This window comes from Mirounga angustirostris, unplaced genomic scaffold (genome assembly GCF_029215605.1).
Source record: "Mirounga angustirostris isolate CCGP_5_RB_7025 unplaced genomic scaffold, mMirAng1.0.hap1 SCAF_4, whole genome shotgun sequence".
Classification (NCBI taxonomy): domain Eukaryota; kingdom Metazoa; phylum Chordata; class Mammalia; order Carnivora; family Phocidae; genus Mirounga; species Mirounga angustirostris.
The window spans coordinates 55,898,390-56,042,568 of NW_026991712.1; the positions used below are offsets into that span (position 1 = coordinate 55,898,390).

The window sequence follows — 144,179 nt, forward strand, 5'->3', positions numbered from 1 at the left end:
GGATCCTGACAAATATGGAGTTGGGATATATTAAGCTTGGACTCTGAGCATACCACATCGTCATTGAAGAAGTAATCTAGAAAAAAAATTACCTAATAACACAAGAATATAACAAAGAAAATTAATCTTAATAATTCTAATCATAAGCTTGCAACTTAAATGACTTTGGGATTTAAATTCACGTGAATGACATGGCATGGGAATTCCCACTCAGGCTACTGTTACTTCTGGGATGTATGACAGAAACAAAACCAGCCATACCACAGAAATACATGCTCAGGATAACTACACACACACACACACACACACACACTCACAGTCTCGCTGAAGATAAGGAAGCTAAAATAACAAAACACAATAGGAAATAATAACAAAAAATAGTTAGATGCAATCAACAGTAGGATTAGACTCTAAGAATTACAGAAAATAAACCAATATGATAGAGATTGAATAAAATGAAAAACTTTAAAGTGATTAAAATATAAAGAGTAAACATTGTATGACATGTAAAGAACAAGTGTATTTTAAAAGGAATGAAACACAATTGTACTGTTTTTCAAACACTGAAACATGCAGTTGTTTGAATTTTAAAAATTATGGTCAATTAGAAGCAATTAGAAGCAGCTGAAGCGAAAGTTAGTTACCTGGAAAATAAATCTGTGAAAATTACCTGGAATGAACAAAGATAGCAAAAGAAATTTTAAAAAAGAGAACAGTGAAGTTAAAAGGCCTAGAGAATAGAATTATTAGTTCTAACATATCTTTAATATTAGAGTTTCAGTATAAAAGAATAAGGAAAATGGAAAGAAGCATATTAAAGTAATAAAGAATAAAGCCTTGAATTTTTGCAACTAACTCCAAAAGCAAAGGGAACAAAAGCAAAAATAAACAAGTATGACTACATCAAACTAAAAAGCATCTGCACAGCAGAGGAAACCATCAACAAACTAAAAAGGCAACCTACTGAATGGAAGAAAATATTTACATATCATATATCTGATAAGGGTTTAATATCCAAAATACATAAAGAACTCAACTCAACAGCAATCATCAACATCATCATCATCTGATTAAAAATGGGCAGAGGATCTAAATAGACATTTTTCCAAAGAAGACATACAGATGGCCAAAAGGTACATGAAAGAAGGCTCAACATCACTAATTATTAGGGAAATGCAAATCAAAACCACAATGATACATCATCTCACACCTGTTAGGTTAGTCATTATCAAAAAGACAAAAATTAGCAAGTCTGGAGAGGATATGGAGAAAAGGGAATATTCACTCACAGTTAATGGGAATGTTAATTGATGCAGTCACTATGGAAAATAGTATGGAGGCTCCTCAAATGCTACTCAATCATAAAAAAGAAAATCTTGCTATTTGTGGCATGAATGACCTTGAGGGCACTATGCTAAGTCAGACAGAGAAAGACAAATACTGTATGATTTTGCTTATATTTGGAATCTAAAAAATATCCACAAACAAACAAAGCAAAACACATAGATACAGAGAACAGATTAGTGACTATTAGAGGGGAAGGGAGTTAGGGTGGACAAAATGTGTGAAGTGGGTCAATTATATGGTGACAGATGGTAACGAGACTTACTGTGGCATTTGTTTTGCAGTGTATACAAATATAAAATTATTATGTTTTTCACCTTTAACTATTATAATGTTATATACAATTTCACCCCAAATTAAAAAAAGATAAGCAAAGAAAGTGAAAGAAATAAAAACATAAGACATAAACACTGATGAAATGAAAAGAGAAAAAATAGAGAAGTTAAAATCTATGGGCAGTTCTTTAAGGAAAAACCCCATATTTAACTGGAAGAAGGTATTTGCAATTCATATCAATGACAACAAATCAGAATCTGAGTATGTTCTACATATACTGCAAATCAATAAGAAAATGAACAAAACATATGTACAGACAAATCACAAAGAAGAAATCTAGAGCAACTAACAAAATACACACATGGCTAAAAAAAAAAAAAAAGAAGAAGAAGAAGAAAAATTTGTTCACACCTCATTTATAATTTAAAAAGAAATTCTAAAAATAAGAGAATCAAAATGCCACATTTAGCAAAGAGATCCAGGAAGACAGGGCTAAAAAAGATTAACCATTGGATCTGAGAATCTAGAAGTCAAGGATTATCTTTATCAGAGTATCAACAAGAGTGAAATCAGTTTGCAATACCTTGAGAAACAAATGTAAAGAAAGGAAATGGAAACAGAATAATAACTTTCTTTAAAAAGTTAGATGATCCAGGAGCACCTGGGTGGCTCAGTCACTTAAGCATCTGCCTTTGGCTCAGGTCGTGATCCTGGTGTCCTGGGGTCCTGGGGTCCTGGAGTGGAGCCGTGCTTGGTGGGGAGTCTGCTTCTTCCTCTCCCTCTGCCCCTCTCCCTCTGTGCTCAGTGGGGAGTCTGCTCCATGCTCAGTTGGGAGTCTGCTTCTCCCTTTCCCTCTGCCCCTCTTCCTCCGTCCCACTCCCTATCCCTACCCCCACTCGTGCTCACTTTCTCTCTCTTTCAAATTAATGAATAAAATCCTTAAAAAGAAATTTAGATGATCCAGGAAGAGGAGAGATGTAGTAATAGATGAAGCTAAGACACCTGCTCAAAGTAGTCAGATATATTAATTTTTTCACTTGATTGTTTCATTATGGCTGCACCACGAGCTTATTATTAAGCTCAAAAGTAGCCACAAGAGAAGGAAAAGTCCTTAAAGTAAGAGAGAAAATAAATGATAGAGCAATGCTCTGGAGAAAACAATCAATTGCACCAATGCAAAGTTTAGCCTTGAGCAAAAGAGTAAAAAGAATGCCTTAATTTTTAAATTGATGTGTATAGGAGATGGGCCTGCATGAAGTTGAGGATATTCAGTAATATAAGAGAGCAAAGTAAGAGGAAGTGAGTCTAACATTAGGTGAAGTAGAAATTATTTAGATATGACATTGTAGAGATCTAAGCAGATGTCAGCCCACAGCCATATTTTATTCATGAAAAAAATATATTATACAAAGCTAAATTAAACATGGGCCATCATGCCCTTAAGGAGCTCAGTCTACCAGGAAAAGTGAGACCTGTTCAAACAAAACCAAGATAACTAAAATGCCATTCATTCCTCCTTTCTCACTGTATACATATTATTTTGTTCTTTTCTCTTTCATTTTATAAGATCACATAGCATTCTGTGTTCCTTTTTCTTCCCAATTCTCTAAAGGGATACATGAAAGGGGAAATGTTTACTATAGTGCCAACATTAAGCTCAGGCTCCCTTCCACAGCTTAGCACTGTGGTCTCTATATTAACTCATCCAGAGCACTGGAATGATTTGTGCTAAATGCATGAAAGAGATGAGGAGTAAGAGAAGTCATTAAAATTATTCTATTTCTTCTTCTCCCATACCCAAATAGACTTCACCTTAGGAAAAGCATTACCCGCACTTCCTAATATGAAACTGACTTTTGTCACACAGTCAAAATATTTTAAAGATAGACAAAATCAATCTTATTGACCATTTCTCAAAATTCTGTCCTTGAATATTAAAAGTTATGTTTCAGGAAAGTAAAAGTTTCAAATTTATGTTCTTGAACTTCATTGAGGATCACTTTGATACGGATTAAAATTTTCATCTTTTAGGTTTATTTGAAAATATTGTACCAAACAAGAAAAGACTATCAACATTCATTTTATTTTTTTCAACATTCATTTTAATGAAATTTATACTAGCCTTTGGTTTTCAGCAATACATGTAAAGACAAATGAAATTATTACCATTATGAGAATACTATGTGTTTTTTAAGACAGCAATGTTTTTCCATGCACGTTACTAAAGAAAGCAAATTTATCATGTCTTTTAATTTCTCAGAATTAAAATCATTTACTCAAACTCCAAAGAAATTGTAATATATCTAAGTTAATTACAACTTTCTTTTCTATATTCAATTATGTTTTCTTCTAAAGAATAAGCATCATTCATCAATTAACTTCATTTTATGGTTGGCATATTACATGGAAGCACTGAAGCGGAAGAAAATGTATAGAGAGGAGAAAAAAAAAAACTCAGAGCATGCAGTCCTCAGACATGCCAACTCATTTGCTCCTTTTTACTTTTAAAAATCTCTTCAACATTTCATTAGTATTCTTCTTTTTAAGCACTGTAGAAAATACAAAGTGATTATCTGATACACTATTTCTGTACTATACAGTAACAAAGTGTATAAATTCACTTGGCTACTCAGAGTGACAACTTGAATTTCCTTAATATATAGTTACTTTCTCTGAAATTAAACAATTAATAAGCCAGCAGCTATGTGAATCATAAATTATTCATACTTAGTCTACCAATGAACATTAATCAATTATAAAGAGACACAGAAATTAAGACCAAGAGAAAAAGTCAACCATAGCCTTTTAATATTGAGACTCTGTTAACCCAGTCTCTTTAAACATATTTGATTTGTATAATAGCATCAATATGCACAGCTATGCTTGCTGCTCAAGTTTCCAACAAAATAACCAATTTATGAGTATACATATGCTGTCAACCAGGAATAAGAAATACTCATCACAATTCTGTAGTCTTTGACTAAAAGGGCTTATTAGAGTTCTTTCGAATTATTGTACCTCATCAAATATTTAGTTTTAACTCTCCTGGCTTCCCAAAGAATTCGAAGCATACTGAGAAACATCTTTAGAATTCTTTCATAGTTTGAATACCAATAACTTTATACCAATACATATAAAATTATAATGATCACAAAAGCAAAACATCCACCTGGACAATGGCCCAAGTCAGTCAGTTGTGAAGCATTACATCATTAATGGACACGGGTTCAGCAGCAAACTTATGACTTATGATCATCTAATGAGAAGTTTCAACATGCTTATCCCCAACACATATGATTTCTAGATTATGCAAGTACCCATTCTAATTAATTTATTTAAAATCAGTCAAGGAAAGAGTTATAGTTCCTAATGTTCATTTTACCAAGAGTAAAGCAATAAAATAATGAGAGTATATAGATGGTGAATAGGAATTTAAATGGAGAAACAGAATTAATCAGGATAAAAAAATTGGAATAGCCATTTAGTTAGAACTATCAATCAAATGTTAATGCCAAACATTACCTAGAAACAGGCTTGAAACTACTCTTTGGTTGATGCTCTGTAGACAAAATGTGTTTGCTTCTCACCAAAAACAGGAATGGGCCATTGACAGGTATCGCTGGATGTATTGTTTCACTGTTCTTTGGAAGCTAGAGGAAATAGAGAAGCTGGGTTTACAATATGGGAAATTAAGAACATCTGAGTCTTTAGTTGCACTTTTTTTAAATTTTCTGTGCCCTTGAGCATTTGTAAAGACATGGCAACTTTTTTCCTGATCTGATGTGATGGTCAGCTTGGGGTGGGGAGGAGCAGAATTAGGATAGCTTTACAGGTCCTCAGAAAAAGTCATTGCCAGTAGTCCTCCTTCAGCAGGCGTAACATTACAAAACCCTGAACACTCACATGCTCAGCTTGAAAAATCATCAACTACCTGTTAGTCCTTTCTTTCAAAATCAATCAACAGATATATAGAGTCCTTAATAAACACTAGCACTATGCTAAGTGCTGTGAGAAATACATATGTATCAGATGTAATTGCTATGACATAAATTAACTTATACTAATGCAAAATAAAAACACTCTACAAAAGGATAAGTTATATGCAATAAAAGATGCTATAGATAAAAGTACTACTAAAGTACAGACAAGGTAGATTTCTTCAGTGACTACCAGCATGGTTACTTTGTCAGAAATGCAGACCCAGACTCTACTCCAGACCTACTGAATCAGAATCTGCATTTAGCAGATGCCCAGAGCTTGTGATTTTTAAGTGCGTTCAAGTTTGAGAAGCCTATCTTAGGTGTCTTCATAAGCAAAATGGTACTTAAATCAATTGTTAAACTAATGAGTTGGCCAAAAAAGGTGAAGAAAAGCAGTCCAGGAAATTTCAGGCAAGTGGTCAGAAGAGAACAAAAGCATAGCAGGAGAGGGTGTGAGACATGCTCCAGGAAGATTTTAGCTTGCCAATTTTGCTAGGGCAAAAGATTTTATTCAGAGAGCACCAAAAGATAAGTCTTGAAACGTGGAATGGGTCTGTGTAAGAGATGATCTGAAAGTTAGATTAAGGGAAACATTTAGTATTTTTAAACTGGTCTGTGCTTTTGGAATAAATGTGATTCACTATTCAGAATCCACCCTTCAAAATGAATAATTCACTCTGATCGCTGCCTTGAGTATTGGCTGCTGGAGTCGCAAAGTTGAGACCTCCCTTGAGAGTTGTCCTTAGCCAAAGGGGGTTGCTTTACCCACGTTTACACCCTCTTCCTAGAGGCAGCTCACCATCCAGTACTGGCTGATGCAGGGGAACTAAGGCTTGTCCCGGCCTCAGTTGGGGACATCATTGAAGGACTGTCTTAACATCAGAGTTCCTTGTGGAGTGAGATGAGTTATCTGGTACAAATGAATCTCATTATGATAACTCCCTCTGCTCAGTCCTGCTTTTCTCATTCCCTCACAGATGTTGTTCCCAAGAGAGCTTCTCAATAAATCTCCTGAACACAATTCTCCATATCAAAAAAACCTGATCACTTTTCTCAAAAATTTATATCATCACTAAAAAATGTACAATTAGTTCCATATAATTTTATCTCAGTATTATCCTTTTCATTATTTTATTAATATGCTTTAACAATCCATCTAAAATGTACATTTCTTAAAGGCAGGAAATGTTTTATATCCCTTTAAAAAATAATTTCACTAAGATAAATACAGATTTGGGTACACAATAAACATTTAACTCTCATTTTATGAATTTTTAAAAAAATTTCTTCAGGTTATTTTATGTTAAAATTTCTGTGTTATGCCTAAGATAAACAAATAAATAATTTTAGAAAAGTATTTATGAACTGAGAAGAATCTACTTCCAAGACTGATTTCAACCCTGCACATCATCCATGTCAGCTCTTTTGCGTATCCCTGTTACCACACTTGGAACATAATAGGTACTCAGTGAATATTGGTTAACTTAATGAATAAATGAGTAACATTTATACAGTGCATTGCAGTCTACCTAAGTGTCTTTATTTAACCCTCCTGGTAACTTTTAGGTAATGGGCTCAGTTACAGCAGGGAGCTAAACAGACATAGAAACATTCAACTTTAAAAAAAAAAAAAAATTCCCAGACTCAACTCAGACTTTCTGTATTAGACTCTCTATGGGTTTCCATTACTTCTCAAACTTAAATGTGTATGAATTCCTAGCAAGTTCCCAAGTGATGCTGATGGTCAGTGCCTCAAAACTAGGATTAGGTCCAAGTTAAACCAGGGATGGTATAGGCTGAGCTGTAGTTATTCAGACTTTTTTTTCCAAGTCATGCTCAAGCTCTTCTCCTGGAGATTCTGTTTTAATTGGTCCAGGATGGAGTCTGGGTACTGACATTTTCTCCTAATATGCAGCCAAAGTTGAGAACCACAGTTGTAGCTTTTGCTCAAGAATACTTATTTTCTAGGATGTGGTAGAAGCAGGACTACAGCTGGGTCTCAATCTACACTACCTCCCTGGACACTAAATAAAATTTCTGAATTGCCCCATTCACTATCCAAATTAGGTCTGACTCTGAAATATATTTCAGAAATATAATTATATATCTGAAATGTAAAATAACCACTATTATGTAAGTTTCTAAAAATCACAAAGGACAAATACATGATCAGAAAACTAAAGTGGGTAAACATGATTTAATTACTCTCAGAATTCATTAATAAACTCTTTGAATCTTTAACATATCTAAAGGTCTCAGAGAGTAGTCCTATACATTCTCTGAGCAGTCATTTCATGATCTCAGGACACTGTACCTTTCCAACTTCCTTCAATATTTGGATGGAGAATGTACAATGCCTCTACATTCCCCAATTCCCCCACAAAATTCTTTACAATAGGAGTATCAGTAAAAATAATTTCCTTTTGCTTACATTTTCAACCTTCTTTGTAGGCAACCCATAAATGTTTCTCTGAAAAATTCTAGTCACCCATCATGATGAATGAAAAGTAAAAGCATGGTCAGCCACATGCCATCAGGTTTTCAGTGTGACATAGCAAGCGCAAGCATTTCAGCTGAGGTCTCAGCCACTAGATGCCGCTGATGTGTCTGGAGGTCTAGGAAGTGAATTCTACAGAACTATAAAGGCTTACATCTTGGAAAATAAAATGCTGTTACTATGGTGACCAGCTGAGATTATGGATAATGAGAGTACCATGTTTTCCACTCTCTAAGGAGCTATTGTTCTCCGCATACTGCTCTATGCTGAACATTACTGACCTTCAAAATGTATCAAAATCATTGGTACTTTCCTTTCTTAAAAAAAGAGGTATTTCATTCAGTACTTTTGTGTGAGTGAGAGCTATACACATCAGTTATTCACACACACACACACACTCACACACACACACACACGGAAAGGAACCATTATTCAGTGCATTTTTCTTATTTACGTACAGAAGAGAGATCAATGGTCTTATAGTACGTGATGTCATAGTTTCTACAACTTACGTATTTCCAAATTCTTTAAAATTCTCTATCTACAAAGATAGAGGAATTGAAGAAACTAGCTCAATATTTATCATCTCTGTAAAGGCATCAAGTATCAAGCTAGAGATAATTGTAGGCAAGAACATGTTTTCAGAAGAACAAGGATATACAAAATTTCCAGTTTAGTCTGAGAAAACCTTGAAATACAGTTATTTTTCTTCTAAAACTAGCAATGGACAGGAAGAGAGAGTCATGGAGGAAACAGAAATCTTTTATATGAAACAGTTTGAAATAGATATTAAAAGATGTTAAAGGGATAAATGACATTTATTATTTACTAACTCATTGTTGATTATTGATGAGTCTTTAATAACACTCTCCAATAGGAAATTTGTGAAATTAAGGTTCATGTCCATATATTTCTAGAAAAATAAAATGTAAGGGGAATGTTCAATGGATACTGGGATTGGCTATAAGAATATCATACAAAAAAAAATTTCCCCAAAATAATTATTTAACGTGCATAGCCCAAGGAAATCAAAATTAATTAATATATCTCAAAATTCAAGAAAGGGAAGTATTAATGACCAAATTTTTCATGTCAAAAGATTTTACATAATAACTAATGAATATGAAAAGTAATAAATATGTCATTTTTCATAATATATGATGGATTCTCATTATCGCAGAAAACTCCACCCAATCATTCCTTTCAAAAACTATTGCCAAGCTGTTTAAACCTAAAATGAATTTGATATGCCATCTCCTTAGGCCTAGTCTCCAATGGCATTAAATGATTCATAGGAAATAACTTGGTACGTAGTTCTTAACAGTAGCTGCACCTTTTAAAAACAAATAGAAGACAGAGTTGACAAGAAATATCTGGAAATAAATGTCAAGGGACATTGTTAGAATACTAACCTGGTATTTGGGTCATAGTTTCCCAAAATACAGGAAATTCTGAAAGTACAAGTTTGTGGCCACCCATATGCAGCTGTCACTTCCATGAAAACGTAATATAGACATTCAAGTCACTAAAAACAATGACGTGATATACCCCACAATGTATTTTACTCTTTATATTAGTTTCCTGGGGCTTCCATAACAAAGCACCATAAGCCAGGTGCCTTAAAACACAGACTTGTATTGTCTTCCAGTTCTGGAGGCTAGAAGTCCAAGATCAAGGTGTGAGCAAAGCCACACTCTCTCTGAAACCTGCAAGGGAAACTTTTCTTGCCACATACTAGCTTCTGCTGGTTTGCCAGCAATCTTTGGCATTCCTTGGCTTTCAGCTGCACATCTCCAATCTCTGCTTTTATCATCACATGACATTCTTCCTGTGTGCCTCTGTCTTCATACAGCTTTCTTCTTATAAGGACACCAGTCCTACTGGATTAGGAGTCCTCCCTATTCCAGTGTCTCCTCATTTTAACTAATTACATCTGCAATGACCTTACTTCCCAATAAGGCCACATTTTGACATACTGGGGGTTAGGAATTCAGCATAACCTTTTATGTGTGAGGAGGGAGGACACAATTCAACCCATAATACTCTCACAATTCTAGATAGTATTTTGGTACAGCATCAGACCTTATAAATTACTACCATTTCTGTCTCTTGACTTGCAACTGCTTTGTAGGAGATCATGAGATTTACTATCAGCTCTATGATGCCATACTCAAGCATTAAAAATGGACTCCAATGACTGCAAAGCAGGATGGACTGGAGACCCAAAAAATATAAAGGACTCACTACAGTCTCTTCTGACTTCTTCCCGAAATCAGGCAGAAATGTATATAAATCATACAATCTTAAAAAACATACTGACTTTTTTTTCCAGTTGTCATTAGTAACTAAATAATTACCTACATGGATGGACATAAATGACATTGGCAATTATTCTGGGGAAATGTTTAATTCTAAAATAATTATGGCTTCATATTTTATTAAAGAATATATAACTTATACCATTCATTCCCTTTATATTTTATATAGTTATGTAAATAAAGAAATGAAAAAACACTGCAGCTTCATAAATCTGTGGATCAACCTTAAATGCCTTCTTGTGCTTCAATCTGCCTAACCAAGGGTATTCTAGTTATATTTAAGCAATGTAAATTTTTTTCAAACTTTCATCATTTATTCCCATCAGATTCTCTTCTAACACTACACTAAAAGAGGAAACACAAATGACTTCCAAAGATCTAAAAAATAAAAAAATGTGCTCATTGACCCATTTATCCTTTCATCCTTATCCATGAGGACCTACCATATTCCAGGCATTGTGGTTGGTCCTGGATTTAAGTAGTCCCCCGGCCTGGCAATGGAACTAAGTTGTGGTGGTATATATGCTGAATCCCAACTAACCCCTCGAGCTTACCCGAATGCTTATTGAATATACAGTGAGTTCCTTATACTAGAATTTCATGAAGAATGCAAGGTGTACTGTAAAATGCGTATTTTGTAAATGACATTTTGATTGGGTTTCCCAACAGTGATGCTAAGATAATTTACTCTTAGATTTTAAGAGAAGCTTTGGATTGCTTTTGCAAGTGTTCACTTGAAGAAACAAATATGCAGTCACATTTTCAACAGCTGAATGGCAATTACCTGTACATCCTGCCAATATCACAAATTAAACTTGTTCAACGCTGAGCCCATCATCTTCATTCTCTAACTATACTTATTTGTATGCTACTGATTTCTCTTGTTGACACCATCACCTTCCCATCTCCCGGCTCAAAAATCAATCTTTTTCCTTTTTAAATATTCTCTTTAGAAGCCTCTCATTCACGTTCTCATTTTAACACCACAATATTTTTCTATCTATCCTCTCTTCTTTATTTCCACAAACACCCCTCTCTTTACCTCTCATAGAATGCTGGTTTTCTAAATGGTCTCTTAACTTCCTTTTCCAACATATTTATCTCATTGAATAACAAATCTGATCATGATATCCTCTTAAACAAAAAACCTTTTATTCTCCCCTTCGTCCATGGAATAAAGGCCAAAGCCCCTTGTCTAACATTCAAGGTCTTCCATAATCAGTCTCCTATCTCTGATTCTTATCTTCCTATTGCTCATCATATCAGGAACACTATTTTCAAACTAAAATAACTGCTGTTAACTTGAGCATTCCAAATTCAGGACATTAATCACACTATTCCCTATAAGAATAACTTCATATCATATCCAAATTCTGTTAGTCAATCCTAATAATTACTATTTTTATTTAACTGTATGAAATGAAGGACTGAGCCAGCTTATTGCAACCAAATGATATACTTCCAAATCCTTCAAAACCTATAGCTCCAATATGTATCAGAAATATAATATTTTTTTATTTTTTTATTCTTATGTTAATCCCCATACATTACATCATTAATTTTAGATGAAGTGTTCCATGATTCATTGTTTGTGCATAACACCCAGTGCTCCATGCAGAATGTGCCCTCCTCAATACCCACCACCAGGCTAACCCATCCTCCCACCCCCCTCCCCTCAGAAATATAATATTTTTAAAAATCCGCAAACTGAATGATTATTTGAAAATTCTGTTTCCACTATTAATAGGAGAAAAGCACGAATGTGGGTTTTACTATTAAAAACTAGTATGTTCCTCTTTGTATAACATAATTATTCAAATTCATAATCACTTTACTCTTAAGTATTCCATAACAAAATTCTTCAAGTATAGCAAAGGGTAAAGCACAATTTGTTAACAATTAGATTTCTCACTATTATTTTGTTCAGGAGATTCTATGTTCATTAGTCCACATACTTTCATATTTAATATGCTTAATATGATCATAGAAGAAATGCATGCTTATGTGAAGTAAGAGAAGTTAAATTTCTAATTATATGCTGGTAAGAAAATTTATAATTTAGCTTTGCAACAATCAGAATTATTGTTATTCCAAAATTTTTTTTTATAATGCAAACTAAATATATGAATGAAAATGGTCAAAGTGAAATTTATTTCCATTTTAGTATAATTCTTTCAAATTAATAATGTTTTTCTAAAAATTTTATTTCATTTTTTAAAGACATTAGAACCTCTAAGTAATTTTTGTTAATTAAAGGTGATTTGGTAAGTAATTTGGTGATGAACATATTAATTTATAAAAGAGATGTTTTATTCTTTGGCATTTTTGATATTACAGAATGTAAAAAAAATAAGGATTTTTGCTGAAAAAAAATCTCTAAGAGTTCTACTCAAGATGGCAAATAAATGTACTTTGACACTTGCACTATGCCCCAAATACATAACAGTGATTGATAAAATATAAAAAGAGAAAATCAAAAATTCACCTGGGATCAAAACCAAGATAGACATGTCCATAAAACCAGAGTCCCAACGGGAACCAGGACAGAAGTTCCTGGACTGAACACACACAGTATCAGCTTGTTTGGGCCATCAGCTCAGGCAACAGTCCGGAAGGGAATGTGAAGATCAGAAACAAAGCCATGCATATAGAGGAACTCAATATATGATGTGTTGATCAGACATGCCAGTTTGGTCAGGAATTAATGTCCCAGCTTACACTTATTATCCTGGCGCTTGTCTGCTTTAGGAAGTATCTTTTTTGTTTCAGGTTTTTCAATGATTTCCAATAGTTACATTAAATTAAATACAATATCTCTCATACTTCCAGAAACTTCCATGGTCTGTCCAGTGTTATGTGAGATGCATATGCAATGAATTTAGTTATATTAGCTTTGCCTGACCCTTCCCAGATTCAATGTAACTAATAATACACATTCTAGGAAAACATGCAGGGATATTTACTGATAAATATGCTCTGAGGGGAGTAGCTGAAGGCTCTTTCAAGGGTCCGTGGGTGAAGAGAGAAGTATTTGATGCTGGGTTCTTTTGCACACCATTTACATACCAGCCCAGTTTTGCTTTGTCTCATGTTTTGGCCTACAAGATATACCACACTGCCAGGCCACCAGTTGGCGGACCATGCCTGGCCTGAAATTTGTGCAAAGCTGCCAGTTGACATGGTCTTTGGATACTGAAGGAAATCATGGGATGTGTTTGTAAGATATAGAGGCAGAGTACTATAGTACATATATTATACATACATATATATATATACTATGTGTATACACACTATATATTATACTACAGACTCTATAGACATTGGTTGGAATGCACCTACTTCAATAATTCTGTCATTTATTGTATGGTAGAAATGCATAACTTTTATTTTTTGCAAATAAACCCTTTTGACAATGAAATAAAAAATATGAATGCTTATGCTTAATGAAAAGTTAAATACAGAATTTATGTGTCTCAAAAGGTTGATGATGGGCATATAACTTTCACGAAATGTTTATGGATACATGCTATTCACTATAGCGTCCTAAGGTTATCATGACTACATGAAAACCAAAACACACAAATTTACCAAACAACCATTAGCACCTTGTTCCAAGTTGAAAGAAAATCTACAGCAATGGAATATAAAAAAATGCTGAAAACCATAACTCAAGAAAAATTCCCAGAAATGAAAGACCTAAAACTACTTACCTGGAAATTGACCTAAAAAGCCCAACACCAAGATATACTCTCATAAAACTATTACACTTCAAAGATCTTTTTTGTTTCCCAGCAAAAAGATCATCTTAAAAGGAAAGGAAATCAGACTGCTATTAGACTTTTCAAAAGCAATACTTTATGCTAGAAGTCAATGGAGTAACACATTTTAAATACTGAAGAAAATAAAATAGGATCCACAAATTTTATATTCAAGCCAAACCCATCTTTAAACATGAAAACCTCAGATGACCTGTTTTGAAATGCAAGGATTTGTGGGATATTGTTCCCATGAGTCCTTCCAGGGAATACAAAGAGAATGAGCTTCAGATAACCAGAAAGTCTGGAGATCATGATGAAGATTATTGGAGCATTGGGGCTTCGTCCTACCATTAACATGGTCAGCATCTGGGAGAGGTTCAAACTTCATCATCAAACTTATGACCTCAAACCAGACCAAACTGAGCACTCACTTGTTCCTAGTTTTGAGCTTTAAAATCTTGAGCGGCTGGAAACCAATCCTTGTGGAGGTTCTGATCAAACTTACTCATTCAGTGCCTACTATCCTTTATATTCAGTGGCTCTCATGGAAATGTTCTGGAAGCTGTGTGGTGGATCTTAATTTTGTCCCCTGGCCCTTTGCAGAAAGTAACTGTGTTATAAACATTTATGCCACCATACTTACATCTCAAAAAATATCAAATCGCTTTCTGTCTTTTTCAATACATTTATTTTTTATAGTTGACATGACTTCCTGATTGTATCCTTTCTCTTTCCCTCATTAAGACCAGTTTTCAAAAAGAGAAATGGAAGTGAGGAGAAGGAAGAGAAGAATAAAGAAATTGGGGGGTGGGGGGGTAGGGAGGTGGGGGGAGGTGGAGGAAGTAGGAAGGGTAGGGAGGGAGATTAAGAGGGAGTGAAGGAGGGGGAGGCAGAGGAGGAGAAAAAGAAAATGGGTAGAAGGGAGGACAGCAGGGAAGAGGGAGAATGTGAGGGAAAGGAAGGAGAAGGAGGAGGAAGTAGAAGAGAAAAAAAGAGGAGGAGGAAGGGTAAGAGGAAGAGAAAGGAAGACAAGAAGGAGAAGGAGGAAGAAGAGGAGAAGGAGGGGCAGAAGAGCTAATTGCAGGAGGAACTATGAATTCAAAGGGAGTAACTTGGACAGTGACAGCGAGGTCAGCCCCAAGGGCAACGCTGCAGTCAGACACCCGCAGTGTAAGTGACAGGGACAACAAGATTGCAGATTAGAGTGACCAGGTTACAAAGCAAAGATCAACATCAAGGTAATTTTCACATCCACTAGGAGGCTTTGTGAATCTCCTGGGATTCTGTCAGGGGAACAACAGAGACTTGGAAGGCCTGGAATCTCAATGTTTCAGCCTGTTGGGGCTCAAAAATGATTAATTTTGCAATTATGTCTGTCTCTTCCATGTTCCTTCAGGTTGATTGGGCCTTGAGAACTAGGGATTACCTTAGATTGAAAACCACAGCAACAAAAATGTTGTTTATACTATACCATGAAAAAGTTAACCGAAGATATTAATAATGTGCTAAATAAATAGCTTCATGCATGGGGGTCACTAAATTTAATCCTATTTTTGGAATTGTAAGAAATATCTTTGTGAATTAACATTTAATTGGTACAGACAGAACTTACTCTGGTAATCTCTTTGCTTGTTTGTAGAGTACAGGGTACTTAAAATTAACAAATAGCATTTTAGTAATGTCATGAGTCTTGTGAAACGCATTTCCTTCCATACTTCCACACCATAGGCACAATTCCCATCTGCTTAAATTTGCCTTTCCATGTACCAAACATGAATTAAGGCACTGTTTGATAGAAAGAATTTTGTCTTTTTAGAATGTCATTAGATAGTCAAAATCTTTTGAAAGCTCAAGTGAAGCCACAAAAAAAAAAGCATGCAATTACTCTAAAACTGAAAATAACTAAGTAAAATATGCACTCACAATAAGACTCACCTGTATGTATGTTTATTACCAACTGAAAGTATCATTATAAACATAACTAACATATACATAAAAGTAATCATAAATTCTTGATAACACTTCCTTTTTCCTGGAACTAAAATACTTACAATAAGAAACACATTTAGTGAGCATTAGATATTATCTGTTAAATTAACTTGGCAGAAAAAAAAATTTGCTAAATTCAGAAAATACTTGAGAACTGAGAGGTATATGCTCTAATTTTTCATTTTAAACACATATAAATGTCTTCTACAAGGAGAACACGTCTCCTTGTAGAATTAGATAGGCTTAAATTTCCATATATAGAAACTAGAAATTTAAGCATAGTTTCTTAAAGACAACAGAAATGTTTGACTAATATACAAATAAGAATGATTGTATGCGTATATATATCTGTATATATAATATACTTTGTTCAAAGATATTTTCTAAACTCTTGAAATTTTAGAATGAAAGGAAATAATCACACAATGATGCCCTTTCTGAAGGCCAGATATCACTCCAAACTGACACATGTAAGTGCCATTTATTGAATGCCTTATTTATATTTGTGAGTGCTTTTTTACCCAGCTTACCTCGAATCCAAATAGGACTTCTCATTCCAATTTTTTGGATAGAGCAATTAAGGTCATATCTTTAAATAACATGTCCATGTTCACATAGAACTGGAATTCCAATGAAAATCTATCAAAGAATAACCCACTCTTGGGACGCCTGGGTGGCTCAGTTGATTAAGCGTCTGCCTTCAGCTCAGGTCATGATCTCAGTCTGCTGGGATCAAGCTCCGCATCAGGCTCCCTGCTCAGCAGGGAGTCTGCTTCTCCCTCTCCCTCTGCCCCACTCTCTCTCATGCTCTCTCTTTAATAAATAAATAAAATCTTAAGAAAAAAAAAGAATAACTCACTCTTCTGTTACACATCTGTCATGATGTACTTCTTAATAAAATTTGATTTTTAAAATTAAAAAAAAGAAAAATCAATCAATCAATAAAAATTCCAGTTACTTTTGCCTATCAGAGGCTGTCTTATCAATTTTTTAGATAGAACTTATAGAGTTAATCCCAGATAAATTTAGCTGGAAAATTGTTGAAGACAAAGACAATACTTGTTATGGAAATGAAGCAGTCAAGACAATGATGATAGAATGACGTTTGGTTTCCCAGAAAGAGATTTCTGTATAAGAGCACTATCATTATCAATGGCCCTTATCAATGAACATATCAGCTATTTTGTCAGTTATTTACCTTTCACTGTAAAAGAGCATTTCTACCTTGGGTTGGAGAGTAATCATATTATTAATCATTGATTTAAGCTGTTTTACTTGTCTGTTATATAGTGTCCTGATCTTAGCAATGAGGGTTGTAGAATCAGACTTAGATTCAGACCCTGGTTCCTTTCCTTACCAGGTGGAACACAGGACATCAGAGCTATTATTGATTCATTCCCTTCTTCACCTCATCATTTAAAATGGGGAAATTGATAGTTACCACATAGAGTTATGGTGAGGATTAAAATGGCTAATATATGAAAAGGGTTTAGCCAATCCTGGACTCATAACAGTTACTCAGTAAAATTTAGTCACCTCAATTTCTGTCTTTCTGTTTGTTAACCTCATAATGCTTACCAAAGTATATGTATATGCATATGTGTATATATAATATGTATATATAGAGGCTACATATACAATAATGTGTGTGTGTGTGTGTGTGTATATGTGAAGGCAAGAATACTGAAATAAATTTGCTAATGGATACAAAACTTGTTAATATAAAATGAAAAAAATGTGATGTTTCTAATGTTTGACAATAAAATGTAACACTTGGAGTTATATTTTGTGGGGCAAAAAACAATTGTCTTTCTACTGGAAAAAATATGCGTTACTATGGACAAAAATCATGTGCATCCCTATTGGCTTTCTACAGCTCACCAAATGTGCACACCCTTTTACAATAAAATAATCCCCATAGGTACCTTTAGGCAATGCTTACTCCTCCACTGAAAGCACACTCAGTTATCTCTTTTGTGAAATTCCCAAATCTGGACATGCTACAAAGCTTTTGTTTATGTCCTCTGAACAATTTCTGAATTTCCATTCTCTCTACAATAAACCTGCTTTTAACATTTTAAGTACACTATATACGTTTCTGAAAGTGTTCCTCATGTATTTATACTTTCCTCTTTCTATGCCTTACCTACCTGTTTAGATCTTGTATCTATTGCAGTGATTCAGAAAACTTGTTCCAAAGGTAGTTCTGACTCCTCACTAACTACCTGTCTGATTCTGGGCAAGTCATTACTGCTCTCCAAGCTTGCTTTCTTCTCTGAAAAGTGGCAAAAGCAAAAGAACCTATGTTATTGTGTTGTTGTCAGGCTTAAATGGAAAAACACAAAATTTTAGAATCACTTCTGGCACATGGTAGTCATTCAGTAAATGTTGCTTTTATTCCATTGTTATTTCCTAGAGAGAAGGGGGGAACATTCATTGAGACTTCAGTTATACAGTAGCCACCAGAAGAAAATGAGAACAGAAACAAGTAATAAAAGCTTCTGGACATTGATAATAATGATAAATGTGACAATGAGGTAAACTTTAGGAACTGGATCAAGATTGTGGTTCAAAAAGCAAAATAAGGAACATTTATTGGTTTTAGGGTGACCGTTTTCTTTATTCCGTTAAATGGCTCCATGCATTTGCACTCAGAAAATTTAATTTTAAAACAGAGGTAAAGAGGGCGCCTGAGTGGTTCAGTCAGTCAAGCATCTGCCTTTGGCTCAGGTCATGATTTCAGGGTCCTGGGATTGAGCCCCACGTCGGGCTCTCTGCCGCTTCAGGGTCCTGGGATTGAGCCCCACGTCAGGCTCTCTGCCCAGCGGCGAGTCTGCTTGTCCCTCTCATTATCCCTCTATGCTCTCCCTTCTTCCTCCCTCTCTCTCGCTCTCTCTCTCAAATAAATAAATAAAATCTTTTAAAAAAGCAGAGATAAAAATACACAAAGTAAAGACTTTGCTTCACAAATAATACTCCTCAAATATTATCGGCTATGTTATATTGTTGATTTGAAAATTTAACTATATAGGTTATGTTTGAAATTTACTAATTTATGGAATGAAAAATAATTCTAACTCAAGTACCTTCCTTTTACTTTTAGAGTAAAACATATTAAATATCTCACTCCCTTATAGTTAAGGATGTCCAAACATGAAATAGTCTAATAGTCTAATTTGGAAGGTATGAGCCTCCAGTCCCTTAGGTAAGAATGGTGCAGAAAAAATATGCTAAAATACTACAAGGTTACTTCTATTTCTGTGATCATGAAACATCATCTGCTGTAGTATAGAACCCCTGCTTCATACAAGTCAAACTCGGGGGGCGGGGGTTGGGGGGAGTTGTTTTTATTTTTATTTTTGTTTTATTTGATAATGTTCTGCTTTTCATCCTTCAAAAGTTAGGTAGAAAAAAAAAACAGTCTGATGCAACATGATGTCTTTGGGGCAACAGTTAGACTTATATTCTATGAAATCTTATTAGGCTTAGATTTCAACTGAAATGTTCTATAATTGCCCAAATTTAGATGATATATTAGAATAAGATTCCAAAATGATACATTAGCTTTCACTTTTTTAAAAAATATGTATAAAACTGACAAAAACACACTGAGGGTAAAGAGTATATTCTTGGCTGAGAGATGACTCATGTATTTAGAAAAGTCTCTATTTACCCTCCAACTCAGAAATGTACAAATATAGAACACATCTTATGTGGGGGACTAAATTTCTATGTCCGAAGCCATAAAAGCACCAACCAATAGCCAAAATTTAGGGCCTCATAGATTAACTAAGCCATATCATATACTGTTTGAATTACAGTCCTCTAATATTTTACTATATAATTAAGCTGCAAATATGTAGTATTTATAAAATTCCATGGTTTGAAATTTAAATACAAGTTAGGACAGATTTTATACTATATATTATCTAACTAACCACATATATTCTGGAAAATAGTTGTGTTTTCAGTAAACACATACACACACACAGCAAACTAACATGTGGCAAAGTTTTGACTTACTTTGAACACTCCATACAAGTACAATAGATTAAATTATGAATAAATTATGAACTAGAATAAATTATGAACTAATTATGTTAGAAATTGAAAAAGTAGAAATTCTAAGAAAAGAATTTAAACCTTTTCGTGTACTATAATTTAGCCAGAAAAGCTACTGAAACTTTTTTCTCAATTCATTAACTTGATCTAAAACTTTTTTGGACTCTTAGAGCAGGCAATACAAATGACAGCTGGCTTATCATTTGAAATGAATGGATATTCGAATATCAGATTGGGGCAACTTGGGGATACAAGTATGGTCTTACAAATCTAAAAGAATTAAAATTAGAATGAAGATAGATCTTACCAGTTTTTAAATGTAGATTTCTAAAGCTACATTTTCCAATTCTTTGTCTTCTCTGAGTTTCCATAAAAAGATTTCAAAAGGCATTGTGGGCTAACATAAAAAATGTACTACTGTGCTTGAGATTTCTTAAGAATATCTGCTTAGAAGACAGAATCAGATACTAAGTTCAGTGAATCTGTACATAGTCACTTTTCTAAAACAGCAGACTTTTGGCTGGCTCTGTACCACCTGACAATTTCTTTGTCCAAGCCACACTAAAAATAGGTCTTTATAAAATGGAAATGTTGAGACATTAACTATAGCAATGTGAATGAGCACCACTATAATAAGGATTTCTCATCAACTCTTGGTTTATGTTGTATTAACATATGAAAAAGCTATTTAAACATTAAAATTAATACATCATAAAACAATGGTAATGCTTCATACAAAATATAGTTTTATTTGAATCACAACTACTCACAATAGCTATGAATATCCCCATTCAAATTGCTATCATGAATATTGTATAAAATGAGAAGAATAAACTAAAAGTAAAATTAGAATACCGCTTTATAAATTATAATATGTCAAGCTAACAAATGGTAGACTTGTCATATTGAGCAACTAAATGTCTAAATGATCATTCAGCACTCATAGTGTAGGAAGAAAAAAACATTGGCTTTGTTGCCTCTAAAGCAGTTGCTCGATTTTTCATACTGTCATTCTGCTCTATTAGCAAAGCCTAACACAATTAGGTATGAATATGCAGTAATAACATGCAAATTGTTCCCTCACAATTGCCCTAAGGCAGCAGCCTCAGCCTTTCTAAGCTTGATTCCTTCTACATCATTACAGGCTTGGCATAATTCATCAGAATAAAAAACACCTCCACCTTATTGCATGTGGCCAGCTAGTAAAATCATCGGTAGCTGCTAACCACTCTCCCTCGACGGGTTTGTTCGCGATGCCGTCCCCAGCTCCCTGCCACTCCCGCGCTTGTACCTGTTTCCCTTGGGTGATGTTAGACACTGCATTTGAGCCTGCCAGAACAATTAACCCTACTGTTAATTAGAATGAAATGTCAGGCGCGCAGATGGTACGAGCTGGCACCCTGCCATCTCGCCAACTGCTGCTCAAAGCGGATGCCCCACTGCTGACAGCTGCTCGGCCGTGTCCCCAACCAGCAGATGTCAAAACTTCCCAGCTGAGGAAGGTTAAAAAAAGCAAAGAGGAGGGGTTTCTCATCCCAGCAGCGATGATGACTGTTTTACTGCCATTGTGTCTATTACCTGTTGTCACACTGTACCAGTCAAGAGGAAGTCTGCAAGCAGTGAGGCACAAATTTAAAGTAATGATACTAGTAATCATAACATAAATAAACACAATATGGCTATAATTCGAGAGAAGTATGGGGATGGCACAGGCAACAAACGAAGTCACTGAACTTTCCACGAAGTTCTCCTTAAGGTGAGAGGCCTATTTTAACCCGTGCTTTCAAAAAGGGGAAAAAAAAAAATCTTTTAGCATTCCCAAATCAGGTAATTTAAAAGGCCACCAGATCTGGCCTAATTTTCAGGCAAAAGTACACGTTGTTTTCAGAATTCATACCTAGTGACGAAATGGTTCCTTTTTTTCCCCTGGTATCTTTTCTGTTCACAATTCATTAGCATAATTTGTGAGACGATAATTTTTGTTTCCCTTTATCCTTATATACACACAGGTAATAGCCCCCCCAAAATAGAATAGAACGTTATCCATGAAAAATATCAAAAACTAAAATACACTCTAACTAGACAATGAAATCCCAACTGGATACCATTTTGATCAGAAAACAGCTTCAGAATTCCGATCTAAATACTGTGTTAATTTTGTGGCCTAAAAAAAGTTAAAAAATAGTGATGTTACTTCTTGGAAATTTAAGTTATTTCTGAAATCAAGAGGACTGGATCATAAACCTCTAATACTTATTTTGACTTTAGGAAACCATAATTTTGTGTCTGATTGTTATTAAACATGGAAAGTGTGGAAGTGTGAAAGTAATTTCCTCTCAATTATGCTACTTTGAGTCATTCTCTTTAACAGCGTGAATGCAGGTGGATATTATAATTTAAATGCCACAGGAAATATGCCATAAAACTTAAAGTTCATGTTCCTGCTATTTCTACTTCAATCAGTCATCATTTATTGATAAATTATGCATTCAGCATTACATAAGTACACATATATACAAAAGAAAACACAATGGGAAAGCATTCTGAGTATTCAAAAGGAGTTAAAAATTACACTCCTGCCAACCATTCCCTCTAATTACGGAAAAATAATCATAATACTAACAGATACATGGACCTAGTATCAGTTAGGGATTTCGCTCATTTATAACAAAAATTAACATATCAAGAGGAGGTTTATCAGAAAAGGTATGGAGTGGTTCCCAGTACGTTAAAAAGATTTTTAAAAAGCTACAGACTAAATTAGAAAGCACACAGTTTAGGGAACTAGGTGGCAGGAACAATGACCAATCTAAGACACTAAGGTGAATCAGCTCAAGTCATTTCTTCTAAGAAGAAATGGCCTACTTTGGTTCACATGCCCAAGCGAGGTATGTGCAGTGCAACTTAGCAATTCCAACAACACTGAAACAAATGTTTAGGTTGTTACTATCAGAAAAAGGGCAAACATGGATTCTATGGGTCAAACACAATAGTGACAAAGATGACCCATACCCTGTGAAGTCAGTGCTAACAAATTCCATAAAGGGATTTTAGGCAAACTTCATTAAAACTACAAAGATCAGTATAAGCAAGGGAATGAGTGGGTATTCCGGATATGAAACTGAGAATACATATGACTTTGCACTTGATGATAAGAAGCCTGGCTGATTTGAGCACTGAACATCTCACTCGAATAAACCAATAATAATAACGACAGTGATAACTCACTGATATTACTTCTACAAATTTCTTCTATTATGTACTACATGTCTATAGCATTTTACAGAATATAAAATTCTTTCTTAGCTAAATTTTTCTTCAATTCTTACAATAACCCTGAGAAATATATGTTACACATATTCAGTGACTTTTATATATAAAAAGTCAGGTGGCATGTTATATTATAGAGTCAATACATGAAAAGACTTCGTTGCTAGCACACATGAAGAATTTGGTATTTGTTAGACACAGGCTTTTACACATAGCATTTTATGTCATCCCTACAATGCTACAGCATAGAAGATGCTATCATCCTTATTTTTTTTTTAAAGATTTTATTTATTTGACAGAGAGAGACACAGTGAGAGAGGGAACACAAGCAGGGGAGTGGGAAAGGGAGAAGCAGGCTTCCCACTGAGCAGGGAGCCCGATGCGGGACTCGATCCCAGGACCCTGGGATCAGGACCTGAGCCAAAGGCAGACGCTTAACAACTGAGCCACCCAGGCGCCCAGCTATCATCCTTACTTTTCAATGAGCTTCTCTGGATCACACAACTAATCATTAGCAGAGCCAAGACCAACCCAAGGTCACGACCTAAGTGCAATGGTCTATCCAGTTTAACATCTACACGCAGCCTGCCTCTGGCCTGCCACAGGACAAGGAATGGATGCAAAAGTCAATCAGCATACAGTGACAGTATTACTGCTGTTTTGTTAATTAAGCCTATTTTCATTTATTGGAATCAAATAACAGAGACTGGCCCTGAAGCAAAATACCCAGCCACTCTATTTTTCTCAGCAACCACAATTAAAGTCAAAGACCTCTGGGATAGCCTGGAAAAACAAACCAGGGACATTTAGTAAACAATTGTGAAAAAATCATATCACAGATATTAAGTAGTTAAACACACAAAAAAATGTAGCTTCTGTTCCTTGAAGACTTAATAGTGCAAATAAGTGATAAATTCTCTATCAGAATAAATACATTTAGATTGAAAGGTATGCCTATTCAGAAACACTTTTTTAAAGTATTGTCAGATGAAGTAAAGCATCTTGCTTACACAATCTTTCCTCTCCAGCCAAGGGATCTGTTGAGAGGCAGGAGAAGGGCAAGAGACAAACAGATACAGAGAAACAGATATATAGACACACAGGAACAGGAGGAGAGGCAATTTAGGGAACTGGTGCAGGTTATTAATTAACATTAAAAAGCCAAGAATGCAGTAAGAACATTAGTTCTGACTGTAAGAAGAAAGATTCTTGGCAGACCTTGTCTATGTAGCAGTCTCCCTACCCAAAACATTATTCCCCCAAAATATCCAAATTTCATTTATATTTTATCTTACGAATACATTGGTTTTTTGGGGTTTTTTTAAAGATTTTTTTTATTTATTTATTTGAGAGAGAGAGAATGAGAGACAGAGAGCACGAGAGGGAAGAGGGTTAGAGGGAGAAGCAGACCCCCTGCTGAGCAGGGAGCCCGATGCGGGACTGCATCCCGGGACTCCAGGATCATGACCTGAGCCGAAGGCAGTCGCTTAACCAACTGAGCCACCCAGGCGCCCCGAATACATTGTTTTAATATATTACATTCTTTTAATTCAACTAGAGGATTATTCTCTAAAAAAATGGTGTTTTTAAAAAAATCGATTATCTCCATAAGAGTTAAAATACTATGATCACTAGTGGAATCGTAGAACAATATAAATGGGAAGAAAAATCTCTCAGCTATTGCTTAGCTCAAAACCTCCATTTTAAACATGTTGCTGAGACTTTGAAAGTTGAAGCTATTTGCTTAAGTCACAAAAGCCAACAATGTCACAACTGAGTATTCAAAGTCTTCTCCTAGACCCCCATGTAAAGATAACAGCAACAACAATCATCATAAACATTTTTGAGTGGCCACCTGGAGCTGCCAGTGCTCTGAGCTAATTCCACGTATCATAACATTAAACAGTACAACCTGTACACGTTTTTTCCTCCTGTATTGAGCAGAAGAGTAAGTAGCCTTTAGAATCTGTTTCTGGAAATGAGAAGCAAGACAAGAGAATGGATTGGTTCTAGTTTCAATGAGAGGAGATCCATGCTTGCCTATGTTAGATATTGAAGATTTGCCTAAGATTTAAGAGCATCCCTTACAAGTCTCCTTTTAATGCATTGCCGATACCATTTATCCCTAACTTCCACCACCAAGGAAATCTAGTGAACTGCACTTTTCTTATGTGATAAAATATTATCAGAATCCATGGCTTGAAATCAGTGTTCCATAAGATTCTTATTATATGTTAGAACTTCTCAACAACCTATAATATTACTTACACTTACACTTCATTTTTAAAAAATTACTTAGAATCTCAATTGGATATCAATTTATGAAATTCACAATTATTCAAATATTCAAAAGCAATAGAAAGGAATAATCTATAATTCATATTTGTGCTAATTTAAACTACTGCCTCCATCTATCTAGGTAGTCTGGATTCTAACAGTTCACCTCATTTTAGAATAGGCAGATTGTTATGCTTTTCATTCTCTCTAGCACGGTCACTTCCTATCCCAACCTGACAAAATTCTTTCCAGTCATCAAAGTTCAGTTTGAATGCTACCTCCATTACAAAGCCTTCCCAAATAACTTGCTAGAAGTCATTGGTCCCTCTTTGAGTTTTACTTGCAATTTATTTGAGACTCTCAAAGATTTATTATGTATCATTTTAGATTAGAACTATGTATGTACATATCTTTCTTCCTAGATGAGAAATAGCTTTGGACCGGTAGCCCCATATTCTTTATCAGAGAACCAAGATAGTACCTTGGATGAAGTCTCAATAAATATGTGTTGTTTTTTTTTTAATGAATGAATGAATGAATGAATGAATGAATAAACAAATGATTAGTGAAAGCCATTGGAAATGTGTAGAAAAAAGAAATAGGAGAAGCAGGTTCTGAATGGGCTGGAGAAAATGCCTTGAGATTCTCTTTTATGTTGCCTCACAGTCAAATCACTAAAGATTATTCCCAACGTGAAACTTCACGTGAAGTGCCTACATAATTTAGATCATCAGAGGCACAGGTAAAACAAACCTAGCAAGAAAGGCTTTAAAGAAAATATCCAAAGATATTACATACTGATTCCATTTACTGGTGATAGCTATAAACCCTTATGTCAAGTAAAAGGGAAAAAGTGAGTAACTATTGATCCGGCATAGAATGAATAAGCCCAACGTTTCACATTCCAATTCAGCTTCCTTTTGTATTTTCAACTTCTACCAGCCATCAAAGGAAACAAACATGGAAGGCATGTGCCAGGCTCTGGGGAGAAAGTGTGGCTATCTGATCTAAAAAAAAAAGAAAAAAAAATTGCAAGTACCTATTGAATAATGGGGTATGATATTTAGCTTCCATTAAAATAATCTAAAATTTACGCGAATTTAGAAGTAGTAAATAAATTTATGGATTTTTAAAAGAAAATTAAAGAAACAGATTTTGCTTTTCATGAGTAAGGCACGGTGTTAGACCTACTTAGAGAAGATTCAGAAATATGGTCCCATCCTTATGAAGTTTACAGTCCAGAAGTTTAACTATTATTAATCAATCAATCATAAAGTTAAAAATTTGGTAAATAAAGAAAAAAGAAGAAGAAACATTCTGGTTAGCATTTAAGTGGGGGACATATTATAATGTTGAGAATCAGGAAAGAATTCCTCAAAGAAATGACATAGGAGCTTAATTTTGAAGAATTTATCTATAGGTTCTCTAAAATTATCATTTACAATTTCTATAGATTTCTGAATGAATAATAGATGATTTAAGGTTGTAGAGTTACACATTGATTTTTATTTAACCTCTCCTTTAGAATGCACATCTTTCACTCTAACAGAAAATAAATCAATTGTTGAAAAACATATTTCAAACTAAATATGTATATTTTCATTAGGTATTTTACTAATTACCTAATCGGGATGCTTGTATTTTTGCAATGTTATTTATGAACAAGCGCAGAGTAATCGTACTGGCCTTTAAACTAAATAATTTTGCTGAAATGTTCTGATATATTAAGAGGAGGTTTAAGGTGCCATATAACTACATGTGTAAGTACACCCTTATTGCTGACCTTACAATGCACTTAGTATCTTATACTTCACTAATGTTGTCTCTACTACCACAAGCAATTTATTCTGCCTCATGTTCCTCAAGTGCTCATAAATCAGCATTAGATCCTTTTTACTGAGTTGCTGATTTTAAGCCAGCACAGTAAGAAAGAGCACTTGGATTCAAAGTATAATATTGGCACACATATTGATTTTAATTAGTCTAATTAGTTCATTACACTAAAAATCACACAGATCATTTATTACATCAAACCTAATGGCATATGATCAAGGATTTAATATGATAATGAAGTAGATCAATTATCACTCATAAAGGAAGTCATTAACAAGTGTAAACATTGTCAAGCTGAATACCATTACAAATTATGAAGTCATAGCTAAGAGAATTTGCATATACACATTAATATTATTTTATAGTCAATCTTCCTCTCTAAAAATGAATACATCTTTGCTTTTAAATTCACTTTCACATATCTATTATTACTGTTTTAAACTACGCACAAGCTGGTTAACATAGGTTGGAGATTTAAATACTCCAGACTCTGGAGAGTTCCAATGGCAAAAATGTTGCAAAAAATTACTATCATTGGCTGAAAGTCAAGTTCATTTGAATTTCTCTTCTTTCGTCAACTTGAAAACTAAAAATTTGTTCACTTTGGCAGTTGAATGGTCCTGGCTTGTATAACAATAAACAGACAACCAATGATAGTTCTTGAGATATTTGTGATACTTTAGATATCATGTAGGTTAATTGATGTAATTTTTTTATCTTTAATTAAATAATAATAGCAATATATAATTACATTGAGCAAGAACCAAGATATCTGCAAAAAAATTTCAGATTACAGTGCTACATACTCATTTATTAATGCTTTTTGCAGCTTTAACATTACCAAGACATCTTAAATAAAAGCAGCCAACTGTGCACCCTGATCCTAACCCAATGCATCGCCATCTATCATTATTATTGCTATCATTACCCTTTGCTTAGGGTCCCTTCACTCTGTTTTAAATCCACTTGACAGTAGTGCACATTCAAGCCATTCAGAATTTATTTTTCTGGTGAGAACTCGTAAGGTAGTGTATAAGATATTTCCTTGATATCCAGATACAATATGATCTAATTGTCATTCTTCAAATGTTAAACTTCTCCCTAAAAATGCAGTTTACAGAATTCTATACCTCTTCAGAGAGTTCCCAGACAAAATATGACACCTTGTTGACAATGAGAGATATAAAATCTAAATTTGCATTATGTTACTGGGTAGTAAACTAAAGTAGCTAATAAATAAAATGAAATAAAGTAAAAGATCTACCTGAAATACTACCTTATTCTATTGTCAAAACAGCAAATCTGGAAGCCATCTATGAAGTCATCACGTGTACTCCCACTTCATTTTGTCTACCCCACAGGCTTCCTGTGAAGACCAAGTGAACAAATACCTATAAAGAACTTGCGTCTGGCATGCACTAGTCACTCCGATGCTAGCTATTATTATCATTATGAGGCAATAATAATATTGTAGGTCCAGATGTCTGACATTTTCCTGGTCGAGCAGCTTCCCAGAGCAGATCCTAGTGTGATGAGTGTACATTGCTCACCTTGTGCTTTGCTTTCTGCACCCAGTAAGGAGTATACCTCAATGGTACAACTTCTTAATGGTATTCTCTTACCAGACACTCTCACTTTAATGCATCCTCCTTATTGCCATTATCTTCTAAAAACTAAACTGATTGTGTCTTTTCACCGGTTCCTCTTTGTAAGCAGAATAAAGTCAAGTTCACACTCCTTATCATGCCATGTCTCAATACGCCCACATCCCACCTCCCTACTCAAGAGACGTGTGCTGCAGCTGCAAGGTTTTATTGTTTCCTAACAGCCATTGTTCCTGTAAGGCTCTGGGTTGGCCACATCCCTGGTTTGTTTCCTCATGGCTTCTCCTTCTCCTCTAATAAATCCCTAATGTGTCTTCAATATTTATTTTCTCTAAATGAATTACATTCTTCATTGCAAGCTACATAACTTCGGGTAAGTTATTTACTCCCTCTAAACTTTAACTTCCATGAATTGGATTAATAAAGAGATTATGAGATTATGTACATAATGTATTTAAAATCCTGCACATAATAGGTGCTCAATTAATTGTAATTATTATTGTAGTTGTTGTTAACATTGGTATTATTCCATTAAAAAAAATAAATGGAAGCCTGAAATTTTCATCCAAAATACAATGGAGTATACTCTAGGATCAAAGCATTTGAGTCCCTGGGGAATAGGTCCCCAAGTCCTGAACAATGTGTTAACAGATAGGACACTACTAGAGAGCAACATGGGGGCAGTAGCTTAAGACTCTGTAGCTGAAAGATACACAGATAACCTTGAGAGAAGGAGCTTAACCAATAATAAAGAGGCAACTCTTGTGGGGAGGAGGGGGACAGTTCTAGAGGCCCCAACAGTGTTATCAACGAAGTCATCCTGCAAAAACACATGCCCCCAAAAATGTTTATAGGAAACCTTTAAATACTTCAAAATCCCATTATCTTATGAGCTAAGAATATCATAACAGGTCACTGGTTTATGAAGCATAAGCAATGCACCTATAGCTTAGTCTACTCCGCAAAAGTAAGGAGGAAAAGAACACCTCCACCTCCTTTTGTGATCTGTCAAATCAGTGCTGTTCTTTCTCTGTCAAGATCACGAGCTTTGGTGAATTAGTCATGGGGCTCTTTGTTTTTAATTCAAATAAGCTGATTGTTTGCTTTTGACGTGGAGTGTACAGACCTGTTGGCAAGGAGAGAGGAAGCCCCCAAGGAATACACTGAAGACTACCATAGAACCTCAGCCAAAAGCAGTGCACGAACTGCTCACCAGATTCCATTGCATGCACACACACACCGCCTTAATTAATCCATCATTAACATCATAGCACAGCACTGAGCCTACCACACCTGGTTTGACAGCTGGATTGAAAGCACCGTTGACAGCTGGTGCTTATGCACTTGCTTGAAGTGCGGGGGCTGATAATGGGCTTGCCTAGGGAGCTAGAGCCCTGCCGAGAGGTTACATGTTTGATGAAGGTAATAGCAGTTAATGAGAATATTTTTTGCTAGAGTTTGGGGACTGGTGTAACAACATTACAATAAAATCTACGTATATGGCAATTCAATACCTAACTTTGCTGAACATTGTAAAGTCATGTAAACATTTGAAAAAAAAATTCCCATGTGTTAAGAAATAAGCTCCCACAGAGCAGTATTTTTAACATTATTAAATGGCAAAATAGAACTAATGCAGGTCCTCATGACCTGGTGAGGGGTGGGTGGGTGGGTGGATGGATGGGTAAAATTTCCCATACATCAAAGCAGTTCTCTTCTTTTTTTTTTTTTATCTTTTAAATCCCCAAATTTATTGTTTCTTTCTGACTATGTAAGCAATATATGTTCATTGCTAAAAATGTGAAAAAGAAGTAAAGAAGAAATTACAAGTCACCTATATTCCTACCACTGGCAATGACTACAATTTGCATTTTTTGAAAAGATGTTATTTATTTATTTATTTATTTGAGAGAAAGAGTGAGCAGGAGGGAGAGGGAGAGAGACTCTGAAACAGACTCCATGCTGAGTGCAGAGCCTGGTGTGGGGCTCAATCCTACAACCATGAGATCATGACCTGAGTTGAAAACAAGAATTAGATGCTTAACCAACTGAGCTACTCAGGTGCCCCTACAATTTGCATTTTGATCTCTGAGACTGATGACCAGAGACTGGAAAAGACATCAAAAGCAGTTCTCTTCTAATCCTTGGCCACACCCTCTATGCTCACCACTGAGCTACTGAAGGATAGCGTATGAGTTTAACCCCCAGTACTTGTCTTTTCCCAACTCAATGGTCAGCATTTATGTTTGAGAGCCTTATTCAGGTACTTAAAGCCCATGACTACTGAAGATGATGACGGGGCTTGGTGTGAGCTAGTGCTTATTAAGTTCAGAGCACTTCCTTTTACTTGCTAATATAATACAATACAAAATGGTTGGGTTGGTTTTGTCTCCAGGATCATCAGGCTGAGAATGTGACTTTTCTCTAAGTATCCTGTTCTTGCCCTAGTTTTGCTCTGCAGCAGGAGCAGGAAGATCATTAATAGCTTCACAAGGCCTGTGGAATTAAGGCTAACCCTTCAATGCAGTCAGATCCTTCACCACATGGCTTCCACGGAATCAATCCAACCTGTCCCGCAGACTCTAAGTGGGCCACACTGAACTTTTTAAGTGTTCTCTCAGAACACACTGCATTTGTTTTGTTTTGTTTTGCTTTGTTTGTCTCTGTACCTTTGTTCACATTGTCCTGATTCCTCTTCCATGGCTCAGGTCAAATGTGACCTCCTGATCACCTTTGCTTCCTCCAGGCTACATAAAAGAAAACAAGTGGCTTGAGCCACTATTGTGAGTTTTTTAAAAACAAGGCACACTGTCAGTCAATATATTTTGTGAATAAGTTAATTAATAACAGGTCTCAACTTCTATAATGTTGCTTTCTCTCCTCCCCACCCCCACCCTGCACCTGCTGCATTATTCTACCAGCTGTGAATCAGAAGAAATTTAAAGGGTAGAAAGAAAAAAGCCAGATCTATCCCTTGAATTATATGTAGTAATATCCCTTTATTAATAGCAGCTACCAGGTTTAAGTCTTCATTAAGCATATTCATATATTTTTAATTTATGACTCAAGAGTCCACTAATTAGATATTATCACTCCTGTTTTATAAGTGAGAAAAATACGACTCAGAAAGCAAGTTAAGTAATCTTTTTAGGATTACAATGATAAAAAATGATAGAAGTTAGATTTTACAGAGCTAACATACTTTGAACTGACAGCATGTTTTAGAAACTGTTCTGGCTCTTCCCCATAGTAAGTCATTTAATCTCCCCAACTACCCTATGAGGTAGGTACTAATATAAATTTTACCAATGAAAAAACTAAAGAGAAGGGTGGGTAAATACTGCATGCAAGAGGGTAATGGTGGGACTTAAGTTTAAACTCAAGCAGTTCAGCCTCAAACCTTACCTACTATGCTATAGTGATTCCAGCATCTCTGACATCAAGCTCCAACTTTTTAAGTTCTATTGTGAATTGCCCCAGACGGAGCACTTACACGACAACAGAAAGCCATCGAGAGAAAATTCACCATGAGTATTTCATGTCTCTGCACTTCTTTAAGAAACACTGACTAGTACTTATTACAGACACTCTTCTTGTATGTGTTTGTGTAGCAAAAAGCCTTGAAAGACAAAGATAGTGTCTTTCTCTGGAGTAAAGTGCCAGTGTGCTTTCAGTCCTAGAGGTTAGAGGTAGTGTCTCCTCCAGAGCAAAGGACAGGTCTGTGTACTGCCCATTATAAAACCAGGTTCCCTCTCCTGTAATACAACCCATTGCTTATGCAAACATCCATCTGGGCCCTTTGTGGGTCCTGGGGATAAGAACTCATACAAATAGTCTCATGCTACTTGCTAGCCATAAGTAATAAAGTTTTTTGTCTCTAATGGAGGAATCTGGGGTCTTCTGCCAGCATCCTAGCAACTGTGTCAGGTGACTTATTTTGCTTGCAAGTAGGGTAAGATCTCAGACTTTTCACAGTTCTTGACAAAAACAGCCAAGGTCATGAAAACAACTTTCCATTGGTCTCCATGAGTAATCAACAAGTTATTTCTAAAGTGGAAATTCAAAATTTTGAAAAAATGAAATTGTTGATTCACATGTATTTATCCCTAGTGAAGAAATATACTCCCCAAAAAGTCTGTATAATGTTTATCTTAAAAGACCTTATGAACTTCTAGGATATCATTGATAAATCATAATTTAGTAAAACTGGGAAAACAAAAGTTCAATTATAATTGATTAGTCACTATAGCTAGTTAATGTTTTAGCCATATCATGATATATCTTGAAGGCTATGATTCAGTTGATAAATGTTTGTCTGAATTCCCTGTTTTGTTTCTTCAAACAGAGAAAACTCTGGCTTTCTTCTTTCTTGCTCATAGGAACAGTGACATAATATCAAAAGACTTAGGTTAATAACAAATCAGTAGTAGAACCATGCCTCTTCATTTATTTGTTCATTCATTCATTCATTCATTTAACAAATAGAGTGCCAGGTACTATACCAGGCTCTAGGACTCTGAAAATGAGTAAGACTTCATTTAGGAGAGAAGTCATTATGCATGTCTTCAGCCAAGACTTCTAAATTTTATGAAAGTTAAATTCCTTATCTATAAAAGTATTTAGTTATGTTTTATAGTCTTCCCACCTTTAAAATCATACAACTTTTTTAAAAAAGAAGATAGAAGTTTACTGAATATACTACAAGGGAGCAGCAGGTAGGACAGCGGAAGAGAGACTTTCTGCCTAAATCATACAATTTGGCGGGGGGAGGGGTAAGGGGAGGGGGAGAGAGAGAATCTTAAGCAGGCTTTATGCCCAGAGTAGGCCCAAGTGGGCTCGATCTCACAACCCTGAGATCATGGCCTGAGCCGAAATCAAGAGTCAAACACTTAACTGACTGAGCCACCCAAGCACCCCAATCATGCAATTTTTTAATAAAAATGTGAAAGATAACATTTGAACTATGGACCCAAAACCATATAGCACAACTGTAGATACCCCCAAATTAGGAGTGTTTAAATATACCGACAGTTTTCAAATAAAAATCCATTATACGTTACTTCAAGAACATGCAGACGGTGAATGGATATCCTGTGTGATGGTGTTAGAAGGAATTATTTTTCCCCTCTTCCTCAAGTTTTTTCAGAAGATAGAGCTATTTTACTTCCTTTCTAACAGAGCAGGGGCTACTTCACTAATTAGTGGATTTAGAAGGAACAGAGTTGGGGCACCTGGGTGGCTCAGTTGGTTAAGCGACTGCCTTCGGCTCAGGCCATGATCCTGGAGTCCCGGGATCGAGTCCCGCATCGGGCTCCATGCTCAGCAGGGAGTCTGCTTCTTCCTCTGACCCTCCCCCCTCTCATGTGCTCTCTCATTCTCTCTCTGTCAAATAAATAAATAAAATCTTAAAAAAAAAAAAAAGAAGAAGGAACAGAGTTGCCTGATTCTGTCCCTTCTACATTTTTCCCCTTCTGAGAACCTGTCCTCAGGAAGCTCTCATATCTGTTTCTTCATTGTAGTAGGTCTACAATGGCACAATTTACCCCTAGGGGACTTGTAATGGAAACAGAGGGGCCAAAGGTTCTGGGTGACTACGTGCAAATGGGGAAATGTTAGGAAACATAATTGACTGCAGATTTAAGCCATATTCTTTTTTTTTTTAAGATTTTATTTATTTATTTGACAGAAAGAGACACAGCGAGAGAGGGAACACAAGCAGGAGGAGTGGGAGAGGGAGAAGCAGGCTTCTTGCCGAGCAGGGAGCTTGATGTGGGGCTTGATCCCAGGACCCTGGGATCATGACCTGAGCCAAAGGCAGATGCTTAATGACTGAGTCACCCAGGCACCCCAGATTTAAGCCATATTCGCCCAACAACTTTTGAATAATAAAGATGATATACTGATCTTCATCTATATGATTCTTATGTCTTATTTTTCAATTGCATGACAACTCATTCAAAAGTAAAGGGTGAGTTTTATCAGTCTCAAACCGCAACAAAAATGTTTTTGAAAAGTGTACATAATTTTGTCTTATACTGTGAAAAAAAAATGAGAGTTCAGAAACAATTGTTACCAATTGTCTAAGTGGAATATCTCTACTGCAAATTTACCAGAAAGGCATTTATTGCATTTTATCTTAATGCTCGTATTTCCATAACTATTGTTTTATAATTGCTTACCTGTAGTAAAAAGCATATTTTAGACAAAAGTACTGAACTTAAGCCCTCAAGGGCATGACAGACAAATGCTGAATGAGAAAAGGTGACTGGTGAATTAATGATTCAAACAACTAACGAATGATGAGTAATTTATGGGATTGCACATTTCCGGAAGATGAGAACCCACCTCTTTAAGAAGATCTCATATTCTACACATCACTCAGTACAGAATACTTTATGCAAAATGATAAGCGTTCAATAAATGTTTGCTGAATATGCATGGAAGTAGGTAAAATACTGCATAAACTCATTCTGTCATTGTTTTCCCCAATGAGTCACTTTTTTTTTTAATTATGTTATGTTAATCACCATACATTACATCATTAGTTTTTGATGTAGTGTTCCATGATTCATTGTTTGCGTATAATGAGTCACTTTTTAATGGAACTTATTGTAAGTTTTGGACTACATGTCCTCAAGTCTATAAATTCTCAATTTAATTTTTAAAAATATATGTTAGAAGAACACAAATGTGTACCTATGAATTCATTAGGAATAACAAGCTACAATTTGGTAATACTACTGTAATGGGCACAATAAAAATAAAAAGATTAAATTGCATAGTATTTCACTGTTAAAAACATCATATTTAAATAAGCTGTGAAATGTCTATTTCACAGATGAAAAAACTGAGGTTCAGAGAGATTAAATGTGCACTAGAATCTGGCAAGTTTATTCTTAAGTCTAGTTCATTTGATGTCAAATTCTCATTATTCAACACTATGACTGCCTAGAAATAGGTTTGTAATTAAGAAACTTCTATAACTGCAAATTATCTATCACTTGCCTGTCATCTCTTAGATTTTGCATTTGTTGAACTTTTATGCTAGAGTGGGAGAACAAGGGTCACTGAAGGTGACGTCTGCTGTGCAGTGCAAATTAAAAGGACCAGGAAGAATCCTGCTGACAAAAAGTCAGTAAGAATAAAATGGGACCAATTCAGAAAAATAAAAGAATCATTTTCAACAATGTTTAAAAAAATAATAAACCACCCTTCAGGATGTTGTTTGATCTTTAGAACTAAAGTTCTCAATTGTGGAAACTATTTTTAGAATGCAATTAACATGTCGTCAGGATGTTTAGATTATGCACATGAGTTCATTGTATACAGAGAACAGACAAGAGAAATTTGGATCTTTCTTTTTTTCCTTCAACAAAAAACATAGATCATCTATTTGATTAAAAGTTTTAAGAAAGAAAAAAAACATTAGCAAATAAATAGAACACATCCTGAATCATTTAAACAATGCCTCACCTAGTTTACCATCTGAGTGGTTTCCATCAGTACAATAACATCTCATTCCCTGGACACTTAAGTATATGATAAATTAATTAAGAATATTCATTGCAAACTATGCCCAAATTACATACTATTCTCAATATTTGGATACATTTATTCTATATTTTTTAATGTTGAAATTTTAATGAAAATTTTCATACACAGAAACAAATTAATGTAATTCTATCCAATAAGAAAAGAAAAAAGTTACACAAGGTTGGGCAAGATGAATTGATCTTTTCTTTGCAGGGAGGAATTTACCATCTATCACAAATGTATTTACCTACAATTGGATAGTCTTTTTGCAATTTACATTTCTTCCCACTTTCCTTTATTTATTCATATCAAACCGGCACTTACTGAAGATCTACTAGTGAATAGTAATGAATAAAAAGGAAGAGGCAACATAGAAAAAGAAGAGATAGTTTGAGACCCTCAAAAATCTAACATGCTAGAGGAGGGAAAAAGACATAAGTAAATAATGGAGATTAGAAAAGCAGCCTTACTAATATTATTTTAAAACTTGAGAAAGTACCTGACTACTCAGGACATTTGAACTACGTCTTTATGACTAGGCATGACTTGACCAGACAGGGAATAGGGATAGATAAACCACAGTCAGAGAAAGACCACATATAAGGCACCACGCAAGTTTAGGGAAGGAGAAGTAAATCAATGTTGCCACAGGTATATATTGTGTGAAGTCCAAGTTAGGGAGCGTGAAAGTAGGTAAAGATGGAAAAGGACATCTATACATAGAGCCTCATATTGATTGCATACTCTATCAAGCTGAAAATCACTGGAAGTTTTTGGAGTAAAGAAACCATAGAATGAAACTGGGTGGGTGGAGATTATAGCAGAGACCAGTTGGGAAGTTATCTGTTCCTATAAAATGAGAGAGGATGTTGACCCAAATTAAGATACTGGCCTAGAGGTGGAGACAGACTTTGAGATAAATTTAAAAGGAGAATAGAGTTGGGGTGTGATGGATAAGGTAATGGAGGAATAGAGAGGGATCTGAGATAATGCCAAGCTTCTGAATTTACATGATTATGTGGTACCATTATCAACATTAGGAAATATAGAATGCCAAAGAACAGTGTTAAACTGGTAATGAGTTTCATTTGAAGTATGTTAAGTTTAACATGCCCATGGAATATGCAGAAAGATATATGAAGAAGGCAGGTAGGAATATGGGAGAGTTGAGCTAGAACTATGTACCTCCAGCGCATCTTATGTGAGTGGAATTGATGGTAGTCTATGAGATCACAGAGAGCAAGTATCCAGAAAGATGATTACTTAATCAAGCAGCACCTCAATTTTTAAGGCATGTATGGAAGAAGAGCTGGTGAGAGAAACAGAAGGAACCTCAGAAGGAAGCAGAATCCAAGGAAGGAGAGAAGTTCAAACAAGTAATGATCAAGAGTGTCCAATGATGGGCGCCTGGGTGGCTCAGTCGTTAAGCGTCTGCCTTCGGCTCAGGTCATGATCCCAGGGTCCTGGGATCGAGTCCCACATCGGGTTCCCTCCTTGGCGGGAAGCCTGCTCTCCCTCTCCCACTCCCGCTGCTTGTGTTCCTGCTCTCGCTATCTCTGTCTCTGTCAAATAAATAAATAAAATCTTAAAAAAAAAAAAGTGTCCAATGTTGCAAAACAGTGAAGAAGAAAAGAACTGCAGAACATCCATTTAATTTCCATTCCAAAAAAATGCCATTGATGGAAATTTGGGAGTAGGAGGAAAAAAAAAAAACTTGCTTAAAATTAAAATAGGCCACAGATAATGAAACAGAATAGGTAATTAACATATATTTTTACTCTATTAAAATATTCAGAACTGCCAAAAGAAGTATTTTCTCTTAATGTATTCTTAAGCAGAGCAAGGTTTTATGAGTCATAAAAGATTCTACTGTAAGTGAAATTTTCTGTCATCATTTAAGCATATAGATCCCAAAGTGGCCCTGAAAATATAGACAGGCCATAGAACATCTTTTGAAATACAAATAGAAACTCTTCCAACATTTTAGTTTCTTTTACATCCATTGACTTTTAAGCACAGTTCCTGATGAGGGAAATAAATAAGAACCACATTTTTATTTTCCACGTTTGTGTTGACACTCCGAGCTATTTTCTCCCAAGTCCCAACATGATATTTTTATGTCATTTCCTAATAAAAGTGATATTGCTTATCCTAAAATCAATTTTAAAAACTTTTTTTCTAAGGGCGCCTAGGTGGCTCAGATGGCTAAGCATCTGCCTTCGGCTCAGGTCATGATCCCAGGGTCCTGGAATTGAGCCCCGTATTGGGCTCCCTGCTTGGCGGGGAGCCTGCTTCTCCCTCACCCTCTACTGTTCCCCCAGCTTGTGCTCTCTTGCTCTCTCTGTCAAATAAATAAATAGAATCTTAAAAAAAAGAAAAGGACTTTCTTTCTAAAAAAAAAAAAAAAACTTTTTTACAAATCAACAGGAATATGTAATTTTTTTCTAATGGCATAAAAATATTAGTAATAATACAAACTTACATTTTATATGGTATCACAATTTATAAAATTTTCATGAGCCATCTCATCTGATATCCTCAATAACTTATGAAAGTCAATACAGCAGATACATTTATCTTGCAGGTAAAAAGTCTGACTTCAATGTTTACGTTACTTGTCAAAAATCACATAGCTGAGAAGAACCTGGACTTTTTCTCTATAACACTGCCTCATAGTTATCTTTAGCCCAGAAAATAAAACTCTACAGCAAATGATAACTTTTGGATTTTTATTAAAAAATACTCTTAATTTTATGTTTTCAAAGAGCAAACACACTGGCTGTTCTTCTTTTTAATTGTTAATATGTTAAACTATGCTAATAGATGTTAGGTATATGAAAAGTGTAAAACTTCTTTACATAAGCAAATTTATTTTATTGTGAAAAACACATGGCAATGAATTAAGACTTTGGACTCAGAGCCACACTAGGCTTAGATCCTAGCTGTGCTCTTTATTAACTGTGTAATTTTGGTCATGTCCCTTAATCCCTATATGCCTCAGTGTTCTCATTTGTAAAATACATATGATAACAATAAGATCAGTACCTACTTCATAAGTTTGTTGCATGAGTTATTACATCTAAAACACTATGTAGATGTTAGCTATTGCTGTTACATTCTATAACGTAGTCACACCTTTCTTAATGAAGCAAAAGGAATTAACAAAAAGAACATTTTTTTTGCCTTGTGGCAATTTTAGGCTCTAACATGTCTCTCTCTACACATCTATTGAGCAGACCTAAGGAAATGGAACTATTAGAACAAGGTTCTACTATCATAATCACCATATTCAAAAGGATTTGAAAGTAATGGTGGTAGATGACTAGGAGATATAAACCTAAATCCCCAATTTTTGTTTGCTTCTGTTCTTACAAATTATATGCATGTTTAAAGGCAAACATAATTTTACATGAGCAAAGAATATGAATAAACATTGTGCAGAAGAATAAAAAGAAAAGAATATAAACAACTATCAAAATAATGTTGAACCATGCTTTGGTGATCATGGGAACCCAGGCAGGCCTTGGGGTCTTGTTGGAAGGATCCCAAGGACCTTTCTATTTAGTGTTGCTTTTAATACAATTCTGCTGCCAACCGTGCCAGCTACCACTCCTTTCAATAGTGCAAATCCTTGGGAAATCTCTGAGCCAGTGTTCACTAGATGTCCACCTTGGGCAACTAAGCTACATAGTAGAGGCAAGGTGGTATAGACATTTTCAGGATGCTAAAAACTCCCCTATGGGCAGTTGGTGAATGCTCACTACTAAATGAAGAGAGGCAGAATGGACAGGGCTAGACAGACAACTCTCCCAAAAAGTTCACTATAATTTGTTATACAGAAATATTTGAGTCCATCTACCTCCTTCCATAGAGTAGACAAATAACACAAAATTACTTGGTCAAAGAATGTTATTGTTGAAATCTTTTCCAAGTATTGCCAATTTGCTTTACAGAAAACCTGTTTTATTAGCACCCCTCCCCCACCCCAACACTGGCTGAGGTTGTCTCTTTCATCACACCCTTGCCAACATTAAATATTATAATTTAGGAGAAGAAGCGATTTCAACTTGACAGGTTAAAAAATGATAGCCATTATTTTAACTTTAATTTTGTGAATATGAGATACCCCACAATCTTCCAATAAATTCTTCTACTACCATTCTCCCTCCCTTATTGTTCTGAGGCAAACTCAAGTTGGTTTCTCAGACTTGCAGACAAAATTTCAAAAGGGAAGCTTAAAATGTAAAGACATCAATCTCAGTGTTATTTTAAACACTGAAAATTTGGAAACAATAAGTATGCATCAATAGGAAAATGGCTAAACATGTTTTGTTAAATGCATACAAAGAAATAATCTATTTAAAAAATACATTTTCAGGGGTGCCTGAGTGGCTCAGCCGGTTAAGCATCCGACTCTTGATTTTAGCTCAGGTCATGATGTCAGAGTCCTGGGGTGGAGGCCCACATCAGGCTCTACACTCAGTGGGGAGTCTGCTTGGCCCTTTTCCTCTCCCTCTGCCCATCCCCCTGCTCATACTCTCTCTCTCTCAAATAAATAAAATCTTTTTTAAAATGCATTTTCAAATAGTATTTAATGATATGAAATATGCTCATAGTGCAATACTAGTTGTGAGTAATTTATTTCAAAAGACTTTCTATGCATCACCATATAAAATGTATGAAACAAATAGAAAAAACTGAGAAGGTAATTGATTAAAATGCTAACAATATTTCTTTCTACATAGTGGGATAAGTGACTTTGTTTATTTTCTTCTTTTTACTTGTCTTTCATATTTTCTAAGCATGTATTATGGATATATGACACCAAGAACCCAAAGCTTGCCTGATTCCCAGGTCCGCAGAGCTTAACTGAGGTTCAACATTGTTTCATTAGTTGTTTACATTCTTTTCTTTTTATTCTTCTGCCCAATGTTTATGCATGACCTTTGCTCATTTAAAAACAATGTATCTTCCTTCAGGGGTGCCTGGGTGGCTCAGTCAGTTAAGCCTTGGACTCTTGATTTCAGCTCAGGTCATGATCTCAGGGTCATGAGATTGAGCCCCAGGTTGGGCTCTACTCAGCCTGGAGTCCACTTGGGATTCTCTCTCTCCCTCTCCTTCTGCCCCGCCACCGCCACCCTGCCCCCTGCTCACTTACTCTCTCTTGCTTTCTCTCTCTCTCTAAAATAAATAAATCTTTAAAAATCATGTATCTGCCTTCAAAACACATGTATTTAATTTGTTAGAACAGAAGCAAACAAATAATTTGAGGTTTAGGTTTATATCTCCAAGCCATCTGCAGCCATGTACTTTCAAATCCTTTTGAATATGGTCATTATAATGGTTGACACTTGTTATCCTGACTCTTTCATTTCCTTACATCTGCTCCATAGATGTGTAGAGTTCTGCTGGAATAAAAAACTGTCACAAGCTAAAAAAAAAAAAAAAAAAAGTTTTCTTTTTATTAATTCTTTTTGCTTCATTAAGAAAGGTGTGACTACATTATAGAAAATAACAGCAACAGCTAATGCCTACATAGTGCTTTACATGTAGTAACTCAGACAACAAACTTTTGAAGAATGTACTATTCTTATCATTATCACATCCATTCACAAATGAGAACACTGAGGCACAGAGGGATTAAGGGATATGACTAAAGTCACACAGTTAATAAGTAGCACAGCTAGGATTTGAGCCTAGTCAGTGTGGCTCCAGAGTCCAAATATAGCACCCTAATATGTAACTGTCTCTCCACTCACTACTCTAACCTGTTGCCTCCCTCAGCCAAAGCCAAAGGGCTGCTAGAATCCTTATGGTCACTGATGGAGCACATGGAGAGTTCCAGATGCAGTTCTCTGTGCAGAGATCTGGACAAGTGCAGGACAGGCAGTGCTAAAATTTAGAAGGCAATTCTGGGAGTAACAGATCCTGGAGACAGTTTGGCTCTTGGAGATCTGTGGATGCCTGGAACAAGGTGACAGAGGCTCCGTGCTAAGTAACCCAGAACACAAAAGTTGATTGAGAACTGAATGGATGTACTGACATTTCCTTTCCTCTGAGACTTGGAGACAAACGGGTGCTTTGGCAGGAGACAGACGGACAAGCTAATGTTACCAACAACACAGACATATCCACCACATGTGGTATACTGTAACAGCTAGATCTATTTTAAAATATCATGTATCGATAGCAAATTTGAGGTATAGTAAGGCCAACAGAGCAAGAAATTATTGCTACTTCCCAAAAGGAAAAGGCATATCCTGAGGAGTTCCCAAGAGGAGGAGATCACACAAGGAAGCACTGGGGTCAGGAGGCAGAAAGAGAGGGGGTACAGTGGGCAAGCACCTTTATTATAGTTTCCTTGGGAAGGAATGGATGAGGCAGGGTAAGCAGGCTTAAGATTGGATAGTTTGAATGATTTCAGTGGGCTCTGGGGCACAGGGCTCTCCCTAGTTGTCAGGTACCAGGGTTTGGGGTGGTTAAGACATGTGTATAGAGATACAAGTATGAGACCCTAATAAAGAAGTAGAACGCTGGACTGGGTGGTTTGTATGGGAAAAGCATGCCTGGGAGTGGGACTCCTCCCAAGTAGGAGGGGTGACAAGGCAGGCAGGAAGCCAAGGAACAGTGACTCAGGCATATTATTGGGTTGTCCAGAGCAGGCATGTCTGGCACATGCACTTAGGGCAGATGTTAAAACATCAAGTTCACAGAAGCTAGAAGCATGGTTAATACAACCTGAGCATTGGTAAGCCAAAAAATAAAAATAGCAATTCATCTAAGGGGCACCAACAACTGAAGAGAGGGAAAACAATCAGAACAAACATCCAGTGAAACAGATGATGGAGGATTTAATGAAAATATGAATAAAAGTAATGAAATCATTTAAATTAACTCAACAAATGACTTGAAAAAAATGATCATTTATGAGTTCTCCTCCATGTGATAAACTTCCCAATGCTCAGAGAAAAATTATAAAAGGATAAAAATCATGAGAGAAAAGGTAAGAGATTTGAAAGATCCCGGAAGCCTGTAAAATAAGTGACTGACATTAAGCTTTTTGACTGTAGAGGCATCCATTTCAAAGACATCCATGTTGGATAAACATATCACCAACTGTATGACAGAGCTACTAGCTACATAATTATATAAGAAGCCAGGCCTGGGTGCCTGGGTGGCTCACTCAGCTGGTTAAGTGACTGACTTCGGCTCAGGTCATGATCCTGGGGTCCTGGGATCGAGTCTGCTCCTACTTTGCGGGGAGCCTGCTTCTCCCTCTCCTCTGCTCCCCCATCCCACCTGTGTTCTCTCTCTCTCTCTCAAATAAATAAATAAATAAATAAATAAATAAATAAATAAATAAAATCTCAAAAAAAAAAAAAAAAAAAAGGAAGCCAGGCCTCCCTCTTCCATGAAGTTCCTCTCTTAGGAAGCCCTGGTGACCCAGATAACCGACTCCTTGGGTGAGCCCCCCTTCCCTTGCCCTAATTCCCATTATTATATTTTAAATTCATCAGTATAGAGTGAGACTTTAAATCCCTAGGCACCCCACCCATCCAATAAAGGCACAGCCCCAGTGTCCATACCCTCTTTCTACCTGAAACCCCCCTGTGTAGCCCTTGAGTGTGCTGTATTATCCTCCAGAACCTGTGACGAATAAGTCTTTTTCCCTCTCTCTTTTTTTTTTTTTTTCAAACTTCCCTTGTGTTTGTTGCTGAGGTGCATCCTGCAATCATAGTAAGAAGCACAAGGGCAGCCCAGCCACATTGACTCAGGGCTCGCCACAAGTTGTAGGGGCCCAGATGAGCGCCCTAGGCAATCCTAGACCTACACAAAAGAAGACCATACACTAGAACAACAGGAATTCAGAGAGAAAAAAGAAGAAAAGATAATGAAAAAAGAAGAGAGAGAGAGATAATGAAAAACTTAGAATAGTTTCTGAAGACAGTTTTCCTCAGATGAAGAATGTCCTTGAGTCTTCAGATTGATGGGCTCACTAACTTCTAGACTGTATTAAGGAGAACAGGTAATCTCACAGGCATATAGTAGACAATAGTCCCAAACTCTAAGGATAGAGAGAGAATCATACAAGCTGCCAAGAAGAAAATCTAGATGCATACGACATATATATATATAATTATTTCTATATTATTATATATTATTTATATATTATTATTTATATATTATAGATTTATTATTTGTAATAATAAATAATTATTTATATATTATTTATATAAGTATACAGGGAGAAGGCTATGTGAAGAGGAAGGCAGACACTGGAGTGATACATCTACAAGTCAAGGAATGCCAAAGACTGCCAGCAACCTGCAGAAGGTAGCCCTAAGGAATGGAATAGATTCTCCCTCACAACCACAACTCTGCTGACATCTTGATTTCAGGCTTTTAGCCTCCAAAACTGTGGGTTAATAAATTTCTGTTGTTTAAGTAATCCAGTTTGTGACACTTTGTTACAGCAGCTATGGCAAACTAATACAGCAGGACCAACTCTGTGGACAAACAAGTTGGTATCTTTTTCCAGATATCAGCAGAAAAACATGTTTCTGATTATATATAAAAACAGAGAAAGGAAAAAAGATTTATGAAATGTGAAGAAACAAAAGAAAGGAAAAAGGAACAAAAGTAAGTAAAAAAAAAAAGGCAACTTGATCAAGAAGAAATAAGGAAAATGGAACACAAATGTATATAAAATCAAGCATATCATTCACTTTACTAAGTGTGAAGAAAATGAACTTTCATGAAAGATATTCTATTCAACTTTTTTTTTTTTAAATAGCTGTATTTTATCTGTAAGAAACACATTGTGATAGACATTAAAAGTATTCAGCATTATTAGATTCTTCTCTTTTTGGGGGGGGTGTCTGGAAGACTACATTTCCAGGTCTGTTGCTGTTCAGTGGGTCACATAACTAGTTTCAGCCAATGGGCTGTGGGCCAAATAATTTAACAGGAAAGCACGGGCACTAGCTTTTTCTCCTCCTGCCACAGTGAATACTGACTCCTCAAGTTGAGAGGTAGAACCACAGGATTGAAACAGCCTGGGTTATTGAGTTGACAGATGGAAAGCAACTGAGTGGGAAAGTAAAATAAATAAATAAATAAAAATCTTTATTGAGTGTAGTGAAAGCCAAAAATATACTTTCCTTTTTTTAAGTCTCTGAAATGTCAGGATTAATTTGTTACTGAAACATAGTTTGTTTGTTTGTTTTTTTCTATCTAGACTGATACACATAAATAAAATTCAGCAATTAAAAAAAGATTACAAATAAAAGGATGGAAAAAGTGATATCAGACAAATGCAAATAAAAGAAAACAAGAATGGATATATAATAAGGCAGATTATAAGTTTAAAAGCACCAAAAAGGATAAACAGTGACATTATATATTGATAAAAATCACAATTCATGAAGAAGGTGTATAAGCAGCCTTCGATACCCACACACACATCAATAGGCTGATATCATATATCAAAAATATGATAGGTTAAAGATATTAAAAACTACTGAAAGTACAATAAAGTGTAGAATAGAGTATGAAACTTTAGTATATTTCTTTCAGAATTTGACAGATCTAATAAACAAAATGTAAGTGAAGTCCTAGAAGAACAGAATAATAATTGATTTTAATAGATATATCCCTTGAACAAAGAATATACATCCCCTTCATATGTTTAATTTGGCCACAACATAAAGCTTAACATATTTAAAAGATTACGTTTTCTTATAATAACTCAATAAAAGTAGAAACTAATAAAATGATAACTAAAATCATATTAAGGACTTATTAAAATGAATTCTGGGGAAAAAAAAACACTTTGAGCTCTTCAGAAACTCTTACCAATATCAAGAAAGCACTAGTATATGGAGTGAAAATAATGACAAATACTGTAATACATTTCATCTTCAAGTTATCCTCTGCATCTAAACAGCATCTAAGATAGATGATAGCTTATGCTTCTTTCAAAATGGGAGAAAGAAGAGTTTGTTTCCCTACAAAGCCTTGTAATAGCCTAGCTATGAGGAAACACAACTACACAGACAACACAAAATACTTTAGCTCAGAAAAAAATCCTAAACCAAGTTACATTCTAGGTTTGAAAGATCCTGTCCATACATCATTGTACTGTCTCCATGTAATAGGATGACCATACATCCTGGTTTGCCCAGGACGGTTGTGGTTTATGCCTGTTGTCCAGGTGTAATTATTAATAGCATTCCCTTTCACTTTCAAAAGTGTCTCCGTTTGGACAATAAATTTTATAGTCATCCTACCATGTAGTGATACAGCCCATTGCATAAGAGGATAGGGGTCTCTGGGCCTTTTCTATACAAAGATTTGTGAGGACACTCAGGCCATCTATGGGCCCCTTTTAACTATTCTGAACGAAAGTACTGGAAGCAGTATTTATGACCCCGACCCAATTAAATAAGTAATGTTTATCAAGAAGACAGTAAATGCTATGTTCTACTACATAGGTTTGTACCAGACCCAATTATAATAATGTATTAGGAAAAAATATATATATATAAAGCGTATTTTTCTGAACAACAACAACAAAAAACTCATCTACACAAAATCAACTATGTATAAACTGTAATATAGTTCATGTCACTGTGATAAAAAGGATCAATATCAATTTGGTCACCTTATGTGACCAAAAATTATAAGGTGAAGGTGCACATTTGTAAGTGGTACAAACTTCCAGTTATAAAATAAGTCACAGGGATTAAAAAATAGCATAGGGAATACAGTCAATAATACTGTAATAACACTGTATGATGACAGATGGTAACTACACATATCATGGTGAGTGTTGTGTAATGCATAGAATTGTCAAATCACTATCTTGTACTCCTGAAACTAATATGACATTGTTCGTTAACTATTCTCAAATAATAAAAATTAAGATATATGTATATATATATAAATTATAAACGCTCTTGATAATATCTCAGATAACACGGTAACTTCTTGATTCTATTTTATCACCCCCTGCCCCCCACTGGCCATCATTTTTTGGTACACATACTGACTTCTACATTTACTTCTATGAGTAAACCCCAACTGATGGATTTGTGTTATAATCATCCCTATGCTGTCAAAGTTCACTTGCTAATGTAAAATAAATACATTCATTATTCTCAATACATATTCAATACAGCACAAGGTTGGGATACAACCCATATTCTTCTGTCTACATCTTTGATGTAAGAAATTCTGACTTTAGCTGATTCCTGGGCTACTCTTGAACATCTAATGCTCCCATTGCTTAACATCTACTACTTCCTGCTTTCCATTTCATTTTTGCAATGATCACTACTAGGGATGTCTTAACTTGCCTATTCATTTTCAACCCTAATGCAAATATCTCTATTTATAATAAAATGAATGCAATTCTCATCCTTTTTGGTCACTTGACAGCCAATACTGTTGGCACAGTAGCTGATAACCATCAGTCATTTCCACATTCTCCTTTATCAGCATTGTATTGATTGCATTGCTTTAGATACTTGTCAATTTGTATAGATAGATGATAGCTTGTCTTGATTCTCTGTCAAATCAATGCTTAGCCACATAATCTCACTTTGTTCATTTGTCACAGAAATCTATATAACACTTTCCCTCAGAAATTTAGTTAATTAGCTGGCATGGGAATTATTATTAAATATTGAATTTGAAGTCTATCATTGTTCCTTGTCTCCTACTGGTGGTCCAACTGACCATCAAAGTTATCATAACGGCAATCAAAATGATAAATACAGATTTTTCTCAGAGGAGTAGTGGAGCTTTCCAGGAATATAAGAAATTTTATTTATATTTTCAAATGTGAAGTTTCTAGAATTCAAAAGTAGGACTTAAAATTGGTCCATGAAAATTTGAAAAAAACAGAATAAATTTAATTTTAGAAAAATCAAGTAGTTTTTTAATGATTAAAAAGGTACATGCAAGATTGAATGTAGTTTCAAAATGGAGAATTTCAAATTTTAAGAGGTCAGTATAGTAGCAATTGATAAAATGACCAAATGCAAAGTACACCTGAACAAACAAATACCTTCAATGTTTTGTAAATTGGCTAAAAAGTTTTTGCTCTAAATAAAAGATTAATTAATTCTTGTAATATGGGTGTGTTTGGAAAGAGCTTATATTACTTAACAAAAATAGAAGAGGAAAATATTTTCTTTTAAAATTTTTGTTATGTATAGTTTTATTGAGGAAAAGAGTTTCAACTTCCTCTGTTTTTGAAATCAAAGTGAATAAGGTTGGATACATTAAAAAACTAAAGCACATGGTAATATATATATGTAAATGTATATATAATTATATACATTTGTTTCTCATAAAAATTACAACCATCGGTGTTGCTCATAAAATGCTCTACTAGGCATGACATAAAACCGTCACTTCTGGGGCGCCTGGGTGGCTCAGTTGGTTGAGCGACTGCCTTCAGCTCGGGTCATGATCCCGGAGTCCCGGGATCCAGTCCCACATCGGGCTCCCGGCTCAGCTGGGAGCCTGCTTCTCCCTCTGACCTTCTCCGCTCTCATGCTGTTTCTCTCTCTCTCTCTCTCAAGTAAATAAATAAATAAAATCTTTAAAAAAAAAAAACAAAAACGTCGCTTCTATAATGACTAGGAGAAGCAGTGAAATTTGGCTTTAGTCTGTTGTTCTGCCAAAACTGAGTCCACAGCTTCATCTTAAGCTAAATGTAATACATATGTGTAGGTGAACAGAATCATTTCTGTTAACCCAGAAATTGTGCTTGATCAATGACAATGTGATTACAGTAGGTTACCATTTTACACAATCAGCAATTAAACCATGAAGAGTACAAAGAATGTTTTTCAGATTTTTGTTAATATCTGAATACTTAGTTTCTATATATATAGGAAAATATTTAAGATATCCTTTATGGTGAAAAATCTATGCTTTAGGGGCACCTGGGTGATTCGGTCAGTTAAGCGTCTGCCTTCAGCTTGGGTCCTGATCCCAGTATCCTGGGATCAAGCCCCAGGGTCCTGGGATCAAGGCCAGCATCACATCTGGCTACTTGCTCAGCGGGGAGCCTGCTTCTCCCTTTGCCTGCAGCTACCCCTGCTTGCGCTTGCTCGCTCTCTCTCTCTGTCAAATGAATAAATAAAATCTTTTTAAAAAAAATCTATGCTTCATATATAGAAATTCTATCAATCAGTTGAGATATAATTGTGTAGCTTTTGTTGCTAGAACATGATAACTGATGAGCTCTTTAAAAAGTCTTCATCTTGGGGTGCCTGGGTGGCTCAGTCATTAAGCGTCTGCCTCGGGCTCAGGTCATGATCCCAGGATCCTGAGATCGAGCCCCGCATCGGGCTCCCTGCTCCATGGGAAGCCTGCTTCTCCCTCTGCCACTGCCTTGTGTTCCCTCTCTCGCTGTGTCTCTCTCTGTCAAATAAATAAATAAAATCTTTAAAAAATAAAAAATAAATAAAAAGTCTTCATCTTAAGTGAAACCATTTTTTTAATTTCAAAAAGTTGAAAGAGTAGTTAAGAAGACACTAAGGATATTAAGAGAATGATCTGGATAACCCTGAGAAGAATATTATGTACCTTTTGAATCAACAGTGTTTATGAAAATTTAAATAATATAAAGCAGAATAGCAAAGCATAGATAAGATTATGATTCTATTTTTTAGAATTATTTCTGCATTAGCATTCATATCATTAAAGCAGATAACATTAAAAATTCTATTAATATTTTTAGATATTTAATTTGCTTAAGTCATAAGTTTTTTAATATTCATATCTGTTTCTCCAGTGGCATCAGTAGAAGAAAGCATCTGTTTACTATACTAACATGTAGCAGAGTACCTGAAGGAGCAATCTAGAAGCTGGCAGTACTGAAAAAACATTGTTCCTGAATTATGTCAAATCACAGAAATTTGAACTTTGAAATGTAAATAATTAATATTAGTATATATTTTATAAATGTTGGTAAAATTTCAAATTTAATATTGTGTCCCAGACATTCTATAATGATGACATTTGGCCTCAACCTTGACTTCAACCAAATATTGATTTTAACAACCAGCCATTCAACATGGTCCAAATTCAGCCCCCATATGAGGAAAAGATCCCTCTAACTTCCCAGTGAGCTCTTCAAAGAACAGCTGAGTAAAATCTAAGAGGGGCTTCTCAAACTTGAATGTGTGTGAGCATCTCCTGGAGATCTTATGAAATGCAGAGCCTAATTCAGCAGGTCTAGGTTGGAAGCTAAGAGTCTGCATTTCTGACAAGTTTCTAGGGGATGTCAATGCTACTGTTTAGGTCCCATGTTTAGAGGAGCAAGTTCTTCTCAAAATCACTGCAGACAGGTAATACATATGTGTAGGTGAACACCTGCACGTTCTGAACGAGAAATCCTAGAAACTAATTCTGTCCACTCGACGAAAGTTTGTGCTGAGTTCTGTCTAGAAAAAGGGAAATCGAGGGAATTAGGTGTTAAAAAATAAGCTGAGGCATATTAAAAATTTTAAGAATTTATTTGAGCAAAAATTGTTCAAATCATGCATGTCCAATCTAGGAGATAGAAAGGAGCTCTGAGGACCTATATGAAATGAATGACTTTTATAGGCAGAAGGTAGAAGGACAAAGGAAGTTGTATTATGCAAAAAAGTGGGTTGATTATTGCAAAGTTATTTTCCTTTAGGGAATGGAGAGATCTATCAGGCAGACTATCTAACTAATGCTGATCAGGCTATTTCCTGATTGACTAGTTTAAGATTTCTGGGATACCTGAAACTGTAAAGAAGTCTCAGTTTTACACGGCACCTAGCATAAGCAGCTCCATTTTGGGCCTATTGCTGTTGTTGTTGTTGTTGTTTTAATACAGGTCACCTCTTGAAAAACTTAAGAATGTTCTACTATGTAGATATAAAGGAGAAGCATCAGGGAATCAGGCAATCCAGAGCCAGGTTATAGTAAAGACAAAAGTTTGGGAAACGACTGAAGTATCCTGAATTATATGATAGGTGTAAAACTTTAAGAAACACTGTATACAGTTTCTATTTTGAGATAATAAGAGCAGTTGATAGAAGCTCAAAAAAAGTAAATGAAAAACTGATTTTAAGGTCCTAAAAATAAAGTTAAAAGTAAGAATACACAGCATTAATTTAAATTTAAAGAAAAAAGATAAAGCGGAATAAAGCGCTAGCTACAAGAATAAAGCCACAAGATGGAACTTTATAAATACTCTATATTGAAGAAAAGATAATTGAGAAAAAACAGATCTAATATGCCAAGAGAGGCATACAATTTATTATAACTAGAAAAGGCTAAGATATTGAAAAGCATTTCATATCAATCTTTAGGTAGAAAAACTGAAATTAAATCTCTAGGATTAGAAAGTACTGAAAAACTAGCAAAAAAAAAAAAAGCTATAAAGTCAGACAGTGAAATATTTTAAAATTTTGAGAACACATAAATCACCCAGCTATCACATATTACCAGGAGGATGACATGTAATCTAAAAGAGAGGAAAATTTAATAATGTTTCCATGGGACTAAATTTTTATTGTTATAATCATTATTTAATATATCTGAGCATCAACAATATATTAGGACTGTACTTAGGTAGAAATAGCTGCTTCTGTATGAATTTATGATTCAAGCTGAAAGACAAAACACAAGAGGAGAATAAAATACATTCAGGGGAAGATTCAGAAATCATTTTTCCCAAAAAATATTAGAATACACTACATAAGGATAATATTGTTTTATTAGTCCTTAGAAAAGATGATAACAAACGAAGGCTATCTTTGCAGAAAAGTTGAATTGAAAATATGCTAATGAAACAATAATTTCTTTCCTACTTAGGCTAGACCTGAAATATTTTCTTACTATTGAGTAACCCATGATAACATAACAGGGGGAAACCATCCATTATTAACACAGAGGAGTAAGTGAAGCACTTTGGAAGCTAGCTACCTTTCAGATCACCAACGCTCTATTGGCTTAATTGCACCCCATTGTACTAAGTGGTACTTTAAAGGGAGGGAGGATGTAATGCAACTACAAGGCACTTGACACAACAGGGAATATTTACTCATCTGAGAGGACACTTACGGATACTGCACTGATAACAATTGTCTAGTACCACTTCACACTAACACCTCTACTTTTCTATGTATAAATTCACTTTTAAATTTGTCATTGGAAGAAAGGGTGATTTTTGCACACTTCAAAATGTTCAGAAAGCAGAAGGGTATTTTAAAATAAAATTAAACTTTAAAAGAGTTCTTCAAACTGCTTGAAAGTAACAACAGCATCATCTATAGGCACTGTAGTGTCCAATATGAAACACTGTGCATGTGTATATGAGTGTGTGCATTTTGACATGGGGTGGGAGAAGCAATATATGTCTCTATGGGAATTTATATACATTGTGAGTAGTAGGCCTGCATGAAAAAATGCCTTGTCCCTGTCCCTAGGTCATCAAAATCAGGATTCACTTTGAAGTTCTAACCTCTTTTGACCACAATAAATAACTCTTGACTCAGATTCACTCTGCCAGGGACCCACTGGAGCCCCGTTCTGCTTAGAGGACATGGCCCCATTAAACATAAGGTGAGTTATCTCTGGCTGGGCTGCCTGAAAAGTCTTTAGCATCACTATTCAAGGCAGTAACAAATATCCTTTGATGTAGCTCTCTCCCTTCTAGGAATTTATCTTTAAAAATCATTGTGGATATATGTAGAGCAAAGGTATACACTTGAGAATGCGTTTCAGAGTATTGTTTATATTAGCAAAAATGTAGAAACAAACATGCATGTGCTGCAGTAGAGGACCAATGCAATATGCTATCTTCTTACAGTTAAATACTAAATAGTCATTATAAATAATGATGTAGAAAAACATTTATTGACATTGATAAGCATCTGCTGGATTAAGTGGGTAAAACAAATTATCAATTAATTTACTAAGTATTATTCCATTTTGGTTATCTGCATATATAAATGTGCCAAATAAATTACAAAAAAAAGAATGAAACATACAGGCTGGTTAAAATGTCATAATCAATCTGGAAATGGTAAAATCAGAGATGATCTTTATTCATTGTGTTTTCCCTCGTTTTTCATATTATATAGAAGAAACACATGTAATTCACCAAAATATTATATGTATCTTAACAGTTGGCATCATAATTCTTCCTAGGCAGGGAATGTTTTTGAGAAAATAATTTCATGAGCCAACTGAAGCAGAGGGTGGAAGCTGGAAGCACAGGAAACAATGTCTGCAGTATGCAACACAAGAAAGGCAAATGTAGGTCACAAGGAGATGGCTTTGGTTTGTTCTTGAAAGGAAGCGGGGGAGAACAGAGAAGATAAAGGATCAACCAGTGGGATGATATGTGGAGGTGGGGACAGTGCCAGAAATCAGCCAATGGAAACCCGCCTCAGAATGGCTAAAGAATACTTTAAGAATAGAATGACTAGTGTTCAATTTAATGTTTTAACATTTCTTGCATGTGTTCCTTAAAATACTTCCCAAAATCTTCAGTAAAGTTCAACATGCCCATGAATGTTATGTGCAAGAGCCAGTTTCTTATAGTCTGATAGTTTCACAGTCAGAAACTGTGAGAACCTAAGCCTGAGAAATTCACAAACATCTTGGAGAGGGCTGTACAATTCCACAGGATATGGAAATGGGGTGGAGTGGGGGTGAATTAATTTTACTGGTTGCTATTGGCCTCCACCCCAGTAGATCCAGAAGGAAGAGCATCAAAACAAAGAGAATTATTCTCAAGCCTTAAGATCTAATGGAATTCACCCTGCTAGGTTTTGGACTTGCTCGGCAGGCATCTGTCATCCTTTCCTTCTTTCTTATTTCTCCCTTTTGGAATGGGAATGTTTATCCTATGCCTCTCTCACTATTGTATTTTAAGTGTATAACTTGTCTGGTTTTACAGATTCACAGCTGGAGAAGAATTTGGGCTCAAGATGAATAATATACCTCAAGTTTCATTCATATCTAATTTAGGTGATATTGGATGTGACTCTGGATTTTAGATTTCTGGAGTTGATGCTGGAATGAGTTAAGATTCAGGGGGATGTTGGGATGAAATGAATATTTTTTTGCATGTGATAAGGACATGAATTTTGGAGGACCAGAGGTAGAATGCTGTGAATTGAACTGTGCCCCCCTTCCCACCAAATTCATATGTTGAAGCCCTAACCCTCATTGTTATATTTGGAGATGGGGCCTTTGGGAGGTAATTAAGTTTAGATGAGGTCATGGGGGGGTCCTCATATTGTGATTAATGCCCTATAAAAAGAGATACCAGGGCGCCTGGGTGGCTCAGTTGGTTAAGCGACTGCCTTCGGCTCAGGTCATGATCCTGGAGTCCCTGGATCGAGTCCCGCATCGGGCTCCCTGCTCGGCAGGGAGTGTGCTTCTCCCTCTGACCCTCCACCCTCTCATGTGCTCTCTCTCATTCTCTCTCTCAAATAAATAAATAAAACCTTTAAAAAAAAAGAGAGAGATACCAGAGAGTTTGCATCTCTCTCTCTCTCTCTCAGTAATATGAGGATATAGAAGATGGCAGCGACCTGCATGCCAAGAAGAGAGCCCTCATGGAGGAACTGAAAGGGCCCACACCTTGATCTTGGACTTCCCAGCCTCCAAAACTATCAGAAATAAATGTTTGTTGTTTAAACACCCAGTCTATGATATTAAGGGGCCAGAGTATAATAACTGAAGCTGACAACTGGGTCACAATTTTAAACCAAATAAAACTCTAAAAACGCAAGTTCAATTTTTAGCCTGATTTATGCTACTTGCCCTTCAGAGATAAATTCCAATTGTTGCTACTGAACTCAGCCTAACATTTTGCCATCTTTTTACATTTCTTAGTTTCTCCACATCCTGTTGACTTGTTATTTTAACCCAGCCCCCCACTTTTGTTTAAATGCCTGGCTACTGGTTTGTTGCCAGCCAATATTCAAAAGTGATGTAACCCTGGTTCAGATTTCTGTGTTTCCATCTTCAATGTACTTTAAAAAACTTTTTTTAGTCCTTAAGACTATTTTTCTTTTATTTATTTATTTTTTTAAAAGATTTTATCTATTTATTTTACAGAGAGAGACACAGCAAGAGAGGGAACACAAGTTGGGGGGTAGTGGGGAGAAGCAGGCTTCCTGCAGAGCAGGAAGCCCGATGTGGGGCTCGATCCCAGGACCCTGGGATCATGACCTGAGCCGAAGGCAGATGCTTAACGACTGAGCCACCCAGGCGCCTCAAGACTATTTTTCTTTTAAAGATTAATCCTTAATCTGTAGGCCATTAGTCCATCTGTAGGCACAGAGAGAACACTTGGCTTCTTGCTCTGATTTTCTAACCTACATTTTCTCATCTAGAAAACTGGATTCTGTTGACATACTCATTAGAATGTCAAAGTGTGAGGGGTTTTTTTGTTTTTGTTTTTGTTTTCTTTCAGCAGGAAATTTTCGCCTTGTGCCTCCTGGCCCAGTAGTTGGTATGGTGTTCCTCACATCTAAATCAATAAGATTTGGAAGAAAGTACTGATATTCCTACAGGTTCAAACTAAAGTCGATGCATAGGAGTAAAGGCAAAGACTGTGGGGAGGGGATACATGCTAAAAAGAGTTTTAGTGGATGGGAATTTCAAACAGTGCAGAGAAAATAAGAAATCAACCCTGATCTCACGGGAGGAGCTCCATAAGGTCAGTGGTCATAAATGTCACATTACTGATAACTCCTAGTATTACTACAGTATTTGACATCAAATAGGAACCCAGTAAATATTTGTAGAATGAACAAATGATGAAGTGATGGATACATCTCTACACCTGACTACTGAGGCCACTCTCCAAGAAGTTACATTAAAGAACATGTCTTTATTAGTAGTGGATATTATAATCCAATTTAATAATCCAACTTGATTCAGATAATTTATCTTTAATTTTGAAAACTCTAACTTAGTCTCCAAGGGCCCTATATTCCCAAATTATCAGTGAGCCAGTCCTAGGTACAGCTGTAAAAGACAAGGCATAATTCTTTGGCTTCAAGTTTTCTCATGTCTTTTCCATTCAAGACCCACTCCAGGTTCCTTAAACCCAGACACTTACCTCTCATCTCAGGCCAGATCCCCTTATGCTGATGGTACTCCAGCAAACACACCTTACAATTCTTTCTGTTTTCTTTTCCTCTTACCTGGGCTAGATTCTCAGAAACTTTCCCAGTGACACTTAACATTATCTTACTTGTAAAATAGAAGTAACCAACCATGCTCATGTAAGAAGTAAGGAAGGATTCTCCCCACTACCTCACTAATCCCTTCTAGTTTAACAATGTGCTTTTTGGAGACCGTAGGCTTCTTTTCCCCTCTCCCTGCTATACAGTGCCACTGAGTACCTCAAATGATGGAATCAAGTATGGCAAGAGAGGAGGGTGATAACAAGATTGTCTTAAAGGAGAGTTTTATCTCCCCTCAAATTTTATAATAAATCATTGAGATATATCCTCAAAAATGTCAATTTCAATATTTGTATTATTTTTTTTTTACCAATTAGATTTTTGTAGCATATTCTTTAATGGGTGGGGGAAGAGGGGAGTTATAGTTTTTGGGGTTTTTTGGTTTTTTTTTAAGATTTTATTTATTTATTTGAGAGAGAGAATGAGATAGAGAGAGCATGAGAGGGGGGAGGGTCAGAGGGAGAAGCAGACTCCCCGCCGAGCAGAGAGCCCGATGTGGGACTCCATCCCGGGACTCCAGGATCATGACCCGAGCCGAAGGCAGTCGCCCAACCAACTGAGCCACCCAGGCATCCTGGGGAGTTATAGTTTTTAATCAAAAGACAATTCATTTTGGGGCGCCTGGGTGGCTCAGTAGGTTAAGTGGCTGCCTTCAGCTCAGGTCATGATCCCAGGGTCCTGGGATGCACCCTGCAGTAGGCTGCCTGCTCAGCAGGGAGTCTGCTTCTCCCTCTCCTTCTGCCTCTGCCTCTACCTGCCCCCTACCCCGCTCGTGCTCTCTGTCTCTCTCAAAATAAATAAATAAATAAAATCTTTAAAAGAGAGAGAGAGAAGTCACTTTAATCTTGACTGTTCTACTCACTCAATTACTATTTCTGAATTTAAATTTCTTAACTATAAAATGAAGATATTACAGATGACTGCTAGATCAACAGATAGAACCTATAAGCATTTAGTTCAGGCCATGTTCCTAAAGTAACTCAATGTAGATATGAATACAGCTATAGCTATAATGATAGAGATTTATCCAAAACCTATCTCTGTGGAATATGTGAAGCTTAATGAAGACCACTTTTAATCCTCAATCTTGGCTGCTGACAAAAAGTGAAGAGTTCTTGTGAGTAACTAAACAATGTTTGGCTGTTCCACTCTATTGTTGTGTTTGCTTAATAGATTAAAATTTCAGACACTTTTTATCTTCAGAATAAAACTATGATTTAAAACATACTCCTGTGGATAATTAGACCCTCTAACACAAGTATACAACAACAAAAACACAACTAATCAAGACTTGTAACAGATGGAGACATTGGGCAAAATTGAGGGATGCTGTGCTCCATGAGCTTCCATTATAATTGGGTTACCAATAAGTAGTCAATCCCAGTAAGACAGTTGTTCTGGTCAAGATTTATAAGGAAAAAATAAAACATTTTTGGAAATATGGAATTAAGGATAAAAATAATGTAATAAGAATTTCAGCCGAAGTACCATATGTGGTTGCAAGATGATACTTTGCTAAGTTCCTCTGAGTGAAAATGGTTTCTCCACAGCCTATTCCAATAAGGAGCCATGCTCAAGCAATAGATGGTAGCCACAAATTTCCTTACAAATCTGACTTGTTGACTGAGTTGGGGACACAAGTCAGCTAGAGCTGATTTGCTAGAGAAGAAGTGTGAAATAGTGCTGTAAGTGATCTTCTTTCTAGATTTCTCCCTGTGGGATGCATTTCTTTAGCATCTTCTTCAGCATTTCTTACAAACAAATGTTGAACAATTATTTAAATAAGATTGGTTTGACTAAGTCCTCTGGGTGCCCATTTGTCTCAGTTCAGCCTTTCCCTACCATTACATGTTGACCCACGCATGAAAGAAGTCTGGTGGCCAGAACTAGTTATGAAGCAACAAAACAAATTACTTGATGCATTTAGTGATGATTGGATCTTCTTTATCTATGTGTGACATCTGTCATATTAAAAAAAAAAAAAGCCTTGGTCTTTGCTCTAAATTAGTCCCTTTAAAACTAAAAAGAAAGCTCCCCCCACCATTCCCCCTTAAAACATGTTTCTGAAATGCAGTTTTCTGCCCACTATGATATCTAGAATTTTTGTTTCACAAAAATAAGGTTGTATTGAATGATTATTCTATATATAGGCAACTAGCCACCAGATCTACAAGTCTAATTTATGAGTACTGCATTTTGTATCTCTTCCAACTTCTGGTTTTCTAAAAATCTTATCAAAGTGGCTATTAACTTAGTACTGTTTTCTTTGTGTTTCCTAAAACATAACCAGAACATACCATTTGCTTTTGCCTTTTAAATAAATACATAATACCATACTTTCTTCCACTGCATTCCTAAATAGTAAGAAAACCCAGCTTCCTATGAGAAATGACTCTAACACAATTGCTACTCTACTTTTATCCAGTCTAATCTTATCTCTCTATTTGATTTCTACTTAAGAGGTCTTGCCAGGCAGAGTGGCCATTCAGAAAGTGTTTGTGTAACTACTCCTGGATGAATTGTTCTTGCCAAATGTCTAGGAAATGTTCCTCAAATGCTCTTCTCCAACATATGTAAATAATATATATATTTATCCAATACCTTTAGATACAAGTATGTTTTTGTTAAGAACTGTCTAGCGAGAGATTATAATTTGTTGGCTGGATAAAAACCTGGGTAATTAGGAGTTAACTAGTTAAGAGGTCCTCAAAAATTCAAATGTCCCATCTGAGACAGAGATGTAGAGCCTGGTTTTTATTATAGCTTCAACCAAGAAGAAAAGTCAAAGATAAAAACTGATTTTGATGAATGCTACCCACAGCATTACAAAAGTGGATAGCAGAAGCCATGAGCTTTTATTACTGAATCAGCTAGGAAGTCAGATATTATAGGTAAAGAGTCACCATTTATTGAATAATCAATTTATTTATTCAACAAACGATCAAGTGGCAGTCCTTATGATAGGTTTTAGAATGACAAGAATAATTACCAAACTATCTCATCCTCAAGGGCTTATAACTTAGTAGTGAAACAATGACATAAAAATAATGTGTTAAAAATGTGTTTTAAGTGTGACAATTGAAGTATCTATGCAGGATTCACTGGGAGCATCCTTTCATTCTATCAGTGGTAGAGGTGACAGTTTGTCAGTTAAGGCTTAATGGGGGAAGTGGGGCTTGAGTTAGAGATTGCCATTCTGACAAGGGAAGAGCATGAGTGAAAGCATAGGAAGAAGGGAAGGATGGCAAATGAATTGCTTGGATTGGAAGAATATATGGTATGAGACTGGCACCAGCAGAGGTGATATTGGAAAGCAGTATTTACTTTTTCATTCAATAACAGTTGAATATCTACCGTATGTCCTAGGGAAATATTTGTACTTGCCCTCACTGACTTGTAGTTTAGGAGCAGGATATATATATATATATATATATATATATATATATATATATATATATATATATATATTATAAATATAAATATTATTTGTAGAATATATTTTATAATTATATATTATAATACTTTAAATTGGGCTAATCACAATATAAAGATATACATGATACATCATGGGTGTATATGTACACATATACAGGGTGCATCCCTTATAGTCAGACAAAACTTCCTGGAGATCAATTCAGAAAACTTCGGAATACAGAGTCTTCAAAGAAGAGGAAAAATAAGTAAGGGAAACATAACAGGAAAAGGCATCTCATAAAGATGGAGAAACATGAATACAGGGGAGACTCTGACCAGAAACAGTGTGGCAAAGGCAACAGCACCACAAATGATGAGTGATATGAGGATAGAAAGAGAAGTAGAGATGGATGATAGGTTGACTTCTATGGCTAAGGTGTCTGGGCTTTATCCTGTAGGAAATGGGGAGCCTTTGAAGAATTCTTATAGATATTATACAGATATTCTACAAATATTCTTACAGATATATAACTTCATTGGATAGTTAATCTGTTAATTAGTTAATCTCAGTTGCTTTCCTCACAGTGATTATCATTTAAAATCCTTCAATAGAAAAGCATCTCTGTGTTTTCCAAAGTAGTTAGGAAGAGAAGAGTGAGGGAGATTGCTTTACAGTCTGCAATTAGGCTTGAGAAGGAGGGAAGGAAGGAAGGAAGGAAGGAAGGAAGGAAGGAAGGAAGGAAGGAAGGAAGGAAGGAAGGAAGGAAGGAAGGAAGGAAAGGAAGGCGGGAGGGAGGAAAGGCAGGAGGGCAGGAGGGAGGGAGAGAGGGAGAGAGGGAGGAAAAAAAAAAGCCAAGAGGATGGAATGGATGAGCACACAGGTATCAAGAAGGGAAGAAAGCAAGCTAAGTCCCTAGAGCATTCCTTCAAGGAAGAAATGAGCTTCAGCAAATGCATCGAAGGAGGGCCTGGAGCAGAGTGACCAACAGACCCTTTGGGATCCCACAACTTCCCCAAGTGAGAAATTGGAAGCTTTTGAAAAGCTTGATTACTCAGTTTGAGTGTCAGCAACCTAAATTTATGTATAAAAACTTGATGATCCACAGAGTCTTGATTTCGGTAATACTGGAGTAAGAAATGCCTTCACTTTATTAATTTCTTTTTTTGGAGGAAATTTACAGAACATTTTGAATTCTTCATGTCATTACTGATGTGTAATTAAGTGACACACCAATGTAAAATTAGTCTTTCAATACTGTTTTCCAAGGGTAATTATATGTAATTGAAAAGAAATAAGAGTTTTCTCTGACTTTAAGGTGGTGATCATATCATACCATCATTTATGATTCATATGATAATCATACCCACAGCATAATAAGATCAAAATGTGTGTTTCTAAGCAAGGATGCTGACTAAGTGGCATAGTATACTGAGCAATTAAAATGGGAAAAGCTCCCAACAAAATGTCCAATGTTTGCAAAGTAGATGAATTTTTAGAGCCTGTTGGAAGATAACTCTCAATGAGTTTCACATATTTCTGCAAGACCTGTAAAGTGAGGCATTAATCGCCTTTTGTTTTGAGTCACTAACTACCCTTTGCTCCAGACGATCTTTTCAAAGATGTTTGTATAACACACAGCCTTGGAAGATACAGTGTCCCCTCTTCAGAGCAAAAGACAGGGTTGCTTACAGCCTGGAAAGATAGAGATGTGTCTCCCTCCAGAACAAAGAGCCCATTTGACTGTCCATTACAAAGATTGAGTTTCCCTAAACTCAGTGATCATCTGTGAGTCTCCTGTCACATATACTGCACATGCAAGCATCTGTCTTGGGCCCACTGCACCCATGGAACAAGGAGACAAAGAAAACTGATACAAATATGTCAGTGCTCCTGCTGCTAAGTGTGCCATGAGTAATAAAGGTCTTTGTCTCTGACCTAGGAGTCTCATGTCTTCTTCCAGCTTCTACAAAACTGCTACTGGCTGAATTATTAGCTTCCGAGTAGAATACAATCTCAGACACTTCACACTTTTGGCAGAGACAAATGTTAAGAGAATCTATAACAGTTTTTGGATAATGTTTTAATTGGAGTGGGTCTCTTAACAGGACAACTTGACAAAAATCACATTAAAATGTATACCACATGTCCTAAGGAAAGTGGGTCTGTGGGATTCAAGGAGAATAGCGCACTGACTCGGACTCTTCTAACTCTGTGAGAATGAACTCTAAAACTGATACGAAAGATATTCTCTAGAATGACAGTAGTTTTCTCTGAGTCAGGCACCAATCGAAAAAGACACTTTGATCCTTTAGCATGTTTCATAGGAGTTATGGGAATAGAATCTATAAGAAAGATCAAGGCTTTTGTCCATTACTGCTCTGCCACTTTCAGGCTCTGTGGCTTTAAACAAGTTACACACTCTCTTGAAACCTCAGTTTTCTATCCTCTAAAAAAATGAAAATAATGGCTGCCTTACATAGTTATTATGAGAAATAGAGAGAGAGAGGGAGATGACATATACATAGATATATATAGATAGAGAACATATATAATACATTTTCATAGGGGTAATACTCAAGAGCAAGCATTAAGTTTCAACTGATGATGGTTACTCAGAGTCAGTTTTCAGGACACCAGTAATCCCCTCAAATGTATGCCAACTTTGGTAAGTACATGTGATATGTATTTTTTGAAAGCGAAAAGATTTCATTAGATAATCAGAGACTGTAACACACACATACACACACACTTAAGAAGGAGGGTATTCTGGTGTATATTTAATTTCTCCCTCCCTTGTGGCCCTTTCTCATCAGCACATTTTATAAGAGCACTTCACAACCCTCTTCGATCTATCATTCTCTTTCCCTCCTTACCTTACTGCAAAGCTTCTTGCAAAAGGAGTAAGTGCTTACCACATTTATTGATTATGTACGGATCATGCTTCAGCCCACTACTTTCTGGCTTCTAGCACCATAGCTACTCTCTTAGATTGCTCTTGCTAAAGATACACACCATTTAAGTGACCAAAAGAAAAAAATATTTATTCAGTCTTATCTTACTTGATAACTAAATGTGTTTACCATCCCCTTCTCCCTAACACACTCTGCTGTTTTGACTCTTGGACACCACCTATCTCGTTACCCTCTTACCTTCGTGAGTGCCTTCCTTCAAGACGTTTTTGTTACGCATGGGTCCATCCTTGGCTCCACACAATAATTCTCATTTTTATAGTTTTCCTGGACAAACTCCTACAAACCCACTCTTTGCTTCAATTACTTGTAATTCAATTACTTGTAAGTGAGCTTTAAACCTTTAGCACAAAGAGAGTCCAAAGCCTTACATGCAGTTTCTGTGAATTCTCAGGGGATTAGGTTTTCATGGGAACTCCTGGCTCTGAGTTCCTAGGCCTGCTAGACTTAATCTCACCTGTATTTCATGTTCTTCAGTTGTTCTGATCTCACTGTTTTAGATGTGAAACTTCTTGTTTGTTTGTTTTTTTTTTTCTTGATTTCCCCCAAAGTAATTTGCAAGGGCATGCATGAACAGCAGTTTTAGCTGAATGTACCAGGTAAGTGGGGTGTGTGTGTCTATGCATGTGTGTGTGCATGTGTGTGTGTGTGTGTGTGTGTGTGTGTGTGTGTGAAAGAGAGAGAGAGAGAGACAGTGAGGGGAAGGGTGTATGATTATATCACAGCGTTTTTCACTGGTCCCTTTTCTGTACAGGTCCTTCACCATATTCCTCAGAGCACCTTCTGGCCTTCGGGTTGCTCTCCTTATCTCTCTACCAGTCTGTTTCTAGGCCATCTCACTATATTAGGCAGAGCAATTTAACTTTCTACCCCATAGTCAATTCTGAGTTTAATTTTGCATATTCAAAACCTCATTACAAAATCCATTAAAATAAAGAACTAGTATCTATAAAAAAATCAAGTGGAAATTCTACAAAAGTAAAATATTAAAACTGAAATTATGAACTCAGGCAATAAGTTAACAATAGGCTAGGTAGAGCATAAGAGAAGATTACTAAACTGGAATTTAGGTTAATAGAAAATACCTACACTGAAGCATGGAGAGAAAACTGGAAGGAAAATACAAAAATGAGCATAAGAGACATAAAAAACATATTAAAATAAATCACATATCAAGTGGCAAGATCCTAGATAATAAAAACATATTCAAGGAGCTTCAAAATAGTTTCTCATCAAACAACATCAGACTGAGAAATCTCAACCAGAATCACCCAATAATTCCCAAAGAAAATAATTTTTAAGCTTTTATATCATATAGAATAATACTAAACTTAAAGTATATAGCTAGCAAATATAATAACTATGGGAAATAACCAGTCTTGTTCGTAAAAATTACTAGAAGTATTTGCAATTAAAGATGTAATTTTAATATATATTAAGTGCCTTATAAACTTATACAGTTACTTCTTGTTATTTGCAATAGTTATGTTCTATAAAGTCACTGCAAAGTCTGAGTTAGCAAATACTAAGTTACTGTCCCTAGGGAAAACACAGGACTAGGTTTCTGCCAACCTCTGGTCACAACATTTTCATCAACCTATCAATACATAACCTTGTTTAATATGTGATGTTTAAATACACTTTATTTGGGGCATCTAAGTGGCTCAGTCAGTTAAGCATCTGCCTTTGGCTCAGGTCAGGATCCCATGGTCCTGGGATAGAGCCCCTCATCAGGGCAGGCTCCCTGCTCAGGGAGGAGTCTGCTTCTCCCTCTCTCTCTCTGCTCTTCCCGTCCCCTAATAATGCTCTCTTTCAAGCTCTCTGTCTCTCTTTCAAATAAATACATAAATTCTTTAAAAAAATAAAAGAAATACACTTTATTTCATATATATTGTTGTTTTATGAACATTGAACTCACAGCCAACAGCACTAGAACTCATCCCTGAATGAAGCTAATCTAACACACTTATTTTCTCCACAAAGCATATCACAGCGTCTTGTGTTTAGGGATAACAAATAAAACTTCATCAGTATGTTTGGGGGTATTTTAAGCAGAAAAATCATCAACAAAAAACAACAAAGTTGTGAAAAATGTGGCACTAAAGATACCTTGGAAAGGACACTGTGTGCAGTATGAGAACTGAAATAAGAAGGCAATGTTGCTTTGCAACCTTTTTTTGCTTCTCTGCGTATGTGCATGTCTGTAAGTGACCAAAAAAGTGACATGAATATTGACTTGAAATTACAAATAAATTTTAGCAAGTTGGTGAATTCACAAATATAGAATCTCTGAATAATAAAGATCAATCTGTGTGTATACACACCCATATGTGCATACACATATAATTTATATTTATGTAATTTATCTTTAAGTTGTTATATTTATTATGTATATTAAAATGAGGCATTAGAGATTGACACACTTTTCTAAAAAAAGTAGAAAGAAACTCCAATAAGGGTAATCTCTTCCTACTCTTCCACCCCAGCACTCCTAATCCCCCATGTCTTAATTTTCTTTGTTTTGTAGAACTTCGTATCATCTAACAAACTCTATTTATTTATTTATTTACTCACTTATTCGTTATTCACTCTTCCATTTATTCATTTATTATGTTTATTATTCATTTTCTGTCTTCCTCTACTATAATATAAATTTCACAAAAACAGGGACCTTTGTTTTGTTCACTGATGTATCTCAAACAGAGAATTAGAAAGAAGAAAGTTAACTTTAATGTGTTTCTCCTATGCATTTCCTACTGAACTTTGAAGTCCATGGTGCTTACACAGATCACAGTAGGTTACAAACTGTAAAGTAATAAAAGAGGACTGAAGAAGTAGACCCAGGTTCTAAAATGGTCTTGAGCACTTATCCGGGCAATGTCATTACTCTAAGCTTTGATTAACTCTTTTATAGAAGTAATATTTATGCAAACAATGAATCATGGAACACTACATCAAAAATTAATGATGTACTGTATGGTGACTAACATAACATAATAAAAAAATAAAAAATAAAAAAAGAAGTAATATTTACCCCTATGCACATTCCAGGATTACCAATTATCAAGTTTTAACAAACAAGACCATGTAGGCTAGAAACACTCTAAGAAAACATGAAGTCATTATTTCAGTAGGTACTCAAAAACAACAGTATGATAAAGGTATTAGAAATTATTGGATATTCCTTTTTAGGCTCAACAAAAGACCTTTTCTCATATGTGCTTCCCTACTTTTACCTTACTTTTAGTTTTCAAGTAATATATGCTTTATCTGTTGTGATTCTACACAATTTTTACTCAAGATTCTAAGAATTTCAAATATTATGCTAAAATAATCAAAATCAAGAAAATAAGTTAATAAATATACTGATTGGGAAAAAAAGGATAACTCAGATAAAAACAAGATATAGAGGAATGTATTGATTAGACAAATTAATTGCTTACAATAATTGCACTAGAAGAATTTAAAACATACATTTTACATATAATCCTCTATAATACACATGTTGGTGCATAGGGGAAAAAAGTGAAATCCTTTTCTGGAATCAGGGACAGTACCCTTAATTTCTCTCTTTTTATGATGGGATTGTTTTTCTCATGAGATTTTGGCAGGCCCTTAAGATTGGTGTCATTTTTGATTAATTCTTTTTGTACTCAGATGACAGCTAATGGAATGATTTGAAAGCTATTTGCTTTACAAAAAAGATCCAATATAGCTGCCTTTTGTGCCCATTCCTGAAGCTTTTACTTCTTTTTCTTGAAATAATTAGTAAAAGAGAAGAAAGATTGCTGTAATTACTAAGCATTATAAACTATATCGGGGTGCCTGACATTAACAGTAGTTGTCATTAAAATTAGATCACTTGTCTCACTTTAAGGAAATGTTACTTTTTACTATTTTGATGATATAATCTGAAAAATACCTTGACAGGACACTAATTCTGAAAACAGAATACAGGCCCTTCAATATATGCTTATTTTTTCCTTATTCAGAAATCTATAAGGTGATTAAAGTGTGCCTTCAAGTATATCAAGTCCTTAGATTGGCCTTATAAAAATGGATCATAGCCATCAATTATTTCATAAGAACCAGTAGAATTCAAGCATTATAATTATAAGTCAATTTGAAAGACAGAGCAAAATGTAAAATGTAGGAATATCCTTTCAATCTTATTCAGGCATTCAACTGATTTGCTTTAGGGGCAGGACTTCGAGTAAAAGGGTTTTAATATGCACAATGACTTTAGTTTCTTTTTTCCTCTTAAAGTTAACATTTTTTTCATCAGTCCCTTGTTCATTGGTATTATACAAAATATTATCATGTACAATTTTCATTACATAGCAATTTTCTTCCAATAAATGCCTAAATATTTGTTAACAAATATGATTAGAATACTGTCATATGCAGTGAGCAGAAATACTTAAGAGACAAAGGAAAAAATAAGTAGCCTAAGTAATAAAGACTTAAATCAAAACATATCAGTGAGAATCCAGACTATTTCTCTATATACAGAAATATCTAACTACCTAAATGATATCATGAAAGAACCAAAGATCTTAAATTACCTTAATTAAACATTCTTACAGTGGCAAGAAAATTCATAAGCTATACAAACATAAATGCTTTTAATTTGTTGAATAATTAAATGCTCTTTAGGAGCAAAATTTTATGCTATGCTTCTTATATTTCCATGCTAACGTAAGGTATGTAATTATGGGAACTATGAAAACCAACAATAAAAACATTTGAAATTAATGGTACCTAAAGTTGTGCTTGGAAATTAATGCTTTTTCCCACCCCGAAACAACAAAGTTGATTCTATTAAATGTGATAAATGAAATGTAAATTAAAATTTTAATAAGGTGCTTGTTAATCCATTTGTTCACAGCTAACTTGAACTCAGTTAAATTAGCTCCTTATTATGAGCACTGGAGATATGATTTCTTCTAAATCTCAAGGGCAAATAAGTGTTAGAGGACTGCTTGTCCCACGATAGCTCCATAAATTGTTATTAAAATTATTCACTAGACACTTTTTCTGTGATGCATTTCATTTAGAAAATCAATTCTGTGTGTTGTTAAAGATAGTAAAAGTCCTCTACCAGCAATCACACCACCAGATACAAAGGCGAAATAAATCCACATATGAGCTATCCTGGGATATTTATCATTGCCTTGGTCATTCTATCTCCATGAATTGCAGAAAATGGTTTTTAAGTACTTGTAAAATACCACATGATTTCTGAGGCACAGGATTTCTCATGGCCAGTTTGAAATTTTTTTAGTATTTGTTAAATGTTCTCTTTAATCTCCAGGATAGTGTTTCTCAAATTTGGGACCTGCAGAGAGATTAGCTAGGTAATACAGTGTATCTAGTGTATGTCTAATGTGTCTAGTGTAAATCTGAACATCAATTTTATGTAAAATTTTAAATATAATACATTATAACTTAAAAATTGAAACAATAATTAAAATTCATAACAAATTAATTTTCCATGCCAAGGAGAGAGAGATGTTATTTTTTACAGTGTTCTACCAAGAAGTCTGTGGCTTGACCATTAATAAACCATCACTAAGTAGAGTCCAAACAGTTGGTTTAACTTCTTACCCTTTATTTCTACCACATGGAAAAGCCTATGTCATAATTACGAATGATCTAAAATAACTACCTATGCTTGGTGGCTCTCTCAGGCAATTCTCAAAATGCACATCAAGCATGGAGTTCTTCAACAAAATAAAGGCAATATTGTGCCTTATGAGATACCAGGTTAACAATCATTTTGCCCACATATGTGGAAAGGTTATGAGTTTCTAGAACTCTTAGAAATAAGGTGATAATAACTGCAGAAAATGCAAATTTAAAAAACATAAGCCACAACTTAGAATATAGCAACTGAATGCTTCTTAAGAACTAATGGTCCTTAAGCATATTTACCACCTCTGAAAACAATTACTGGACCTGGACTAGCCAAAACAATCTTGAAAAATAAAAACAAATTTGGAAGAATTGTACCTAATTTTAAAACTTATTCCAAAGCTACTGTAATCAAGGCAATTTTGATTGGCCTAAGAATGGATTTATAGATCAGTTGAGTCCAGAAATAAACCTATGCATCTATGGTCAATTGATTTTGAACAAGAGTGTCAAGATAATTCAGTGGGTATAAAAGAGTCTTTTCCACAAATGGCCCTGGGACACTAGAAATCTACATGTAAAAAAAAAAAAAAGAACAAAGTTGGACCTTTATTTCATACCATATACAAAAATTAACTCAAAATGGATCACAGAAGTAAATATAAGAGCTAAACCTATAAAATTCTTAGAAGAAATCATAGGTGTAAATCTTTGTAAACTCAGCTTAGACAATGGGTTCTTAGAAATAATACTAAAAGCACAACAGACAAAAGAAAATATGAATAATCTGAAGTCCATCAATATTTTTAAAACTTTGTGCTTTAAAGGACACCATAAGAAAATGAAAGGGCAACCTTTAGAATGGGAGAAAATATTTACAATCATTGTATCTGACAAGCAACTTCTATCTAGAATGTATAAGGAACTCTTAACAACTTACAAATAAAAAAGAACCAATTTAAAAATTGGGCACAGGATCTGAACGGACATTTCTCCAAAGGAGATATACAAATGTCCAATATGTATGAAAAATTTTCAACATCGTTAGTCATTAGGGAAATACAAATCTAAACCACAACAAGATATCACTTCCAGGATGCCTAAAATTAAAAAGGCAGAAAATAACAAGCAGTAGTGAGGATGAGGAGCAATTGGGACCCTCATTCATTGTTAGTTGAATTATAAAATGTTGCAGCCATTTTGAAGACAGTTTGTCAGTTTCTCAAAATGTTAAATGTAGAGTTATCATATGACTCAATAATTCTATCCCTACGTATACACCCAAGAGAAATAAAAATATATATCCACACAAAAATTTGTACACAAATGTTCAGATCAGCATTATTCATAATAGCCAAAAAAGTGAAAACAACCTTAATATCTAATCATAAATGAATGGACAAGCAAAATGTTGTATGCTCATACAATAGAGTATTATTCAACCATTGAAAGGAATGAAATATGGATAGATGCTACACAATGCATGAACTTTGAAAACATGACCTAAAGGAATTAAGACAATTACAAAAGACCACATATTGCAAGATTAATGTATATGAAATGTCCAGAATAAGCAAATCAATAGAAATAGAATATTCATGGTTCTGAGAAGGTGTGAGGGAAAACAGAGAATAATTGATAATGGGAATGGAGGTTATTTTTGGAGTAATGCAATGTTCTAAAATTAGTGATGGGGTCAATCAACTTGGTGAATATACTAAAAATGATTGAATTGTATGGTTTACAAAGGTAAATTTTGTGGTATGTAAATTATATCTCAATGAAGCTATTATTAAAAAACAATTGGTAAATACATGATGGAAATGTGCATATATCATGTCAAATCTCAGATAAGGCTCCTTTGTATGTTGTCCAAAAGTACTTTTAGTGGTAGGAACCATTTTATTCAAATCCTTACTTCATACATAAAGAAAGCAAGGTGCAGTGCTATAAATTACTTACTCAGGGGCTATTAGTCTGTATTTATTAGGATTACAGAGGAAATGAAAAATGCTTTTAAGTAACACAATATACCTTAAGGTTAAACTAAATTTGGGGAGAAGAATTCAAAGCAAATTTAGTGGCAAACTAGAAGAAATCTGTTTCATGACTGTAAAAAGTGATACAATGGAAAGCAGTCAGTAGCTTCAAAATCTACATGAAATGGAATGAAAAAGTCAAATGGTTTTGTCAAGATTCTGGAATCATAGAATTATAATTGCCACATACGTATAAGAACAATGACACAAAAACAATGGGGCCCTGCTCAGGATGGAGTCATATCAAAAGCACATTTCTTTAGAACTCAGCTGATATGACGAAAATAGCCTCCAAATAATTATGGAGAAAGAGAGAGGCCTTGATGGACAACTAATAAAAGTAGAAAAGAATAAATGCATTAGAAAGTATTCAATGATTCATACAAAAGAAAAAGATAAGGAATTCAAAAATAATCATAATTAAATATACTGAGAGTTTAAATTATCTAGTATTATATTGTCTTAGTAAAGAAAAAGTAATGGACATTTTTCATAGATTTTCTTAATATGTAGAGATATAAGATTTAAAATTGCAAGTTATTAATGGAATGATATGGCCTGAAAAAATAAAACTAAGCAAGATAAAACAAAATAAGCCAAGTGACGTGGGGGAGGAGAGTACCATAATATTTTGAGGATGGTATTATTTTGAATGTTTATTCATAATCTTGTGGTAGAAACAGATTGGAGAAATAGAAGAAGAGAGAAGAAAAAGAAAGATACCACTATAGCATCATTTCCTGCGGCCAACTAGAGGCAATGGACTGGTGCATTCCTGATAACGTCACAAAATTTATAGAGACAAGATGACAAAATACAGTAATGTGGATTTAAATAGAGTAATATGGAAACAGAGTAATATGGAAAGATTTCAACTTCTTAGTCATCAGCTGGAATTTCTATCAGTGACCATAAAACAACTGAAAACTTTCTGTGCCTTGCTAACAATTTCATCAGCCCAAAGATAAAGAAAGTAGATATGACAGGTGAGATGGGAGGTACTCTTTGAGAAATATTTCTCATCCCAAGGCGGGAACCGGGTGGCAAAGTGGAAGTGACAGAAACCTGGGAGAAAGTTACCATGTCATCTCAGAAAAAAGTTTAAGCAGAGTCAGATATGAAGCTATTTCTAGTGTTGTTGAAGACGAAGCTGTTGCTGCTGCTTTATGTGTCATTTCCTTTGTTCTTTTGGTCTCTTTTTCAAGAATGGACCTTGGAAAAGAATACTTCTAATAGAAGTCCCGTACATGGCGGTAGGGGAAGGAGGAAGGAAGGGAAGAAAGAAAGCTAGAATAATTATGTTTATTTAAGAAAATAATTTAAAATCAACAAGAAATTTTTAATGAGAAGAAAACCAAAGATTTTTATCTCAAAATAACAGATATAAAATGCTCAATTGATAGCTAATTAATTTGTTTTCAGTAAGCTGACATAAAACTTTCTAGCAGATAAAAAATCTTAATCTACATTAGATTAAGATTTAGGAAGTTGATTGATTAAAATAGACAAAGACACCTTAAAATAGTAGGTAGCCATGCACCATATGAATATTTGAAAAGTTCATGTGACTCGGAAATAGCATGTCTTACCTGAATCCTCCATGCTCAGACTATCTGAGCAAGTAATTGTTTTTGGTCCAATCTACTGTAAACTCTACATTTTCAAATTCTCATTCTCATCCTCTTCGCTTTCATGACAAGCCTATTGTTTTCCTTTCCTTTTTCATGCCCTAGAACAAAAGGGCCAATTATAAGGAATTGTACCAAAATACTTCATGATATTTAAAAATTATTCAGGTGTTTGCCATTCAAACCACAGTCTGGTAAGATTAATGAATAATGAAATGTTAATATTATATGCCTGTTATTAAATTGAAAATTTCTCACAAATAGTACACATTTAAATACTAGTAAGAAAGACAATTTTTCTCCAGTTTCATTAGGGTTTGGGATAGGGAATAAAAGAAATAAGAATTATTTAGGAATATTCATTTTTCATGAGTAGGTTGTCCATTTGAGAAATAGATAAACACAGGGTCTGGGTCTAGATTAGAACTTGAGTTCTTTCTGTTCAAACCACTGGGATGTGCTATTGTAATATATTCACTGCCAGGAGATACATTACTGAGCAAATGATGGAATCTATCATATAGAGAAAAATTGACTTCCCATCAACTGCATAATATGAAAAGAAAAACTGTAATGAGAAGCCGTGTCAAAATGTGAAATAGTATGAAATATATTCATCATTCACATATGAAAAAGAAAGAGTATCACCTGCCCATTGCAGACACTTAAAGGTAAATGAACAATGAGTAAAGGGTGGTAGTGCCTCCAGTTTGGATGACAACATTCACATTTACCTTGTGCTATATTTATTGGCTATTTTTTAACTTTAATGAGACCTGAAAAAAGGTTTCAATGAGGCCACGAGATGTAGAGAAGTGTTGGCCAAAAAGCAATAATTACAATACAGCATAGGTCAAAAAGCCACAGGCTATTATAGTTCAAATTACTATTCATCCAATCCTGGTTAAATCTAGTATTACAACTAAAAAGAAGAATATAAGCATTTATAAATATTTATGTATTTTGTATTGACAGTTCAGATATTTTTTGAAGACCCAAAACTGAAAATCTTTAAAATACCTCTACAGAAATGGAGGCATATAGTTACCCTTTATCCATCTTATCACCCTAGAATATAAACTTGGTATTATTAATTATTAACAAACCATATACCAAAGGCAATAAAATTACAAAAATTTAAACCAATGAACACTTTAAGTGAGCTCATTCATATCCCTAAGTTATAAGAAATACTTTCAAAAAAAAAATAGAAATTTGAAGAAATACTGCTTTAATCGGTTTTTTTTTGCATAGCCATTTAAAAATATAAACAGATAACAAATTTAAGATTTTATCACATAATTTGCAAGGCCACATACAAGTTCAAAGTATTTGTACCAGAAACCACCTTCACTTTGTGCTCTTGCTACTCATAGTCCTAACCAGATGGGGAAAACTTTGGACCTAAATTGCAGATAGTCAGATCACCCCCAAAAGTTTTAATAGTTAATCTTTTAATGTTTTGCTTCTTTAAAACCCTGCCTTATTTTATTTAAATGTATCCAGGTTATATATAGAAACTATCCAAATTCTGAAACCTACCAGCAACACATAGCCAAAGGAATAAAATAGAGTTTGGGATAATTTACCAAACTGCAGTCCACAAAAACTGAATCTCTTAAGTTTAAAATTATGCCAGAAAACTTTGAGAAATAGGTAACATGACAAATGTCTTTTCATATATAAGGGCCTCTAATGTGAAAGCTGTGGGTTAAAAAAAAAAAAAAAAAAAGGTTCCTGCATTGCCTCAGAAACAAATCCAATCTGTCTGGTAGAAACTTCAAAAGGATAGGTTTTCACTCAAGACAAGAAAAAATATTTTAATAATTTAAAATATCTAATTATTTGCCTGAGGGTAATCATGTTTTCTTTCAATTGAGGTAATCACTTAAAGAGATGATAGCTATCTGTCAGAGCTCCTGTAGAAACAGTTCCTCATTAACAGCTGAAGTGGAAGAAAAAAGCCTTAATGTTCCTTAAAATTCTGAATTCTGTAGTTTAAAGATAACACCTTTAGTTTTATGGAAATCATCACCTATCTGGTTTTTCCTTTTCTTTCTTCTTTGAATTATGGAGAATGGAGTAGGTGGGCATCTTTGATAACTCAGGAGAGATTGTAAATGATTAAGATACATTTGATACATTTGATACATTTTCTACATTTCTACATTTAAAAATGAAGAAAAAAACAGTATTAGCTAGGGTTTGGGGAAATTTAAATTTTCATGTGAAATTGATGGGAGAGTAAATTATTATAAACATTCTATAGGATCTTGGATGGTGGGTAAGTATATCTTGAGCCCAGCAATCACATTCCTGGGAATTCCCTCCTAGAGACACTATGCAAGGTTATCTCAAAGTTATGCACTGGAGAATGCTCATATGAATCTCATTTATAATGGCTATAAATTTTAAAGAACTTAATTTTAGCTAACAATTAAATAAATTATACTATATTAAATAAATTATAGTATATAGACTATCAGGTGGTCATTAAAATTGGTGTAAAATTATTTTTATTTACACAAAAAGAGGAGAATGTCCATCTAGTAAAATAAAATCTCTTTCTGTGATTAAATACATATCAATACACATATGCCCACAGACACACATTTAGACTCACGGTTAAATAGGAGTGCTGATTTTTTTATGTTTTCCCTTATACTTCTTTGCATCGGTAACTCTGTTAAGAGGGAATGTATTATTTTAATAAATAATTATTGAATTATTTTTTAAGAATTAAAAATTTTCTCATGACAGTTGTATCTTTATCTGAGAAAAGCTTTTAAGTGAATAGTAAAAATCAGTATATAAGATCAACATACAAAAATCAATTATATTTCTATACATAAGCAATGAATAACCTGAACATGAAATTGAGAGAATGTGAAATTCTCAGCATCAAAAAGAATAAAATGCTTAGGAATATATTTAACATATTAAAAAATATTTAGTGAGCTCCTACTGTATGTTAGGCCCTGCTTAGGAACTGACAGAGAAGGCACATCAAGCAGAATCCCTGCCCTCATGAATCTTCTAGGCAGGTGGTTTACATTTTTTAGATATTCCAGATAATAGTACAATGAATTTCCTTTACAAGTAATTTTGTATAATTAAGTGTTCCATTAGATGGTTTTCTATAATTGCTATATTACAGAGCATACAAGTTTTAAAATTGTCATCAATGGCTAATTGCTCTGTGAAAATGTGGTACCGAAAACTTTCCTGCTCACAGTCTTTGAGAGAGCAGTAATATTTTAAAGTACTGAAAACTGAGCATATGACTCTACTTATATCTAATAATTCTTAAATAGTTCAAACTTTGAGGTAAAACTGATATCAAAAGGAATATGTCTTCTTAATTTAGAAAAAAATTTAAAAAAAACCTGAACTACAACTATCGTTCAAATAAAATAGTCCAAAAAGTAAAGATCTTCCTTGTTGAAAGCTAGAAATAATTGCATTTGCTACTGAATTTTCCAGTCATCATTCCTCATGTATAAAATGAAAAGAGTTGAGTCATATTTCTTTTCAAAACTGAATCAAGTTAAAAAACTAAATCAGATCTTTAAAAGAAAACCGCCCACCAAAAAGGAAATTGCCTTCCCTCACTTGAAAATATAGCAGTATGTTACCTCATTAAAATGCCAACATGTAAGGTATATGTGGTTGGTAAAGAAGAAATAAAAACTCTTGTCAACCCTGAGGTTAGCAGGCTTTGTAAAGTGACGTAGTCTAGAAGTAGAGGATTATTTAGTGCACTAAGAGGTAAAAGGAAGGCCATCAAAAATAAAACCTCCCTGTTAAGCATGAATCAAATTCTCAACTTAACATACACATTCACAATCAAGCAAAGCTTCAGTATGTGCAAGAAGAAAAATCAAAGTCCACTACAGGAAAATCTGTAAACACTTATTCCAACATGGAGTATACGACACATAATATTACTTAAATCCCCAAAGATTTGGTTTAATATATTTTCCTATATGAGTGCTTGTAAATATAGGGGAAAGTAATGTATTTTTATATTGCTTTTGGAAATATTCCCAATTACTACACAGTGTTTTTTTTGTGTTCTAAAAACTATCTTTAAAATATATGTACTCTGGAATTATTATTCCAACAATTATTCTTACAAGATTTCCTTAAACTACCCCCCCCAAAAAAATCAAAAGGATTTTGGATAGATAGTCCACAAAAATTAACTGACATTACTTTAACAACTATTTAAAACAACAACAACAACAAAAACCAAGAGGCAGACATCTTCCCTAACACTTATTCCAACTGGTATCTACACACAAGTAAAAAATAACCCAAGGATACTATCATTTTCTTACCAAAAAATTAACATGACTTGTCCAAGAAGTCACATGTTGCCACTGTCTATGTATACTCTATATTTGGGTTACTAATAAGAGTTAGTCCTTCTCGGGCGCCTGGGTGGCTCAGTCGTTAAGCGTCTGCCTTCGGCTCAGGTCATGATCCCAGGGTCCTGGGATCAAGTCCCACATTGGGCTCCCTGCTCGACAGGAAGCCTGCTTCTCGCTCTCCCACTCCCCCTGCTTGTGTTCCCGCTCTCGCTATCTCTGTCAAATAAATAAATAAAATCTTTAAAAAAAAAGAGTCCTTCTATGCTTCTACTTGTTGACTCTATTACTATGATAACCATCTCCTATTATGTTACTCCATTTGCTGATCCCCATTTCTAAATACTCTGCTGTGTTATCTTTTAAAATCAAAAAGTATTCCCCTCTTCATCAATGGGCATCAATCTCCTAAAGTACAAAAAGCACTGAAATTAGGGTAAGACCTTCAATTTTAACTTCCTTCCCCTTCCACAAACCTATGAACAAGTTATAAATCTTCATGGTTTCCTCATCAGTACAATATGGTCTCTACCTGAAATAACTTATCTCTCTGCAAAGATTGTGAAGGCAATTTGATACATTTTATACAAATAAATGTTCTTTGAAAACAAAAATATAACTATGTATATTTTAAAAACTATACATATAGCTACAAATATAGAACTAACACACACACACACACACACACCTGTATTCACCTACCCAGATTCTCCCAGAAAATTGATAAAATTTATGGTGACACTGAATTCCACATATCACTCAAAATATAGTGGACAAGAGGCCTACAGGGCATCTGTTTCCAGCTATGATGGAATAATTGATAGTGGACTATGCATCTCATCCATACCTAAAAATTCACAAAAAATATATACCTAAATATAAAGGCTTAATCTATAAAATTTCTAGAAGAAAATATAAGGAAAATTATTTGCAACCTTAGAGTAGACAAGGACAGTCAAGGTACAAAGACATAGCCCAAATATATGTCATTTCTACAACTCAAAAATAAGAAAGCAAACGCCCAGTTTAAAAGAAAAAAAAAATGGATAAATGATCTTAACAGACACTTCATCAAAGATGACATATAAATGGCCAATAAGCACATGAAAAGATACTCAGTATCTTAACTGTGAAGAAAATGACTTAAAATCAGAATGAAGTGTAAATACATTCCCACTAGAATGGTGAAAATTAAAATACCAACAATGCAAAGTATTGATAGGAATGTGGAGCACTGGAACTCTCATATATTGCTGTTGGGAATCACAAATGTACATATCATTTGGAGAACTATTTGGCAGGTTCTTATAAGGTTGTATGTATGTTTACCATAAAACCTAGAACTTCCACTCCTAGGCATTACACAAAATAAATGACTCTAAATATCAACAAAATATTTGTACATGAATGTTTTTAGTACTCTTATTCATAATTGCCAAAAACTAATGCAACCCAGAAGTTCGTAAACAGGCAAATGAATAAAAAACTGTGGTATATTCATACAGTGGAATACTACTCAGCAATTAAAAGACTACTGATAAAAAGAACAACATAGGTGAATCTCAAAAATACTATGCTGAGCAAAAAAGCTAGAGACAAAAGAGTACATACTTTATGGTTCTATTTATATGAAAGTTCTAGGGCAGAAAAATTCATCTCCAGTGACAAAAATCAATCGTCGCCTGAGGTAGAAACAGGGGCTGGAAATTAACTGCAAAGTGTTACAAGGGAGCATTTTAGGGAGATAGAAATGTTCAGTATCTTGACTACGATGTTTGCTTCACTGGTGTAGATATGCTATCTATACATTCGTTAAAAATACATCGAAATATACACTTAAATTGGGTGTATTTTTGGTATGTAAATTATTCCTAAATAAAGTTGATTTTAAAAATCAACAAAGGAGTAGAAAGTAGGAAAGGAATAAGGAAAGGAATAGGAGTAGATATTCAGAGATGACAAAGAGTTGCCATTCTGAGTCATATTAGACACTTGATAAATACGTACTGAATGGATTTATTGCACACAACTATCTGGAAAGTAAGCAAGGCAACCACTATTTCTCACATTTTATAGATTGAGATTAGTCAAAATGAACACTTTTCATAGGTTGCAAAGCTAATAAATTATATTCCCATCTGAATTTAAGTAATTCCTAATATAATGATGTTTCCCTATAAATTATCTGCACCATTCAAATTTGGTTATAAATAATTAACTTCGTGGAGTTGCCAAAATACTATGGTATTAAATAGCGTGTGTTAGTGTGTTAATTACATTGATAGTGTGTTAAAAAAGAGTATTGCTTGAAATGAGTCAATTCTGGGCCTTGGAAACCTTTCATTATTAAAAAAAAGCACATTTGAAAGAATGGTATTTGTTAAATTGCAATTTTTAACTATAGGCTCCAAATGTGAATATTTAAAGACTGAATATGTTAAATATTTAATAGAATTGCCCATTATAAAGGTTGGAAAGAACTTACTCTAATCCCCATGCAATACCTGAAACTTTTCCATACTCAATTTAATGTGACAGAAACTGAGAACATACAAAATGAAGATGTGGCTGCTACCATCACAGAGCTTACAGTCTACAAGCGGATAAAAGGCACATAAATACATATTGTGAATGGCTTAGGGAACATTCCGGACTTAGAAGGGCACACATGGAAAGCAACTTTATTCTTTCCCACCTGTGTATTCGTATCAGCTTTCCTGGCCTATTGACTTTCCTGGCTTACAGTTGGATGAAATTCTGGTCTATTCATTCATGTTCAGATAAATAAAAGTCATTTTAGTCTAATTATTAAATGAGCTTTGAAATAACCCATAAAAGCCAATTGTGAAATGAAATGCCCATGAATCAGAGATTTTACATTGTCTCAAGTTTTAGTAGTAATTCCAAGGAGATTCAACAACCACAAGACACAAAGCAGAGACAGGCCTGCAGAGTGAAGATGTCTCCTCATGTCCTTTCCTGCAACAAACATACACCTCTGGCCTGGAATAATGGAAGAGATCTCAAATATACAGCAAGGAGCACTTAAATTATGAGATATTGTCATTTTTTATCCCAGAGGGTTGCATAGCTTACATGACATTCTTCATGGAGACATGCCTCACAAATTCATAGATGAGGCTTATTTATTATAAATACACCATTCTGTGGGCTAATTCTTTTCTTGCCACTGATGACACCTAAAGCAAGTCTTATACCTTTTGGTCTTATACAATTAATAGTCCTCTCATCATTTTTTCATATTGTCTCATGTTGGTAATTAATATGTCCAATCCAGTATAATAATCAAAATTCTGAACTGTCAACAATTAACTTTTTTCCCTCACCTAACTTAGTGCTACCACAGGTCAGAAAGTTTGCAAAGGGAGAGGTCTTTACTTAGCCATATGCTTTACTGACCCCACTCACAAGTCACAGTATCCAATTCCTCCAAGATGAGATGTAGGGAGAGAAGGACAAGGGGAAATCACCCCCTCTCCCTAGGCTTCTTAGGCTGGTCGGAACTGTCATTATATAGGACTGATGTACTCTGGGCTTTGTGTGCTCGACTCTGACTCTTTCTTCTGGAATGTTTAATGGGTTTCTCAGAACTCACCCCATCAGGTATCTCCAATTGCAATATCCATGATGTAGACAATGACTGTCCTCCCTCCAGCAATTTAAACTTGGAATCTCAGTCCCCAGGGCTTCCGGTAGTCTGTTCCTCCACCTGGTGACTTCACCCCTTTCCTGCCCATCCCCCACCATGGCCTTCATGGATGAAATCCTTTTCAAGGTTTACCCAGAATGTCTCTCCCATGGGTCTACCTGACCCACAGGAAAAACTTACATAAACTCTCCACAACTGTGAAGGTGCAGTTTGCTTACACAACCGTGTTCTTTCTCTGTCTTTGCTGTCAATCAGATGCTTTACCTACAGTCTCCTGCCTTTAAAACTCTCTTGTGGACAATCAGACACCACCAGTTCCCTCAACTTCAGGGATGCAAATAAGCCTTGAAGTTGTACCTACTGGCTTCATGTAGGACTAAAACATCCTACTCCCCTTCCCTACTGAAGAACAATTCTCTCTGAAGGTAACATCTGTCAATCCTTCAACTCCATCCCATAAATTAGAAATGGCTGATTAACATTAGCATGACTGCTTTCCCAAATTCTTAGTTTGTCCAGATTTTGTATGGATGTAAGACCAGTTAGCAAGGATTACATAGTTCTTAATCTCTGGAACCCCAGCTAATTCTAAGAAAGAATGAGTTCCAAGACAACACTGCACACACACCCACACACCCACATACACACAACTTTTAGTATTTGGTTACACTATTAAGCAAGGTAGAAACTGATAATTGCCATCAAAGAAGTACAATTTGTATGCAAAGGGAACATGAATAAAGATAAAGAAATAATCATTTCTTTTTAAATATTTCTACAATATGGAAGTACCTATATACTATTATATTATTTCATTTTTCAGACCCTTTAATGGAATGTGATTTTTGATACTGGGATAAAATATGCCTCTATACCTCACTGTTTCTGGTTCTACCTTTGGAAATCACAGGAAATAAGCTGACATTTCATCCATAAGATTACCTTTCAAAATATGTGTCATATTTCTATGAGTATTTCTCTTTTTGAGCTAAATAACACCTCAGTATTTTCAGTCATTTCTCAAAGTTATGGTTTTGACTCCCCTCACAATACTGTGTACAAACCTCTAAATCTCTTACGTTCTGCCAATGTTCTTAAAAATAACGTATCTGAATCTGATAAAGCATTTAACGTGACAAAATTGTTCTAAATACTTCTAAAAATGCAATAAAAATTACACCATCATTTTTTGTTACATACACAATACAGCTGACTTCCTTGAGCTCTCAATTAACAAAGTCCCCTCAAGTTATTTAATATAATGTTGTATATTAAGTAAAACATTCTAAAAATACCAATTCTGTTTAATAAAGATAACATTAAAATAAGCAGTATTGAATATCCATGTGACTTTGAGTTTCACGTTTCTAATACAGAGTTTTGCACTGGTAAAACCATATAATAAAACCTCCTGATACAGACTTTTAAAAATAAGAAATTGAGGAAGGGCAGGTATTTCACCAGTTGACACTTCCCTACCTGGAAACTCCAGCACCCAATTCTGAACCATTGTGTAGTATTTCAGAAAAGAGAAATTAAAATTTTGAAAAATAATGGTTTTTAGGATAAAATCTAGATCTAAAATAAGATATGAAACTGATATGAAACTAAAATACAACAGCAAGGTCATCTACTACATCAACCTAAATTATATGCAAATTTATATAGACAATGGACATACAAAACTCCTAAGACATTTCCCTCAAGAAACTTACATTATATTTGAAAAGAAAGACTATATGCATCTAAGCCATGTATATTAATATTTTGCATTGATAATTTTGCCAAATGAGTAAAAGGTCTTTAGACGTTCAAAAAGAAAGAGGTGGAACTTTAGTTGAACTAAAGAATGACTAAAGAATGACTAAAATTCAGATCAATGGTGATGATGAAGGTTATCATTCTAGGTGAAACAAATCCTGGGTGTAAAAGTTAAGAAAATATGTAAGGCATATTGGGACATTACAAATAAATTATTGTGTTTGGAAAGAGGGAGTAGTGTGTGGTATGTAGGAAAAGATGGGGTGGGGCCAGGATATATGAGATTTTAAATGATGAATAGGACTGTGGTCTCCAATCCATTAGGCAGAGATAGTCAGTGATGGTTTTGATCCATACAGTGATAAGTAAACAGCAATGTTTTAGGAGGAATAATCTAGCTAAAGGACAGGCATACCTCAGAGATATTACAGGTTCGGTTCCAAACATTAAAGTGATTAACACAATAAAGTAAGTCAGGTGAGTTGTTTGGTTTCCCAGTGCATATAAAAGTTATGTTTACACTATACTGTAATCTATTAAGTGTGCCATAGCATTATGTCTTTAAAAAGTGTGCATACCTTGGTTAAAACTTTCGTCATTGAAAAAAAAATGTTAACCATCATCTGAGCCTTCAGTGAATCATAATCACTGGCCAAGGACCACTATTACAAATAATAATAATGAAAAAGTTTGAAATATTGTAAGAATTACCAAAAGATAACACAGAGACACAAAGCAGGCAAGTGCCATAGGAAAAATGGTCCTGAAAGATGCGCTTGACACAGGGTCGCTGCAAACCTTCAATTAAAAAAAAAGAAAAAACGCAGTATCTGCAAAGCACAATAAACCAAAGTTTAACAAAACAAAGTATGTCTGTGGCCCCTCTTTATCTGCAGGAATACAGTTCAAGACCCCCGTGGATGCCTGAAACCACAGATAGTACCGAACCACATATGTACTATGCTTTTCTTATACATCTGTACCTATGATCAAGTTTAATTTATAAATTAGGCACGTAAGATTTTACTAATGATAATAGAAATAAAGTGGAACAATTATAAAAAATACTATAATAAAAGTTATGTGAATGTGGGCTCTCTCAAAATATCTTATTCTACTGTACTCACCCTCTTCTTGTGATGATGTGAATGATAAAATGTTTCCAGAGAGGTGAAGGGAGGGCAATGACGTAGACATTATGAGGTAGATTTAGGGTACTATTGACTTCTGATGATTCGTCAGAAAAAGGTAGATAGTCGGCTTTGGGTTGTGGTTGGCGGAGGGTAATCAAAAGTGCACAAAGCAAAAAGCGGAAGCAATTAGAAAAGAGAGACTCGAGTTGGCATGTTTGCTGGTGAATTAGAATTAACAGTCAGTGGCTGAGGTGAAATAAGCAAGGACTGTTAAGAACTGAGAACTAAGAGAAACAATAAAAGTAGCAATCTACTAACAGCTTTAATGTGGAACAAGAGGACATTTTAGAGAGATTACAAAGAAAATCCTGTTGTCATTAGCAATGAGGAATGGGAAATAGGTGAAACCTGTTCATTTAAGGTGAGAATGGAATACCCCCCACAAAAAGTCAGGCAGGTGGTTTTAAATGTGGCTTGAAAACTCAGCAGAGACCAAAGCTGATAGGGATTCAGCTGTAAAGAAGCAACCGAAACTGTGAGCCACGGTGATACGATGAAAAAGGAAAATAAATAAGAAGTGCATCAGTCAAGGTTATGGAACCAGAAGTAGAGCCAATGGAGGAGCAGAGCACTCCAAAGAAGGAATACAACAAAAAGAAATATATTATCTTGGCCCCTTAGAAGCCACAGTGTAGAAAGGGCCCAGGCTGCCAGATAGCATCTGGGGCAGTTCATAACAAAGCTTTTGAGATCAATTTAGAAGTCAACTACTACGTGATCAAAGTGCAAAAATCATAATCAAAGAAGTGAAATGGTGGAGATGAGACACGGTAAGACAGTCTCACATGGTTGTGTATATTCCTGTTGAGAGGTGAGGGTGGAGTTTTAATGTTGCCACAGGGAATGAGGTGCCATGGACTCCACACAGGTGAGTGTTTAAGAAATAGAGAGTGTTCTCTGAGAAACAAACTGAGGGTTCTAGAGGGGAGGGGGGTAGGAGGATGGGTTAGCCTGGTGATGGTATTAAAGAGGGCATGTACTGCATGGAGCACTGGGTGTTATGCACAAACAATGAATCATGGAACACTACCTCTAAAACTAATGATGTAATGTATGGTGATTAACATAATAAAAGAAAAGAAAAAGAAATAGAGAGTGTTCAGCAGTGCTAACGGCTTAAGGAAATGAAGGAAGATAGCCTATTGGTGACCGTTCTAAGCAAAATTATATATAGAAAAGTGCTTCTAAATTATTTTAAGTTTGTTCCATTAATTAGCTTCATGTTTCTATCAGGATGTGATTTTTGTGATTCACAAAACTGTTGTGAACTTCATCAAAGTCCTAGTCAAAGAAACAAAAATGCTGAATTGGTGAAGTAGAAATTAATGATAATTTGCTCAAATAGAAAGATAGGATAGCTTCAGTGGAGTTTTAATTGAGTAAAACTTTCAATATTTAGACAGTTACTAAAATTGATATTTTAAAGATAGAAATGCATCTATTAATGTGCTGCTTTTCAATGTTTTGGAAAATTTTACATACATCTTAATAAATCAGTGTCAGACTATATCAACTATGGGTTGGAATATGCTAACAAATACCATCAATGTACAATTGAATGACATATTTTCTAAATTTTTTTTTAAGATTTTATTTATTTATTTGTCAGAGAGAGACAGAGAGTAAGCACAAGCAGGGGGAGTGCCAGGCAAAGGAAAAAGCTGACTCCCTGTGTAGCGAGTAGCCCAATACGGGGCTCAATCCCAGGATCCTGAAATCATGACCTGAGTCAAAGGCAGACACTTAACTGACCGAGCCATCCAGGCATCCCTCTAATTGTTTTTATAATTTTATAAATTTCATACAATTTCATCAATTGCAGAGTGGAGAAAGAAAAGTACTGCTCTGCCAAGGAACAGTATAATAATCTTAAGGAGTTGGATAATGCAAACAAATAATCTGATTAATTTACACCTTCCTGTTTTGTTATGTATGAATGACCACAGAAAATCTTTGGCATTATTTCTTAAAATTGTCATGGTATTATTTTTCTTCTGGACTCAAAATAAACCCATATGGGTTACTTGATTTCTTTACTCCAGAATATTTGGTGTATACCAAGAAGATTTAAGGGAAACTCAAGACTTAAGGGAAAGATATTTAAAATTAGGTGAATTATTATCAAATACCATGAGCTAATATCACAATAAAAATGATTCTATACATAATAAAATAATGTCCACCCTCTGACCAAGTTACTAGAAAAGTTACTTAAGCAATTACCATAAAACAAAAAGATTTAGAAAATGATATATAAGTGCTATATTGTGGGGGGAAAAACACATTAGACTATGTAGAGAACTTAATTTAGGTTTATGAAAAACTAAACTTTAGGGGTGCCTGGGTGGCTCAGTTGTTAAGTGTCTTCCTTCAGTGCATGGTCTTGGGATCAAGCCCTGCATTGGGCTCCCTGCTCAGTGGGAAGCCTGTTTCTCCCTCTCCCACTTGCGTGTGTGGTCTCTCTCTCTGTCAAATAAATAAAATCTTTAAAAAAAAAGAAAAGAAAAACTAAACTTTCATATATAAAGGAAAATGTGCTTTTATTGAGAATGAGTGAATATTGTTATTTGAGAATATATGCACATCTCAGAAATGTATACTTGGAATCAGTGATAAAAATATATTTTACCTAGGGGGTCCTGGGTGGTTCAGGACATCCAGCTCTTGGTTTCTGCTCAGGTCATGATCTCAGGGTCGTGGGATCTAGCTGCACATGGAGCTCCAAGCTTAGCGTAGAGTCTGCTTAAGATTCAGCTCCCTCTCTCTCTCTCCTTCTCTGCCCCCCTCTGCTTCCACACATGGCCTCGAGCTCTCTCTCTGTAAAATAAATAAAATCTTTAAAATATATATATATATATATATATCACACTAGGTAAAAAAATATATATAATATCACACTAGGTAAAAATATATATATAATATCACACTAGGTAAAAAAATATATATATAATATATATATTATATAACTTTGAATATATATTTTACCTAGTTTGATGATTAATTTTATGTGTCACCTTCATTGGGCCATGGGGTGTCCAGATATTAAACATTATTCTGTGTGTACCTATAAGGGTGTTTCTGGATGAGATTAACATTTAAGCCAGGAGACTGTATAAAGAATATTACCCTCCCCCATGTGGGTGGGCTTCATTCAATCCACTGAAGTCCTAAATAAATAAAATGCTGAGCAAAAGCATATTTACTCTCTCTACCTGGTGGCCTTCAAACTAGCCCTCAGTCTTATTCTGCCTTCAGGCTCAAACTCCAACTGAAACTTACACATAGACTCTCTTCGTTCTTAGAACGCCAGACTTGGTCTGGAGCTATACCATCAGCTCCCCTGACATTCCAGCTTGCTGACTGTGGATTCCGAGACTTCTTAGCCTTCATAAGAACATGAGCCAATTCCTTATAACAAATGAAATGGTAGATAGATAGAGTGAGCTATACATCTCCAATTGGTTCTGTTTCTCTGAAGAACCCAGACTAAGACACCTAGTAATGCTATTTTCCCCTCATTACTTTTTTAGTAATTCTTTAAAAGAAATTTTAGAGAAACTTCTTCCTGATTAGTGCATAGTTCAAGAAAAAATTGCCAATGTTGTCTCAGTTCCTGAAGTCATTTAACAAAAGTGAAAACTAAAGTGCAACTGGGAAAGAAAGAGTGGAAATATGTGGAAATGCTGTGTAACGTGGAGCTGGGGTTCTGCTGACCTGCAGTCCAGTCCTCTCACTACTTTGTTATTAACTTTCCTGAGCTTCAATTACTGCATCTGTAAATTAATGATGTTGGACCAAGTGGATGTTTTTCAAGCTTCTCTTAGCAACACAACTCTTTCTCAAAATGAAAATTCATGTGGAAAAGCAATGTATTTTACATGCCCATAAACAAATAAAGCAGAGAGAGTGTCCATCCAATAATCAAGCACCATGGGAGGCAAATTGAAAAGTGCTGAACCAGCTGGTGCCACCCAATCCTACCACTGGGGAATCCTCAAACTGATGATGTTTTATTAATCATAAAAGCAACATTTATTGACATCTGGGCTGCACACTTTATATACTTTACTTCATTTATTCATCTAACACTAGATGGAAAATGAGGTCCAGTTCTTTAATTTGCCGAATGGTCATACAGCTAGTAAATGATAGAGTCAGAATTCAAACCCAGGACAATTTGACCACAAAGCCCATACTGGTTCTCACAGGTGTTACCATTTGTTAAATATTTACTAAGTACTAGACACTGTGCTTGATTAATACTCATAATTATCATATAAGTTGAATATTATTAATCTCATTTTGCAGCTATGAAAACTAAGTCTTGGATAGGTTATGTCTCCTTTTTCTTTGACATCAGTAAACTATTCCCCAGCAATTTTGAGTATTTCAAGCCCACCTACATTCTATCATTGTTAATAATAAATATTTACTGTTCCCGGAGGTTGGATATGCATTATAAAAATTTGGTCATGTGTGTGTATGTGTGGTGTATGTGTGTGTGTATGTATTTCAAAGCTAGGAACTGTGGTGCCATGCAGGGCTATAAAATTAAAAAAAAAAATAAAACACAATTCTTCTCTTTCAGGAACACTAAGTCTCATTCCTTTGTAATAGTATTTATAGACTGCTCAAGAGTTTAAAGATAATCATTATTATTACTCTGAGTCTGTAAATAAATTAACTGCACTAAGAATACAAAAATGATCACCCAATGAATGGAAATATTTAATAAGAATTAGCATTTTTAAAATTAGTAGATATTTAAGCTTTATTCCACATTTTCTATAAGTATATGGAAATAATATATAATAATCCCCATCTTCAATATTCTAAACATTGAATATTAACATTCTAAGCCCACAATTAACAGCCTGAGTAAAGAACACTTAAACTTCCAAGAATAAACAAACATAATATATAATAATCCCCATCTTCAATATTCTAAACATTGAATATTAACATTCTAAGCCCACAATTAACAGCCTGAGTAAAGAACATTTAAACTTCCAAGAATAAACAAACATGTCAGACAATCAGAGAAATTTTTAGAATTCATAAATCAAAGAACACTTCATTTTATATTTTTCCTAACTTAGAGCCTCTTCAGTTTCTTACAAGTAGAACATAAAGAGAAAGTGATTTTAAAGAGATATTGAGCCTCATATATTAAAAATAAAGTGCTGGATTTCATCCAGAAGCAAACTGGTAATTGTGTTAAAATGTAGATGCTGAAATCTCTCCCTGAGCTGCCTCTTGAAGTTGACCAGGTCATGCTAGCAACTGCCAAAAATCCAAAACTGGCACTTCTGAAGTCAGTGTATAGGGGTTTGCCAGCTGGAAAATTGCCTGAGGAGTTCCAATAATTTGAAAATCATCAACATAAATTTTCTCCTTTAAAAGAATGCTGCTTCTGGGGAAACTGAACCACTATTCCAGAGGGCTGTTGACATACAGGTACTTCACAGACAGCACATCCAGGAATTGGCCTGAATTTACGCTCACAGGTCCAAAATTAACACCCACTTGGAAAGAATGGAAATGAGTACAGTCTCATTTTTTAGGAAAGAAGAAGTCCCTAGTTTAAAAAAAAAAAAAAAAAAGTCCATATTCATGTTTGACATGCAGCTTAATTTTGGCTAAGAATTCCCTATCTGTGGTAGAATCTTTCAGCAACGGTTCTTAAAAACAGCTTTTGGTGGAAAAGCACAGTGATTTCTGGTATAATTGAGAATGGAGTTGGGGAGTTCCCTAGTTTTGCCTAACAAAGTTGCCATTAGCTCTGCCAAAAAGACTTTACCCAAAGTAACTTCATGTTACCTGATTGAAACACGCTGTACAGTGTATTAAACACTAAGCCAAAAACATCTTTTACAAAGCCTTTTGAGGGTAGCCAAGATTCTTATCATGCAACTTGTGGAATGCTTTATCTCTAAAATCAAGTTATGTAAGCTGCATATGGAACAACATTTCAGGGCACTCTTTGATCAGCTTATTCCCTCCTATCAGAGAATTTGTATTACAAAAACAAGTTTCTTTTTTGGGGAGTGGGAGTTGTTTGTTTTTATTTGCTCTGTGATCTTTTCAACCCCAATAATTCATATTCATGAAGTGGATGATAATCATCAAAAATTTCTAAAACTCTTCCATGGAAGATGCAGCCAGCCAAAGTGATGAGAAGAAAAAATCTGAGAATTATTACTTGTACTCACTCACAAACTACATTTTAAAGGAATGCTAGCAAATAGTTTTTACTTAATGTTAGGTATTCACTGAATTAACCAGCAGTGCCATTTTTTCCTATGAAGGAAACAGTGAAGAATGCCAACATACCCATTTAATAAATTATGGCACCCTGCATTAAAATCTTCTATAAACCTAGAGAAAGATAAAATAATGCCTTATGATAATATACTATTTTCACATAAATTATGAAAAATGCTTATATTGGTGCTCTGAGCACCTAGGAAGGAGTTATTAGTCCAAATTTAAAGATAAGGAAAAGGTATAGTTGTTTGCTTGTTAGTACGGAGGGCTGAGTTACATGGATGAGGTCAGCGAGAATGATAACACAAATAGTGTTGGAAAGGAAGAGAACAGGGAGGGGGCTGAAGCAATCAGACTGGGGGAGAGTGGCCAGAAGTAGAAGCCACACCGCTTACATCTGTAGCTAATTTTAAGTGCTCTATTTATGATGAAATTCTACTTTTTTAAAAATGCCTAGTTCATTTAAAAAGCTGACAGATTGAGCTCTCATTCTGCCTGATGTCCAAACATATAACTTGATTTGATCATGAAAATCCTTTGTATATAGATTTAGAGTGATTTAAGCTGTTGAAAATATTTTACTTTTGACTTTGTGGCATAAAATGAATTTACAGATGAACCAAAAAATAAGTGAGCAAATGCATTCATTCAGCAAACATGTATTGAGTGTCCTTTGCATAACATGTCCCTCTCATCATAGTGTCATGTCAAGTGTTGCTTTTCAAATATACCATGCCTGTCTCGCTAATATCATCAGCCCTGCCCCCCTTGCAATCTCTAGCTCATCAGCCTGTTTAATGTCATTCATAGCACTTATAACTGTCTGAAATTATCTTATCTAGTTGTTTATATGTTTATTTTCTGTCCCCTGTCTGCCATCCACCTCCAACCAGAAGCTCTTTGAAAGTAGCGAGTGTGTCCATATTCAGCAATGCACTATACCCGGAGCCTTGAACAGTGTCTGGTGCCGTAGGTACTCAATTTACATTTAAGGAAAATATAAAGATCTACCAACTTTACATAATATTTTATACAAAGAAGTAATTTTGCATATATCATTGCAATTGATTCTCAGAAAAATACTATGCAGTGACTACAGTTAATATACATGTTTAAGAAACATCCTCCCATGCTTTTTCCAGTTCATAGTTCATAACAATATAAAATCAGTGTTCACAGACTGTAATTGCTGAAAGATACCCATGCTCTCAAGATGTCTTCAGTACCATACACTCACCAGATTGAGTTCCATGTGCCTTGTTCATTCTAAGTTCCAGATGTAGGAGCAAGCACCAAGCTCACATAAACTTTCAGTGAAGTTTTGTTTCCTATACAGGATAAAGCAGTTACAACTACTAGAAAATCCACCCACTTAGCTCCTCCAATTAGCCCAGCTGTGTGCAAATGCTAAGGCATGTTTCCACACATTAGGCTAAAAACAATTAGATCTACCAGGGGAAGACCTATCTATGTCTTTAAAAGCATTGATACACCTTGGTTAATTTTATTGTTAATTTTTCTTTAAGATAGTGATGCACGATATGTATTTAGAATCTGCTTTTTTGTTTCTAATTATAACATCGTTGTTAGATTGCTCTATTCATGTTCTTCCAGTGTACACAGCTAGATTTCATTTCCTAGCTCCACAAACAGTTAAGTGAGATCATGTGTCTGAGATCTGGCCTGAGGATGATGCATGTTTATGGGCAAAGACATTAGGAAGCAACACTAATGGATTGAGCTCAGAGGACTGGATGTGGAGCCTGGATCCCTGAATGCTCACAAAGAGGCACATCTAGCAAGGTTCACCCACTGGACTGTGACTTAAATTAAATACAAAATTTCTATTATATTAAGCCAGTGCAATCTTAGGGATATTTTGTTACTCAGCTAACATTATTTTCCATCATATTGCTTATGGTAGAAATTTGAAAAATACAAAAATATTTTCCTGTTCTCTCATGGGTTATTATTCTAGGCAATTTTCAGAATCATTCTGTTAGGATTTTAATTAGAATTACAATTAATATATATGTTAACTAGAATAATTTTCTCATAGCTATAATACTATATAATTGTGGTCCAGAATGAGATACCCATATCCATTTATTCAAATCACATTCTTCATTTAGAAACTGCATATTTCTTATTACATTTATTCTGTGATATTTGGTTTATTGTTACTTTTTTATTATTTGCAATTATAATTGGAAACCTTATATCACATTTTTGCTTATGGTTTTATCAAAGCTGTTTTATATATTTCATGACTAGTCACACTACTGGATTCTTTATTCTTTCTAGTAGTATTTTTTCCTATTGATTCTCTTGGGTTTTTCAATTATGCAATCATATCATCTACAAATAATGATAATATTGTTCCTTCTTTTCCAATGTATATAATCATTATTTCACTCCTTTGTCTAATTTAATTGTCTATAGCATTTCCAGAAAAATATTAAATAATAATGGGGAAAGTAGGCTTATGTGTCTTATTCCCAACTTTAATGGGGATGCTTGAAGTGTTTCATTGCTAATATGGGTGCTAGCAACTGGTTTAAGAAATATGTACAATTTTCCTTACAGAAGTATCATTCTCTTCCTATTTTATAACATATTTTTTTCTTCTTTGAATCTTACTCAGTTGTACTACGAGATTTCATATCTTTAAACAGTTTTGCATTCCTGAAATACACCCCACTTGGTCATGGCATGTTATTTTCTTAGTGCAGTGTGGATTTTATTTTATGGATTTTATTTACCGTTTTACATTAATATTCATAAGTGAGATGATTTATCATTTTCTCTTTTGTGGTGTCTTTGTCAGACTTCGGAGTTAATGTCGTATTAGTTTGGGTTTATTTTTTAAGAATTGGAATGCTTTCTTTATTTTCTATGCCTGAAACAAGTTAAATTGCATAGGAATTACCTGATCTTTGAAGGTTTGAAAACATTCATCCATGAAATTCTTTGATATTTTTGCAGGCAAGGCCCTAATTTAACAACATAATGAATTCCTTCCAGGATCATTGTTTTATTTAGTATATCTATGTCTTTTTAGTTGATTTTGGTTATTCTTTAGAAATTTAGAAATGTGTTCTTGAATTTTTAAGTTGGCTTTTAAGTTGGCTACATATTGTATAATATTGGTCTGAAAAGGGAAATTCAATATTTTTTTCAAAAAGGTTTTGTAAAGGAGGTATTTTCAAAAGTATGTTTCAAGGATGTTAATAGACCCCGAATAGCCAGAGGAATGTTGAAAAAGAAAAGCAAAGCTGGCGGCATCACAATTCCGGACTTTAAGCTCTATTACAAAGCTGTCATCATCAAGACAGTATGGTACTGGCACAAAAACAGACACATAGATCAATGGAACAGAATAGAGAGCCCAGAAAGGGACCCTCAACTCTATGGTCAACTAATCTTCGACAAAGCAGGAAAGAATGTCCAATGGAACAAAGACAGTCTCTTCAACAAATGGTGTTGGGAAAATGGGACAGCCCCATGCAGAAGAATGAAACTGGACCATTTCTTTACACCACACACAAAAATAAACTCAAAATGGATGAAAGACCTAAATGTGAGACAGGAGTCCATCAAAATCCTAAGGGAGAACACAGGCAGCAACCTTTTTGACCTCAGCCGCAGCAACTTCTTCCTAGAAACATCGCCAAAGGCAAGGGAAGCAAGGACAAAAATGAACTATTGGGACTTCATCAAGATAAAAAGCTTTTGCACAGCAAAAGAAACAGTCAACAAAACCAAAAGACAACCGACAGAATGGGAGAAGATATTTGCAAATGACATATCAGATAAAGGGCTAGTATCCAAAATCTATAAGAACTTATCAAATTCAACACCCAAAGAACAAATGATCCAATCAGAAAATGGGCAGAAGACATGAACAGACATTTCTCCAAAGAAGACATCCAAATGGCCAACAGACACATGAAAAAGTGCTCAACATCTCTTGGCATCAGGGAAATCCAAATCAAAACCTCAATGAGACACCACCTCACACCAGTCAGAATGGCTAAAATTAACAAGTCAGATGTTGGCCAGGATGCAGAGAAAGGGGAACCCTGCTACACTGTTGGTGGGAATGCAAGCTGGTGCAGCCACTCTGGAAAACGGTATGGAGGTTCCTCAAAAAGTTGAAAATAGAGCTACCATATGACCCAGCAATTGCACTACCGGGTATTTACCCCAAAGATACAAATGCAGGGATCTGAAGAGGTACATGCTCCCCAGTGTTTATAGCAGCAATATCCACAATAGCCAAACTATGGAAAGAGCCAAGATGCCCATTGACAGATGATAAAGAAGATGTGCTATATATATACTGTGGAATGTTATGCAGCCATCAAAAGGAATGAAATATTGCCATTTGCAACAACGTGGATAGAACTGGAGGGTATTATGCTGAGCGAAATAAGTCAATCAGAGAAAGACATGTATCATATGACCTCACTGATATGAGGAATTCTTACTCTCAGGAAACAAACTGAGGGTTGCTGGAGTGGTGGGAGGTGGGAGGGATGGGGTGGCTGGGTGATAGACATTGGGGAGGGCATGTGCTATGGTGAGTGCTGTGAATTGTGTAAAACTGTTGAATCACAGACCCGTACCTCCGAAACAAATACTACATTATATGTTAACATTATATGTTAAAAAAAAAAAAAAAAAAAAGAAGATAGCAGGAAAGGAAAAATGAAGGGGAGGGAATTGTAGGGGGAGACAAACCAAGAGAGACTATGGACTCTGAGAAACAAACTGAGGGTTGTAGAGAGGAGGAGGTGGGGGGGATGTGTTAGCCTGGTGATGGGTATTAAAGAGGGCACGTTCTGCATGGAGCACTGGGTGTTATACGCAAACAATGAATCATGGAACACTACATCAAAAACTAATGATGTAATGTATGGTGATTAACATAACATAATAAAAAAAAAGGATGTTAATAGAAGAATATAAAAAGAGGATCCATGGTCAATATAACTGGGAAATTCTTTAAAACAAATTTTAAAGATTTCTTTTTTGTAGGACTTCTCAGAGTCCATAATATTCTTATGAGCATTTTCTCTTTAAAGGAGGGATGGGGCATAATGTATATAACATTGTCCATACTTGACTGTGTAACCTTTCCCCCGCTTTGCTTCCAAGAAGCCTCTCATGAGACCTGTGTTCTCTGGTACACACTTTGGGAACTACAGATCCAATTAATAATTTTCTTATTGCAGAAATATTTTCAGGAATGATGAGACTAGAATGTTCTGGAATATAATGCCTTCTAGAAAACTCATAATAATACAATAAAAATATATAAACTTCAATGGCTCAGAAAGACTCTAGGTTTTATTTGACTAAAACACTTTTCGTGGTCATCCATTTGCTTGCATATCACTCTGAGAAATTCTGAAGACCTTATATATTATGTAAAAGATGGAACTGCAACTATTTGAATATTTAAAATATTCAAATGAACAGCTTAAGTAACAAGGGACTTTGCACAGTTTTTACTTACATTAACTAAAATATTATTTAAGCAGGGGGTTATTTATATATCATAGATATTGACCATAAAATCAAGGTTGTATTCATAATATTATGCTGTCTCCAACTTACAGATGAAGAAATGCTTTATTCTATCTAAGCCTTTGTGCAATTCTTTAGAGACTTGATCTTTAGGAAAAGCCTATAATGACATCTGGAAAAGTTCCAAAAAGCTGAAGAAACAAAAGTAAGTGTAGTAAGTGTTAATGTGTGATGAATTACACCTTGTCAATTATAGATGGTACATTCAAACAGAACATGCTCAGAAGCTGATAACTTCCTCCTTTTCTAGGACCTATCAAGGAAAACAGAATACGGGCCCCAACTGGAGAGCTATGCTCAAGCAGCCCAGAAACAGAATGCATGGTTAAAGCCATTCTGCATCTGGAAATTTTAACATTATTCTTAGAAAATTATTACACATTCAGGCCTAATTAGCAATAAACAAATAATCTTGAACTCTATTGCTTATAATTGCTTGAGGAAATTCAGAGAGAGACAATGAAAATATAAGTGCTAAAGGTAATCTGCCTCACATATAATGTCTCCCTTTATCAATTTAGTAAAAGAAATATCTAAGTCAAAATACTAAGCCTCTCCTGGAAATCTACAGGAGCATGAGTTTGACAATGGTGTGCTAGAGCTGCCTTGTATAGCTCACAAGAGCCAGCTGTGCACTTCTCTTCCTAACTCTGTGTTCGGTAACCCCACATTGTGGTGGGAGCATTCATATCATGGGAATTGGCAAACATTAAAATCAGAATTTTTTTTCCCAGGGAGTTGGTTATTAAAAATTTACCAGCATACTACTGTTAGTTATCCAAAATATATTAATAATGTCAATATCCGTAACTATGAGTTATGCCGTTTATGATAAATGTGAATTATACAATAAGCCATGAATTCACTCATTCTAAGAGTTCACAAAATTTACATGTGCATACCTTACATATTATTAGTTTAACATACTGCAAATTCTACAATTGATATACATCTTAATTATAGACCTGTTTCATTATTATTTGTAAGACTTTGAAACACATCCTAATATTTAACATAATTAGCTAGTTATCTTTGGTGTGAAAACCAAATTTAGCAAACCTTAGGACTTATGTGAATGGTTTGGCACTTTTTTTATTTATTCTTTTTCTATTTTTTTTCTTTTTTTTTTTTTAGTATGTTATGTTAATCACCATACATTGCATCATTAGTTTTTGATGTAGTGTTCCGTGATTCATTGTTTGCATATAACACCCAGTGCTCCATGCAGTACGTGCCCTCTTTAATACCCATCACCGGGCTAACCCATCCCCCCACCCTCTCCCCTCTAGAACCCTCAGTTTGTTTTTCAGAGTCCATAGTCTCTCATGGTTCATCTCCCTACTCCGAATTCCGCCCCCTTCATTTTCCCCTTCCTGCAATCTTCTTCTTCTTCTTCTTTTTTTAACATATAATGTATTATTTGTTTCAGAGGTACAGGTCTTTTTCTATATGGTAATGAGGTTGTACATCTCAATTTTTTTCCCTTAAGTTTCTCAATGATGTAGTTCACAGACCTCAGACTTCAGAGTTCAGCGCATTCCATATATGTATTTGATCTAAATGTTTGACTAGATATTTACAGGAGCCATAGATGATGTTTTTGTCAAGAAAATGAAAGTTTACAGAATTAAATATTACAGTTATTCAAGATATTCACATCTCTGTGTACTGATTTTAAGTATAAATTTTAAAAAGGGGAAAATTTGTTCTCTTGGTTCTGTAATGGTCTTTCCTTCCTGTGAAAACTTTTGTGTGAAATGGTAATCTTAGTTACTTTGTAGCATGTTAGAAAACTTTGATAATCTGATATACCTATAAGTATCAAAAAGTGTCAAGGAAGATATTGCTATTTCCTGAAATAGTACCTGTTGAAATAATTTATCCACCTCTTTCTACACACACACACATACACACACAACTTTTTTTAAAACTCATATAACCTAAAGTTAATAATGTAAACTCTAGTTAGAGGAACATAAATACTTCAAATATACTAACAATGAGGGTTCGTATAGCTAATAACTTTTGTTCTCATACTTGACCCTCCTTCCCAGGAGCCAGAGAAAAAGGCAGGGAGAGGGGATGAAAGTTGTGTGTGCCTTACTTCTGGAAAAATTAAAATTAAAGACAGTATTAAAAATTAAAGTTAAAGACAATATTTCCGGGTGCCTGGGTGGCTCAGATGGTTAAGCGTCTGCTTCGGCTCAGGTCACGATCCCAGGGTCCTGGGATCGAGTCCCGCATCGGGCTCCCTGCTCCTTGGGAGCCTGCTTCTCCCTCTGCCTCTCTCTCTCTGTGTCTCTCATGAATAAATAAATAAAATCTTTAAAAAAAAAAAAGACAATATTTCCTCTTGCTTAATTCATTTAATAAATTCATCCAGTAAATATTAATTACCTACTAAATGTTTGGCACTACACTGAAGCTGAGCACACAGAAATTAAGCAGCCATGGAACGTGGATATAAAAATCACGTAAGTGGAGGGACACCTGGGTGGCTCAGTTAGATAAGCGTCTGCCTTCGGCTCAGGTCCTGATCTCAGGGTCCTGGGATCGAGCCCCACATGGGGCTCCCTGCTCAGTGGGGAGTCTGCTTCTCCCTCTCCTCCCTGCTTGTGCTCTCTCACGTGCTCTCTCTCTCTCAAATAAATAAATCAAATCTTTTAAAAAAATCACGTAAGTGGAAATAAGTATAACATGTGCCTTGCTGTAATGGATGTAGAACACTGTGTGGCACCAAATGAGTGAGTAATATATGTAATCTAGGGGGGTGATCATAAAAGTTTTCACAGAGACTCTTCCCAGAAAGATTTTAAAATTGCATGTATCTTTGTATGACAGGTATTTCAAGTAGAGAGTGTCACAAGCAAAGGAACAAAAACCTATAACAGCAGGGCACATTCAGGGAACTTCCAGTACTTTTAGTTCTGTTGGAGTATAGAGTTTGGGGAGATGGAGAGAGATTGAAGGTCACGGCGCACAGAGAGTAACGGATAATAGGAGAAGAGAATTGGGGATATTGACAGTGTCTACTCTGAGAGAAAATAAGCCTAAACCATAGGCGGTAAAGAAGGGAGGCTAATAGGGTGAAAGAAGAGATTTCTAGACACAGAGTTCTCAATGAGTGAGTTAGGAAACAGAGACAGTGGTGAGCATGTGATTGTATGACTAGACTTTCAGAGGTAGAGAATTCAGAGTTCGTCCAGACTCAGAGAATTACCATGGAGGGGGATGACCAGGATAAAATAGGAATGAAGGTAACTGGAAATGAGGAGCTCAAGGAATTGAGAGTCTAAGATCTGGTTGAAATACCCAAATTAATGGTATGAACTGGGTAAAAGGGAAATGGGAAGCCATAACCTACCTACCTATACTTCTTTTGACTTTTAAAATATTGCAAATTATTTATTAGTTAAATTATTTAATTTTTCCCTAGACATTTTTGAATAAAATAGGTGCTGGAGGATGATGTGCCTTATTTATCTTCTGACTTACCACTTATGAGAAATTGTCACATCCCTTTGTGCATGTGTGCATGTATGTGTGCATGTGGTGTGTGTGTGTGTGTGTGTGTGTTTCTATGGTAGAGAGTGGTGGCATGCTCTAGCCTGAGATATACAAAGTATGGATAGAAGATAAAAGATTGGCATTTGCAATCAGACAAATGCAGTGTTTGTTATTTGCCAGGAATGGGTATAGATTCAATTATTTCCAATAAGGAAACTAAGACTTAGCAAGCTTAAGTAAATTAGTAAGAAGCAGGGCTGTGAATAAAATCTATACTATCTGACAAAACCTCCATTCTTAATATTATACTGGGCTAATTACTTTATTATTTAAATAGGAATAACATCTACTCCATAGAGATAGAATTAAAGATTAAAAGTAAAGACTAAAAGTGGTTGAGTTGTTAACTCCCTTTGCCTGGAGGTCAGATGTTTGCTTATGAATATGTCTATCTGTTTATGTTTTTATGTAGTCATTTAGTTGCCAGCTCATTCAGAAAAAACTTCGTAAGTGTTCAATGAGCATGTCGTATATTGAACTACGATGACTGAATTTAATAATGTATAGGCAAAAAAGTAATTATATTCAGAAAGATAAACTTTCAAAAATATTTTATTTAAAAAACAGTACTTTTTACATATGTAGCAATGTTCTAAGCAAATTAGCCATTACTTCATTAACTCATTACTATTCATTGTAATATAATACACATTAGCATTATCAAAGAATCAATCAATATAAACAATAAGGGCCCCTGAACTTCTTTCATAAGAATTTTCTCCACTGTTTACCTGGAGTATTACAGGATATGTCTGCATCACGGAGGGAGAGTTATGGAAAAGGGAGAGTACACTATGCTGATAAAAATTATTCAACATTTGCAATAAGATCTAATATAGCAAACAATGTCCTAATCAATATCTTCTCACTTCTTGCAATACTCCAAAATTATAAAATCAGCCTTCAACTATATCTGTTTTCTTTTAATTATATGAGCCTTTTAAAAATTCCTTTTAGGTTTTTTTCTAATGCAGTGGGCTACAAGGCCATTGTTTGTGTCTATGCAGAACAATTTCCCAGCCTTGCTCTTATTCTGGTAGCAGATGGGCTTCCCTGGTCAAAGAGAGTGGACATGTGAGCCAGGCCTGGCCAATCATGATTCCCTAAACTTTTTGGCTCAGTGACCTACATGGTATACAAATAACAAGAACTAGTGTTGTTTTCAGGTTTTTCATTAAGTTGATAAGCCAGGAACACATGGTTCTGTGGCTACTTAGGAACATCTTTTACCAGCAGCAAGAATGAGGGCTGTTCCCATAGGAGGAAGAGTGGCCACCAAAGAGAGAAGCTGATTCTGGAGATGAAAGAGAGACAATTCAATTAAACTAAAACCACTGGTACCCATAGATCAAGCATTAATTACAATCTGCCCACTTATTAATGCCATGAACAATAATTTTCCAAACCTGAATTGTTTTCTGTTTCTTACTATTTAAAAGGTCACAGCTAACACTTCAGACTTAGGTCAAAAGGTGGTTTCTAGTTCCAACTAGTCGGTCACTCTTGGGCAAATCACATTTTCCCCCCTGGGTGTGAGCGTCCTTACCTAATGATTGATATGAACTTAATCCCTTGGTCTTAGTTCTAATGTTCCATGATTCTATGACCTAAAGACACAATTAAAGTGACTCTCACACTCTATCCTAGTTTTGCTCAAATAGCATTCCTTCTATAACCATTTCCCTGATTCTTACTCTGTATTATTCCTACATAGTGGAATTGACAGAAAAGAGAGTACAAAAAGAAAGCATAACCAGTGGTATTTTGCAGGGTTTAATTTTTGATTCGGCACTGTTTTCATGAGAATATGAATTGTCGATAAGTCACCTAAATGAAAGTTATTCATTCTCTATAGAAATGATCCAAGTATGTTTCTTTATGTTTAGTTTATGTTAGAACTTATTATCTAAACTTAAAACTATAATAAAGTCTATACTAATTAGATTTGATTCAGAAAAGTTTATTAAACACTTATCGCAATAAAAGAATAATTTACATATCACCCCAACTGGGTCTCTTTGGGTCTCATGCTTAGCGCTTTGCTTTGCACATTAAACATCCAATAAATGTTTGTAAATTAAATTAAATTAAAGGAGTTGCTTTTACTGCAGCTCATACGCCCTCCCATGATTAATGAATCATCACTAAGTGAGAAATTAATGAGTATGCTTGGCACATCAGGAAAAAAAATGTGTTCTGTTTTGGAGAGGGACAAAATTTCACAGCAGGGGAAGAAGAGAGGCAACTCCAGAAATTAATAAGAAAGAAGTTTGCAATTACAGCTACTGACATGTGGATAAACTCAAAATAGCTGCTAAAATCACTACCTGTGAACTGATATACACACTAGCTTCAAATTAATCAAGATTTCACAAATCTCTTCTCCATACAATTAGAAAAGAACAGAGGATGGAAGAATCTATTGAGGCCAGTTCCAAAGCAGACACAGCTCCAAAGTAAGATTTCTTATGGCTGTCATGTTTCCAGTCCCTCTACCCACATTTCTCTACCTATTTCCCATAATCAAAGAACCAGAGCACACAGGAAAAATCCTAACAGTAAAACCAGGCAACATGAATGAAAAGAAAAGGCAACTGGGGATGGATCCCAAAGTAGGAAAAGGGGGTAATTCTGAATCCACATGTGCTATGTTGGAGAATTGCAGCGAATAGAGAAATCTAAGCAATCAGGTAGGCAATTAATGGCAGGAAGATCCCAGTATAGAGCAGCTACTCCTGAAGGTAGAACATAATCATCAATGGGGAGCAGCTATAAACAATGAGAAGTCTGAATAAGCAAGCAAACAGGAAAGGATATAAAGTCATCTAGGAGTCTGGTGGTAGGTAAAAGTGGGTAAGATTCAGGGAGAAGAGTAAGTAATGCAGAAATTAAGTAGGAGATGGATAAAGGTCACATTTTGGTCAAAGACTTGATGACACCACCTATTGCAACTGGGGCATAAGCAAGGGGTAATGCCTTCCTTATAAAGGGATGGCCTGATGCTGAGTCAGCAAGTTACTGTCCCAAAGCCTATTAATATTTCTCAACTATGAACAGAATTGGTCCTGGGCCTGGACGAGCAGAAAAATGATTGAGATAATGTGTGCCAAGTGTCTAACAGAAAAGAAACACTTCACTAACACCATTCCCTTTTTTATTTTCTTCCATTCTTTCATTTGGTGACCGGAAACAGGAAAATCACACAACTAAAACACTCACTATAATTTTGCAATTTTTGCAATGTATACCCAGTCCCAGCGACATCTGACCACCTGGATTCCTAGCATATCATTTCCATTATTTGTTTTACAGCCACTGATAGTACTATGCTCATATGAAATATTATGTGCTATGAATAGACAATAAAGAGAGAATAAGTGGCCTTGGGAACTAATAAGTAGAGTTAATGAAAGGAAGAAATAAGCAAGAGAACCTGGATTTCAGAATCCCGGCAAAGTAGCTCCAGGCCCTCTCAGAACATTTAAGAATCTCCACATGTAGGAAGGAGCCCACCATTACTTCTCATGAACTCCACGGATGCTGCTGAGTGTGGTTACTGGAAATGAAAGACTGGTTTTCTTTCAGAATAACTTGCTGATTTATATAAATAAAGTGAGTAAAAGAATTGGTTAGAATATTATACCAGTGTCTCCTTTATGACTGTTCTATTCCAAAATTTTTGCACTGATACCCTCCCCCCTTCTTTTGGATCTGATAAAATATAGCACTCAATAATTTCCTGTAGAATTCTGCCGTTACTTAGAATTGGCGCCCGACAATCATGAGTGGTCGCATTTTTTGGTCAAGAGATGTATGGGGGTGGAATATAGTTTTCAGATTTGACATTGACTAACATTGACATTGCAGTATAATGGCAATTAAGTATAATTCTGAAAAATAGAGAGAATAATGATCTACTGAAACAAATTCCTCCTACCCTTGTCAATTAATTCCAGTCTAACAAGTTTCTCCCTTGCTACAAAGTTATATCCACCCACAGTAATCTTCACATAGTCATAGACTTTTTAGTATTTGAAAGTTTAAAAATCCATGTGAACTAGTTTTCTTCAATCATATTGGGATTTACTTATCCTTTCTAGTAAGATGCAGTCATCATAACATTTTTAAAAGTTATCTTTATTCTTTTCTGACTAGGACATGATACTGTTATGAGAATCTGATTGGGTTAAAATTATTACGACATATGTTAATTTTATGACTCTCAACTGAAAATGATGCAGAAATTTAAATCAACAATTTTTTTAAAATACAGACTTGATATGAGATGAAAGAAAACTTGTTAAAATTTACATCAAAATAACTGTGAAAAAGAAACTATGAACACATTTAATATAGGACATTGTAACAATTAGTGTTTACTCCTGCCAACAGGTTATTTTCTCCATTTATGATTTTAGGTTTTACAGTGTAATCATCAGGCCAGTCATAGCTAATCAGGGCATAAAATAAAGTTAAAATGTTTTACCAGCCTTATAAACATTTGTGCTGCTAGATTTTTCACTAGTTGAAAGCAACAAGACAGCCTGTTGGGTAGCTGAATATAGAGTATATTGGAATTGCGCCATATGCTGTTTCAGAGAAACATCTGACTTAGCTAAGAACATGCTTTTGATTTATTAGTTGACTTCTGTGCAGACATATGTGATTTCTTGATTCTTTTATTCGTGTCACACTTTTGATGCAATCAACCCTCATGTTCTCTTCTTCTTTTCTTCAATTCCTGGGAGAAAATACAATCAATCACTGAGGAAATGTGGTAGGGTAACGGCCCTTTTTCTAATACAATTTTCCTTTTTTATCCTGCTGTTTTAAAAAATACATCTTTGAGAGAGAAAATAAATGAGGTGATTTAGTGGTGATCTTCCTCTCTGCACATTTTCAAATTTGGCCTGCCTTGATTTGTCAATTTTGATATTGGAAATGCATAGAAAATGATAAAATTCCTCTTACTCTTATACTAATTTGTTCCTAAAAAAAAAAAGTTATAGTTTTTCATATCTTCCCATAACTAGAATTCTAAAATAAAAATGGGATTTGAAAGACTAGACAGGTAATTGGTATATGCTTCAGATGCCAAGTGGCAAGCCCAATATTAAAGGTAAAGGAAATATATTTTATTATAACTTAGCACTTATCAAAAACATACTACATGCTGAGGATTATGCCCTTTGACATAATTCCCTTTACCTGGATTATCATGGGTATTGTTCCAACAATTCATAATTCAAATATTGGCCTTAGCCCCATTTTGCCCTTAAAGTAACTGAGTCTCAGGACTTGGGTCACTGTCCAAGGTCACACAGCTAGTAAGTTACAAAGCAGTGATTCAAACAGAGGCCACTAGACTTCATGGCTTACAATACTAAATCGTTCCCTCTCTTATCAACTTTAAAACATGGTAAACCACCTAGACTCTCTTAGCTTCTTTTCTTATTCTATTCTCTAAAGCATGAATAATATCATCTACCCCTACAGACATTTGGGAAGATTAAGTCGATTAAAAAAAAATGTGTGAAGAGTTGAGAGCAGTAAGGCACAGACTTTTATGGATCTAAGGAAACCATAAAGGCTCTCTCTTTTTAGAGATTAAATTTTCATAAGTAATCTGCCCAGATACTCTTACAACCAAGAACCTTCACTGAATCACACAACTATTTTAGAATCAAGGCTAGAACTAAGCTGCTGCCCAGCCAACTATATTCTTTATCCAACTAGCTTGAAACTAAACCTGATCATTTCTGTACTTTGAATACTCGTCTGAGCAGCCATTTGATAGAACGGGAAAACAAACCCTTCAAATTGAAAGGATAAGACAAACTGTTACCATTACTAAAACTACTTCGGGCTAGCCTTCATGGCAAGTGGTGAGGTGAAATACAGGGATGGTTTCAGGGATTCTACAAACAGACCAGACCAATGGGTGAGATGCGGGCAAAGTACTAAAATATGTATGATTATTCCCATTCTCCCATTTTCTGAGAAGGAAAGATTCTCTGGCTACTGGTTTGGTTTATCCCAATTGAAGGGGTTGGCAGAAATGCAGAATTGAAGAAACTCAGAGGAAGGGAGAGATTTCTTTACATAATGCAGACACAAGACATAGATTCTGTTCCCTCTTAAATCCATTGTCATTAGGGTCCAACCTTATCACTCCACCAAAACTGCTTTAGTCCAGGTCACCAGTGACCTGTGTGGCTCAAGCAAGTGGTCAATTTTCAGTCTATATCTGTCTTGACTTTTCAACAACATTGAGCACAATTGCTAGTTTCCACCTGACATCCCTTTTCTTGTTTTTTCTCCTCCCTCCTTGGTTTCTCCTTCTCGTTCTCCTCAGCTGGATCCTCCTCTTCTCCCTGATACTTAAATGTTGGAGTATCCCAGGGCTGGTCTTTGCTCCTCTTTTCTATGTGTTGTCACAGAAATGAAAACAACAACCAAAACATGAATGAGTTTCTAGCAAAGAGAGGTAAGGCAAATAGGCAAAAATGAGAAGCTGACCGAGATAACAGGCCTGTTTATAGAAATTTTGAAAATGCATGAGAGGAAAAATAAAGATACGGGACCCAGCAATTGTCTGAATGTCCAATGAACAGGATTGTCTGCAACATGGTATTTCCAACATACACAAAATGATCTAGTAACGATACTGCAAGTTGGAGGTGAAGGCTAAAAGGAGCCCGAGAACTAGAAAATGAAAACTGAGCAAGCAGGATGAGGGTCCACATGGGATTGTGTGAGCAAATGCCCTATAGCAGAATGAATAAAATCTTTCAGTTGGTCAAAATGCCTCAGAGAAAGACATCTAAAGAAGTGCCTCTCCCCTAGAAGAATGTACACTTAAGTTACCAGCAACTGAGTCTATAGAAAGAGACATGTCTCAAAAAGAATCATGGGTGTGACTATTGGCAAATTGAGCTAACCAGAATTAAAGATGCAAAGCTATGTTTTTGTGAAAGTTGTGCTGTCACTGGCCTGGATTAAAAGATGATTGTGACCATTTGTTACTATGTCCGTTGGTCTCCTACCATTCAGAAGCGGGAAGCAGAGGCTGAGAAAATCACTCAATCCCCAGAGAAGGAATGCCTTTTGCAGGTGTAGTCAAGGAGAATTATGCAGATGGAAGAGGACAGAACTAACGGTCATGGAAAATAGTAGAAAACTGGAAACTAATCAAAGAACATTTCTGCACACCTAGGGTAGAGGGCTATGTAAGTCTAGGTCTTCTGGATGCCAAGACAGGATTAAACATTAAACAATTTTATTAGGGAAAAATCCTATGTAAAAAGAGAAAGAGCCAGCCAGATTCAGCTGAGAGAGCCATCAGACCATGATACAAGTCTGTTCATGACTGAAGGAGAGAAAGGGAGAATACTGGGAAGCATTCTAGACTGCTATGCAGTTTAAGTAAAGTCTAACAAAGCCATAAGGGAGTTGGCATTACGTGGTCAACCCACCCATAATTCAAGCTTGGCCTTTTTCTTCCTCCTTCCATATATGAATATTGTCATTTTTCCCATATGAACTGTTTTTGATCCCCTTTTATCATTGGAATGAAAAATAATGCATTTTATAAGTCAATGGCCACATCCTTGTACCTAAGGCCTTAATTGAACTATTTTAGCAGCAACACCATATCTGGCAACAGCAGCTTCAGTTGGGGTTACTACTTGGTTAGACCTACAGTAGTTGATAGCCATTTTCCTGGATCCATCTGGTCTCTGCAGGGGCCAGACTGGGCAAATAACTTGACATATAATAGAGACCACCACTACTGCATCATCTAGGTCTTTAATAGTGACACTAATCTCCACCATCCCCACTGGGATAAAATACTGTTTTGATTTTCTATCTTGGCTGGGGTTAGAGGGGATTAGTTTTAGAGGTTTCCATTTGGCCTTCCCCATTATAATATCACTTACTCTACAGACCAGGGACCCAATGTGGCAGTTAATCCCATTCCAAGTATATATCAATTCTGATTATGCATTCAGGACTGGGGAAATGACCACCGGGTGGGTCCATGGAACAAGTGGATGCACTGTGAGCTGGATTTTAGTCAGGACTTTATGTACTACCTGGTCCCCATAGCCCTACTCCAACAGGAAATCAGGAGGACATGTTGGTCTCTGGTTACCAATGTCAACTCAGACCCTGTGTCTAGTAGTCCTCATAACTCTTTTTATTCCCCTTTCCCCAGTGTACTCTTACCCAGATAAATGACTGTTTAAGTCTCTTTGGGGAAGGATAGGAGAAGTGTCATGGTATATACTTTACATGGGGTTGAAGAGCTCTTCCTCTTAGGGACCTAGACACTTCTTTAGTCAGTGGGTTCCAGACCTGAAAATTGACTATCTCTGAGAACTGAGCGAGGGATCTTAGTTTCTTATTGTGCAGGACTATTCTCAGCCTCTTGCTCTTCTATAATTTTCTCTTTTCTCTCTCTCTTCCCCTCCCACTTTTCCTTTCTCCCTCTCTTTCTCTCTTTCTTACTTATTGATCCTAGGCAGCACTATTATTTGCCCTTGGGGACACACACTTTATTTACCATCTCTGCAACTCCTGGTGACCTTGCCAGATTCTAAAATAATTGTAGCCTGCTGGCTTCTGGTGGTTAAGCGCCACCACCTGGCTTCTACTACTGATGGGCCCCACAGGACATCAATTTATGAAATGAGCACAGCTCTGTGACTACCTAGCATCATTACTGACCTATATCTTTCTCACCAGCACATTCCTGATGACTTTGGTGAATGGTCTGTCCTCTCAACCTTCTCAAGGGACATAATCTCATCGTGGATTTTCTGGCCTTGCATAATATATCCACTCCAATATGCCCACTTCTCTAAAGCATTCCTGCCCCTTTCTCTACCATCTCCCAGGCCAACTCAGGCATTCCTAACTTACTGAGAGTCAACCATTATTTTTCTTGGGTTCTGAGAGCCACCATAGTAGCAGACTGTCCCATGCCTAGGGTCTTTGCTATGGTGGTCATCCTTATTTCCTAAGAAAGTGCCTCCAAGTTAACATACTCTTGTTTATTCAAACTTACATTCTGGCTCCTTGACCATGCACCTTTAAAAAATCCTATCCCTACTTACTAGGAGAGGTGATGAGGGTAAATCTGAACAGGGCACAAGAAGGGGTTTCTGCAGCATCTTCCAACACAGCTGAAGTGCTAGCCCTTTCTATGGAAGGGAAGGGTGGTCACCTCCACACATCTAGAGGGTCCAGAGGGACTGTAGAGTCAGCATTCTTGGGGACATCCACAGATCTCTGTACCACTTCTCAGGATCCCCAAGTTTTCCCTACTAGGCCTCTCTGAGCTTCCCCTAACAGATCTGCCTTGGCCGAGGGTTCAACATCTCTGAAACTCTGCAACTCTCACAATTAGTTATTCTCCCTGCCATTTGACTGTACCTACCTTTAAATATGCGAAAACTACCAAGCTCCCTAGTTTTCACATTTAGTCATTAACCATTAAGAATTAGCGGGCAAACTTCCATTATCCTTATTCTCCACAGCCTCATTTCGATATGGCAGTAGCCAGTCAACTCCATTGTCTTTTTTTTTTTTTTAAAGATTTATTTATGTGTGTGTGTACAATGGGGGGAGGGGAAGAGTGAGAGAATCTTCAAGCAGACTCCCCACTGAGCAGGGAGCCTACTGCAGGGCTCAATCTCATGACCCATGAGATCATGATCTGAACTGAAACCAAGAGTCAGATGCTCAACTGACTGAGAACCCAGGTGCCCCTCCACTGTCTCTGTGGGCTTGGCTACCCTGTTATGGTCACCTGTGGCCATACGTAACCCTCCCATGCCAGTGACTTGTATCTTTAGTATAATGTTTGGGATGTTTGTGGCTGATTGGAAGAATGATTTCAGTACGGCTTCCATCTCATCTAATGGCCCAAAGCAAAGCCTGCTTCACAGGCATGTGACCTGTGCAGGGCCTTGCACTCAGAAGAGCTCTTCTATTTCCATCATGAAATTCTCAATAATTTCATATTTGAACTTGTTTTGTAAGTAAAGTCCAGTGGGACAATGGAGCATACATGTGGGCAGAGGAGATAAAGCAAAATGCATGTCAGCCTGTTTTGTTTCTTACCCCCCAATTTTTATGTGTGCTCATGAGGTCCGTGAGCAGGATTCCAGGGTACCCATAATAAGCTGAAGTTTGGAGAGACTCAAATCAAGTGCACAGTAACTGTGTTATGTCTAAAGATGAGTAACCAAGGACACCAGTAGTCCCAAGAGGCTATGCTTTCTGTTCCAACCAGAATTGCTTCAAACAGAGAGAAAACAATGGTGTTTTAAGAAATATGAACAACCAAGAAACTTTATCATATTCTTTCTAACTCACATTAGCTCCCTGTATTAGTAAACTACTTTATATTAAAAATGATGACACGGAAGCAAAGGAAAAACAGGGCAACCCACATATCCTTCTTTCAGTCCTTCCTTACTCATCAGTAAGTCAGAGGTAGAAAGTATTAGTAAAATGTATGTCAAGAAGTGACATAAAAACAGTTGAGTTAGTTTTGTGCAGTTTCCACTGTTCTGATAAGGAGAAAAGATATTCAGATATAAGCTACCAAAAAAATAGAATTTTGGTGATTCCACATACAAGTCAAATGCTCTTCTATTTGCATTTAAAAGACATTGCACAATACAAAGACGAATGGCAAAATTAATGCTAATAATTTAAACTTTTAATTTCCCTTTACTTAGAACAACATTAAATGGCAAATTAAAAATACCATGACAAGAGAGATTATGAAGGAAAGGAAAAGGCTTTATATTTTAGTACCTTTAATGATACTTTTTCCCCCTACTTTTTGAACAAGAGGCCCCATATTTTCATTTTGAACTGAGCTCTGCAAATTAGGTAGCCAGCCCTGGTCACCAGCTAGTTATTTGGCTTCTTCCCATCTCACTCATTTATTATTGAGTGATTAAGTGAAAAGCAGGTTCTGGCTGCAGGTGCTCAAGTCCCAGAACATAGCTCCCAGCCTCAAAATAAGGGAAGCTGATGTTCAGGTTGATTTGTTGGGAGGAAGCATGTCATAGTAATTAAGAACACACATGCCAGAGTCCGAGAAACTAGTGCAAATTCTGACCTGTTGCCTTCATGATCAGGGGCAATTTACTTATTCTCTGTGCCTCATTTTCTTCATCTGTAAAATGGGATTGTGATTATAACAATGTCTACTACACAAAGTTGTGAATATTAAGTGAGCTAATATATGTAAAACACTTTGAATAGTTGTTGGTACTATATAAATATTAGTCATTAATATTATTTCACAAAATAGAGTGAAATAGCCTAACCTTAAGCAGAAATATGAGCCACCTATACTTTATTATAAATTAGTATTGTGTTATAGGTTAGCATTATTTTTTTTAATTATACCTTAGAAATATTTTCCTTCACTAATATTACTTAAACGCACTCGGATATGGTGTAAGATTTTGATAGGTGAGCAGAAATCCATCATGATTACCACAAAATGAGCAGTTTCTGGTCATCTTAAGCTTATGAATAGTGCTCAGGCACCACTTCGGGTAGCTGGCCTGTAGAGATGCAGACTACATTATTGCTGCATTGTGTTTGAGCTACAATTACTCAGGAAGGAGAGAAATTTACAAAATTTTATTTCCTAAGTTAAATGTGTATTTGGTAATTCACTAACCACATAGAAAAAAATAACTCACAGCAAAGCTAGCTGAAACAAACTGGCCTTCATGTATCCTAGAGACTCACCAATGCTTGGATGTTCCAGAACACACAGATCATACATTATATGGATGTAACACAACTTGGAAGGTTCAGTACTACAGAGAATAGAGCCTGAACTTGGCTACAAATGGAAGTAATGTTTGTAATTAGAGAGACCTAAGTTCCCATTTCTCTAAACAGCTATGGAACTCTTCCATGTTCCAAATCCCTTTGGAAGTACGTGAATGTAAGGAGGAAACAAGTACCCAGCCTCAGTAATTAAAAATACCACTGCAACATTTATCTTTAAAGAGAGTTTGCATGCTGGGGAAAGAAAGATCTCAACCTGATTCTAAGTAAAATAATCTTTAACAAAAGTCCTCACAAAAATTATTTTATTAAAAAACCAAAGCATGCATTTTCCCTTTTAGGTTAATTCCATTCTCCTACAAAATGTCCTAGGTGTTTTGATTTTTATTGTTGTTTCTTTTCATTTCTTTGTGTTTTTCTCCTCTCCTAGTAGACAAGCATTTGCACGTAAGTGTTTATATCCTTCCAAAGTGATTAATATAGTGTCAGACAAGCAGTAAAAATCTTGTATCATTGATTGTCATTAGTGAAACTTAGTAGGATTTTCTAACAAAGATAATTTTAAAATGATAGAATTTGAAAGGAATAAATATAGAAATCAGAGATTTTATACTATCTATAAAAATGGCTAAAAAGAACACTGTGACGTTATTAAATCTCTGTAAGTTGAATACTATGAAACAAAACACTTAGAGATGGTATAGCAATAGCAGGCCTAACTTGCTTGACAATTCTCTGTGCTACTTTTCTCCTCAGAAGTTTCTGGAATCAAAGTGGACTAAAGCTGTGCTTCTACAACTCTGGATAATGTCAAAGCCTAGCTAAGCACGCTACCCTTTGGCATTCACTCACCTTGGTATCTGGGTCTAATCCTAAGTATCTATAGGCAAGCGGCACCTTATCCTTAGAATGGTATAAATTTAGAACTGGAAAGGTTCTCAAAACTTATCCAGCCATACTCTTCATTTTCACATGCAGTACTAGGGCCCTCAGGAGTTCTATCATTTTCCCAAGGACACTCAGCTCAACAGAGAAGGTGAACACAAGCGATCAAGTCTCCTTAACTCCAGGCCCCTTCTTTTAACCTGACAGCATTGCTTTATCCAACTTTCAGGGGATTCTCCGACCCAGAGATAATCAGGAGCAATGTTTAGTTATTAGATCCTTCTAAAATGAGTTACAGGAGAAACAATGCATTAATTCAGAAACTCAAGAGAATCAGGACTTCTGGATTCTTCCCAGACTGTTTAGAAATCATGTGAAATCCCCATGCACCTATATAAATCTTTATTCTACTTCCTACATTTTGGAGGTACACAAGAATATTGACTGCAGACTGGTTCTAAACCTCTGATGTAATGAGTCAATAGCTCTTGTTTGAAACACCTTATGGTTTCCAAGGTTTCTTTTTGAAGAAATTTTCCCTGCCTCTCAGAGTCACTGCAATCCTCCAGGGTTGGGAGTTGGGCTGGGGATGAAGCAATGCATTGGATGCTGAGGTTGCAAAGTTTAATGGTGTCAGGTTGAATAATTGCCATCTTTTTTTTTTTTTCCTTCTCCTCTCTAACTTCCTCTGTTATAGTAGTAAGATATACAGTACAAATACTTAAATACATGCAAAAAAGGGAGAGATTTTATAAGGAAATGACTTCAGGCTTATTCCTCTAGGGCTGGTACAGAATTTGTCTGCCTGAGAGGTGGAGGGAGTATCCTCTCCTAAACTATGAGATCAAAAATAAAAAGAAGAGGAGCCAAATTGGGGCTAGGCTAAGAATTTAGGACTTAGCCTCTCTTATGGATGTAATTATGTTATTGTGGAAAACTTGCAGACATAGAAAAGATAGCTTCAAAAAATACATGGAGACAGCGTAGAGGCCCACATGTTTAAGCGTAGAATTGGCTTGAAACTGCAGTCTTACAGAGTTGTCCTTTAGATTCCTAATCCATTAAAACAAAAAAGAAATCTTAGAGGACATGTCAAACAGATGAGAGATTAAGAAACTGAGGCTCATGACAGTTAAGAGACTATCCAAAGGTCACACAACTGTCAGACACAAATCAAAGTCAAGCCTTTCTATGTATTTCATATTTGCAATCACCTGCTTAATACTGTTGTGAAACAGAAGTTCAGCCCCAAAATTTAAGAATTAAAATGTAACCTGCCTGACTCTATGGACTGGAGAGTTGTGAGACATGTCAAGGTCACAGAGAAACTATGAGAAAAGAGAACGCGTATTTTCCTTTTGTCATTATTTAATGAGCAGTCCGTTCCTCCATGGCCACTGCTTTTGGCTAGGTATGAGCTATGGAAACATTTTTCCTGGATTCATCTATTCCCTGGAAAGGAAACTCAATCTGGCTTAAGAGAAAAAGTTTCTCTCCAAGTAATGATAAATTGTCTAAATTGAAAGCTCACACCATAAACAAATTTGAACAGTACAGACATCTCACAAAATTAAATTTCCATCTAGTGAATTTGAATGATGTTTTGAGAAAAAGAGAGGATAATGTTTTCAGCCCTGCTTTATAGGATTTTCTTCCATAGTAGTGTTTTCAAGGCCTACTCCCAGGTAATTGAGAACACAATCATAATGACTTTTTATTTCTACATGCCCTATTTTTAGTGAAATACTTAATGTGCTTTGAATGTAACCACAAATAGTACTGTTTTTACAAGGAAATAAAGTCTTGCAAATTTTGATATTCATGCCATTTTACTTTAACTAAACACAAACTGAATACATCTAAGAAATCTAATCACACAAAATGCTCCATGTACATCCCTATTTTTCTTTTGCATTTCACTGTAACTAAATTTCTTATTTTCATACAATCCATATAATCGGTTTCTCCATATTTCAAACTCACTAGTATATTATCTCTATAATAGTTCTGTTGTATAGTTTAAACTAAAATGTAGTTGATTTAAATTACTTGTCAAAAAAATTCCAGGATCAATTTTTTAATAAAAATTACTCATAATCTTTTACATAACTGTAACCAGGCTCCAAATTACCTTTCTAATTTTAATCTCCCACTATTCCTCATCCTGCCCCAGCTCTAGACACAGTGAGATGTTGTTTTCTCATCTGTCTCATGCTTTTCCACCTCTTTTGCTCATCTAATATATTCCTTCCTCTAACAGCCACAAGCCTAAATCCTACCCAGCCGTCAGGAGTCAGATCAGAGGGCTCCCTAGCACTCTAGCATTTCCTAATACTCTGATCAGGATTAACCTCACTGCTGGTAAACTCTTAGAGCCCTTCCCTTTCTTCCTATTATACCCATATCCTTTTGCCTTATAACACAGATCTCGAAGGAACAATTTACAAAGAGTCCCTGACTTACAATAGTCCAACTTACAATTTTTTGACTTTATGATGATGCAAAAGCAGTAAACATTCAGTAGAAACCGTACTTGAAATTTTGAATTTGGATCTTTTCCTGGGCTAGCAATATAAAGTACAATCCTCTCTCATGATGTGGGCAGTGGCAGCAAGCCACAGCTCCCAGTCAGCCAGGTAATCACGAGGGTAAACAGTCAACACGTTTGTGACCATTCTATGACCATCCAGCCAGTCTGTTATTCACTTTCAGTATTCAGTAAATTATATGAGATATCCACGCTTCATTATAAAACAGGCTTTGTGTTGGATGATTTTGCCCAACTGTGAGCTAATAAAAACGTTCTGAGCACATTTAAGGCAGGCTAGGAGAAGCTATGATGTTTGGTAGGTTAAGTGTACTAAATGCATCTTTGACTTAGGATAATTTCAACTTACGATGGTTTTATTGGGACAGAACTCTAAATAAGTAAGCCGAGGAAGATCTATATTATAGCGGTTAAGAGTGAAAACTCTAGAGTGATACAACCTGGGTTCACATCCTACCAATATGTTGACTGACTGGGGATCTTGGGAATGTCCTTTAACCTCTCCATGCTCCAATCTCATTATTTATAAAATGAGATAATTATAGTACCTATTGCATAGAGTTGATGTAATAACCTAAGATGATATACATAAAATTATTTGAAAGGTGCCTAACATCTAGTAAGTACTCAAGAAATGTAAGCTACTATCAATTATAATTTTATTGCTATCATCATCATTATTTCACTAACTGGGAGACCCGCAAAGTTGCCTTATCACTTCGGTTCTTTTTTCCTCATCTGTACTAAAACAGTATTAATATCTTTAGTTATCTATTGATGCATAAAAATTACCCCAACACTTAATGGCTTAAAAAATATTTCTTATCTCGGGGCACCTGGGTGGCTCAGTCGTTAAGCAGCTGCCTTCGGCTCAGGTTATGATCCCAGCGTCCTGGGATCGAGCCCCTCATTGGGCTTCCTGCTCGGCGGGAAGCCTGCTTCTCCCTCCTACTCCCCCTGCTTGTGTTCCCTCTCTCGCTATCTCTCTCTCTGTCAAATAAATAAAATCTTTAAATATATGTATATATTTCTTATCTCATAAGTTCTATAGGTCAGGAATCTGGGGCGTGGATTAGCAGTGTTCTCTGCCTCTGGATCTCTCACAAAGCTGCAATCAAGGTGTTCACTGGGGCTGCTGTAATCTCAAGGCTCTATTAGAGAAGGTCCACTTCTAATTTCATGCTCTGGTTGTTGGTAGGATTCAGTTACCCACAAGCTATTGGACTGAGGGGCTTGGTTACTTCCTGGCTATTGGCTGGAGCTCACCCTCAGTTTCTTGACATGTTGGCCCCTCTATATGGCAACATACCACATTGTAGCTTGATTCATCAAAACAAGCTAGTAAAAGGGAAACAGAGATAGTATAAGCAAGAGGGGTCATTCTCTTCTGTAACCTAATCCCAGAAATAATATCCTATTGCTATTGTCCTGCTCCATTTTATTGGGATAGTCAACAGGTCCAGTGCACACTCAAAGGGACAAGATTACACAAGGTCATACAATACTAGTGGTGGGATCATTGAGGGTCATCTTTAGGCTGCCTACCACATGTTATAAAGTTATTGTGGAAATTAAATAGGACTGATATATCTGAAATTCATTGTAGAGTGCTTAGCCCCTAACAGATATTCAACTATATGAGTTTATTCTCCACTCCTTAATAAAAGTCCTTAAAAACAGACATTGATCAGTGAGCCCTGCAGTACCTTAACACTATGCTAGGCAGATACCACTCACCAACCACCAGAGGAATACATGATAAATGATACTGATACAATTGTTCACATTTTAGTTAATATTGTTTCCATTTTCAGAAAGCACAACCTATGTACCTTTTAGCAGTAATTCATTTTATAGTGCAAGTGTATGGTAGGCAGAATAATGGTCCCCTAAAAATGCCCTTACCTGAACACCCCCAGGACCCATGAATAAATTACATGGCAAATAGGGCTTTGCAGATGCAATTAAGTCAAGGACTTTGAGATGGGACATTGCCCTAGGTTACCCATGTGGACCTAATTCTTATCACAGGAATCCTTAAAAACAGACAGCCTTCCCAGAGAGCCTTAAAACCCAGAGAGGTATGACTACAGATTGGTCAGAGATACAACATTGCTGGCTTTGAAGGAGAAAAGGGACCACTAGTCAAGGAATGTGGACACCTCCTAGAAGCTGGAAAAGACAAGAAAATGGAGTCTACCCAAGAGTTTGAAGAGAGGAATGCAACTCTGCTGACAACTTGATCTTAGCCTGGTGAGATTAGTGTTGGACTTCTGATCCACAGAACCATAAGATAATAAATGTATGTTATTTTAAGCCATAAGTTTGTAGTAATTTGTTATACTATGGTGGGTCACAGAAAAATAATACAAAGAGAAAATATGTAACTTACTCATGAGAGGAATCATACACAGTACTCTCTAAATGCCCAATGACTATACATGGTCATTGTATAATGTAAAATATTAAAAATCATGGAAAGTTAAAAATCTCTAAACATCACAATCACAAAACTCTGGGCTATTTTTTTAATCACTGTATTATAAAGACATTCGCTATCATCAAAAGCAATGAGAATATAAACTATTGTGTTTTCACTTAGCAAACACTTCTAGAATATTTACTATGTGGTAGACACTATTATAGACACTTTAGAAACATTAACTCATTTGATCTGTTAACCCTAAGAGATGGTTACTACTGTCATCCCTGTCTTACAGACAAAGAAGATACAGGCTTAATTAGCTCGCCCAAGAGTGCATTTGCAGTAAGTGGCAGAGTCAGAATTCAAAGCTGGCTCCAGTTATGCTTCTTCTAAATCATAACCTTATATATTCCCGGTAAGTTGCTTTATATACTGTTTTAGGCTTAAGCAGAATTTTTTCAATTGTATGTTTTCTGAGTTATTTTTCCTTTTCATCCATTCAGCAATTACTAAGCACCTCCTCTGTCTTGGGCATAGAGGTAAAAAGAAATGAATAAAGCAATGAGCCTCCCCTTCAAGAACTCACAGCTTAAGTGACAAGAGACAGACATGTAAATAGATAATGACAAAATAATATAATAAATTCATTCAAGCAAAACCATCTCTTTTTTTAGGAGCATGGGGTGGAGGGCGGAGGGGAGGGAGACAAGCAGACTCTGCACTGAGTGTGGAGCCCCACATGGGGCTAAATTCCAGGACCCTGAGATCATGACCTGAGCTGATACCAAGAGTCATATGCCCAACCTATTGAGACACTCAGGCTCCCCCAAAACCATCTCTTATTCCCTATCAATGAGTTCATGATTTAGAAGGAAAGACTAGTGTTAAAAAAACAATTGTGATACCTTAAATGCTACAGTAGAAGCACCTAACTAGTGTTAAGAGACATAGAAAAAGGAATGTTTGTAGGAACTGGGGTGTGGGGGAGACACTGAAGGGTTTGAAGAAAGAGAGTAACAGAATAACATGAGTTTAGTACTTTAGAAAGATCACTCTGGTGAGGAGGGAAGAGATTAAACCTGAAGGGAGGAAGGCTGGAGGCCACAGATTTGCCAGGAAATGATTTAAAGTGCAGAGATGATGAGAGCTTGAAATAAGGCAATGGCAGCAGAGATTATTAGAAGAGAGGGTGGGATTTGGAGTGGTATTAGAAGGCAAGTGGCCAGGGACCCAGGATATGCCATGGGCCTCCCTCAAGGAATAAAGCAAAAGAGAACACTGAGAAGTTAGCAATGATGGCTGTGTTAACACTAGGCTGATGGACGGTGAGAGGGCGTATTTGGATTTTGTATCCTGCTACCCTTCTAATTCATCTGGACATTAACCTGGGCAAGTAGAGTCTGGACGAAGTGCTTACAGTGTACAATCAGATAACACTAGAAACTAACAGTGCTAGAAAGATGGAAGTTATACTGGAGTGGGGAGAAATCAGTGTCTGAGAAAGGAGATAGCATTGTGGTATATTAAAAGAAAAATTTTAATTAAAAATTTATTTTTAATTTTAATTATATTTTAAAAAAATCTTCCTTTATGAAGAGACTGAAATCACCTAAAGGAAACATTTTCTTTACAATTAACTACTGTTTTTAAATGTTGAATTGTCAATAATTATAGCTAGCAATAGCTTACTTTGTGAAGACACTGTTCTAAGTATTGTACATATAGGGCCTCATTTAATCCTCAAGTGTTATTATTAATTCAGTTTATTGTTAAGTGAGACCCCCAGAGGTTGAGTAACTTGCCCAGGGTCATCCAGTAACTGGTAAAGGTAGAATTTGAATCCAGACATTGTGATGCCAAACTCATCACTATATCACTAACCATGTTTAGTAAATCCAGACATTCAGAAATAATTTTTACTGTGTTGTGGCTCAGAGCACGCAGAGGCTCTGGAACCAGACTGTGTAGGTTCAAATCCTCACTCACCACTTAATAGCTGTGAGAAGTTAGGCAAGAGACTTCCCCACTCTGCAACTGTTTTCCTATCTAAAAATGGGGATAATAATAGTGCTTTTCTCCTAGGGCATTTCCGAGGATTAAATGAATAAATGCAGAAAAAGAGTTTAGAATAGTGCCTAGAACATATTACACATCCAATAAAATTTACCTGTTATTATTAACATTATTCTATCCTAAAGTACTGAGAGTACTGGTAAGAAATGCCGTATATACCACATGGCCCCAATTAAGATCTGCAGTAGACAGAATAACGGCCTCTAAAAATGCCCACGCCCTTGTCCCTGGAACCTGTAAATATGCTACTTTACCATGGCACAAGGGACATGGCAGATGTGATTAAGGTTATGGACCGTGAGATGGAGAGATTATCCAGGATTACCTAGGTAGGCCCAATCTAATTAGATTCTTAAAAGACTGCAATTAGAAAACAACTGAAGAAAAGGTAAGAGAAATCATGAAAGGCTCTCAACCCAGCAGTGTTGGCCTTGAAGAGAAAGAGAGAGGGCCACAACCAAGGAATATGGATGGCTTGCAGAAGTTGGGGACATGCCCTCAGCTGATGAGCTGACCTGGAACCAATACTACCACAGCAAGGAACTGAATTCCGTCAACCTGAATAAACAAAAAAAACAAATTCTTCCCTACACCCTGTAGAAAGACACACAGACCTATGGACACCTTGATTTTGGCCCAGTGAGATCAAAGTTGGACTTCTGACTACGGAACCGTGTGACAATACACTGGTGTTGTTTTGAGCTGCTAACTTTGTGATAATTTGTTACAGCAACAGTAGTAAACTAACATAAGATCTGTTTAACTTTTTCCTAAAAGACTCCATATATTGATCTAAGAACTATGTAATATGCTAAAATGGATTTAACTTTTTAAAGTCAGCAATTTTAAACTATGTTAGGGGCATAAATCAATGCCTCCTGTACATTTCTATTATTAAATTCCTTAGAACCTAAAAGTTGCTGAAAGGCTACAAGTATCATAAATAAGATGCTATTATAATTCTTTTCATCTTTTCTTTATAAAGAAATACTCTAATTTTTTCTTAAGTTCTCATAATTAATGGATGAATTAATTATACTTTGATTTTTTACTAATATATTTTAAGCCCATAGCCAAGTCCTAGTAAGACTCTTAATTAACATGTTGAGCAGGAACTTATAAATCCTAGGTTTAAACAATTAACATGTTGCATTTACAGAGGTAAAACACTCAAAAGGCAAATACAGCATGCTGTGGTTATCTACTTTTTCACTGTCTCTGAATTGGTACTCATTAGCTCCAAGACAGTAAGGACTATGTCTGGGTGTTCACCTTTGCAACACTGCTTAGCAATACTCCTGGCCCCCAGCAAGCTTCTGTTAAATAAAGGAATGAAAAACAAATGTATTTTTAAATTAAGTATAGAAAATTGGAAGCAAAGCTTCCCTGAAATTTCAGCTTACTAGCTCACTGGAAAAATAAAGAGGTATACTCTATCAAGAGGTTAAATGATAAAAGTTGGAGCTTATTTTAAATATTTTCAAGCAAAATCTTAAATGCTCTACATGTTTTACATTCTTAATCAGATTCATTAAACATAAGTCAAATATCTTGCTAGCTTGGTCCATTTATTATTATCAACAGCTCTTGTGATGTTCATGTGACATACACAAGGTTCCACGAATTAGAGCTTGCCTTCTGAAAATGCCCTCTGTATTACTCTTTTCGGGGTGCTTTTTTCCCACTTCCATAAAAATTAAATGAAGCAGGTACATCTGCTGGCCTACCTGAAAAGTACAACATGGCTGCCTTCCTTCACAATTACTAAATGAAAGCCTTGGTCTTCTTCAAAAAAGATTTTCTTACCCTCCAGAACAGCACCATTCAGCATAAGTGGAACAGGAGCCACATACGTAATTTTATTTTATTTTATTTTTTTTTTTAAGATTTTATTTATTTATTTGAGAGAGAGAGAGTGAGAGACAGAGAGCATGAGAGGGGGGAGGGTCAGAGGGAGAAGCAGGCTCCCCACCGAGCAGGGAGCCCGATGCGGGACTCGATCCAGGGACTCCAGGATCATGACCTGAGCCGAAGGCAGTCGCTTAACCGACTGAGCCACCCAGGCGCCCCCGAGGCATCACTTTTTCTTAAAAATTACATTTTGAAGCCATAGTATGTACAAAGATTGTATTTACATCTACTTACATCTTTTTTTTTTTTAAGATTTTTTTATTTATTTATTTGAGAGAGAGAGAAAGCATGAGGTGGGGAGGGCCAGAGGGAGAAGCAGACTCCCCGCCGAGCAGGGAGCCCGATGCGGGACTCGATCCCGGGACTCCGGGGTCATGACCCGAGCCGAAGGCAGTCGCTTAACCGACTGAGCCACCCAGGCGCCCCCCACATACGTAATTTTAAATTTTCAAAAACATTCTCATTTCAACATGCCATCAATATAAAATGAACTAGTTTACGTTCTCTTTTTTCCATTCTATACCCGTAGGAATCCAGTGTGCGTTTTACTCAGGCCTGTTTGGCCTACCCGCACCTCAGGTGGCCAGCAGCTCCTGCATCGGCCAACCGCAGCTCTAGAAGAATCCCCCCTCCTGAGCCAAGTGAACTACACACCCTCTTACCTTGCAGCTACTACTCTGTCTCATCTGCACTGCTGGTTCATGGGCTGGGAAGGACTTTTAACTAATTCGGGAAACCATCAACACCATCCTTCTTGGGACTGCTTTTCCCAAGATCTCCTTAACGCATGGGAGACGACAGAACTGCAGGTATGCTAAATCGTACACCTTTGACGTAAAGATGAATTTGAGCAGTGTCAAAATTCATTAACAAATGTTCTGTTATCCATAATGTTTCATATTCTGTGGAACAGAGTATGAATTCTGTTCCAAAGAAAATTATTTTTTGAAAAAGTAAAAGCTGTCGTGTAATACTGCTTCTACAGAACACGCGCGGGAACATGTTAACGGTACAGCTGTTGTAGGACTGTGTGCTCTTGGGGAGAAGAGGGTGTGAGGCAACAAAACGTTCCCAAGACCTACTATGTGCAGGAAGGTTTACCGACCTCTCTCCAAAGCTTAGAGCAAACCCTCTGGCCAAGACACTGGGGTCCATACCACAGAATCCGTAGGCAGTGACAATTCACGCTGCCACACGATTGCTGGTGAACTCTCAAAAAACACCTTCCCTCAGGCCCCAGTGCTAGAAATTCAGACTCAGTTACCCAGGGCTGGACGACCAGGCTGCCCGGGTTCTAATTGTTCCTGGCGATTCAGACGGACCCTGCTGCGCTCGGGTGCTCACTCCCCCACGGCGCGAGCGCGTCGAGGCGACCCGCAGGGCCTCCCGGGCCGAAGCCGCGCAAGGACGACGGCTCACTGGACGGGGCTACCCGCCTTCCAAGCCTGCAGAGGTCCACAAGCTAGCCACCCTCGGCACGCACGTGCAGCAAAACCGCCCCTGCCCCGAAGCTGCCCACCCCTCCCCCAAGGGCTTCCCTCCCCAAGAGGCCATTCCGCTGTGAGCCCTCCACCCGGGGCGAGCCAGGAGCCCGGGAGCTGCGGAGGCACCCCGCTGCCACTCGGCGGCGCTGGTCTGGCCGCACGCCGCGTTGTCCAAGGGCAGGGAAAATCCTGCCCTCAGAGAGCCCCAGCTTCCCCGCGGCCTCTTGACACGGAGGCCTCTTCACGCACGGCCCCGACCGGGGGCTGACGGGTTCGCGACCATCCTGCCAATCAGATCCGTTTTCCTCAGAGTGGCCCGCCGACCAATCACCGCGCGCGGGTGTCTTCTTCGGCTCTTCGGCTCTTCGGCCCTTCGGCCCTTCGGTTCTTCGGCGCTCGCTCCTGCTGGGCTGTCCGGGGCCTTCCGCCACGCTCGAAAGCTGAGTTCTCCTTGGTTTAATTTCCCCTTTTTTTCTCAGACACTTCCGGGTCCTGCGTCGCTCCGGAAGCCCGCGAGTTCCGGAAGCCTGGGTAATCCAGGTTCTGCTGGGAGAAACCAAGCTTCCCAGAGAATGTCTCAGAGAAAGTTACGTGGAACGGGGGCGTTTCGCACACTCCTAAGGTCAGTGTTTGCCCGAGAGAGCCGGACTGCAAACCTGAGGTCTTGCTCACAGCCGGGAGGGCGTGGAGTTTCACGACGTTGTCGCTGCCGCCCTTGGCTTGAGTTTCCCTGTTTATTGGCTTCCCGTTTTCCTGGAAGAAGCAAATCCGAGTCTGATTTGGGAAAGGCAAGGAAGTAGGCCTGAGCTCCTAAAAATAGTCTTAGAATCGCACCGTTAAGAGAAAAAAGACAAACACAGCTAGACTTGAGTTCCTTTGCCTTCCACGAGAGGTGACTTTCTAAAACACTTCACATTTTTTTCCGCGCACTTTTCGGTGGTGGGATTTACTTTTTAAGAATGCCTTAAAAATTACGCAGTGTCCAAACTCCTTACTATCGCATGGCTCGTGTAAAGTGTTCTATTTGGTACAAAAATAGAGGATGCTTACGTTTCTAACATTTTTGAAAGCCTGTGAACTTAGACGCAGTGTTAATTTTCTTCGGGAGGAAGAGCCGTTGAGAACGTTCGTACGTTATTGCTTGCGATGAGTTTGTTACATTTAACATTGATTTCTGGTAACTGAGAGTGTGAGAATAATTGACATTTTTCTTCTGGTGCTTTAAATTAAAAGTCATTGTTTCTTATTTCTTTAGGTTCCATTTTCCAAAAATACCACATTTAGTGAAAGGGCTTTTCCGGAGACCCAGTTGTTGAACGCCCACATCTAACGTGTTCTGGTATTCTGTGATGCGCCTTGAGAATTTTTTACCTTAACAATTACAGGCAATTGCAGGGAGTTTGAGATTTTATCCACACCACAATTTGCAGTCTAAACATCTTCCCCTAATGTGTTATCTTTAGTTAAACCTGAACAAAATAAACTTGGGGTGGCTGACTTTTTTTTTTTTTTTTTTTTTTACTTTATCTTCCCTCTGATCTGCCCGTATTATCAATTACTTCCATCCAGAAACGTTAGAGTTGAATGATTTGAGTCAGAAGGGGACTGGGAAAAAAGAGAGAGAGTGGAATTATTTAAAAAGTAAAAAAAAAAAAAAAAAGGTACATATATGTATTTGTTATTATTTATTATACAGTTATTTTTTTTCCTTTTTTTTAAAAAAAAGGAAGAAAATGGAAGTAACAGGACATAGTAAGGAGAATACTAGTCTAAGTCAAGAGAATTGAGTGTTAGTCCTGACTCTGGTTTCCTTTGACCAGCCCTACCTCGTGGCCTTATTCTCTTCATTTTTAGAAATTAGGGGTAGCATTCAATCTGTGGTTTTAAATATGTTCTGAAGAAGAATTCCTATAGAAATTTCCTGGAGCCACATAGGGGAGAGACAAAGCAAGCAGACACTCAACCCTATTTTACAAGAGCAGCTATTGTATGTGTTCTGTTTGAAAAAAAAAAAGTGTTTCTGTTAAGAAATTTAAATTCATGTCTTAGACTAGATCTGTGTTGTATCTAGCATTATGATTCTGTTTCAAATTACTCATTTGTATCCCGTGTGCATTCATTTGATTAGTAGTTTTTTTTAATAGTAAAAGATACATTTGTAATTAATTCATTACTAAAAGCTACAAACAGGTCTATATTGTCTCATTTGTTTAATAAATACAAACTTCAAATTTAATTCTTTGTGATCAGAATCATAATTCTTTATTTTTCTCTCTTCCTTCTACCCTGGTATTTTAACCATAAAATTTTTGCTTATTTTTGAAGCTCATAATAATCTCTGCAATAGGAAGAGCAGATATTTTCCATTTTACATATTCTGTAACTGGATCTTAAAGACATTAACAGTCTTTCCCAACATCACATTACTACTAAATTTGCATTTTAAGTCTTAGCCCCATGTTTTCCTCACAGCATCAGGTAATTTTAAATTTTCCTTCTCTCTTGCACTTCACTGTGCTCAGGTTCCTATAGCACAAGGGAAATGTATGCCATATGCACAATCTTTCTTTCTGGACAAAAGTTCTGCTCTGAATCACTTGCTCCTTTTTTTCCTCCCTTGATTATCTTGGGCAACCTCGAAGCAAATTGGATGTCCCCTTTACCTCCTTCCTGTGAAATGACAGCAGTTTCTAAACATTCCGTGTTCCTCTTCAGTTCCTTTGGAATGTGGAAGAAACCTCTGGAGAAAAGCTCTGTACTGCTCCATTTGCCCCATGTAATCCTGGCACTGCAAATGCCAGCACTGTGATTTCTCTCCATGGAAGTGGAAACAGGGAAGAGGATGTCTAGCACCCTCTGTCCTTCCTATTGTGCAGCGTTAATCAACTTCTTTTCAATCTTTTACCATCTATGCAATCAAAATGCCCTTTTCTATATTGCTTGTTACTCTATTTAATGTTTTCTTTTTTTTTTTTTTTTTTCAGGCCTCTCCCTCCTTAACTGCCTGTCAATAAGGTGAGATAAAATTTCATCCAAGTTGTCTTCTTACTATTAAGACAAAAAAAAAAGCTGTAGAATAATTCTGTTTTGATTCTGCATAACTGTTCCCTTCTAATGTTAGATGAATTAGCATTGCTTCTGTCTTGCATATAGTATGTGTTCATAACAGTTAAATGAATGTTCATGCCTCATCTTTTCACCCACATATTCCCTTTGTTCAAATTGGACATTCAGTCTCTTTGAATGGTTTTCTGACCACATGTATATAGTCAGGGAGAGAGAATGTACACAAGATGCATCCCAGGCAACATGGGCAACTTTACCACATTCCTTTACTTTCTTTCCCCATTTACAGTCTTGGGAGCTTGACTGGCAGTCTGGTCTTGTGAATGATCTTGAGGGAAAAAATTTTGTTTTGAGCTCTGCAGGATTGAATTTGTTCCAGGTTTACCACATATCCATACTAATTATTAACTTCCTTAGTGTGTTCAACAATTTCTCTACTGTTTACCAGAAATTTACTGATTGTTGTCTGACCTTAAACAGGTTGTTAATCTTCTCAAGCCTAACTTTTGTCTTCTAAAATGGACATGATAGTTTTTACTGTGTTATGAGGATTAAGTGAGATAAACAGTGTGAAGAAAACATAATGCCTCACAGATAATAATGTGTCACATGGTATTTCTTTCCCATTGGTAATACCTCTGTTCCTTTGTGGATATTTCCATGTTGTTTCTTTTTTTTTTTTTTTTAAGATTTATTTATTTGTCAGAGAGAGAGAGAGCGCGCACACTCAAGCAGGGGGAGCAGCAGAGGCAGAGGGAGAAGCAGGCTCCCCGCTGAGCAAGGAACCCGATGCGGGACTCGGGTATCAGGGTCCTGGGATCATGACCTGAGCCGAAGGCAGAGGCTTAACCAACTGAGCTACCTAGGTGTCCTTCCATGTTGTCTTGAATGCCATAAAATATGCAATTAAACATGTGTGCCAATAATTTGCAAGTCATTTAAAATTCTCTTCGTAGGTTCTAGAGCCCTTTTCTAAATTTATAGAGCACTTAAAAGATCTAGTTGCTTCATGTGTTTCATGTGGCTCTTGTTTGTTCATCCTGGGATTGTAATTTTTGCTGTAAGTTCATGCCTATACTCTTAATCTTTTAGTGTTTAGCCTTTTAAAATAGCCCCATTTGCATGTCCTGTGGTATCCTCCTAAAGTGTTTATGTTCATCTTTTAGGCCCATCACCACCTTGTCAGTCCAGGACACTAGTTTGGAGCATGGCTCTGCCACTCGGCAGCACATACACTAAAATAGTTGTGTGATTTTACACAAGTCAGCTAATCTCTCTGTGCTTCAGTTTCCTTGTTTTAAAACAAATGATAAAAGAACCTCTTTCATAATATCGGTAAGGATTAAATGATTTAATATTTAATTTTGCAAAGGATACTTAGCTGTGATAGTCCCTTGTTAGCACTTGATAACTGGTAAGTGGTATATATTTACTACAGTTGTAAACTGTTAAGCTGGTGGGTATTGTCTTCCGGATGCTTTGCTATTTTTTTTTCTATGATTGTGTCTCCATCTCACATACTCTCTTCTGATTTCTCCACTTTTCTCTAGCCTTTTTGACACTCAACATTATCATTTCTGCATTTGGAAATGGCAGTTCTTTTATTTTTTTTCCTCCTCTTCCAAGGATTCCTAAAATAGTTCTTATAAGGATTCTAAATAGGTAGACTTTTTACAGTTGATTTTTTGAAATTTATTTTTATATATTTTAACTGCTAGAGAGTATAGTGTGATAAAATGACTTGTCCAGAGTCACACAGCCTGTTGGTGAACCTGGTCTAAGATACAGAACTAATCAGTACCAGTTTAACTCTCTTTCCCTATATTCACTCAAACATCTGCTCTTTATTTTCACAACATGCTTTCTCTCTTAAAGACTCAGAAGTATCAACTTTCTGAAAGAAAAGATTATGAGTAGCATGCTTCTCTCTTAAAAATGTATTTGTAAAGCTAGACCAAGGTATTGGAGATTCTGTTTTAAGGTTTAAAAAACCAGAGGGAAACGTTGGTTGGTGTTAGTTTTAGATACTTGAATAAGTATCTTAAATAAGTAAATGAAATAGGAAATACTCCATTATATAAGACTAATTATAATCTTGATGATTGTAGTATTTGATTTCAGTTCCCTTTTCTCTCCAAATTAAAAAAAATGTTATCTATATATCTGCTAGGGCAAGTTACTTATTGTTGCTCATCTTTTTGAGCAATTTATGCGATTTTGAAGTTTATCCTAGAAACATTTTGTTGTGTACTCACTGCCAGTCCCAAAAAGAAAAATCCTATTTGGATTTTGATGAGGATTACATTTAAGTTAAGAGTAATTTAGAAGTCTAGCATCCACAACAGAAGTTTAAAATTACACATGTCTTGTCTGTATCCAAAAGAGTACAATTGGGATTTATAACATTAGATACCTATAAACTATTGAAACTTGGTTTATATTTGATGAAAGAGTAGAACAAAAGAGTAGTGACAAGTCATTTAGCAAGCCTGTGGCAGAAGTGGGATTTGAACTTCTAGTTGTTGATTTCTAGGCCTATTCACAGTGCCAGAGGTCACAGTGTCTTAATGAGTCTCAGTCATAGCTTTTTCTCTTTTGCTCATGTTTGAAATGTGTTCTGGGAATCGGTGTCCTGTGAAATCCCTCTTTGATGCATGTCCCATTTATTAGTATTGATTTCAATACAATGGACAGTAAATCTATCTGACTACACAAAGGAAATAAAATAGTAGGGTATAGGTTCAAAGCTTAAGATCTCCAGTTATAGAACTTGATTCACATAACCTGATAATATGAAACATTAGTTTAAATGTTTTTCAAACCTAAAAGGAAAAAATTAATATATTGTCTCATCCATTTGATTACTTGAACCCTCAGGATAGTGTGGCAGCAACACTGTCATACTAAAAATTAGTTGATTATTGTGGATCTGAGAAAGGATAGCCTGCCAGTGGGTGCATACATGGGTTTGATACCTTAGGGAATACTTGAGGATCAAACGTTTCTGCTGACAAAGTTTACAGGACTGTAAATTTAAATGTAGAGTTTTTGTAGGCAGCAGGCATTGACAAATATGCCTAATGGTAATACATCTAGTACTGAGAGTCTCGGAACAGGTCAATAATAATGTGTATATTGATAGCAGCAATGCAGGAGATGTTACTTGGTATTATAGCTAAAAATCCATGTTATCCCCTTAATCATAATTACATTAATATTGACAGGCCCTTGACAATACTCACATTATTATTGATAGATTTCTGTCAATAACATGTTTTAAATAAAATATATTCATTCATAATTTGTACTATACTCAGTAAAAGCTCTGAAATACATTCTGAAAATTCTTCCTTCTTTAGTGAGATACAGTCGTTTGTTTTGGTTTTGGAATGTGATATAGATGACAAAGTTTTATTTGGGGGAATGGAAAGCATAAAAAGAAAGGATGAGTTTTTTTTTTTTTAAGATTTTATTTATTTATTTGACAGAGACAAAGCGAGAGAAGGAACACAAGCAGGGGGAGTGGGAGAGGGAGAAGCAGACTTCCCACTGAGCAGGGAGCCCAATGTGGGGCTCGATCCCAGGACCCTGGGATCATGACCTGAGCCGAAGGCAGATGCTTAACGACTGAGCCACCCAGGCGCCCCGAAAGGATGAGTTATTTAAGGATAGGTTTATATATTGCTGCTCTTAGTAAACGAATTTCAGTTGTCTTTTTTTTTTTTCCTGTGAAAGAAAAGCAGTATGAGTTGTCTAGTGATAAAATGTCAGCAGGAGACCTTTTTAATAGTTTTTAGTTCTCGATCATTTTGTCTTAAACATATTTATGTGACAGGTTAATCACACTAACCCTATAGATGCGATAATTTGCCTTGAGCATCTTTTTCCCATATCCTTAACGTAGTAGTATCCTTCACTAAACACATATTGTGTAGTGCCAGTTACACTTTTAATTAATTATTTTTATGAGTCTCTTTGCATGGGACCATAAATGTTTCCCCTTGCATTGGCCCTTAAGAATCTTAAATTAGTACAGTTTGGGAAATGGGGATCGGGAAGGGAAAGGGTTATAGAATTGTGTATTAAAAGAATGAGATTTCATGGCAGAATAGGAAAAGGTATTGCCTGTTTTTGACATTCTGGAAAAATCAATTTGAATTAAATCTGATGGTGTTCGTTTCAATTCTGAACAATCCCAGCTTTAAAGAAAAAGATTAGTTTGTATTTTTTTTTTTTAACTATTCAAGTTGGAGCCTACTTTTGTGAAACTAGATACTAATCTACAAGAACCAATAATATGGGGATCGCTAAACCTTACTTAAACTAAATTCCTGAAGGTAAGTAGAAATAGACTGGCTAATAGTTGGGTGTGGATGGCAATCAGTGTAACAGCATCAGGAAAGGAGGGTTTACAAAAAAAGCATTGGGGATTGTCGATTAAAAAATGTCAAGACGCCATAATCTTTTTTATTTTGATTAGTTCTTAATGAGGCAGGTCATTACTTTAACTTTTTCAGAAAGTTATTAGTACCTTCATTAAGGGCCTTGCATTGTTGCAGGAATCCTCTAACTGGTCTCCGGGAGCTGCAGCCTTCGTTTTCTTCTTGAGCTTATGGAACTCTGCTATCAGATTCATCTTTTAAAAATATATCTCATTATGTCTCTTCTCTTCAGTGAATATTCATGCCTATGAAATCATTCTGGTTTCCCTACAGTGGGCTTTTGGCAGTGGGTTAACTCTTCAGCAGCCTCTCCTGCCGGCCTGTTTTGGTCAGCCATGGCAGATGACTTGGATCTTTGCTTCCAGGTAACAGGCACAGCCACAGTGAATGAGAATTAAATCAACAAGGAGGCAGCTTCTTTTGGAACCCATCCCAATATCTCCCAGATAAACCATGGCCAGGTTTCATGGCTTGCACGTATATGGGGTTTGCACAACCTGTTCTTGTGTCTTGAATGCCATTTTTTTCTTTTCTGTCTGGGAAGTTTTGTGATCCTTCATGGTGTCTTCATATTTCAAGATTCATTCTTTGCCTCAGAGATCAATGGCTAGTCCTGATTACAGTAACATCCTATTTCTTTAAAAATGCTTGAATAAAAGGAAGTGAACTGAGAGTTAAATTTTTGGCTTGAATCCCTGGTACCTAGGAGATTGCCTGGCATTTGATAAGCGCTCAAAAAATATTAAATTGAGCCATTTGTCCGAGACTTAGGATTCACTAAAACACACTCCTTACATTATATTGAAAATAACTTTGTGACTTAAAGGCATTTATGATATTTTTCTGTGCTTTAGACCTATCATGGGCAAGTATTGTTGTACAGCAGTGGAGGGAAAAGGATTCCATGATCACGTTGATTGAACTTCTAGTTATTTCTATTTTATCAGTTTCTTCTACTCCTGGGCCCTCCCATCTCTAAAGCCAATATTCTAGAATAAATGTATCTGCCTGAAAGAGGAGAAAGGAAAGGAAGAGGAATGGAGTGTCCCATGTTAGTGATGAATCAAAATTGGATGCCTGTCTGGACTGCTTGTACCATGCCCCGTTCAGCAAAGCACCCTAGAGTCAGATATTATCAGTGTGCATTCCTGAAGTTTCTTTGCTTCCAGATAATAGGCATTACCATATCGATGAGGGTTAAATAACCAAGAGAGCAGGTCATGCTGGAACCCATCCCCATGCTCTCAGAATTCCCCCTCCATAATCTCCTTTTAGATAAGATACAGGAGTGTGATGTGTTCCACTGAACCGTGTCTCTGCCCCTTCCACCTAGTCCCCCTACATGCTCACACATAATAGTGACATGTTGTTCACTATTTAACTGCCACAATTATATTTTAATTTTGTAGTTAGTATTTCCTGGGAAAAAAGTTCTTTCACAGCATATTGACTGAGGCATTAATATAAGTAATAATGAAAATTTCAGTCTTTTGAAATAAATTTGCCAAAACCAACTTGGAGTCTTTTTCTTCTTATGCCCATCCCTAGCCAAAGCAGCAATAATATAGTAATAATAATACTTTCCAGCTTCCAGACCACTTTCATAACATTATCTGGTTTAATCTCAACAACTTTGTTTGTGTGGTAGCTGTTCTTTCCAACTTTTTGAAGAATCTGAGGGAAGGGGTGCCTGCGTGGCGCAGTTGGTTAAGTATCAGACTCTTGGTTTCGGCTCAGGTCATGATCTCAAGGTCGTGAGATCAAGCCCCACCATCAGGCCCCATGTTGGGCTCCACACTCAGCATGGAGTCTGCTTGAGGTTCTCTCTCCCTCTGCCCCTCGTGTTCTCTCTCTCCCCCCCTCACCCCCCTCCCTAAAATTAAAAAGCAAAAAAGAATGAGGGTAATGACTTTTTCTAAGATCACATAGCAAGTAAGTGACAAAGCTGGAACTTGAGCTCAGGTCTGATTGATTTTAAATATGCTTTTTTTCTACTCTGTCACAGTTGCCTAAATAGGAATGTAAAGCAAAGGAGGAATATTCCACTTTAACTGGGGTGTGTAATGGACAGTGTCTGTTCTATGTTTACAACTAAAAGAAGTTACAAAAATGACTAAAATGTTGGAAAATAAAACCTGAAACAAAAAAATAGAGAAATCATTCATCTGGAAAGGCAAAGGCTAAAGAACAGTTTAATGATAGTCTTTTGGTCCATTAAAGAGTCTTACCGTGGCGGGGGGCGGGGGGGAAGATCGAGCCCAGCTGTTCTTAATCTACACTGAGGCCAGGCCTGGGGAGAAAAAGAGGAAAGAAAAAAATGTTAAACTGTAACAGAAGGGATAAAGAATTTTTCGATAATAAGGATTGTTAAATATTGGATTGGTTAGAGTGTGTTAAGTCTCCTTTTCTGGCACCCATTAAAAATTCCTATCTTTGCTAAATGTTAAGTATGATTCCTCCAGAAATGAAGTATTTGAAATGGCTGATTCTTCTGAGAAAACACTCCCTCAGACCAGTTTTTCACTAAATACAAGTAAGGAACCTGAGGAGGAGAAGGCTTCACTCACCATCCAGTTCATCTAGATGCTCTCATATAGTGTTCAGTCAGTATACCAATTAACTACCAAACTACCCATTCTATTGCACATAGATTCAACAAACATTTACTGAGCAACTACTCTGAGCCCATCTTTGTGGTATAGTCTATAATTAATAACATGTCCATCAGCCACAATGCAGAACTGATTATGACTCTAGTATTTAAAGATACATGAATTGGTGGGGCACCTGGGTGGCTCAGTTGTTAAGTGTCTGCCTTCGGCTCAGGTCATGATCCCGGGGTCCTGGGATCGAGCCCCGCATCGGGCTCCCTGCTCAGCGGGAAGCCTGCGTCTCCCTCTCCCACTCCCCCTGCTTGTGTTCCCTCTCTCGCTGTGTCTCTCTCTGTCAAATAAATAAATAAAATCTTTAAAAAAATAAATAAAGATACATGAATTGGCGTAACTGGTCCTCTAACACAAGCCATGTATTTTATCTGATACTCAATTGAAAAGAAATAGCTATCCAGTCCGATTTTGGGAATGTGAGAGAGGTAAGAGGAGGAAACTGGTAGTGTTAGACTTCTATCCGTGTCCAATATGGTCAGAGCCTTTCAAGGGTAATTTGACAATAAGAGATCTTCCCTTATCTTGCTGACCACAGAATATGAAATCTGGGGAAGATAGAGAGTTGTAGACACTATGGTAGTAGAGGGGTCACATGTTAATATTTCCACATACCATGAATGATTGTAGAATTTTGCATGAGGAAAACTGAGCTAGAAATCAGTCTCTTTTTAGGTGGCAGGTGCTTTGAGAAATAAGTATAAGATAAGGCACTTTCCCTTAACTAGTTTACAGATAAACTATGGAAAGAAGATGTACTGACATGACTGAAATCACAGGGCAGTTGGGTGAGGGATCAAGTGAGTGACACAGTGATTGGCACAGACAGTTGCTGTCAGTTAAAGGTGGTGATAATAGGAGTTGGAGATAGTTATGAAGGTTTCACAGAGAATGTTGAAATAGAGTTGGAATGTGAAGGGCAGAGAGTTGTGGCAGTGGGAAGAGTTGGCAGGAAAGGTGAGTATTTTAGGTACGTGAGAAGAGGCACAGAGTCAGGACTGAGGCATGGAATTAAGGACTCCACTAGAGAGTAGTGGCTTGTTTGCTTGCAGAGATAGAGACAGAATTGGGCTAGGTTGCATCTGAGAAGTTTGTACTTTATCCCAGAGGTAATAATGAGGTAAGAAAGAGATGATTTGGTAAATGTAGGCAAATAATTTTGTGGATTTTAATTTGCTTCTGGGGTTTAAAAAAAAAAAATGTTCTGTTTGTTTCCCTCAATTACATAATGCATATAAGTTAGAGAAAATGTGTAAACTGCAGAAAAAGTGAGAAAAATGGATTTTGGAATTCTTTTTCTCTTGAGATAGTTTCAAAATGTTACATACTGCCTTTGAGAACCTGCGATACCATATACCTCTGTTACTACCCTAGTTGTCCATTTACTTCCCTGCTTCCCTTACTAGACCTTAGTTAGGGTCCTTAAGTGAGAACCAGAATGTTTTGTTTATCTCTGCATCCCAAGCACCCAGCGGGGCTAGGATGTATTGATGTCCGTAGAGTTTATGGAATTCATGAGTAGTCTCTAATCTCACAAGGTCCACTTAACTGAAGAAAGGGAGAGCCAGAGTCGGTGCAAGATTTGTAACAGCCACTGTGCGTACAGGGATGAGAACTAAATAGAAATGAGTGGGAGGGCTGGCAGACAGCATGGAGCTACATGGATGGTAGATATGCCAGAAGAATTACGAAGTTCGCTTTGAAGTGGACTAGCCCATTCATTCTCAACATCACTGGGAAGCTTGTTAGAAATGCAAATTCTTGGCTCCCATTCCAGGCTTACTGATTCAGAAACTCTGGAACTGAAATACTGCAATGTAAGAAATCCAGGTGATCATGATAAATGCTCAAGTTTGAAAACCACTAGCTGAGAAGAACAGTGAGACTGCAGGACTGATGGTGAAGATTGCAGCATAGAAAGATTGAAAGCCCAAAGATGTACATGATGCCAGTGAACAAAACCAATGAACAGCCATGCAAGCTGGAACAGGAAAACTATGAGAATAAGATTATATTATTACAAAGAAAGCTGAGCATGTTGTTTTTTTTTTTTAAAGATTTATTTATTTATTTATTTATTTATTTATTTATTTATTTATTTATATTTATTTGAGAGAGCGAGAATGAGAGAGAGAGAGTACATGAGAGGGGGGAGGGTCAGAGGGAGAAGCAGGCTCCCCGCTGAGCAGGGAGCCCGATGCGGGACTCGATCCCAGGACTCCAGGATCATGACCTGAGCCGAAGGCAGTCGCCCAACCAACTGAGCCACCCAGGCGCCCCGAAAGCTGAGCATGTTTTAAGTGGGCAGGATCTACTACTCTTGCTTAATTAGTTCACTGCCTTCCTGATCTTAGTGTTTAAGTAAATCAAGTAGATTTAAAGTAGATTAGTCCTACGAGAGGGACCCCTCACTCAGAATCTCCACCCAGATTTTTTCTCCTGTCTCCATACAACTGCCTACTGAGCTCTAGCTGTCTCATAGGAGCCTCAGATCTCTAACACTACTGTGGTTATTACCTCTCCTTCAAATCTGTATCACTGCATGTGTTTCCTATTTCAGAGAATTGGACTACCATCCACTCAATTACTCAAGTCAGTTATTCTTGGCTTATTTCTCATTAAATCGTGTCACTTCTAACTTCTCATAGCTTTAAAGATACCTATTTTTCTCCATCCCTACTGATACCCTTATAATTTAGACCATCGGGACTTTCTCATTGATCACTTTAATAATCATGTAACAGTCATCTTAACTTGTCTCTCTGCCTCGAGTCTTTTCAGCTTCAAATCCATTCTGAATGTGGCCAGAACAAGCTGTCTAAAATGCAGATTTGATTAGTTCTTTTCTTAAACTATCCAGTGGCTCCCCATTAACATCTTGATAAAATACAGCCTCCTCACTTTGGCCTTTACTATTGGTCCCCTGCCTTCCTTTCCAGCCCTTTGTCCTTGCACCTTCAGTCCTTGTTGTCTGCTCTCCCTCTGCTTGAAATAGCTTTCCTTTACCTTCCTTTACCAGGCTGACACTACTAATCTTTCAGGTAGCTGCCTAGATATTAGTTCTCTGTGAAGCCTTCTCTGAACTTCTGAGGTCTAGTGTCAGAAATAATGCCCTGGATTTCCCCTTGCATATCATTCCTAACACCTTACTGTAATTGCCTGTTTATTATTTTATACAGCACATTCTTACCCACCCCTCACCTCACTACACTGTAGTCTCCACAAGGGGTTGAGACTGTGTCAGTTTACTATTGTATCAGTAACTGGTAAACAGCCAGTGTACAACAAATGTGTTGAAATAGGTAGTAATCAATGGTCTGGATATGATAATATGAAATAGTTTTAAAGGCTAATGGGTAGGAATTTGTATTTTCTATCCTTCAGCTACCCCTGACTTTATCCTATTCATCTAGTCTGCGTAGTATACATTACGTGTACTGGGTGCTATGCTGGTTGCTAAGATTCAACCGTAACAAGACTCAGTCTTTGCAACAGGGTTTATCCTCTAGTGGAGGAAATAGATGATTTAAAAAGTAGCCTGTGTACAGTACATAAGGGCCAAGAAGTTGGAAGAATGGAGTGCTAAGGGAACAACTAGAAGAGGCAGCCAACCCAAGTTTGGAGAGTCAGGAGGAAGTGATGCCTAAACCACTATTAAAAATTTAGGACTTAAAAACTGAAAACTGAGTTTTTCAAGTAAAGAACAGGAACATACTGTTCCAGATGGAGGGAACAGACCATAAGTGTTCACCAGGGAACAAGAGAAGGGGGCACCTTATGACTAGAGGTCAACCGATTAGGAAAGAAAGCAAGCTGGGGTAGTTTGGGAGGCTTGTGTGTTTGAACAACTGCAGTGTGGGAAATGCACTGAAAAAGGCAAAAGGTGGGATAGACCAATTAGATGTAATCCAGCAGAGAGATGAGAGCTGCTGAATTTAGGAAGAGGCCTGCAGGGGATAGAGTAGTGAATGGATTAGAAAAATATTTGGGGCAAAGAGCAGAACCTTGGGGATTGATGAGATTTGTAGAAAGAAGAAAGGGAACTCGGTTCTAACCCCCTTCCTCTTTTCCTGTAGCTCCTGGCTAGTATGAGGCAAGTATTTCACAGAACTTGCAGCAAATATCTCCCCTGCCTTAGCTCTAAGCTATGAAATTTTGAGGGAGCTGTAGGAAGGGGAAAAAAGTGAGATCATCCCAGAAGGCAGATAACGTTTATGGGAGAGAAACATTCCTGTCAAATATCTAGATTGAGAGGAAAGCAGTAGTATACACCTATTATTCAGTAGGCACTTTTGTTTCCTATACTTGAACTTGTTAAGCATGTAGTCTTCTGCCACTGAGTCATCTAGGATCCATGTGTAATTTAAAAACATCCCTCTGCAAAACCTCTTTAACTGTCAGAAAACAAAAACCTCTTTAATTGTCAAGGACATTCCCAGTTTCAAGAGGTACAACTTTATTTTAGGGTATACCTTTCAGTCCTTTAACTTCTAACAAATTACATATAATATCTTTTTAGTAAAAATCATAAATAGAATTTGAAAGGACCCTAGAGGTCATTTTATCTCTGGCCTTCAGTTTTGTAAGTGAAAAAAAGCAGAACTAGGTGAAGTGACTTGTCCAAGATCACAACTGCCACGCTGTCAGTGACAGTGAACTTCAGTGGGACATCTGCCTCCCTCTGTAACTTAGTGTTCTATTAGTGCACTAGGCCTTTTGAAGGTCTGGAAATCATGCATGATCAAGATCAAGCTCCATATGTTCAGGGCCCATTTTAGAAACTCAAACAGATTTCTTGTCATAGTTTGGATTTACCAGTTTTTTAATAATAAGTAAAATATCTAAACTGGTTTGTATACTCCTTGACGATAGCAGCCAGAGTGTTTTAATCACTGTGGCTTGTACATAATAGGCATTTAATAAGTGTGTTTTGAATGAGTCAGATATAACTAGCTAACCACTAATCAGCTTTTTCTATTTCATTTAAAAGATTTTTGTCTCCTTAGCACCTCTGTGATTCCTTATTTTTTTTTTATGAAATGGTCTTAGTATATATTTTTACATCATAGTTTTTCTTAGAAAACTGTATGATGTGTATCTTCTTAATGTCTGAATAACAGCATTTCTGCATTCATGTTGTTTTGTGCTAGTATTTATTTTCTGCCATAGTGTGATAGCGTAATAAACACTGTTCATTTAATTTTTTCTCCTAACTTTATGGATATAAAACATATTTCAGAAAGATTAAATGACTTGTTAAAAAATATATACCTTTGGAGTCAGTAGAAGTGCTGGCAATTAACCTGAGGTCTTGACTTATATCCATTGGAATGTTCCATAGAGTTCACTGTATTTATTAAGTTCATGTATTTCTCCATTAGTCATGTTGTTATTTAGCTTCGTCACTGTTAGTATCAGGATTTTATGATCTCCCTGCTAATTGACCGAGGAGGATTACTTGGATGTAATTTGTGGAAAAAGGATGCAACTTGCTACAACCTGTTATTCCTTTGATGAGGAGGGTCCAAAAAAAAAAAAAAAAAAAAGAGAATAGCAAAGAAAAGAAGGGAGGGAGGGAGGGAGGAGGGAAGGGAGAAAGAGAAGGTTCCATGTAAGAGGTGATTGACTGTTCACTGCTGTTTGACACCTACTGCCAGCTCCATCTTCAGTGGAATGACCAGGGCCGGTCATTTGTGCATCACAATTTTAGATGTGTAAGTTGAGGAGAGGGTACAAGCTTGCAAATGTTTGATGTTCCCTAATTGTACTTTGTAATTGTACTTTACCCCTAGAGACCTTCAAAGAAGACATGGCTTCCAGAGAAGAGAACACGAAAAGGACAAACAGAGTGCTAAGAATAAGTCAGTTGGATGCACTTGAACTGAACAAGGCCCTGGAGCAGCTAGTTTGGTCCCAGTTTTCTCAGTGCTTTCATGGATTTAAGCCAGGGCTGTTAGCCCACTTTGAACCAGAGGTGAAAGCGTTCTTGTGGCTTTTCTTGTGGCGATTCACCGTCTACTCTAAAAATGCCACCGTGGGACAATCCGTTTTGAATATTCAGTACAAAAATGATTTTTCCCCAAAGCTGAGGTACCAGCCACCGAGTAAGAATCAGAAGCTGTGGTATGCTGTGTGTACGATTGGCGGCACGTGGCTGGAAGAGCGCTGCTATGACCTGTTTCGAAACCGTCATTTGGCATCATTTGGGAAAGCCAGGCAGTGTGTGAATGTCATAGTTGGACTTTTGAAATTAGGTGGGCTGATTAATTTCCTGATTTTCCTTCAGAGGGGCAAGTTTGCAACTTTGACAGAACGTCTCCTGGGCATTCGTTCTGTGTTTTGCAAGCCCCAAAACATACGTGAAGTTGGCTTTGAGTATATGAATAGGGAACTTCTCTGGCATGGTTTTGCTGAGTTCCTGATTTTTCTCTTACCACTTATTGATATCCAGAAGTTGAAAGCTAAGTTGTCTTCATGGTGTATTCCTCTTACTGGTGCTCCTAATAGTGACAGTACATTAGCCACCAGCGGCAAACAGTGTTCTCTGTGTGGAGAGTGGCCCACCATGCCTCACACCATAGGATGTAAGCATATCTTCTGTTACTACTGCGTGAAGAGTAGTTTCTTATTTGACACGTACTTTACCTGTCCTAAGTGTGGCGCAGAGGTACACGGTGTGCAGCCACTGAAATCAGGAATCGAGGTGTCAGAAGTCAGTGCTCTATAAAAACTAAGATTGTTTCCTTTGAGGAAAACTGTTACTTGTTCAAATCCTTAATATTAGTCATCCTAAGCATAGTGTTTAGGTGTCTTTTATGAGGGGATGTGCTTTTCCAGCCACTGTCTTCTGTTCCTTTCCAAGCATGATGAAATTCTAATCACTAGAAACCACATGATTCTGAACATATTAGGTAAACAATAATGTGTTACTTTAAATCATTGCATTCAATTTTTAATGTCGAGAATAATGGACAGTTTTTGTCAGACTACTAAAAATGCTCTTTCATTTTGCTACTTCCTAAAAAGAGGTTAGATTCTAAAATGATTTCAGAGACTCTGGGATAAGTGTGTATTTATTTTCAGAGATGGCGTTATAACATCATAATCTGACAATGATAAGACCCTATTGTTTTGAGCCTTAAGATCTAGTGCCCCAGTTGTAATTTTAAGCTTTTCTCTAAAACCTGTTTTTGAGGGGTTCTGTTGGCTTCATTCTCGGGCAGAATGATGGCCACCAGGAGCTCCAGACTGATGTTCTGCCAGCTTTCTGATCCCCTGGGAATGAGAGCTTCTTGCGTAATAGTTCCAGCTAAGTCCAAGACCTCATTGTCTTTGGTCTGCCTGGGATTACACATTTGTGAACCAGGACAGAAAAGTACTACTCTTGATTACTAGATGTGTACCTCGTGGACCCATAGCAGGAGAGTAGGCAGTTCACCACAGGAAACTCAGGTGCCATTATAAGAATAGTGGATGGTGGGCAGCTAAAAAAAACAGATCCCTGCTAGAGTCCACATTTGCCTTAATATCAGAAGTCTGTATGCATTCTTTAATTTTACCATTGATCTGAGTTGATGACATAAGTAACTGAATGGTTGACTTAGATTGCAGATTTAAAAGGATTAAATAAATAAATATTTTGTTATACCAACAATTTTGTTGTAGTGTTATTTTGATAAAGTTCATTCTGAGTAAATACCCATTTTGTTACCATTTTAACATGAAAATAGTACTTTACCTATATGTTAACTAATAGAGTTGTCAATATTATAGGGGTTTTATGTTTTTCCAGACACTAATGGCACTTAGTACAATATGTTTTTTTAATTTTTAATTTTTATTTAGCATCTACCCCCTCACTAAGTGATTACCCACAGGAGGTCAGGGAGTATGAGTGTTCTGCTCGTCACTGGATAGCCAGTGTACCAACAGAGACATTTTGTTAGCTGGACAACTAAACCTACTATCTGAGATTGGGTTCTGCAGAAGTACATGTTGCAAGGGACTTGAGGTACTTGGGCCTGGATTGGGTCAGAGTGGTCAGGCCTTTTTACCTACACCTCTCAGTCACTGGCTATGTGCCCTGGGAAGGGTGTGACCTGGAGCGTGCCGGCTCTCTGCAGCTGCTGCAGACCCTAAAGGAGCTGACTACCGCAGGCAGCCTGCTGACCCCACTCCCCCAGCTGGGCAACACATCCATCCCTGGAGGAGCTGGGTGGCCAGCCTAGTGTTAACCACATCTAATGCTGTCTCTCCATTGTTTTTCTTTATGGTTTTCCATTTCTGTTGTTCTTGCTTGTAAGCATACAGACAACACATTAGTGGCAGGAAGTGTTCCACTTAAAATCATTCGGTTTATGACTGACTTGTGTACTCAACTGCTGCCTCAGGGAACTCCAACTCACTGCAGAGACCTAGGCCTGCTGGCTAAGTTGCTCTGACACCTGGTCCCTGCCTCCCGGTGCACTGTCAGGAGACTTGCTCTGACACTGGTGCTTCTGTTCCTACCCCCAGTGGTCTCAGGGCTCAAGGTTCAGTATAACTGGGTCATGTTTAGCTACATGATACATTTCTGCTTTAGCCTCAAGAACCTAACCATCACCTATGAGTATCTCCCCTTGGGAAAATAAAAACTTTTACACATTGTTTTTTCTCTCCCATGTAATTTGTTCTCCAATCAGATTTGCTACTTGTGTACATAATGTATCCAGTTGCTTCAGTGAATCATATCTAAAATACATACCAGTCAAAGCTAACTCAAGGCATATCATGCTCCCTTGCTCCCAACACCCCCTGCCTCAGAACTCAGTGGGTTTTGGGTAAGTTTATTTAACTCCTCTAAGATTCAATTTGACCCGCCTATGAAATGGACATTCAGTAATATCTACCTCTTAGGACTTTAATGGGAATTAAATAACATCATTCTATCAAAAATTACTTAAGCCCCTACAGGCATTCTTCTGCAGGCAGAGATGTACTCAAAAACCCCTACTCGCATAGAGTTTATATTTGTGGTGGAATAATAGACAATAAACACATGTAAAAAATAATTTCAGTTGTTGGAAGTACTCTGAAGAAAAAAAACAGCCTGAGGGAAGGGAGAGTGACAAGGGATGCTGTTGAAGTTTGAAAAGAGATCTGAATGAAGAGGGGAAAAGCCAAGCAGAGAGGTGCCAGGATAAGGAAATGGCAGGTACCCAAGACTCTGAGACGAGAGTCCATTCCTGGTTGAGGAACAGTAAGAAATGGGGTGACGAGAGAGGTGAGGTGAGTGAGGTGAGGGGGCCCAGGGTCAGGCCAGGCAGGCCATGGTGAAAAAAATATCTGGATTTATTCCAAGTATGAGGAAGCAGAGAAGTTACAAGTTCCTATTTTTAAAGGATCCCTGTGATTAATGTATGAAGAAGTATAAATAAAAGCCAGAAAACCTAGTCAAAGGCAATTTGGTATGCCCGATGATTGTTATCATATGTATTAGGTTTGTGGTATATTACCAGTGTCACTATCTGAAATGGTCAGGAACCTGGAATTAAGCAAAGCTATAGGAAACCAAAATATATTTTCAAAAATTCCATACACCAAAGATGTACTTGAGGTATTTCCTTGAGTCCCCATTTAGAAGCTGGTTTATTTTGAATAGAATTCTAATGAACTTTCAACAACAGAATGAAAATACAGGTAAGAGGAGGGAGAAAACTGATGAAAGCAAGCATGTTTAAGTTATAAATAATAATTAAAAAAAAGAACCTGGTATCAATAAAAAAAAAAAAAAACCTATCAACTGGTGACAGAGCAGTTGCTCTGCAGTTGCTTTAAAAATGCTTTGCTCCCGATCAAATAAAAAAGAGCAAATATATTCTTTGAAAGCAAGTCCCCCCCATCCAATATTGCATGTGATATTTCTTAGAGCCCCTTCTCAAACCTACTAGAATAATCCTCAGTTTCAACTAGATAATCTCTTTCTCAAATAGCAAAAAGGTAGACTGTGGGTTCAAAGAGGACAGAGATTATATCTCTCTCTCTCTGTCTCTCTGTCTCTGTCTCTCATGGCACTGAACCCCAAAAGTGTGACCAGCACAATACAGTTGCTTAGGAAGTGTTTGAAGAAGGCAAGAGAGTTTGGGGTTTGAGCATGAAGCCCCTCACAAATATTGAGCAGAGCAACTGATGGTATTATTGTGGGAAAATTTCTACAAGCACTTCTTTAACAGTGTAGAGAGGACAGCACCCCCAGTTTGTCTTTTGTAGTGTATCTTAGGAGTGCCATTTTTAATTTAAAATGTTCTGTGGCATTCTTGCTTTGAGGGAAAACACAGTTGGAATTCAGGAGCACAATAAGAATTAATAACTTTTCATTGAAAATACATGCAATTTTGGAGCTGTCAATTTCAGCTATGTCTCTTTAAATACCTTTTCTTCTAGAATCCAACTGGGTAGATGAGATTTTTTTTAATTCCATTATAGAAGTAATAGCCCTGTTTTGGTGTTTTGTAAGCAGATAATATTCTGCTAGTGACTGTCTTTGCAGTAATGCATTGCTCTGAATTCTGAATTCTATTATTTTACATCTACAGCAGCTTAAAGTGTATTTTTTATAAACAGCAAACTTCACCTCATAAAAATTCATTACATAAGGGCATAAACAAGTGCTTTTCCTTCTAGTCATTGGCAGTAAGTGATTCATCAGTTTTCCACAGAAAACCAATTTCATTGCAGATGTTCTGTAATTTCCAATCTCCCTGAATTGTGGAACCATATCACACAATCCCAATGCAAGGAATGTAAAGATTTTTTTTAAGGTCTGTGCTTAGTCTCTTTAATAGGATTGAATATCATTTGCTGTCTCATCAGTTTTATCTTTAAAAATTAAGTTATCAGTCCCCTATTCTTTCCTTTCTTGCCTATGTGATTCCACACATGGATGGATAACTGGTAGAAGACTCAAAACCCCAAAATGACTTGATGTCTGAAAACAGTAACATTCATTTCTTTTCCTGGAGTCAAACCAGAAATATTAAGAGGAACAAAAATTTTCCCAAGTCTAAATTCTTTTTTCTCAATGTTTACTTTTATTATTTCAAGCCCACAGTAAATGGGAAACGTAAGGGCTATGGAAAACTGAGGATATGTCCACCTTTCTATTAACAGTGCAACCCCTGAGAGATATCCTTGGGAAAATTACCTCCACCAAGACTTGCTTGAGTTTAGTTTGGTCGAGTGTTTCAAAGTTGACAAATGGGGAATGGGCATTCAAGTATAAAAAGGGGAGTTAAGAGGGAAGAAATGCCTATAGATTCAGTGGTGGTCTAAGGCCATATATGACAAAAAATTCTCAGAAATACTGATAAGGAAAAGTTTAAATATCTTCTAAAAACCTTCGAAAATTAAAGTCCAGTCTTTAAAAACAAAAACAAAAACAAAAAAAAAACCCTCAATCTTTAAATTGAGAGTTTGAATCAAAAGCATGATCATTAAATTTACTAACAACACAAAGTTATAAGTTCTTGCAAGGGCAAAGTGACAGATTTTCAAGATCAGCAATTAGATTCTGAAGCTGATCCTTAATTACCTCTCTGCCTTTCCACTGCAGCTCTGGTTACCTACATACTTCCCTAATGAGTTACGTAAGGAAGGCCCATGGACTTGTCTTAGCAGGGCCATTTTTCTGCAGAGGCCTCTGAGTGTGTTTTGAGAAGCATAAATATCTGCCCATGAGTCTGCCATGATCCCAGGAATTCCATCA

The 144,179-nt window shown here is 36.3% G+C and overlaps 1 protein-coding gene and 1 long non-coding RNA gene across 3 annotated transcripts; one reads left to right on the forward strand and one right to left on the reverse strand.

The window, feature by feature from the left end:
• Positions 1-4,941: 4,941 nt before the first annotated feature.
• On the reverse strand, positions 4,942-86,503 carry LOC123858966 (uncharacterized). Its single transcript, XR_006794322.3, has 3 exons — positions 86,314-86,503; positions 72,652-72,791; positions 4,942-5,270 (listed from the first exon to the last, which is right to left on the reverse strand). It is a non-coding gene; the product is annotated as an uncharacterized LOC123858966 (long non-coding RNA).
• Positions 86,504-122,398: 35,895 nt separating this feature from the next.
• Positions 122,399-140,090, forward strand: PEX2 (peroxisomal biogenesis factor 2). 2 transcript variants are annotated; one of them, XM_045896349.3, is made up of 3 exons: positions 122,399-122,887; positions 125,250-125,280; positions 138,229-140,090. In XM_045896349.3, exon 3 carries the CDS (start codon positions 138,246-138,248, stop codon positions 139,161-139,163), a length of 918 nt encoding a protein of 305 aa, XP_045752305.1. In that variant the 5' UTR covers positions 122,399-122,887; positions 125,250-125,280; positions 138,229-138,245; the 3' UTR covers positions 139,164-140,090. The 2 variants fall into 2 exon arrangements, with proteins under 2 accessions (XP_045752305.1, XP_045752306.1); XM_045896350.3 differs by lacking the exon at positions 122,399-122,887 and adding an exon at positions 122,908-123,157.
• The last annotated feature ends 4,089 nt before the right edge of the window (positions 140,091-144,179 follow it).

Excerpts from the sequence above, each read along its gene's own strand:
- PEX2 (XM_045896349.3), top strand. The coding sequence starts at position 138,246 with ATGGCTTCCAGAGAAGAGAACACGAAAAGGACAAACAGAGTGCTAAGA.